The sequence below is a fragment of the Pelodiscus sinensis genome, chromosome 21 (assembly GCF_052426305.1).
Source record: "Pelodiscus sinensis isolate ZL-2025 chromosome 21, ASM5242630v1, whole genome shotgun sequence".
In the NCBI taxonomy this organism is placed as follows: Eukaryota; Metazoa; Chordata; order Testudines; family Trionychidae; genus Pelodiscus; species Pelodiscus sinensis.
The window spans coordinates 12710700-12850297 of record NC_143072.1 but is presented as its reverse complement, the minus strand read 5'-3'; the positions used below and the strand labels follow the sequence as shown (position 1 = coordinate 12850297).

Genomic DNA, 139598 nt, shown 5'->3' with positions numbered 1-139598 from the left:
CCTGGCTCTGGAGTACAAGGAAACTCAACTGCTCCAGCCCAGGTTCTGTAGGAGGATGTTCCAGTGGTCTTGGCCGGCCTTTCCTCCTGCTGCTAGGAATGCCCTGTGCTAAGCTAAGCAACCCACGCTCCAGGCCACAGGCAAAGGGAAGCCAGGGCAGAGGAGGGAAGATGAGTGGGAGCCGCCTCGCACTGGGGCTGAGCCATTCAGGACCATGCCCACCTCGCTGCCCTGCTGGCAGGATGCATTGCTCTTTGCACGCTCGCTGCAGCAGTGCATCACTGCCACCTCTTCAGATCCTTCGAGGGAGGGCTGGTGGGCACAGGACAGCCCCAGAGCAGCAGTCCCAGAGCAGGTTACCAGTAGCCTGCAAAGGAAGGGATCTGGAACCCAAGTGTTTTACCCAAACCAGGCACCCCAGGGTAAATGGGAGGAAGGGAGAGTAGCGGCGAGCCAGCAGATTGGATTTTTGGGGCCTACATCTAATGCTGCCCCCACTTGCAGTGTGATCAGGGGTGGGAAAAAAAAATCTCTTCTGTGCCTCAGTTTCTCCACCTGAGAAATGGGGCTAACAAATCCTTCCCTGGCGTGAAAAGCACTGTGAGCGCCTCAGACGACCCGGGCTACCGCCATGGCGACCGTCAGCCTCACGACTGGCCCTGGAGCAGCAAATCAGGAGCAACACCAGCCAGGCCCTCGGCAACCTCTCTGGCCTTCGGCAGGGGCACTAGCCAGCCTCTAAGAGCTGGGATCCTCCTGCCGGTGCCAGCATCCCCCGCAAGGCAGGAACAGATCAACAGCAGGGAACATCTCACCCTTACCCGCCTTCTCGGCTATGATGGAGAATGCCTGGGATTGGTTGCTGCTGGCCGAAAGATGGAGAGGCAGAGAGAAACCCTGCTGGCTTTATCCTGGGTTCCGGTTTCATGCTCTGGCTAGTGCACCAGAGCCCCTGGGCTGCACAGATGCTTCACCCCATAGAGAGTGGGGTTACGCAGCCTGCCCCCTTTGGCACCCTAATGCCAAAACATTTTCCACGGGCTGCTCGGGGCCCCAGGCTGCTGCTCTGCAGCTCACAGAAGAACAAGCTCCCTTCTGTGTGGTCAGCCCCATGAATCCAGCTGTGGAACAGCAAGAGGTCCAGCCACGTCCCCATTTCAAACGACCCCAGCGCAGCTCACGGTCACTCGCAGCAGAGTTGCCCGCACATACACCAGCTGAGCAGCTCACTCCGGAACTCCGAACACACCCAGACGGCGTGGTGTGGCAGCTAGCGCCCACAGACCCTCGGCCCGCCCTTCTGATGGGCGACACCCCTGTAAAGCCCCAGCAGCTGCATTCAAACCACGGATGCAACTTTGAACCTGCACCCACTGGGGCGGCCCGTTCGCACGGTGACAGTTCAGAATCCAGTTGCTACTGAGGGACCAAGCTGGGATTCACTGCAATGAGCACGCTGGGTTGTTCAGCTCACTTTCAAAAGGCTTTTATTTATTCACACCAAACAATGTCTACGTGGAAAAACCGGGCGATGCCACTCCGTTCTTAACAAAGGAATTCTACAGAGAATTCAGAGTCCTGCGGCGGCCTCTGCCCTTCCCGCCACCCAAAACGAGCGTTTCCCCAGTCTCCCCGCAGGGAAAAGACAAAGCATCAACGACAAACCCCCAGCGGAGTCTCAGAATTCCCCGCCAGGGTCCGAGAATGGGAACAGCCTCCTTGTGAAACATACCCGGCCGAGCGGGGCGACCACAAGTGTCTTGGCTGAGAAGTGGAGCTCTCCGATGGGCCCAAGAAACGCACACGTTTTGATGCTCTACTCCCCAGGGGCGAGCCCCGCAGGCAGGTCGGTGCTAGGCACACAACATCCCTTGACTCCCAGGGGGCTCTGTGCAGCTACAGGGGCAAAGCTGCTGGCTGGAACAGGGGCCTAGATTTCTAATGCACCAACATGCCTACAAATGAATCACCCGGGGGTCACTCCAGCATGGATCAGCTCTGCCTTCCTTAGAAAAGTCAACCTCATTGGTCAACAGTGGTCCGGGCCCTGCTTGTGCTATAATAGTCACGGGGCCACGGCAAGGAGGTGCGTTATCCTGATGGGGACACATGGCCACGGAGACCTGCACGGAGATCTGCTGCCAAGCACGTCTCACACTCACCCACCAACCACCCTCGGATGGCAACAGCCCATTTTAAAAAATGACCTAGGAACTTAGCTCTATTGGCTTTTCAAAAGAGCCTGCCTGACTACTTTCCATCTTTAAGTGCCTAACTACCCTAGGCTCTAAAATATCTAGGGCCCAGATCTTCAAAAGGTATTAAGGCTCCTAACTTCATTGAAACCAATGGGAGTTGGGCACCTCAATACCTCTTGGGCTCTGGCTCCAAGTCTTGTCTGAAAATGTGGTACAGGCACCTCTGAAAATGTTCCCCATGGTCACCTGGGCTGGATGTGGGCTGGCCAGCTGGACCCAGCCACCGCCGCTCGTTTCTCAGCTCCAATGCAGCTCCCAGCAACCGCAGAAAAGCCCGTTCCAGCTGCCAGAGCCGGTGACTCTCCAGAGACTAGCAATGCAGGGCCGGCTCCCCGGTTCTCCGCCTTCTCGGGCGTGTACGTGCGTCTGCAGTTCCCTTAGGAGACCGCGGGGCAGTGATGGGCCTTCTGGCGCTGCTTCCATTCGGAGAGCTTTGGGGGAGAAAAATCGCCCTGCCGGAGGGTTTGCGGGGATGCCCGTGGGCATGCGCTCGGTGCACCGGAGGGAACGGGCGACGCGGGAGGCTCTGGCACATGTTCAGTTAGACGTTGGCCAGCGCCCCGGGGAAATTGCCGGGGGCCAGCGAGGGGCCGCAAGAAGAGCCGTCCGTGGCCGCTACAGCCGTGCTATAGGCAGCAATGTGCAGGTCATGCGGGCGTTCGGCTCCCCCGACGTCAGCGCCCAGGACACACCAGAAGCCTGCCTGCACCGTGCTGCGTGCCGCCAGCACCTGGGACTCCTGCGGCTTGGGCCAGCGTCCGTCTGAAAGAGGAACAAGCAGCCAACCTCAGCTGCCGGCCAGGGCTTGTCCTCCTGCTGCTCTGCCAAAGGACAACAGGGGGCAGGCCCTGGGGCCTGGCCCCTCTGAGCCACATGGCCCGCCCCTGGCTCCTCGTTACCCTGCTTTCACGACAGGCCGGAGGCACCACTGCCAGGCGGCCTGAGTTACTGCTGCTGGTCTGTGAACACCTCCAGGGGGAGCTTTCCCAATTCAGGCTGGGGAGATTCACCTCAGCTGAGCAGGGCCAAGGTCTGGGAAGGGAAGGGCTCTTTAGAACAGGGGTGGGGGCCTTTTGGGGGTCAGGGGCCACTGACTCACAGAAAAGTCAGTCAGGGGCTGCCCACAAGTGAGAAGCAGCCGGGGAAGGGAGGTTGGAGCACCAGGGCATGCTCCCAGTGCTGGGGTGGGGCCCCTGAGCCTCGGGGGCTGGATCCAGGCAAGCCAGGGGCTGTACCTGGCCCCCCAGGCCCGAGGTTCCTCTTTAGAGGCACTAACTGAGGTACGGGGTGGTGAGTGAATTTCCCACTGCCCCCCACACTCACTGCCCCCCACAGTAGGGTTGCCAGATGGTCTCCCAAAAAATACCGGACACGTGGTATTTTTGTCGAGCAAAAAAAAAAAAAAAGGAACGCGGGATAATAAGTACGGACACTCCCCCCCCAGCCACTCCTGCCCCCCCCCCACCCCATTCTGACATGCCCAGAGAGGCCATCGCAACCCCGCCTAACAGCTGGGACTCCCAGGCTGGGAGGCGGGGCCTCCATCCGCGCTAGGAGCCTGTGATTGCATAGAAGCCGGGCAGGGGCGGCTCCTAGCGCCGATTGTGGCCCTGCCTTCCGGCCGCTCCCCCCGCCCCCGCCAGGCTTCCGTCTGGTGCACAGCCGGAAGAATCAGAGAATACCCGACATTGCACATGTCTGGTATTCTCTGATTTTTTTTCCGGACAGAGAGCGCAAATACCCGATTGTCTGGTAGAATACCGGACACCTGGTAACCCTACCCCACAGCCTGTCTCCTTCAGTCTGTGCCCTCTTAGTGTTCACCACCCCCCACAGCCTGTGTCCCTCCCTCCCACACTCTGTCCCTTCCCTCCCCACATTGTTCAGGGCTCCCCTCCCCTCCTTGGAAGCCCCCAGCGAGGGGCTCAGCCAGCAGCCCGGGGACCCAGTGGACCTGGGATTGTGGGGGGCATGCCAGACGGGGGGACACAGGCTGGGGGTAAGGGAAGGGAAGGCGCACAGGGGTCCAAGGCAGCTCCGAGCTCCGTGGCTGCCCTCAGCCCCAGGACTGGCAAGCCTCCTTCCATCCTGCCGAGGACACGTCACTGCCCTGGGTGGAGAGCTGGCACAGCGGGACACACGAGGGACCCTATCCCCCCAAGGACTCACCCACGCTCCACTGGGCGGCCGAGGGCACAGCCGGTCATAGCAGCCCGCAGAGGGCGCCGGCGTCTTCCGAGTGGTCACAGTTGTGCACGTTCCAGCGGATGTGGGAGCAGCGCAGCAGGGAGGGCTCGTCCCCTTTGCACTTGAGGTTGTCGAGGAAGATGTAGCCGGTGCCTTGGCCGTAGCGCGCCTCCCCCCAGGCGGCCCGGGCGCCCCCGCAGCCCAGCTGCCGGCACACCACCTTGACGTCCCGCAGGTCCCAGGCATCATCACACACCGTCCCCCACTGGGACAGGTAGAACAGCTCCACGCGGCCCTCGCAGCGGTGGCTACCATTCACCAGGCGCAGGAAGCCTGCGAGGGGCGCAACAGCGCAGGGTGAGGGGGCCCTGGGGAGGGAGCCAATGCGGGAGCCAACCCAGGGGCCCCCCTACATCCAGACTCCCCCTCCTGTGGCCTATGCCAGGCCGCACTTGGCCCTGGGAGCCAGGGGCCGGCGGTGGAAGCATCTCTAAGGCCTCTGTAGGAGCTGTGGTGTGGAGACGAGAGGGCAGTGGTCCAGAACCAGGGAGCAGCCTCAGGATCCCGGAGCAGTATGGCCCAGTGGATAGAGCATTTGCCGGGGAAGCTAGGAGGCCTGGGTCTTGTTGCCAGCTCAGCCTGGCTGGGTGATTCTGGCCATATCGCTAAGCTTAACCTCCTCCACTCATCTGTCCCACCCCAATATCCTGAGCTTGTGGGGAGTTTGCAAGGTGCTTTGGGACCCAGCGACGGCAGACGCATGGGAAAGAGCCAGCCCTACGATGCCTGCTACCCTGTGTTGCAGTATCACCTCTGATCGCCAGGTCAGCCAACACCTCGGTGGATCAGACTCCTAGGATTGGAAGTCCAGTATCAGAGGGGTAGCCGTGTTAGTCTGAATCTGCAAAAGCGGCGAGGAGTCCTGTGGCACCTTATAGACTAACTGAAGTGCAGGAGCATAAGCTTTCGTGGGCAAAGACCCACTTCATTCACACCTCCAGATCAGCTACTGGAAGTGGGCCTCATCCTCCTTGATTGGATCCACCTCCTCATCTCCAGCCTGATTCTGGCCTGCATATTTATTCCTGCCTCTGGAAATTTTCACTACATGCATCTGACGAAGTGGGTCTTTGCCCACGAAAGCTTATGCTCCAACACTGCAGTTAGTCTATAAGGGTATGTCTACACTACCACCCTAGTTTGAACTAGGGTGGTTAATGTAGGCAACTGGAGTTGCAAATGAAGCCCGGGATTTGAATTGCCCGGGCTTTATTTGTATGTTGCTGGGCGCCGCCATTTTTAAATGTCCGCTAGTTCGGACTCCTTGCCCGCGGCTACACGCGGCACGGACTAGGTAGTTTGGACTAGGCTTCCTATTCCGAACTACCGGTACTCCTCGTGGAACAAGGTGTACCGGTAGTTCGGAATAGGAAGCCTAATCCAAACTACCTAGTCCGTGCCGCGTGTAGCCGCGGGCACGGAGTCCGAACTAGCGGACATTTAAAAATGGCGGTGCCCGGCAATATGCAAATGAAGCCCGGGCAATTCAAATCCCGGGCTTCATTTGCAACTCCGGTTGCCTACATTAACCACCCTAGTTCGAACTAGAGTGGTAGTGTAGACATACCCTAAGGTGCCACAGGACTCCTCGCCGCTAGGACTGGAAGGGCCCTCGAGAGCTCTTCTAGTCCATCCTCACCTGCTTTAGTCTCTGGCTTTGTCCGACACTGGCCCCAGGGGGTTTCCCATGGGAGGACACCCATGGCTGGGTGACGATGGTTGGGGGGTGCTGCTGGCCCCTTGGGGTACCTACCATCCTTGGGTCGAGTTGTGGCTGAGGTTGTGGTTGCAAAAGCATCTTCTCCAGCATGGTCTCCAGACTCACCTGCACCTGCTCCAGCAAAGGAGGGATGAAAAGAACCACGATTAGCCCTCTCTGGTCTCCAGCGCAGCTGTGGGGTGCGAGTGGCGGGGGCCAGGGATCGGGTAGCCCCAGACAGACAGGCAGGGAGAGGAACTGGGCTGCAGGTGGCTCAGGAGTGGTGCATTTAGGAGACAGCGGAAGGGCAAACCTCCCACGAAAGCGGGCACTGAAATGCACACAGGCTGAGGGTGTTACCCCTCCCCAGGCAGTGCCTCTCTGGAATGGAGTCCAGCTGCAAGCCCAGGGACTGGGCCAAATCCAGCCTCCCCCCGGAGCCTGATCCCTCGGCAGTTCTGGGAGCTTGGATCGGATCTGACCCTGTCCCAAGATTTCTATTCTGGGCGAATCCAGAAGCAGGTGGGGCCTGATTGGGCGTATCTGAAATTCCCCAAGAACGTGGGTCACCTGGGATTCCTGCCAGGCGGGGCGGGTACCTCACAGAAAGCCCAGCCCACTCCGGTTCCAGCCCACACGAAACCCGAGCCCCAAATTAAACAGGACGTGATCCAAATGCCCCTGCATGGACCCTCTTCCGCTCGAGTGGCTGAAACTGCAGGAGCTCCCATGGCACTCCTGGGGGGCCCGTTAATCCTCCCTGAGGCCTGCAGAGGCTGGCACAGGTTCACCCTCCCACCCTAGGGCAGCCCCCGGTCGGGCTAGCATTGGAGGGGGGCGCAGGGGCGGGCGCGTGGGCAGGAGGTGCTGCATCCGCACGCATCCCACCTCTGCAGATGACGCCGGCGTCCTCGTGGTGCCCGCAGTTGTGCTGACCCCAGCCCAGGTGAAAGCAGTTCGCCAGGTCGGCCTCCCGGCCGGCACAATCCACATTGTCCAGCAGGACGGGCCCGGTGCCGTAACCGAAATAGCCCAGGATGGTGGCCGCCACCGCCGCCCCACAGCCCATCTGCCGGCAGACCACCTGGGCGTTGGGGAAATCCCAGTCGTCGTCACACACCGTGCCCCAGGTGCCCTGGTACCGAACCTCCACCCGGCCCTGGCAGCTGCTATTGCCGTTCACCAGCCTGACGCTGCCACCTGTTGGTCAGACCCGGAGAGAGACGGCGAGAGAGTGAGAGACGCTGGCGGAGGCAGATGGTGCCAGGGAGGGAGACGGGCACGTGCCCAAGTGCCGCCCCATACTCTGCAACCACCCTCACCTCTGAACCAGGCAGACTACAGGTCCCTGCATGCATTGCTCCCTTTGCGGCTCCAGATAGAGCGTGGCATGCTGGGACTCGTAGTTTCTCCTGGCTACGCCACCAGGGTGCTCTGTTGGGTAGAGCAGGGGCCGAGTTAACGCCGCTGGGGGCGACAGCCCCATTCATATGAGCCCAGGGGCGGCGGGTCTAAGAGGCTAGGGAAGGCAATGCCTTTCCAAAATGGCAGCCTGGCCCCACCCACACTCTGCCCCCCCCCCCCCCGAGCTCTGCCCCCCTTCAGTGTGTCTCCCTCAGGGCTGCCTGGGATTCAGCCCTGCCACGGCTGGGCCGTGTCACCAGCTTGCCAGGGGCTGTGCGCCACCCTCCCTCCCTCCCCATAGTGCTCTGCCTGGATCCAGGGAAGGCTGGAGCTGTGCACCCCCTGCTGGGGGAGGGGTGGCCTGCCCCTACATCGGGGCGGGAGGGGGGGCTCTTGGCTCCCACAAGCAGCCCTAGGTTCACCCCCTTCCCGTGTATGGCCCACGGGCCCTTGAGGCTTTCATTCGGCCCAGGGCAGCCCAGTGCAGGCATGTGGCTGCCCTGGCTTTGCAGAGACCCTGGAGGAGCCCTGGGCAGTCCAGAGCCAGGGCCCGCCTGCAGGGAACATGCTCACTTACTTCTCTTGCCCGCCGCCACGAGGGCCACCGTGCTCACTTCCGTCTCCGGCGAGGGCTGAGCTCTGCCTTCTGTGACTGCAAAGACAAGCGTGGGCATGGGGCACCAGGGCAGCTCCAAAACTGACTACCCGCTGGAAGGCTGGAGCTGCGGCATGGCAGCCCCAGCTCCCAGCTACAAGGGAGGGCCAGGGCCAAAGCCACAGCATGGCAGCCCTGGCCCTCCAGATGGCCAGGAAAGATTGGCAGAAGGGGCGGGACTGGGGCTTGCCATGTCCAGCTGGTCCTTCACCCCCCACCCTCACCCGCAATGGCAGCACACACCAGGCAATCTCATGCCCACAGGATACAGGGTCTGACAGGGCTCCTGGGCACAAGGCACCCCGGATTGGTGGCGGCCCCCTTGGATACTGGGGTGGAGGGATTCTTTTTGCAAGCCAGCGCTCTGTGCCCTGAAACAGGACTCCATGAATCGCAACCACAGGCGCCTCGTTGTCTTGCCTCCCAGCCCCGGCCCTCCGCGCCAGCATGCCAATGGCAGTCGCAGCAGAATCAGAGCCCGAGGGAAAGCAAGCACGTGGCCAGCTGTGCAGGGTACGGCCAAATTCCGGCTCCCAGAGCTCTGGAGACATGTGCAGCCCCCGCGATCCTGCTGCTGGGCCCTCCCCGTGCTGTGGATGGAGCAAAGCCCTGCACAGCCCAGGGGCCACTCTGGACTGCACTGAATTCTTGGCAGCCCAGCCGGGAGGCAGGCCTGTCCCTTGGCGTCTCTCCTGATGACCCCAGGGCAGAAGGTGAGTTGGGAGCTTGGAAGAGGGAGTCGGAGCCCTGCTTTCCCAGGGCGGGCAGCTGGGCCAGGAAGGAGAGCGAGCTGGTTCGGATCACAGCTGTGTCCTCCACGGGATGATGTTTCAGGGTAGCGGCTCTGATCAAAGCCCCAGCCTTGGGGCTGTAGATCTTCTCATGGATCATCCATCAGGAGCAGGGCCGGATTAAGGCATGGGCTAGCCGGGCAGCTGCCCGGGGTGCCAACCTATGGGGGGGCGCCTGATGGCAGTTGAAAGGGGCGCACAGCACCCCTTACAGCTGCCATCAGGTGCCGCATGCCCAGCTCCGGGATCGCGGGCTGCAGCAGCTCCCAGCGGCCACCCTGCAGCGGCCACCCGGGGCGGGGGCCACGTTAACCCCCGCAGCGCCGGCCAGCAGCGCCCTTCCCTCCGCGGCCGCGGGGCCCTGCACGGCCAGGTTTGGCCTGCCTTAGGCAGCCCCGGGCTGCGTGCCAGCGGCAGTAACCGGGCTGGGCTGGGCTGGGCTGGGCCGGGCACATGCGTCCTGCTGCCACCAGCTCCATGCTCCCTCCCCCAAGCACCAGCGCAGGAGCGGGGCCGCGCATGCACCCTCCCCCAACCCGGGGCGCAATTAAACTGTCTGCCCAGGGTGCTGGAATGGCTCGGTCCGGCCCTGATCAGAAGAGCCCTGCGGCTGGGGGGATGGGCCCTGCGGGCAGCACTGGCCTACCTGTGGCAGTGTCAGTGAGCGAGTCTCCGTAGTCCCAGCCGGCCAAGGTGGTGAACGGTGTGAGCGTTGAAACCCGCAGCCCTGCAGGGACACACGGAGGGGCGGGGTCACATGACCAGTGGCCATAGTTTTGTCCACACTAAGCCATTGCAAGAGGATGGGCAGCCAGAAGGGAGCCCGAACAGAGACAGGTGTCAGTCATCCACACTCCTCCAGCCGTTCCGTGCAGCTTCTGCTTCAGACCCCCGCTGGTGCCGGGACCACGCACGGTCAGAGCTTCGCGTCCTGGTAACCACCAGCTGGGATCAGCGGGCGCAACACGAAGGATTCGATGTTGATTGGGAAAGCCACGAACCCTCCATTTTGCCGCACACGCCCTAGCTGCTGAATAGTCATCGAAGCGTGCTGGGTGGGATAATGCCGAAAAGCCACCTGGGGGCTCGCTGGAGTTTGATTTAAGACAATTTACTTGGTTTGTGCTGACCTGTGATATTGACAATTTGGATTCTAACAGCTCAAAAGCTTTTAACCTTTGGAATCTCAATGCCTCCTGTTATTAAACAATTATTCGCCCCCCTCCTATTGTCTGACCCCAGCAATTTAAACGTAAGAACGTAAGAGCGGCCAGACTGGGTCAGACCAAAGGTCCAGCTAGCCCAGGGTCCATCTTCCGACAGTGGCCAATACCGGTGCCCCAGAGGGAGGGAACACAACAGGGAATCGTCAAGTGATCCCTCCCCTGTCGCCCATTCCCAGATTCTCATAAACAGAGGCTGGGGACACCATTCCTGCCCGTCCCGGCTAATAGCCATGGATGGGCCTGTGCTCCATGAATGTATCTAGCTCTTTTTTGAACCCTGTTAACGTCCTGGTCCCGGTTAAATTTCCTGCCACTGTGAACATTAAAAATTGATACAAATTTTAGGAAGTGCTTAAAAGCCAGGGTTTGGGGCAAATTTCAATTAAAATATTAAAAACAAACCTCCGTATTAGGAGTCGATATGGTAAGAAAAAGAACACTGGAATTCTGCCATGCCCAGTTACCCAGCTCCCCGGGTCTGGGGGGTGTTACTGCTAGTCCTCAGTCTGGTGCATTAGCCCACGCTGGAGATGCGGGCCTTCTGTTCTGGAGGTCCCCCACCAGACTTTTAGCGGCCCTGTGCTGACCAAAAGTGCCAGGGTTCTTTTTGACTGGGTGCCCCCAGCAGCCCTATTGGAGCATAGTGACAGTGACACCACAGCACTCCTCCCGTTCTGTCCTGTCGTGGGGCTCCAGCCAGTGGGTCAGGACTCTGCCCTGCCTTGCCGCCAATCTAGCCTTCATTAGCATCTCCCCTTGAGGTTCGGTTCTCCCAGCTGGGCCTCCCCCATGCTGCTGCCCCCACTGGGAACAGCCGACCCACGGGGCTGCCCCCGTCCTAATGAGCCGGCCCACGGGGCTGCCCAGCCCAGCGCTCCCTTCTCCCTGGCTCTCAGGACAATGGCTGGTTAGGCAAGAAAGGAACCACCTGGGAAAATTGCTCATTTTGCGCCCAGCAGCCTCTTTGTTAGTTAATCGCTGGGCACGCAGGGCTCCAGGCATTAGCTGCGATAATGAGGGAATTCAAGGGGATTATTAACATTATAAATGGGAGTCAGCAGACAAGGACCGAAAGACAATCGAAAGTGGGGAAGGGAGGGAGGCTGGGGATGGCTGGGTGCCCAGCCGCCGACAGCCAATCACTCACTTCCTGACCAAGGCAGCTTGGTTTCCACCGGAGCCGGGAAATCGCAGGCAGCCAGAGTCATTTCCCTGCAAATTGCTGCTCTGACTAGCCGCAGCCTCTCTCGCCATTACATCCTCTCCATCTCCGGGTTTCAGCCTAGCTGGCAATGCGGAAGGATGGTCCAGTGGCTCGGGGACTAGTTTAGGCCTTGTGAGCCCTACTTTCAAATCCCTCTTCTGCTACAAACTCCCCGTGTGACCTTGGGCAAGTCACTTAGCCTCTCTCTACCTGATAATGGGATATCAGCTTTGCACCACCTCTCTGGTGTGCTGGGGGAGATTATTCAGCCATCAGATCCTGCAGCTTTGGGGGCCACGGAAGCACCTCAGGGCACATCTGCACTGCACAATTAAGTCACCCAAACATACAGGCCTACAGCCACCACCGTGATTATATCACTTGCACGTCTACACTTTGTTTCTTGTGTCGGCTGTGCCCAGCCTGGCCAGGAGTGCTCACACTGACCGAACTGTCCGTTAGGGCATCGTGGGGCAGCTTCTGAGAGCCAGCTAGAATTGCCAGGCTGTGCCCACACAACACTGTCGACCTAACGACGTCTACCTGAGGGGAGGGGGCGGAGTTAGGAAGTTGGCGTAGCCAGTGAACTAGAACGGGTGTGAAATGTCAGTGTAGACAATAACAGGGGGGCTGAGGAGAGACCAGGCATAGCTAAATAGGCCACACCTGAGGGGAGGCCAAAAAAGGGCTTTTCCAGGCTTGTGCTGAGCTGTCTCTGGATGGGGGAGGGAGGCAACATGCTGGTCCACGTGCCCCCCCCTCCACAGGGGCCATGGCTGTGCCGGTCCACCTGCCGGTCCAACGTGCTGGTCCATGTGCCCCCCCCCCCGGGCTGTGGCTGTGCCAGTCCACGTGCCCCCCGCTCCACAGGGGCCAACATGCGCCCCCTCCATGTGCACCCCATCCAGAGGGGCCATGGCTCAGCCCCGGGTGGGTCAGCCAAGATGGCAGCTGTTCCCATGGGGCTTTGCTCCCCTACCTGTGCAGACGACCCCAGCGTCCTCGTGGTGCCCGCAGTTGTGGATGCCCCAGCCAAGGCTGTAGCAGGCCGCCAGGCGGGACTCGCTGCCCTCGCAGTTCACGTTGTCCAGCAGGATGCGCCCCGTGCCGTAGCCGAAGTAGGCGTTGCTTTTGTGCTCCAGGGCCTGGCCGCAGCCCGTCTGCCGGCACACCACGCTGGCGTCGCTCAGGCCCCAGTCGTCATCGCACACCGTGCCCCAGGTCCCCTGGTAGAATATCTCCACCCGGCCCCGGCAGGGGTCTGCGCCGCTCACCAGCCGGATGCTGCCGTCGCCTGCACAGGGGCAGCCAGGTTAGCATCAGGGCTCTCCTCAGGGGAGCTGCCGCAGAGCGGCCATGGGAACAGGGCGCTGCGGGCCAGTAGGGCAGTGCGGGCCGGCAGCCGGGCTGACAGGGCAGTGCAGGCCAGCAGGGAGGTGCAGCCTGGCAGCCAGGCCAACAGGGCAGTGCAGGCCATCAGGGAGGTGCAGCCTGGCAGCCAGGCCGACAGGGCAGTGCAGGCCATCAGGGAGGTGCAGCCTGGCAGCCAGGCCGACAGAGCAGTGCAGGCCAGCAGGGAGGTGCAGCCTGGCAGCCAGGCCTACAGGGCAGTGCAGGCCAGCAGGGAGGTGCAGCCTGGCAGCCAGGCCTACAGGGCAGTGCAGGCCAGCAGGGAGGTGCAGCCTGGCAGCCAGGCCGACAGAGCAGTGCAGGCCAGCAGGGAGGTGCAGCCTGGCAGCCAGGCCGACAGAGCAGTGCAGGCCAGCAGGGAGGTGCAGCCTGGCAGCCAGGCCGACAGGGCAGTGCAGGCCAGCAGGGAGGTGCAGCCTGGCAGCCAGGCCGACAGGGCAGTGCAGGCCATCAGGGAGGTGCAGCCTGGCAGCCAGGCCGACAGAGCAGTGCAGGCCATCAGGGAGGTGCAGCCTGGCAGCCAGGCCGACAGGGCAGTGCAGGCCAGCAGGGAGGTGCAGCCTGGCAGCCAGGCCGACAGGGCAGTGCAGGCCAGCAGGGAGGTGCAGCCTGGCAGCCAGGCCGACAGGGCAGTGCAGGCCAGCAGGGAGGTGCAGCCTGGCAGCCAGGCCGACAGGGCAGTGCAGGCCATCAGGGAGGTGCAGCCTGGCAGCCAGGCCGACAGAGCAGTGCAGGCCAGCAGCCGTACCAGTGAGAGACGTGTAGCCAGTGCAGCACCCCGAAGCAGCGGAAGGTGTGGCCGCCAGCCCTTCTCTCGCCCACAGCCCTGCCACACTAGGGCTTCTCCGTCTGGGCAGCAGCCCCACCGGATGACAGGGCTGGTGGCCCAGCCTTCTCCTTTCCTTGATGCAGTGCAGGGCTCTTTCAGGAACCCCAACAGGGAAAGGAGCAGGACACCGGCATCTCCTCCAGTGCGGGTCTACCGCCCCAGCCTTTCCACACAGCTGCTCTCTGGGGTCTCCCAGCAGCCCCGTTGGACAGCCGGGCAGGGGGGCTGGCACTGGGCGGCAGTGCAGCCATGCCAGAGGAGCTGCCCCATTTCCTTTCCCTGCGGCCGGTGCGATGTCTTCAGAGCAGTGGGAGGAGGAGAGAGCCCCAGGTAAGGGGGGATGGAACAGGGGAGGGGAGAAGGGGAGAGCATGGGGCCCCGGTGTGAGGATGGGAATTATGTGCTGGGTCATGTGAGGTGGTCACGTGTGGGTCCCCCCCATTAGCTGCTGCCTCCCCCACTGCGGCAGGGTCACTGGCCATGAGCCCACAGGAGTGACAAGAGCAGGCCATGCCGTGAGGGTTGTGGGGTGAGGGAGCAGGCAACTGGACACAAGTTTGCACGTGGCAGCAGCAGGCCGTGGAGCTGGGGCGGTCCGTCTCCGCGCAGCGAGACCCCCTCTGTCCAGCCACTGCTCTGAGCAGCCCCCGGCAGCCCGCTGCACTTCCCTTAGCCTTGCTCTCATGCACGCCAAGTGGGGGGGTCTGGGGAGACGCTGTGTGCTGCTTGGGCACCTTGGCCCAGCCCTGGAGGAAATGAAGGTGGGGGGGAGAGGGGAATGTGAGGTACAAGAAGCCCATCCCCCCACACTTACTCTTTCCCTTCTGCAGGGAGGCTGTGGCCGTCCGGCTGGTGGGCCCTTTGCTTGCTCGGGTGGGGGAGAGCTCTGAAAAGAGAACCAGAGGCAGGCTGGGCCTCAGCGCAGCTTTCCCACACGCCTGTACTCCCTGCCCCTGCTGCACACCCAGAGCCCAGCGCCTGGAACCCAGAGGAGAGCAGCCATGTGAGACGCTGGGTAGAAAACCAGCAAATAGCAGGAGACCCCTGAGAAGGGTATTGGGCTGCGTTAATAGGAACGTTGCCAGCAGGTTTAGGGAAGTGATTGTTCCTCTCTCTTCTGCGTTGGGGAGGCCACAGCTGGAATGTTGTGTCCGATTCTGGGCCCCCCATTACACAAAGGATGTGGACGCATTGGAGAGAGTCCAGTGAAGGGCAATGAAAAACAGCGACGGATTTAGGGCAGGGAGAGCGGGGCGGCTGCCCCGGGCCCCGCGCTTCCCGAGGCCCCGCACATGCGCCATGTCAAAGGGGGGACCCTGCAAAATTTCGCTGCCTGGGGCCCCGCGGTGCTGCCCTGGGCCCCATGGCACTCTCATCCGCCCCTGATGAAAAAGATTAGGTGGCTGGAGCACATGACCTACGAGGAGCGGCAGAGGGAGTTGGGCTTGTTTAGTCTGCAGAAGAGAAGAGTGAGGGGGGATTTGATAGCAGCCTTCAACTCCCTGAAGGGGAGATGGAGAGAGGCTGTTCTCAGTGGTGGCAGAGGACAGAATGAGGAGCAATGGTCTCAAGTGGCAGGGGGAAGTCTAGGTTGGAGGTTAGGAAAAACTCTTTCCCTAGGCGGGTGGGTTCCCTAAGGAGAGGGTGAAATCTCATCCCTAAAGGTTTTTAAGTCCCGGCTTGACACAGCCCTGGATGGGACGATTGAGTTGGGGTTGGTCCTGCTTTGGGCCAGGGGCTGGACTTGGTGACTCTTGAGGGCTCTGCCAGCAGAGCAGCACAGCCCACGGGGCACCAGTGCCCACAGCCAGTGGGGCAGGGAAGCTGGTGGGAGGGGCCGGAGCTCATGGGGCAGTGGAGCTGACAGAGCCACCAGGATCTTCAGTGGAGCTGCCACAGCTCGCGGAGCCGGCAGACTGGACAGAGGAGCCCAGTAGAGAGTCTGGCACCCCCCTCCCAGGCCTCTCCTGGTCCGGCAAACTCCCTTGTCCAGGACAGGTCAGGTCCTGAGGGTGCCAGACCAGAGAGGTCCAACCTGTATCGTTCTTGAAGCTAGCTAGCTCCAGATTATCTCAGGTATGTCTACATGCTCTGCCCTCGCATTGGATTGCAGTACAGACCTAATCTAAGGGGGGGCGGTGTCAGAGAGCTGACAGATGGGAATGCGGAGCCACGGGCCAGGGTGGAGTGAGAGCAAAGGGCAGCGGAGAAAGGGAAAACATGGAGGGAGACCTGAGCCAGGCCCTAGGAAAGATTCATGCTCTTGGCCCATCCCTAGTGATTCAATCCCTGACAGCTCAGCCCTGCGGCACCCTCTCCCCCCGGAGCCCAGAAGCCGGGGGGAGCTCAGCCCCCCCCTCTGGATGGAAGCCCCATGAGCCAGTCCCAAGAGGGAGTGGAAATAAGAGGCCGCTTGGGCCTAGTGGGTGAGTCTGAAGACACCCAGTCACTGGACGCCGTGTGACCCCCATCACGGCCCCCCGCCCCCGCTGCTGGATGGAACCAAACCTTTTTACCGTTACAGGTGACGGCCACATCCTCGTAGTGGTAACAGTTGTGGATGCCCCAGCCACGGCTCCCGCACTCACTCAGGGCCACCTCCCTCCCTTTGCAGTCCACGTTGTCCAGGAAAATGGGCCCCCGGCCGTGGCCGAAGGTCAGGGTGGCCGGCATGGCGATGGCGTGGCCGCAGCCGAGCTGGCGGCACACCACGTTGGCGTCCACCAGGTCCCAGTCGTCATCACACACCGTCCCCCAGGAGCCATTGTAGAGGATCTCCACGCGCCCCTGGCACCGGCTCCGCCCATTCACCAGCTGCACCTCTGCAAGGAGGAAGGTCACAGTGAGACAAGTAACCTGTGAAGCAATGAACACATCACGACCCCTGGGGCCAGCAACAGGTTTGCGCCTATGGCCTTCCAAATCCCAGACTGCTACCACATAAGCAAAGGGAGCAGCTCCATTAGTTGATACCAGTAGTAGGTTGTTGTCCAGCTGGCATTTGCTTTGATTCTCATGAGTGGGTGTCTATCTGTTTCAGCGAAGCCAAGGGCCATGAATACATCTTTGCACCGGACACCTTCATTGGTCACCTTGAAAGCTCTTGTTGGGTTAGGGAATTGTCCAATGAGAGAAGAGAAATGCAATCATGTGACTTGGATGATCTGACACCTGGTCCAGGTAGCAAATTGCTAATACTCACAGCAAAACCACCCCTGGCTAATGCCTGGGCTGAAATCAGCCCCACACAAATGACCTGTCACTTAATCAGATAACAGAACACACGTCTGTATAAATGATGCTGCTTGTCTCACCGAATCAGTCCGTCATTCCCCAGAACCACGGGCGCCCAGCCCTAGGCACTGCCCATCAGAGATGGCATGGAGCAAGCTCAGGAAGCTGCAAATACCCCTATGGCTTCCAGCAGTAAAGAGAACCCGTCATGAAACGGTTATTTTGCCTCTGCAACAAACGTGAAGGGTTCGTCCAAATTTTCATTTTAAACCCTTCCCCCGTCCAAAGCAAAGCGCAACATTTCATCCCCCTCCCCCCTCCCATACCTTCATTTCTGACAAAAATCCCATTTTTCAGGCACAAAACGCCTTGTCCAAACACAGTTCTCAATAAGGTCTCACCTGGGAGTGACAACGGAGCCGAATCGGAGGCGCAGCCTGAAATGGAGAAGGAAAAGGATCAAACATCCCTTGATGTGGCAGAAGAACACAGGCAGGAAAGGGTTACTGGATACGGGCTATCAGAGCTGAACCAGAACATCTTAGGGTCCGTCTACACAGCAGCATTATTTTGGAATAACTGGTGTTATTCTGAAGTAACAAAGAGCCTGTCTACACTGCAAGCCGTTATTTCGAAGTCATATCGAGCTGGAGGACTTCTTACTCGACTCCTGTCACCGTCATTTCACGAGGAGGAAGGGAAGTCAGGGGAAGAGAGCTCTTCCTTCCACTTCCTGCTGTGCAGACAGCGCGAAAGGCCAAATTAATCATTTCAACTTCAGGGGCAGCCCGTGAGCCTAGGCAGACTAGGCAATCACCTAGGGCGCTGCTGGCCCAGGGTGCCCGATGATGACATCATGGGGCACCCGGGCACCCGATGATGACGTCACGGCCATTGATGGCCGTGCAGGTGGGGGCGCTGATCGCGCCTTCCACCTGGGGCACCAGCTGCCACAGCTGGCTTCAGACTGCTCCTGTTCAACTTAAGCTACGCAATTGACGTAGCTGAAGTAGCGTAGCTTAATTTGGCTTTCACCCTGCAGTGTAGACATGCCCGTAGGGAGCAGCATGAGAGCTAAGGGGGAGGATTTAGTTCATTAAGCAACAGGTATAACGCACATCCCAAGCCCAGCAGGGCCTTTCACGCTTCTCAGTTAAGTAGCTGGATTCCCTTCCATGCCAGGCAGGGTTTCAGATGAGCTGCTGAGGTCATAAGTCACCCCTCTGGATCTTGACTACCACTGTTGAGATCTATGGACTGTCACAGATTAAAGGGGAAACATTTTAGGGAGGCCTTTGTTAGCATCGTGGCCACATTTCACTGATCATACTGAAATCCACGTGACTTCCCAGAAGCTTCTACCCAAAAGGAACTGTGTCGTGTGGTTCCACGCAGCTATTTGTGTACTAGCACTTGGACCGCAGTAGCAGAACTGTCCTGGCTGCTGTGGCGTGTGGAGCCTTGAGATTAATGGACCAGAAGCAGGTGGGGAGGAGGGAAAGCAACTAGCAGTGAGTGGAGAGGTGTTATCCTAGCTCCTGGGACTTGCCTGATTATGCAGAGCAGGGTGAAATTCTGACCCAGCGCAGAACCTACACGGGCTGCAAGTTGCCCCCAGCCATGCGGGGAGTCAGAGATAGACTGCAGTTCTCCTGATTCCTCGCCATATGCTTTAACTGCTAGGCAACACCGCCCTGTGTGGGCTGTATGATTTCACCCGAGGCTGTGAGATTCGGCCAGTGGGCTGAGCTGCCAAAAGGCTTTTAAAAAGACAGTGCAGGCAAACACACCCAGCCAGCTGGGGGTGCTTGGGGCAGGCAAGTGCCACCCCGTTGCTGGGACATACGTGGTCACACTGAAGTTAATGATTATGGTGAGGCCAGGTGTTCATCCAGTAGGAGGCGCACTTCCTACTGGTTCACCAGCCAACTCCCATGGCATCTTGCCTTCCTTGGGCTGTCTTCTCTCCTGGTGCTTAAAGAACCAGCCTAGGGCAGCTGCTGAACTCACATCCACAGTGGCATGGCTGGTATACCCTCCTGGTACGCTGTATTCCATCCTGCCTAGCCACAGTCGGGTCACGGACATTGCTATCCCAGAACTTGGGTCTATAGACTTGGGGGTCACACTATGGCACTAAAGACTGCCATGCAGACGTCCCCATCTGGGCTGGAGCTCGGGGTCTGGCACCCACCCCCCTCCCTGGGTGTCCTATCTCAAGGTCCAGTCCGAACGGGAGCAACTGCACTTCAGCCCGAGCCCAAGTCTGTACACCCAGGCTCTGAGCCACTCCATGCAGGACCTAGCTCGTGCCTGGTGAAATTTGGCATGTTTTGCAATTGGACTGGAAAAAAGGATGATCCAGTGACCCCAACACATTTGGCAAATGCGTCTTGGTTTGGCTGAGTTTTTCATCTCAGGGGGGAAAAAGGCGAAATGTTCCGACATTTTTAAGGAAACGCAGTTTGAAAGCACTTTTTGGTGCAATATTTCCTTTGCTTTTATGTAAAAAAACCCATGCCACCTCCCCCAAATGCTCAACATTAGAAGCCAATTTATTCTGACCCCAAACTACCTCCCCAGCACTACTTTTAAGTTTCCTGAACATTTCAGGAGTTGGTTGCCAAGCCCCCCGAATGTTTTTTCCAGAAGTGCCAGTGAGCCACAAATCCAGTGATTTGCCCAGCTCTTTCCCTAACACCGGCTGGAAGGGTGGGTCGCAGATGGGCCCCACCCTGGGCTGGCATGGCTCATATTTACTAGCAGAACAGGAGAGACAGAATGTTGGCTCCAGGTGGTTTGATCAAAGTTGGGAGGAACAACTGTGTGCCCAGCTAGTGAGGAGAGGAGCCTGAGCTCTACCTCCTCCAGCTCTGCCTAGGAGCTGCCTCCTGGCTCATCCTAAATAGCCCCATTGGATCGGGTGAGCAGCCAAAGCTAACCTGGCCCTCCGGCTGGAGTGACGTGACCATGGCTGTGATCACCGCTGCAGCACATGCAGCTCTACACAGAGCTCTAGGAGGGTGGTTGGGAAAGGCTGGAGAAGCAGCAGCAATGATAGGACAGATGTCCCTGGGGTGCTGAGGTTCCGTGTCACGGCCTGGGGTGGTGCATGCTGTTCCATGCACGGGCGTCCTGCCAGACAGGTAGCTAATGCTGTCACTTGGACACAAAGCAGCCGGAGCTGTGACTGCAGCAAATGTCTCCTTGTATCCTCTGGGCGCAGGGAATGCCAGACTTTTCTCCACCCCAATGGGACCTGATTCCCCATTGCCCTATACACTGCGTCACTCACGCCTCTGCCAGCCATCCCCTGCTGAATTGTTAGCAGTTTACAGCCCCTTTATGCTGGTGTCAATGATGACAAAGAGAATTGGGCCAGTGATGGGCAGAAAAGTAGCAAGGGTGTTATGCACCTGGGGGCAAAGGCAAAATTTGCACTTTCCTTTTGCCGCCACCGCGCGGCGGGGCCTGGAACCTGGAGCACAGCTGAGCCCAACCCTGGGAGGAGGGAGGGAAAGCTTGTACTGTGTCTTCCCCCACCCCCTTCAGTTTCAGGCCAGGCCCCTGAACACACTAACCCACCGGTGGAGATGGAGGAGGGTCAGGCTGGGGGAGGAGAGGTGGGGAGAAAGCTCCAGTCGCCGGCAACGGGTGGAGAAGGAGCAGGTGAGCTGAGAGATGATGGGGAGCAGAAAGGGATTAAATTAACGCCCCCCTAGCATGGAGCCTGGAGGCAACTGCCCCCCTCCCCTCGTTACTCCACTGGTGATCGGTGCTAGGCAAAAGCCCAGTGCAACAAACCCAGGAGACACTGGTCCCCTTAAGAAGAAAGGATCAACAGGGCAGGAGCCATGGACCAGCCACAAGTTACCAACACACAGCCAGATTCTGCAGTGTCCAGGCATTTGCATGGCAAAGTGGAGTAAAATGCTCTGCACTTCAAATCCCTGTTGTATTGGTGTAAGGCTATGTCTAGACTGCAGGCTTCTTTCAGAAGAAGCTTTTCCAGAAGAGATCTTCTGGAAAAACGTCTTCTGAAAAAGAGCATCCCCACTGCAATAGTTCATTGAAAAAGCCATCTGCTTTTTTGAAAGAGAGCGTCCACATTGAATGGACGCTCTCTCACATTTAAGCTGTGATTGCTATGGACGGAGTGGTGACCCAGGCACCTGTGTTTTTTCCTCTTCTTTTGAAAGAACTCCCTCTTCCCCGTCCACACATGCCTTTTTCAGAAAGAGCTCTTTCGGAACAGGGCTTCTTCCTCGTAGAATGAGGATTACTAATGTCGGAAAAACCCCTCTGTTCCTTCCATTTATTTTCAAAAGAACACGATTGCAGTGTGGACGTAACTCAAGTTTTTTTTTTAAATGGCTGTTTTTTAAAAAAATAACTCTGGAGTTTAGACATACCCTAAGTGACTGCACAAGGACTCAGGCTACAGGTTCTGCTGTCAAGTAATGACACAGAACATCTGGCCTAAGCAGGGAGCCCAAAGACCTGCCACATTGGAGATCTGCTCCCCTGTCTGCCCACGGTCCTCAGCAGGGACAGTTGGGCTGAGTCCCGGGAGAGAAGATGCCCATTATAAAACCCAAATGCCTGGATGTAGCTGGAGACTGAGGGGAGAAGCGATGGGGGAAATGCAGGCAAGAATCCTATTCCAGTAACTAATCCTCTCTGGGAAATGGGAACGAAGGTGCTGTCCCAGAAATATGACTTCTCAGTGGGTGTTTATCCCTATATGCAGTGTAGGGGGGTCCCTGTGGACCGGAGGGGAGCAGGGGCTGCAGAAGGGAGAGGCTGGGGCACTTCGTTTATTTTCCTAATCAAACAAAAGGCTTGTCATGGACCCAGGCGGCACCAGCGGGCAGACAAAGCAGGGGACGTGCATTTGCTCGGACGGCCTGTCCCTTCTTTCGGCTCAACCCACAGGGCTGGATCTTCAGCTCGGGTTACTGGGGCTGTTCTCCCCAAAGCAAGAGGGAGATGACAGGTGACGTGAACCGAGGAGCGGGCTCACCGAGGGCCGCCCCACATTTGGCTCGTGCAATGTCGCCAGCTCTGGCAATTCTATGAGGAGTCTTGTGATACCTGGGGCTTTCCTTAAAGCCTCATCTCCTGCAGTCTTGTGAGTAGGGGAGAATCTCAGCTGTGAAAAAAGTGGACTTCTAGCCCCCTCCCCACCCTGGCCACTGAGAGAAGCTGATCCGCTGACCCACAGACGGCTCAAAAGGCAGAGGGAACATAAACAGACACCGACATTTTTTTAAAACCATCTCCTTGTTTTAATGCCAGTGGTGGGATTTCAGATGAGGCCATGGGGCGAGCCATGTTGCGTGTGCCACTTGAGGTGGCAGTCCGGCAGGTGAGGCTGTGGTGGGCGGGGGGTCATTTGAGCTACTCCTCCTTGAGGAATTGCTCTTCACTGCTAGGATTGCCAGGTGTCTGGTTTTGCACCAGACAATCCAGCATTTGAGCTTTCTGTTCGGGAAACAAATTGAGAAAATATAAACAAGAAAATACAAATGTCCGGTATTTTCTAAATAAGATGTAATGTCGATTGTGATGGAATGTCAAGTGTGTCCGATATTTTTGTTGAAACCATCTGGCAACCCTATTCACTGCCCAGCCCGGCTGCTGCTCTGCAAAGGCCGAGAGACTGCAGTACCTCAGGTCAGGCCTGTGCTTAAAGCGCTGCACCAGGGCAGCTGCACCCGTGAAATCCTTCAGTCACGGCCAGCGGAAGAGAAGCCTCCTATCTGGGTAGTGACCCCAGCTCCCCAAGAGGCAGTAGCGATGTTGGAGGGAGAAGCTGTCCTATTGGCATATGGCTGGCCACGCCGGAGGTTAGGCCAGTGTAAATATGTTGCTCAGGGTGTGGATTTTGCACCCCCTGAGCGATGGAGTTCTACCGATATCGACTGGCCTCAGCCTTGGAGCCCCAGATCTCAGCAGGGTTGCCAACCGTCAGTAAATTTACAGACAGTCCGTAAAAAATTCGCCAAAATTGGACATGTCCGTAAAGTCCGTCAAAAAATTTAGGTGTCCGTAAATTTTGTAAAAGTGCAATAAATTTTCAAAAAACAGCCATTATTCTATAGCAATTAAATGTCTTCTGTGCTGCTTCAGCCATTCTACTGCGGAGCAGCGGAAATGGGCCGTTTTACTTGTTTATTTAGCTCAACGGTTGAGGTGACGTAACATGACTCCCGTGACCCACATGATGTTAAATAGCATATTGTTCTTGGGATGTATGAATGACAAAGATTACTTTCACTTTTGGCCATTTATGTCGTCTTAATAGAGTATAAAAATTATGTCTGTAAAAAAATGTGTCTGTCCGTACATTTTTTCCATTTTGTCCATAAATGAAATTTCTGTGGCTTGGCAACCCTGGTTCTCAGTCTGGGCTGATCGAGCAAGGGGTGGTCAGCAACAGAAAAACACCGTCAGCCCCTAGCCAGGGGGACTTTACCAAGGGTTCCCTAGAGGACCAGCCCGTCACGGGTTTAACCCCAACCGAAGGCTCCTCGGCCCTGTCTCCGTGTGCTTAGCCAGGCAGACACCCCGCTCGCCAGGCCTCTCGCATGTGCCCCATGCAGGCGAGAAGGCGGCTGCTCTAAGGCAGCTGCCTGAGGCCAAACAGCCGGGCAGGCCTGAGGAGTGGAGCTCTCTGGAGACCTCACGCCCAGGGAGCCGCAAGAATTGGCCATGGCCTGGGCTACATAGTGCAGTGCTGACACCCAGTGGCTCGGAGAGTCAATGGATGTGAGGCCGAGCTGGGGCTTCCTCCCCTTTGCCGCCCACACACAGCAGGCCGGGCCCAGTTGTGCACCGTGGCGGGGGCTTCACTGGCCCCATGCACAGGCCCGAGTGCATGGGGCTCTGCCAGCCCAGGGCATTCCCAGGGGGAGGAGGGTGGTGTAGGTGGATCTATGTCCTCCCCTCCCCCCTCGGCTGCCCAACATCTGCAGAGGGCATGACTGGAGCAGTCCCTGGTCTGGCTTTGGGACACCACCATAAAGCTGGTGCCTCACCACCGGGCTCCCCAGCCGAGGGGCTTCCCCACCCCACGGAGCTACTCAGACCCCAGCCAGCTACTCGGGATGGGACACTGCGCCCCCAGAACGTGTACCCACCCAGAGGGGACTTCCCGCTGGCCTCCCCGCTCAGTGCTCCAAAGAGAGACCTTCCACACTGGGGCACTGGATCAGATCGTCCACAGCCTTGGGGGCCAGTCGGCTCCAGAGCCAGAAGCCAATGTCCCAGCTCGGGCCTCTCTCTAACGCGCCCGGGCCAGAACCCCTGACCTGAGTGCTCCCTGCCTTGGGGAAGGGGCACCTGACACAGCACAAAGCTCAACTCGGGCCCCTCAGCACTAGCCAGAGCTTCCCACACATGGGCTGAGCGCTGAACCGCTCCACACGGGCCAGAATCAATGCACAGCCACTGGGCCAATCCCCCAGCACTCTCCAGCCGCTCCAAAAGCTTTATGTCCACCTGAAAACCCACCACTGATCCGCTCTGTTCTCGGCCTCGGAGGGACGGGCACGTCTGATGCCACCTCCAGAGGAACCCCCAGACCTGAACGCTAGACACCCTCCCCGGTTCAGGATAACAATTCCCAACGAATAAAACCTGCCGCCCAGTGCAAGATTTGAGGTGCTCAGTCTATTTACTTAAAGCGAGGGTTACAGGGGTGATGGTCATAGTCTACACGTACCTAGATGGGGAACCGATATTTGATGATGGGTGCGTCAGTCTGGCAGACAACGGCTGTTGAACCTGGACAAATCCAGCCTGGACTGGAGCCGGCCTTTGTAGCCACGTGTGTAACTAACATCCCAAAGGGTTCCTCCCCACCCGATTTTTCAGTCCCACATGGCTGTCTGCTCTCGTGCAAACTGAAATGATTCCAGGGCAGAGCTCTGGCCACAGACCTTCTGGCCTGAGATCCGTGAAATTTCCTGTTTTAGTCACCACATGTGAACACAGGCTTGGGGGCGCTCTTTGCCCTCCCTTTGCCGTCTTTTCTCTACCTTGTCCCTCCTCTATCCTGCCTCTAGCCAGCCCGGCCATGCTCTTCCCAGTCAGCCCTTTTCCCATCAGCAATGGCAGCTCTCAGTTCAACACAAGCCTCGCATCCTGTATCTCATGGGCTGGATGTCACAGCCATGAAGAGACTAATAGAAAGGCAACTCGTAGGGCATGAAACAGTCAGCAACCTAAGGGGTGAAATTCAGCTCTTAGCCCTTCCCCTCTCCCGGGGGGACTCTGGGCCACAGGCAACCTTTGAAAAGGCAGTATCATTGGATTATTGATCACTTAGCACCTAGAGGCCTAGGCTGAGGCCCCATTGTGCTAGGTGCTGTGTCTCCCTGCACCAGAGATTACACTCTAAGTAGGCACGGCAGGCTAATGGTCTAGAGATTCATTCATTGAGCTCAGGCATGGGGGTGAGGTGAAGGTTTCCAGTTCTTGGCACCCACAACCAGAGCTCAGCTCCCCACTTGCGTTCCGAAATAAAGGGCAGGTGTTTGGAGGAACTCAGCGCCGAGCTCCTTGCAGTGTGAAACCGAGGGCCAAGTTGTCCAGAACGCACCTGCCAACACATGGAGCCCTGATGTAAATCTGCCTCAAGGTGTCTTGCTCCAGGCCATGCAGTGTGTCTGGGGCAGAGCAGGGAACTGAGATCTGGGCTATGACTGACCCCCAAGGCCTTTCTCCTGGACCTCACTGCGGCTATCCCACCACGCCCAGCCAATGTCTCCCAGAACTCAGCAAGGCCCCACATACCTGCCCCCAGTGCAGTGCGCCGGGTGGACGCAGGCATCGCTGCACGTGAGCACACACAGCAAAGCATGGGCGTGCGCCAGCAGAAAAGCTCTCCCAATGGCACTATGAAGACAAGTCTGAATCTGGAGCAACTTGTGCCCCAGGGCAAACCAGAAGAGTCTGCAGTCTGGACCCAGGCCTTGCCATCACTGGAAGGAAGGCCCCAGACAGAAGTCGGGAACACAACAAGTGCTGAGTGATTTACTTGAAAGAGTTGCCAGGTTCTAGGGTCACCAACAGGGGAGCAAATAATTGCCCCAGGGCCCAGAGATTTAAAAGGCAAGAGACTCTGGGCCACCACCGCTGCTACTGCAGCAGCTGGAATCCTGGCCTCTTTAAATCGCTGTGGGAGCCCCACGTGGTGCTGAGAGCCAGATGGGGGAGGTGTGGTGCAGTCGGGGTGGCACTGAGGGCTGGCTGCCCCTAGCCCCAGCCCTTCCCAGGGACCCAGAGCCAAGCCCCGCCCCACATTGCCTAGGGTTCGGCAAAGCCTTCTTGCCAGGCCTGCCCTCACCCCTCTTCCGCCCGCATGCACCGAAGGGACAGACCAGTAAGATTCCTAGGGCAGCTCCGCAGACTGCAATTGAGACCCACGGGATGCGCTCTGTGAAGGCTTAGCACCATACATGAGTGAGTGCCGTACCCGTAATGATGATGCAGTTAAACTTTAAGCATTACTGATTCTCACTGAGCTGGGCGAACCAATTTAGGTCACTGAAGTAAACCCCACAGTGAGAGGAGATATTTTAGTCAGATTGTTTAAACCTCTGGTTTGCATGGGTTTTTGCTCACACCTAAAACACAGTTGATAGAAAGGACATCTTTGGCAAAGTTTCCTATGCCTGCCCCTTTCAATAAGGAGCAAGAACTTGCAACGTGCATCTGAGAAGCCCAAGCTGTCATTTAGCAAAACCAGGAAATCCCAGACTTGACACTCCTGGTATTTCTATGTTTAGAAGAAAGTAGGGGGAAAAAACCTGGTATTTTGAGAAGCAACTCTTCCAAGTAGAGCCATCTGGAAAATGTTCCATGGAACATAAGAAAATATCCTTTTTTCCAAATCAAAATGCTTTGCAGAAAGATACCAACTCACACCATTTGACAGAAATATTTCAGAATGACTCAGTCAGAACCGAGTGGGTTTTTTAAATTTATTTTGACTCTCTCATTTTGTTTCATTTCAACCTTCTTGCTTTATTTTGCCTTTGCCTTTACATTACAAACTATTAATGTGAATAATGTATATTTGACATCATGTTTCCAAATGATCAATGTTCACTTTTTGACAGTCTCAAAGCAAAATGATTCAATAAGGTTGTTTAGATATTTCCAGTCTTACATTTTTTAGCATTTCTATTGCTATGGAATTTTCTAAATTTTGTCTTTTTGTACCGATTTGGGATGAAAGCAAATGTCAAAGTGTCTTCATTTCTGTGGGATGGAAATTCCATTTCCCAACCAGCGATTCTTCCAGGCTTCCTTTATCCAGCTTAAGAAAGTGAAAAATGGAACAGACCCAGTGGAAATAAAATCCACCAAATAACCTAGCGCCAGATTCCCTTCTCGATTACATCAGGGCAGGCAACACGGCCCTGGTGCAATACGCCTACATAGACACTTATTTCCAGATGCTGCTTCTACAATAGTGTAACTTGGAGAACAAATCACCCTCTGTTAGCGACTTAGCCATGTCTCATTCACAAAAAGAAATGAATGAAACACTAGAGGGTAGCACGGTTGGTTCCTGTCTGAGTAGCTTAAGGTTACAAAGTTCCTGTCTCAAATTTTCCCTGTGGGAATCTGTCTTTAGTCCAATTCCATGCAATTTTACTGGGGAGGGAGGGAGACTGTGGCAAGTTAGTTGACATCTGTAGCACAAACTCAGTGAGAAGTGATGCCAAGTCACTACTGCCAGCCAAGCTTTTCTCATTGTGGGCCCAAGAGGTGCCCGCCTGCAGCTATTCACACACCAGCTCTGAATCAAAGCAGAGCACTCATTGACAAACAGCTCCAAGGCTCTCGGCTTAGGCCAACAAGGACCATGCGCTCGCTCGCTGGTGTTCAGTCTGCACACTGCTAGCCTGGCGCAGAGGTGAAAAGAAGCAGGTGCGCCCTGGTGCGCAGCTCGAGCAAGAGCTAACCGAGCTGCGGCAAATGCCAGCAAGGAGCTATTTAAAGACTGGCAGGGACCCAGGTTGCAACAGAATAGTACCTGTAAGAAATGTTAAGAGACTTTCATGGAGGCTTGCAAGTGACACCAGCGTGTCAGGCTTTCATTCCAGGCCCCAACCCAGTTTCTGAAAAGCTTTAGGCTTGAGCCACTTCGGAGCAAGGGAGAGCCACAAAAGCCATTTAGCTAAGCTGGGATTTTCCAAGAGCCTCAGGAAGCAAGGTGCCCAAGTCTAACAGAAGCAGACAGAGGTGTGCCTCAAAGGTCTACTCTAGGATGTGTTTGGGGAAAGTTCTGTGTCATACAGGAGGACAGAGGAGATGGTCACCATTGGTCCCTTCTGGCCTTTGAATCTATGAACAGGGCAGGTGCATTTGGTGGGACATTTCACAAGCATTTTTCTCGGAATTGGAACAAAACACTGAAATTGAAAAAAAAAATTCCCAGAAAATGAAAATTAAAAAAAAAATCTAGAACTATTTCATGAATGTCATGAAATGTCAAACAAATGCCTTTTGTTTCATGAATGTCAAAAGGTTTTTTGCTAGTGTCAGTTCATTGTTTTGACTTGTATATGATAGTCAAATATTAACAATACAATATTATATATATTTAATAGTAAAAGTCAAAACAATGTTGCCACACCAGAATGTCACTGAAATCAACATGCTCCTATGCATTGTTTCTATTTCAGTGAAATTGCATTTGTAGACAGACGACTGTTCCATCAAAAGTCTCAGAGAGGTCATTGCGTTAGTCTGTAACTTTAAAAACAACTTTTAAAAAAACAAGTAGCCCTGTGGCACCTTAGCAACTAACAAAAATATATGTCTAGTACCATGAGCTTTCATGGGCAAAACCCATTTCTTCAGATGACCTCAAGATCATCTCATCTGAAGATGTGGGTTTTGCCCACAGAAGCTCATGATACTAGATATATATTTTTGTTAGTCTCTAAGGTGCCACAGGACTACCCATTTTTTAAAAAGTTATTTCATCAAAACTGTGCAATCAGCTCTAGAGCCTAACTCCTAGTGTGCTCTGACAATCCCAGCACTACATCTTGTCTTCTTGGGAAAGCTAGAACATTATAGGACATTATAGACTAGTATAGCTCCCTGCCCTGGTCTACACTAGGACTTTATTTCAAAATAACGCCCCCACACAAAGTTGAATTTATAAATGGAGCGATCACACTACCAAGCCCATTATTTTGAAATAACAGGCAATGGAATTCACAATCTGTATTCCTGCTTTCCATCGGGAGTAACGCCAATTCAGAAATAGTTATTTGGAAATAGTGGTTGTGTGGATGTACCGGTGCTGCTATTTTGAAATAACTACTCCCCAGAGTAATTCAAATCAATTACTCCCCAGTGCTTCCTGGGGCTCTAAGTGCAAGGTTGCGCGTTCACAATAACAGAACCTGCCTTACACTAATTTCAAGGCTTCCCCATCGCATGGACATGCTAGTTTGATTTTGTTAAATCGGGAGTTAAGTCTAATGTACTTATTTTGAAATACTTTCCTAGTGTAGACATGGCCTCTGTGTGGACACCCTGTTCCACAAAGAAGAATGTTTTTTCCCAGTTTAGCATACTCACTTTCCCAGCTCCAAAGTGGCATAAACTAGACTAAACAAAAGGTACTTGCATCAAAATAAGAGCATCCCTATGGGGAATACCACTGCTAAATCAATCTGAATCCACACGATAGCAGCTCATACTAGAATTGCTCTCCTGTGTAGACAAGGCCTCAGTGTTTAGATTGTGCCCATCATCATGGCTTTGGAGTGCCCAGACTGGAGATGGGCTCTGGTGGCACATTTCAGATCTGAATTTTTATCCCCCTGCCAAGGCTGGGGCTGTAGGTGGCTGGCCTCTCTTCCCAGCCCAGAAAGTCAGTCCCTTCCTTCAGACTGTGGTTCCTTATTCAGCTCAAGGCAGCAATGGGCAACCTGCGGCCCACGGGCCCCCTGTCTGCCACCCACCTTGCACTTCCTCCCTGATTGGCAGCGTTCAAGCTCTGGGAGGCAGGGGGAGGAGCAGGGATGGAGAGCAAATCAGCTGGTGGATTCATGGCACTCCGAAAGTGCTGGGAGGGAAGGAGAAGAAATGACGGGCTCCCATGCATGAGAGGCAAATGGGAAAGGAGCCGAGGGGGAGGTGCACGTGGGCTCCAGGTGGAACCCCAGTAGGCCACTGGTTGCCCACCACTGGCAGTCACGTGGATCTCTGAGACGAAGGAGGGCCACTTACACAGCCCACTCACTAGTTTTGGTTGCCCATCGCTGGCATAAGGTCTGCGTATAAACCTGGCCTTTCCCTCAGCTCAGATCTTCTGCTGGGGCCCTTCCACCAGTGCCTGTGTCCATGTCGTAGTCCCCTTCCTGCAGCTCCTCTTTATAACTGAGACCCCAGCTGGCTTTTATAAGCACAGGATCAGGCTCTACTGGTGGGTAGCTGACCAGTCCCAGGTGAGGTGGGGGACCAAACACCCTGTGATGGGGGGGGGGGTGTTGGATATTAGTTCTGGCCCATGCGTATCCAAAACCAAGCACTGACATTAATGGGAATTGAGCATCCAACCCCCCTTGTCATCTTGAAAGGCCCTTTTCTTCTCTCTTTTCACTGTCCCCCTGTCCAATCACCCCCGCACACCCACTCCTCACCTCCCTCCAGACCTGCTCTGAGGAGGGCAACCACTGGTCCTTCAGCCAGCCCAGTCAGGATCGCTCCCCACTGGGCATGGAGGCCACATGGAGTGGCAGGGGGTGGGGATGTGTGGCGCTAAGTCCTGACTAGGGGAGCACTCACATTCCACAGAATCATCCTCCGTCTTGGAGGCCAGAAGGGACCATATGACCATACATCACTCGCTCCTGATTTTAAAGAGGCCAGCAATGGAAGAATCCATGCAACTCTTGGCAAGCTGTCCCAATGGTTAATTAACCACTCATTTGAAAATGTCTGCCTTATTTTTAGTCTGAATTTGTCTGCTGTCAACTTCCAGTACTAAAGCAAGGAAAAGGCCCTAATCAGTGCTCAATGAAGTACCCACGTAGGTCAGCAAAAAGGAAGGAAGAGAGACTGGCATATCCGCTTGGAACGGCCAAAGGAGAATTGTCAGATAGGGGCTGGCAGGAGTTGGGGGTGGTTGAAAATTCCCATGTCCAAAGTCCTGGCCCATCTGCGTATAACATAGACTAGGAGCTGTTTGCTCAGCAGTAGCCCTTCCCATGGTTACCACTGCAGCTGCTCAGAAAATATTCAGCAAAAGGGTTTTTTTGATAGAAAAAGCCATTTTGGCCTAAAATCAAAAAGGCTAGAAAACCATGTCAATTTCAGCGACATTTTATGTAGAAAAAACCCAAAACAAAACATTGTGAGAATGTCGAAGCACCTCGTTTTTTGAATGGAACTGTCATTTCCAAATGACCCTTTTAAATCAAAATCAACCGGTTTGCCTATAAATACAAAAAAGTCCAAAAAGGGCCAAATGCGGAACAAACGGTTTAGATTTTACCAAACCAACACATTTCAATTGGCTCATAATGAAGAGTTTTCAGAAATTTCATTCTGCAGCAAATCTAGAAAATATGTTTGTTCCATTTCAGAACTGAAAAAAAAAATGATTACACAATTGCCTATGATTCCCAGCTGATTATGGGAACTGCATTTGCCATCACAAATATCATTCACAAGTATTGATTTGGAAAGTAACTCATGCTAGCAGGGTCCTTCCTGTGTTTTAGCCATTATTTGCCGGCATGGTTAACGTCATTTAAGGCACATGCAAGGACCTGACTGTGCCCAGAGACCAAGGAGACCTCTTGTCTCAGAGACATTGATTATGCCTTGACATAATGGCAGGTGGAAAATTGCATCTGCTATCTGTGCCCACAATTTGCAGGGGCAAAAAGGGAGATATTAGAAGTTAGTTAAACTCACCCCTGTGCAGATGCCAGCACACGTGCTGTTTAACGCCCTCTGGGCTTCAGTGGGACTTACACGATACACAGACCTTCAACTGACTCTGCCCCGGGACAAATAGCAGGCCTTTATAGAGCATTTTTCATCAGGAAAAGATGAAAAGGGAGATCAGTATCATTTACAAGGGAGATCAGTAGCATTATCCCCATTTTATGGAAGGGGAAACTGAGGCACAGAGCAAGCTAGTGAGTGACTTCTTCAAGGTCACCCAGCAGCAAAGCTGGGACTACAGCCTGTTCCGCACTCTCCCCATTAGGAAATACGGCCTACCAAGGCTGGCCTGTAGCAATTGAGTTCTGACGTTTCACTGACTTCCACATATGTGTTTTGGAACCAGCCTTCTCTTTCGCTGTGTCCAAGGAGCTCTGCACACTAACTTGGGGGACCCCCCCACTCAGCCGGCATGCAGGCCCAGGACACAGCACTGTTGATTGGAGGTTCAGTTAGATGGAGATATGTGCATCTCCCTAGTTTATCCTGGAAGTGCCCTGGCATGGGCTCAGCTCCTTAACTGTGGGCAAAGTTTTCCCCCTGGCTGCACCCGGTGCAAAGAAAGAGCTCACCGCTCGGGGCGAGGAAGAGGATCTGTGCTGCTGGCAGCAGGAGGGCAGGGAGTACCCAGAGGCCCGGCCTCCACACTCGGTGCTCGTTCACTGGGCAGGGACCAATTCTCATTGCTGCTTTGCACTCCTCAGCCGGATGGCTGTCCAGCTGGCTCTCACAGAAGCGGGTGCGAAGCCACACCTGGAAAGTTCAGAGACACGCATGAGTGATTCTTGATGGTTATTACATACGTATGGCCTGAGACCCCCAGCCACAGACCAGGGCCCCATTGTACTAGGTGATGTATGCTATTTATCAGGTGTATTGCGGGAGCACGTAGGCATCCTTAGTCAGTACCCAGGACCCCAATGTGCTTGGCACTGGGTGTGATTTATTAGGTGTATTACGGTAGCACCTAAATGCCCCAATCAGTGACCAGGATTCCATTGTGTTAGGTGCTATACATTATTTATTAGGTGTATTATGGTAGCACCTTGGCACTCCAGTCAGTAACCAGGTCCCATTGTGCTGGGCAATGTGTGTTATTTATTAGGTGTATTACAGTAGCGCTTAGGTGCCCACCTCACAGATCGGACCCCATTGGGCTGGCCTGTAGACTCCAAGAATGGACTGTCCCTGTCCCAGTGTGCTTACAATCAGGCAGGGCCACCGACTGTGGGAAGAAGGGGAAGGGGACAAAGGGAGCTGTTGCCAAGGGCGGAATTTTGGGCAGGTGGAGGGGCAGCAGCCACGTGCTCCGGGATGCAGCTTGCTTTTCATCCCTGTCCCCGGACACTAAGGGAGTGAGGGGGAAGTACTTGCATTCTGTGCATGCCTCTCACACCTGGCCAATGAGCCCCCTTCACTAGCCAGGTGTGAGAGGAAAGGGATGAAAAGCAAGCTGCATCCTGGAGCGCACGGCTGCTGCCCCCCCTACCCGCCAGAAATTCCACCCTGGGCTGTTGGCCTGGGGCCCTGCAATTTAAAAGGGCCCAGGGCTCCAGGCTGCCACCACCACTAGCAGCAGCAGCCAAAACCTCAGGCCTTTAAAATCACCGCCAGAGCCCCGCGCGGCATGGTCCGGGTAGCGCTGAGGGCTGGCTGCCTCTAGCCCCGCCTCTTCTGCCCAAGCCGCCTCTTCTGGGGGGTCTGGAGCTGAGCCCGCCACATTGCCCAGGGCCTGGTGAAGTCTGTCACCAGCCCTGCAGTCAGAAGGTCTACCCCCTGCAGTGCCACCTCTGACTGCAGCATAGACATGTGGGATGGCTGGTGCCACTCCGCTGGGTTAACCCAGAGAGCTCTGTACACAAAGCATACTAACAGGAACTGACCAATAATAAGCCTTTCCACTCAGGCATTTCTAAGCTGTTTGCAAGCCTCCCCACCCCACCCCTGTTATTACCTCTGTTTTACCCAGGGGAAACTGAGGCACGGAGCAATGAAATGACTTTTCCAACGTCACGCCATGGGTAAGCCCAAGAGCCAGGAATACAATAACCCTGACATGCACTCCACAGTCCTAGATCGCCTCTCCCTCCCGCCCCCAGCTGGGACTAGAGCCAATGAGGTCCTGGCTCAGATGCCCATACTGCTGAGACCACTGGCCAACACTCCCCTCCCAGAGACAGGAAGAGAGCACAAGGGCTTTGACCACTCTAACTGTTAATGGAGTCATAGATCCCAAGGCCAGAAGGGATCACTGTGATTATCAAATCGGCCCTCCTGTATAACACAGACGATAGAACTCCCTTTAGAACTAGCCCATAGCTTAAAAAAAAAACCCACAACCAATCCCGATTTTAAAATAGCCCCTTGGTAAATTGTTCCAAGGGCCAGACCCCGCACATTCTCCCCTTATTATTGTGCTATTACGTAGGGTACAATCTGGATAAATGAACAGCTGCGTCCCCTCAATTCTCCAACCTCCGGTGCCTTGCTGCTCTGCTGTGAGAGCCGCCACCCCCCCTCGTTTGGTCACACCCAGTCCCCACCATGTACATCCTGCCCAACTGAATTACGTGAATGCTCCAGCCAGTCCCTCATGTCTTATGTGACTGGGTGACACCAGAGAATTCCCAGCCTCAGAAATGTGCATTTTGTCCTGACTGAGCCCACTCTGACCGGACAATACAAGCTCATAGAAAGTGGGTCATTTCATCAAGAAAAAACAACATGCACAAACCCTGTTATTTCAAATGGAGATTCCCAAACACTGCAATCCAAACACACTGGTTTAGATAAAACAACAAAACAAGTTTGTTGTCTGCAGAAAGGTGGATGACTCAATTACGAGAAATTAGGCATAAAAATCAGAAGTGGTTACAAAGAAAAGAAAGGATAAAACACAAACTAACCCCTATCTTAGCCAGCTAGATGATTTCAAAGCCACAGTTTCTCTCACCACGTGTCTTTTACCATTTTTACTGCCGGGACACTTCGGGCGTGTCCACACCGTGGGCTAAAGTCAAGTTGAGCTATGCAACTTCAGCTATGTTATTTGCGTAGCTCAAGTCGAAGTAGCTTAACTCTGCGTTAGGCGCTGTTTACACAGCGGGAAATGGAAAGAACATTCTCCCTTCAACTTCCCTTACTCCTCGTGAAGGGAGGGTTACAGAAGTTAGAGTAAGAAGCCCGTTATTTTGAAATTATTTTGAAATAATGGGCTTGCTGTGTAGACGCACACTCTGTTATTTCGAAATAAACGTGCAGGGTAGACATAGCTCTCCAGACCAGATCTCCTCCCTCAGGTCAGCCTTTCTTCAGGTGTTGTTGCCGCCAGGATTAGAGAGGAACAGAAGAGAGAGGAGTGGTGTTGTTTATTCTCTATTTTTATGCCTTTCTCTCCTCTGAGGTGCGTCTCCAGCTGGGCAGGGCTACCCTTTTCAAATTGGTGGCCTAAACATGGGCCTCTAAATCTGCGAGGGGCCTGATTTTCAGAAGCAATAGGCACCCACTAACAGAGAGAAAGATGCTCAGAGCCTTTGAAAATCAGGCCAAGCATTTCAGGGCCAGGGCACTGACCTAGGCCGAGAGGCCCCCCCGGTGTTGAAATCCAGAGTTAGGGGCCTAGGTGGAGCTGGCCTGAGAGACTTGAATCCAAAAGACCAGGTTGGACAACTGGGGTCAGGTTCTTTTTCCTCCCCGAGGTGGAGAAATTGGTTTGTTAGGGTCAAATTTTCAAGAGTGTTCAGCAGCTATCCAGCCTGCCCTTTGGTTACCATGGTGCCCGGCAGGGTCCCAGGTGCGGGGCTCTTCTTTTGGTGCCTTTAGACACAGTCTTGTGCACGTGCAGCCCCCACTGTAGCCTGAGCTCTGCCCTCATACAAATGGCACGCTAGTGAGGCCCTTGGGGCTGGTAGCTCCCTCCCCATCCACCTCTATGGCTCATCTCATCCAACATCCACTCTGCCAAGCCCGGGTTCCCTACACAAAGCCAGCCTCTCCTGAGCTTGCTCTCCCTGCCTCACCAGTGCCATTTGCAACCCCCTCTCCTCTACGCTACACAGCAAATGGCCTATTGGCTATTGCTCTGCCCCACCTGGTCGTAGTGCTGGTGTCCACTTAGCCCTTCTGCAGGCATGATGTGTACGACCACACCATGTTGCTTTGCCCCCCTCACGTGCCTACCCATGGGTGGAGGTGGACGAGTTTGTGCCTGGCTCTGAGGTAGCGACGTGGCTTCATTAGCTTGGCCAACAGCAATTCCTGCTTTTTCGCTCCTCAAGGGCCAGGTTCAATTCTGCCGGGGCTCTAAGCCCAGGAAGAGGTAACTCTCTGCCCCCTACCCAGGGGTGAGAAGGAGGCCCTAAGTAAAAGCTGGGTCACGGGGTGTTAAACGTGACTTTATGTTGTAGGGAGCAAGCAGAGCTGCAAATGAGAGGCTCTACAAGAAGTCAACCAATGACTTCCATGTTGCTGTAAAATGCAGGCTGGGGAGAGGCCAGGAAACAGACCAAGAAACTAATAATCTTACGTTTGTACAGCTTGTTACATCCAGTGGGGCACAAAGACTGTGCTCAGGAATCATTTTGCCCAGCTCTGAATTGCAGTCACCTCTGGGGTGCGACCCAGCGGCTGTTGAACAGCAAAGAGGAACAGCTTAGGAGCGGAAGTGGGGAATACTGTACAGTATCCAGGTGACACCATAGGAGGAATCTGGGTCAGGGAGAACACAACGATGTCAGTGACGTTTCCCTCACACCCGGGCTGTGGGTAAGTTGTGCCATTGCAGTGTGTTATGACTACAAGTTGTCAGGACTTTACATCTCACCGGAAAGGCAGCCGCTAATGCCGTGCTGGGACATTGGTTCTCTGCTGACTTATCACCAGTGTTTCTCCTGCACATCTCTGGGAATGTCCCATCCATGCATGAAGCAGCCAGGACCCTGCTGCGCTCCCAGAACAGGGCCAACACATACAAGCTGGAATGCAGCCGGCATGAGCAGGAGCCATAGGTCAGTTACTGCCTTCTACAGGGTGATCCCCAGCGATCTGTGCATGGAAGGGACCCCTCCCCCATGCAGAGCTAGGTGAACGTGGGTTCAGCTATCTGGGCAGCCCGTTCCCTGGGACGCTGCATGATCTGGTGGCCATGCTGAGGAGTGGGTGGGACATGCCCCAAGGAGGCTGCAGGAAGTTCTGGGTGAACCACACACTGATTCTCCATAGACATTAGCCAGAAACAATAATCCAGTCCCAGGTCCCCCACCTCACTCCCTGTACAGGCTGGCGATTAGGAAAAACTATTTCCCTAGAAGGGGGGGAAAGCACTGGGATGGGTTCCCTAGGGATAGGGTGGAATCTCCATCCTTAGAGGTGTTTAAGTCCCAGCTTGACACAGCCCTGGCTGGGATGATTGAATTGAGGTTGGTCCTGCTTTGGGCAGGGGGCTGGACTCTACCTCCTGAGGGCTCTGCCAGCCTTAATCTTCTATGATACAGAACGTCTGCAGCCAGAGGCCAGCTAGCCCAGCAATGCAGCTCCAGAAGAGCACCGTGCCAGGGAGGAGGGATGGAACGGGCGGAGAGCTGGACTTGTGCCTGCACAGGAGACTCAGGGCATCCCTTTCGAAAGAGGGATGTAAACTGGACAGATCGAAATCGTAAATGAAGCTGGGATTTAAATTTCCCGCACTTCATTTGCATAACGACGGCTGCGTGTTCTTTCGAAAAAGGGCTTTTTGAAAGTAAAACCGCCGTCTAGATAGGGTTCTTAAAAAAAAAAAAAAAAAAAACTTTTCCGAGAGAATCTGTAAACCTCTTTTTTTTCAGGCATTATGTCATGTAGCCAGACCCCGCCAAAGAGTCTGCAGGACCCAAGGCGGCATGTTGTGGTTGGCTGCGCCGTGTGGCCGGGCGGCTCCCAGCCAGGGCAGCGAGTGAGCAGCCGGGTGGGCAGGTGCCAGGCAGTGTGGGGCCCTGAAGGCGCGGGGCCCAAGGCAACCGCCTTGCTCTCCTTGCCCTAAGGCCAGGCCTGCGTGTCGCCTTCTGCATCTCAGCACGTTGCTACATGACACGCAGCCCTTCCCTGTCTGTGTCAGCCCCTGAAGAGGAGAAGGTGACACGGTTGTTGGGTGATGTCTGAACTCCCCTGCAAGATCAAGGTCATACACACCGAGGGCTGGCAGAGATTGAGATCGAGTCCAACCCTCTTCCCAAACCAAGACCCACCAACTAGTGTGTCTCCAGAGCTGCCCTCCAGAGAGACTTACAGCTCCCACTTCATTCTCCAGCCCATAGAGTGGGGAGGGACTCCTTGAGGCCCGGCCCCTCAACCCAGGGCAGGATGGGCCCTGGTTCCCCCTCACCTACAGCACACTGACCTTATCTTGGTTTATGAGACACAAGGCCCAATTCAGCCCTGTCCAGAGCCCGGCTGACTTTCGGTGGAATATCCATCTAAGGCACTTACGTTGCCCCATCCCTGCGCACCGTCGTTCTCTATATACACCATCCCTGCGTGGTAACCCCATTGTACACATGGGGTGCTGAGGCTCAAAGAGGCTAAGTGACTTACCCAAGGTCACTCCGGAAGTCTGTGTCATAGCATCTGGGCCTCCCAACTTCTAGACTAGCCCCTCCGTGCTAGGCCATCATTCCTCTCCTCTGCCCTCAAACTTTGATCCCACCTGTTTTATTGCCTAGCAGCCATCAGCCTAGCTGCTGGGGCCACGGATGTCAAAGCCCATCCTGTTCTGGCCAACAGAGACTCCTCTGTGTGGTAGAACTATAGACCCCGGAGAGGCCCATAGACAATGCAGCGAGTGCTGTGTCCTAGCCCCACACAGTGGAGCACACGTTAGACCTATCGGCACGACAGAGCAAGCTGTGTAACGGGGGCCGTTAGACACCGGAGTGAGCGCGGTCCCGTCGGGGACGCGCCCCATGGAGAAATCCCAACTTCTCGCGCTCCCCCTGCTCACAATCTGGTCCCCGGGCGCGCGGAGGGGACCTGCCAGCAGACAAACGGCTCCGTGATGAAGGGATGAAAAATAATCTAGTCCCCACTGGTGTGGTTTTCAATACTCCATTCATCCCTAATGTGCCAAGGCTCCATTCCGAATAATGTCGCCTTTTGTCCTGCGCGGCCCGCCCCGCCCTCCAGCCTAGACTGGCTGACAGAGGGCAGATGAGGCTTTCCTGGGCCAGCGACACAGACCTGCTCCTACCAAGGGAAGCTGTGTGGCCAGGCTCAAAGGAAACCATCACAGCCTGCCCCCGCCAGGCACAGCTCCCGATGCCATCTGCCCTCCCTGCCTCCCTTAGTGCAGTCAGACACAGGAGGAGGAGGAGCAGCAGCAATTTGGAACCCACCCGTCTTTCCTAGTCACCTTTGCTACAAATGACTTTTGTGCAAGAGCAGGAGAGTGATGGACAGCTCCTGGCAGGGGCACCAGCAGGTTTTAACCATGAAATCCACCCCCCACCTCCACCCCGGTTACCAGACTCCTGCGGCAACACCTGGCCTGAGCTGCATCGCTTGGGTGTATAATGTGCCTGTCAGCAATTAATAGATTCCTGCTTCCAATCTCTTCCCACGGGCTCCACCAACCTCCCCAACTCTCAGTCCCCTCCCCCTGCCTCCAATTCAGAACCACACCCCCTCTTTGCACGCCAGGGAAACCCCTTCATGACTCCCCATGGATGGAAAATTAGTTTTCATCCATTATTGCAGGGGTTCTCAAACTCTGTGATACCGCAATCCCCCTCTAAGTTGCTGCCACCCCTCTCTACGTTGCTCAGGACCCCTCGGGGGGTCGGGACCCACAGTTTGAGAAATGCCGCATTATTGGTTATCACAACCCTGCAGCAAGCACAGAGGTGTTTTCAGAATCTATAGACAGGCTTTGAAACTGAAATCTTTGCAGCTGTTGGCCAGTTACTACTTTGAAAACTGTGAAAATCCTAAGTAGATCTATCCCATGCAATCTATAGACTCAGAAATATGGGATATTGCATCTGGAGTAAGATGGGACTCTGCATCTGGAGTAACCTACATGCAAAGCAACACTAACAGTGTGCAGGGCATAGAAAGTCCCTACCCCCTTGTTTCACAAACTAACGAATATGGTATCCAACAACTGGTGCTTGAAAACAGCTCATTCCAAAATCCTGCCTTTAGCTTTGGTTGGAAATACATTAGATACCAAAATGCACCTGCACTTCATTGTTCTCTAGGGCCGGGTCCATCTCTCTTGGCAGTCATGTCTTTTCTCGAAACTATTCAAACACACGTATGAAAAACTAAACTCTTCAAAGTCCATTTCCCTGCCCAAGCGTTACGCATGGGAAACGAGCACACTGATTAACAAAACAAAACAAAACAAAACAAAAAAAAAGGAGTGCCATAAAAATCACATACCTGCTTGGTATTTTCTTTCCAGTGTGATGATGGGTGTATAAAATCCCACAATCAAATCGCTTCTTTTGAAATAAAGCAAAGCGCTGGTAGCGAATTAAAGGGATTTAAAAATGCAGGAGTCGCTATTCCCCTGGCACTAGGAAAACAGGAGGAAAAGCAGGAAACTTTGTGAAGAACTTTTTTGCAAATGAAAAAACAAACAAACCCTGGAAGAGAAAAATGTTTCATCGAGCCCCGGAAGAGCTGCAAGCTGTCAGCCCGTTCCCTGGGCTTTGGGAATGGATGGTGCTGCTGTTGGATATGAAGCTGATTAGAAGTAGCCCTGCATCACAGGATCACGTCCTCGGGTGGATTTCCTCGAAAGAATAAGAAAAAGAAGAAGAAAGTGTGTGTGTGTGGGTGGGGGGAGAAGGAACAGGGTTAAAGGGACATGCGGGAGTGGGGAATGGCTCAGGTTTCAGGAAGGCAGGCAAGAGATACACTCTTAAATCGGGCACTAGCGCTGGGCTGCGAATGAAGCATGGAGACTGATTTAGCATCTTGGAGGAGGGGAGCCCAGCGACAGAGGGTGTTTCTATTTGTATTTTTTCTTCTCCTACAAAACGCCTCCATAGGCTGGATCCCTCAGGCCAGCCAGTGGCTACGCTGCATCAGCAGGTAAGGGGGTATTGCAGGATCTGATGACCACTGGCTTCGTGGGTACATAGTAGGCCGGGTACATAGTAGGCCGGGTTCCAGGGCGAGAGCCTCACACTATGCCAGCCCATTCACGCTGGGTAAAGGGGACAGAGCAGGCTCTAAAAAGCCCCTGTTCCTACTGCGGGAGGATGCCCCTGGGCAAGGCCTGTGGAAGAGGAGGGCTCCCTTGTACACTCTGCCATAGTGGTGGTGTCAGGGGTGAGGCTGGGGCAGGGCAGGAGGAGGATGTGACCGCAGCATGGAGGAGATTTCTGTGCAGCACTGGGTCCTTACAGCAGCCCAGGGACTCGGCAGCTGCCTTCCGAGCTGTCTAAGGCCTGTCTACAACAGCGAGCTAGGCTGCCCCTTCTGCATTGCTCAGGTATGTTTAAAATCCACAGCCCTGAGCACCCTCGTTAAGCCAACCTAACCCATGGTGTAGCCAGCGCTAGGGCAAGGGAAGACTTCTCCTGGCAGCCTAGCTACCCCCTCTCAGGGGAGGAGGACCCTTCCTGCCGCTGTGGGGCATGATCATGGGCGGTGGGTAGAAAAGGCAGGGGAAGGTGTTGCCTTCCCAAACTGCCTAGCCTGGCCCTACCCACACTCCACTCCCTGCTTCAGCCTGGCTGTTCCCTGGGCTTCAGCCACGCTCAGGCTGGGGCTGCACTCTGTGTCCATCCTCCCTGTACCAAGGAGGCTGGGGTTGTACACCACCCGCTCTTCCCAGGCGCCAAAGCTTGGAGGTGGGCTTGGGTCACTCTCTGCAGCGGAGGTATTGCCCCCCTCCAAAGCATCTTCCAGACCAGTGGACCAATCGTTTCCCCTTGCCATGCTGCCCATCCAAGTTTCCCGGCTTTAAAGAAGTCTGCTTGAAATACTTTCCACCAAAGCTGGCGTGCAGGGCTGTGAAATGTATCTGCTTTCCATGGGCACTGTAGATTTTTAATTTTAAAAAGTCTGAAAAAAACAAAGTATTTTGGAAATGCTGCCCCTGTGCACCAGGGCAAGTGTAGTTCAGGGTGTCCCTGTGGCCATTCTCTATCGGAAGGACTACCCAGCCAGACTACATCTCCCATGATGCTTCACCCATGTTCTCCAAGAGGGAATACCTATGAGTCACCCCCAGGAGCCCAGCCTAGAGGAAAGTGAGAGTATGAAGTAGAAGTACCTGAACTCTAACCTCCCTGAGGCACCATGGCAGAATTGCCTAATCAAAATATTCTAGTTTCAGCTGAAATTTGCTAGTATCCAATTAAAAAAAAATCTGTAGGGGTAAAAGAACCTCTTGCATTTTCTGACTAGTTTTATTGAAAACCCATTTCTCTCCCAGAGTGTTGCCCATGGATTCATGTTTAGGACTCTTCTTTAATGAGACCAGTGTGCTTATTTTTCCACAGTACAGGTTGAACCTCTCTCATCCGTCACCCTGGGGACCAGACCAGTCCTGAATGAGAGTTTTCCGGACCATGGGAGGTCAGTATTGTCTAGCAGTGTTACCTACACTTCCACAGCTTGCTGGGCTCTTAGGAGTCATTTAGGGGTAAATTAGAGCTAAAGAACAGCACAGAACACAGAGCGAGAGCTGATGGCCTTAAACAAACTTTATAGGACAGCGGAAAGCTTGGCCACACCTCTGAGATGTGGACATTTGGCTAAGTAAAATCATTCTAGACGAGAGAGGTTCAATTTGGCTGCGTCTAGACTGGCAAGTTTTTCCACAAAAGCAGTTGATTTTGCGGAAATCTTGCCAGCTGTCTACACTGGCCACTTGAATTTCCGCAAGAACACTGACGATCTCATGTAAGATTGTCAGTGTTCTTGCGGACATGCTATGCTGCTCCCGTTCGGACAAAAGCCCTCTTGCGCAGTAGGACAGGCGAGGGCCCAGATCGGGGATGTCTCCAGCTAGCAAATCCGATGCTACTGTTGAACACTGGGGCTGTGTCTACATTGGCAAGATTTTGTGCAAAATCTTGCCGCCTGTCTACACTGGCCGCGAGTATTTGCGCAAGAACACTGACGGTGTAATGTACAAAATAAGTGCTTCTTGCACAAATAGTCTGATGCTCCCGCTCAGGGATAAGCCCTCTTGTGCAAGTATTCTTGCGCAAGAGGCCAGTGTAGACAGAAACGTTAATTTCTTGCGTAAGAAAGTCTGATGGCTAAAATGGCCATCGGAGCTTTCTTGCGCAAGAGAGCATCAATACTGGCATGGATGCTTTTGCGCAAGAGCACATGCCAGTGTAGACGCTCTCTTGCGCAAATAATTTTAACAGAAAAACTTTTCCGTTAAAAGTATTTGCGCAAAGTCATGCCCCTCTAGACGCAGCCTGGTTGTGATTGCAGGGGTCAGCTCCTACTCCCTATGCAGTCCTGGGAATCTTGCCAACGTCTGCAGTGACCCAGCAGCTAGACCCTAGAGAGCCATGCTCAATTCTCTCAAACTCCTCTGCTTCATTTTCAAGCCAGGCTCCAAATACAAGTAACACTAATTGCACTGTTAACCATCTGTTATGACTTTTGTCTCTGGGCTGAGTAATTAGCAATTAGGCATTGACTTCCCTTTTCCAGTAACTTGGGAGCTGTAATTAGGCAGCTCACACATGCAAGAGCATTGCAGGTGCATTTTAAGTCTGATTTGCCTCAACTTTGCTTTACTCCTGGCCATCCCAGTCCTTTGCAGGGGGCCGGCAGGGCTTTAAATAATCTTCATCAAAACTGGATCAAGATCCAAATCCCAAGTTTGAAACCCTCCCCCACTCCCAGCCCATCGACTCACCTGCCATCCAGGACTCAAGGATCAGTCCAGCAACTGGAGCACTACACTGCTGATCATATAAACCAGGGGTGGAGAACCAGGGGGCCGAATGCAGCGCCTGGCTTGCCTGTATCTGGCCCCCAAGACTTGGGGTTTCCCCACTATCCCCATGGGTCTGGAGCATACAAAATCTACCCCCTAAGCTCTGGTGTGCGAAAGGAATGTGGGGAATATTTTTCTCCATCTCAGGCAGGGGCCACGCCCAGGAGGGTTTGGGGTTTGTTTTTTTCCTTTGCTTCTCACTTGTGTGTGGCCCCCCAACTGATTTTTCTGAGCACCAGCAGCCCCCCTGACCCAGAAGAGGTTCCCTGAAACTATTGTGGGGGGAGGGGGCAGGGAGAGAGAGACAGTCTCACAAGGTCATTGTGTTCATCTGTAACTTTAAAACCAAAGAGTAGTCTCTACAGTGCCACAGGACTAACAAAACCCCATCTAGTATCCTGTTGGGGGACATTTCATGGTGAATCTAGGCTGTGCTATTTAAGTGTCTTTACTGCCCCATTCTTGGTATTACTGAGCCATGCCCCAAAGCTGGCCTGGGGACCACAGTACACTGCCACCCCTATCGTGGGACTGTCAGGAGCACATGATGTACAGCTGCATCTGCAACATGGTGGTTTCCAGATGGGATGAATGCATGAAGTATGCTGGGCTGGAGAAAGGCCATACCTTGCTGGAAGCAGCTTCACAAGGACTCTGCTAGTAGTCACAGGGTACTGCTGACGGTGCCAGTCCAGTCTGACGTCCCACACAACAGACTAGGAAAGGAAGCTCCCACAGATCACACATCTAGTGGACAGCTGTCCTCAGGGGTCTTCTACAGGGGCAGTCACCTCTGTGACAGGCCCACGTGGCATTCCATAGACCTGTGAGAAAGGCAGAGGCTCTGCCGAAGGAAGTCTCCCCGCGTGTCATGGGGCAGACTCACTACCACGGCATCTCCTGCCGGTCGGCCTGGGAATTAGCTCGTCAGCCCACAGGGCACCTTCCGCTGGGTGGTGTCTCCCTGTACCCTCACCTCAGGCTCTCCCTTCCGGACCCACATCACTCCCAGACCATGGTATCCCCTTCAGGACACTGACCTCCAGCATCTCTCAGCCCCTTCCAGGGGGATGTTTATCAGTATCTGCACTCTCAGGTCCTCCCCCCCCCCCACAGAACCCCTAATTCCCCTGTACCTGCCTTGCCTTGCCTCAGTGACCCCCTGCCAGTCTTAATCTAGCCCCTGCCACAGGGGCAAACTGCAGCCTGCAACACCCATTCAGCATTGGCAAAGAGGTGTGTATCTGCTGCCTTGCCTATCCTGGCCCCTGGTACCATAATGCTTCAGGCCCCACAAGCTGGGAGTGAGGCCAGGCCTGCGCTGCGCTGCGCTGCGCTGCTTCCAGGTTCTCTATGACCCAGGTCCCTCCTACTCCCCAGCAAGAGTCTCTTTCTTCTGCCACCTAGAGCCTTTATTTATACAGCCTCCAGCTGGGCCCTAATTGGCAATATCTGCCTCAGCCATGGGCTTTGTGCTCAGCCCTCTCTGAGGGCTGGGGTTTAGCCTTAAAGGGCCAGTGTGGGGCCGATGTCTGTCACACCTCTTTGGCTCCTTTGGGAAGGGGGAACAGGAGCAGGAATGGGAGAGAGCGCGTGAGCGCTGCATCTGCTTGAAAGCTGCAGGAGAGATCTTGGGGATTTCTAGCCCAGGGACAGTGCAACGTAAGGAAGCACCAGGCAGGTTTTGCTGAGTGGGGAGGAAGAGGGATGAGGGATCTTTCGGAAAAGGCTTTATTTTCCGCAAAATCAGCGTCTAGACTGGCGCTTTTTTCCGACAAAGCTCCGTGCGGAAAAAAAGCGGCAGCCATTTTTATTCTAATGAAGCAGGGGAGATTTAAATCCCTTCTTCATTAGCAATTGCGATACGTCTAATTTACATTCCTTTTACGAAAAAGGGATATAGTCTAGACGTAGCCCAGGTGTTGGCAGCGTGGAGAGGCTGGAAGGGAGCCGGGGGAGATGGGGGATTGCCTGGCTCCAGCAATCCGTCAGTGGCTTAGCCATCCCTGGTTCTGGCCATGCCTGAGTCAGCTCCCCCGACAGCTGAGCGATGCCATAGTACGAATTTGTGGGCAGCAGAGAGGGGCCCAACGTGCCAGCTTTGAATGCAGATTTCCAACCCCACCCCAGAGTTTGGGGCCACCTGGAATGGGGGGAGGGGTTGATTCAGGACTTTAGCTAGCGAGGCAGGTGGCCACCCCACACTCCAAAAGCCACCATCCCTGCTGGCAAGGACCACGGGGACCCTACAGATCCGGGCAGATTTACCCCAGCGGCCCCAGCTGGGACCACTAAGAGTGGAGAGGACGACATCTGCACCTAGCCAGCTGGTCCGAGGTTCCCATGGCAACAGGTGGGTTCTGACGCCAGAGGGGTGCGTTGTGGTTCTTTGCTGGTGAGCACAGTGGCTGGCCCGTCGCCATATGGAGTAAAACTGACCCCGTTGGTGAGCTCTGTTTCGCTTGGGAGAGTTTTCCAGTCCCTTTAACCCCCCTGTACATGTCTGTCCCTTTTGCTTTTCCTACAGGGAAAGACAAGGCCCAGTCCTCCTTTTGCTTGCAGTCGTGTGAGAGCGGATCCTGGGCCAGCGAATCCTGCAGCAAGGAGAGAACCAAGCTCTGTCTGTCTCCAGTCCCGTTGGGGCCTTAATGGAGACTCCTCCACATGGGCGGCCGGTAGGGTAGTTGCGGGAACACACTGCCTTCCCAAACCGCCAGCCGGGCCCCGCCCACATGCCACTCCCAGAACGCATAGTGTGGGCATCCTGGGGCGGAGTGTTGCTGCCCTCTCTGTGCTCCGGGGCTGGGGCGGCTTGGGCCACACACCACCCTGCCTCCCATGATAGGGGTGGGGCCTGGTGAGAAGGGGCGGGGCTGGGGGAAGCAAGCCCTATCTTGCTTCCGCCGGCCCTACCATCGCCCCCCACCCATGATTCTCCACTGGCTTAAGGCATGCTCCAAGCCATTTAGGAACCATTCTCGCCCGGGAATTAGAGCAGCCCTCAGACTGCTCTAACTTGCACCAGGGATGGACGTGGCTCCTAAATGCTCCCAAGTGGAGAGCAAGGGGGCAGATAGGTGGAGTGAAGCCTGCAATGCCCATCCCCCATTCACATTGGCCCAGCACTGCCCCATGGCAGCTGAGGGGGTGGGGACTTTATTAGATTATTGTGACTTGCTCCATTTCTATTGTTCTGTGGCCCTTGTGCGCTAGTAAATGCTGAAGAAGGGGCAAGGGCGGAGGAGAGGAAGGCTGGAGCGGCAGCTGCCGTCTCTGTACTGTGCCCGTGAGATGGTGTTGGCAGGAAGCCGCACGCAGAAGCTGCTCAGTGAAAGGTGCCCATCCCCTTCCTAGACAAACTCACCTTTGTTTGTCCCTGGTAATCTGCTTCCTGCTGCAGGAGCCACCCTGGCCAGGCGAGAAAGAGCAGCCCAAGGACGCCTTGTTGAAAGGGGGCTGCCCGGATGGGACTCCGGGGAGTGCCAAGTGAGCTGAGCTACCGACCCACCTGGCCGCCGGCCTGCCATCTCAGGTGGGGGGGTGGGATGGAAGCTGCACGCTACGGGGCGGGTGGGACAGGGAGCTGCCAGGATCGGGGAGCACTCAACAAGCCTCCTCCACACAGGGGCTGCTTCAGTGGAGCGGTAGGTAGAGCTACCCCTAAAACAAGTCCAGCCTGCGCCGGCAGCCGAGCCACCCCCGGCCAGGCCATCCTCGGGGAGTTGTGCTGCCTCCCACTTTGGGCACATCAGCACAGGCCTTCATTCCTCTGTGTCTGTCGAGGAACCTCCATGCCCCCCTTTGCTGAGCCCTGGCAGGTCTGATGTTTGAAAGCTCCATTTCAGCAGAGAATCCCCCGAGGACTCTCGAGGAGCAGTAGGGGGATGGAGTCACCGTCATGCCAGGCAGTGCAGCGGGATTTCCAGGGCACCCAGCCTCCCCCCCCCACATTTTCCCCATTTCACAGTGGCAGGGCTGAGCCTCTCTGAGTACATCCCGTCAGGTCCCCAGGGTGGAATTCCCCCCTTTGCCCCCTCATCACCACCACAACCTGGGTCCTGACCCCTCTGACCCAGTAGGTCCAGCCAGGGTTTGGCCGCTGCTGGTTTGCCCTTCTGGAGTCTGAGCGAGGGGAGCAGGAGCAGACCCCCTTCTGGACACCAGCAGGGCGCTTGCTTTAACGCCGGGGACAGAGCCGGGAGAGAGGAAGGGGTTTAAACAGCAGGATGCTAAGTCTGCGCACCTCTGCCTTACCGTGCCCTGCTGATGAGCAAGGTGAGCCTTGTCCTCCGACGCATCAGCAGCTCCCGTGCCTCAGAGGGACCAGAAAAAATGCCTCCCATTCTTGAGGGCCTCTTCCTTTACAAACTGCGCCAGCCCTCTGATCTGCTGGGCCCCAGGCAGCAGCCCTCTCATCTTTCCCATCCAGGGGCGGAATACGTTTTTTGAATGTGCACCGAGGCACGTGCGATGCAGGCTGCTGCTTTCCCAGGTACCAAGCCAAGACCTGCCTGGCCTCAGCCACATTGGCTGTCTCCTGGACGCTGACCGGCCCTAATCTGAGTCCCCTCCATCCAGATCCTGCCCACAAAGGCATCCCAGGCAAGCCTGAGGGCTGCAAACTCACCTCCCATGCAGCAAAACTGGAAAAAACTTTGTGTTACATCTGGGGCTAACGGTAGCACTCTGCCCCCCCCTCCCCCCCCCCCCCCACGCCCTCCGATCTGCCCTGCTCTGCTACCGACCTTTGCTGGGGTGTTTCTCTCTGCCATGCAGAGCTTTGTACACTAGATGGCCCCTGTTGGCAGGGAGAGAGTGTCTGAAAGGCCTCTAGCCAGAGGTAGGTTGGATCCAAGCTCCACTCCAAGCTGTTCCCGGGCGGGGGGCTTGCCCCCTGGACAGGCGAAGCATGCATGGCACACGCGCCGGAATAGCTGCCTGGAGCCCACCATGGAGCACCAAACTGAACAACAAATTAGAACAACAGAGGAGAGGAAGTACCTGAAACGGGGGAAACAACCCAGGGAAAAGCTGTTGCGAATTAGAGAGTCACTCCAGAACCACTGTCCAGTCCCGGAGAACTCAAGCACCGTGGGGAAATTCACCCCAGCTGAGAAGCTGCCCTGGAATGCTCTTCACCCATACATCTCCAAGCACTGTACGAAGGTGGGGAAACTGAGGCACTGAAAACCTGGGTTCTTGTCTTAGATCTGCCATTGACTTCTTTGGGTGTCGCTTTGGCCACGTCACTGACACCACAGTGGCGCCCAACGGGACACCCTGGGTAGCTCTTTAATGCTGCTGATTCCCCTACAGCTCCCATTGACTTCAGCTGGAGATGTTGGAGTGCAGGGAGGGCTTGGTGCCCCCTGAAAACCAGGCCCAAGTCTCCCATGTCCAGTCCCTGCAATCTGGGGCCATTCCTGAAATATTTGTTCTAGGTGACTCAGCCATTGATTTAGCAGCAGAGCCAGGAGCTGAAGCCAAGAGGCTGCAGGCTGGCCTCTTGCCCAGCAGAGCACGAGAGTCACTTCACAGGGGGATGCGGGAGATGCAATCCGTGACCAGGAGCAAAAACATCAGCTGGTTCCAGAAGGCCAGAAGACATGACCATCTTAGCAAACCCATGATCCATTTGCTCCAAAATCCTGTGTCTGACCAGTATCAGATGTGTCAGGAAAAGTACAAATGCCCACTGGGCAATTAGATGACAACCTGCCAAGGGAGGAAGTTTCTCCCTAACTCCTGTCACTTAGGACTTGTTTCCAGAAGAAGTTATGCCAGAATAAGGTAGGGTGCTCTGTCCCGGTCAATATCCCTATACAGACGCCCTGTGTGATTGATTACCTTCCTGAAGTAGCAGGTTTAAAACAAACAAAAGGAAGTTTTTCTTCACACTGCGCATGGTCAACCTGTGGAACTCCTTGCCAGAGGACGTGGTGAAGACTAGGACTTTAACAGGGTTCAAAAAACAGCTAGATAGATTCATGGAGGTTAGATCCATCAATGGCTATTAGTCAGGATGTGTAGGAATAGTGTCCCTAGCCTTTGTTTATCTGGAAATGGATAGCAGGAGAGGGATCATGTAATGATTACCTGTTGTGTTCCCTCCCTCTGGGGCATCTGGCATTGGACACTGTCAGCAGACAGGACATTGGACTAGATGGACCTTTGATCTGACCCAGTCTGGCCATCCTTATGTAAGTATAACCCTAACTCCCATTGCTTAGCAGAGCCGGAAACAGGAGAGTTTATACATTTCACATAGGTCCTTAATTCACAAACATGTGGGAGGTGGTTGTCATGGAGAAGTTAACTCAGCCTCTACAGCCCCGCTGCAAAAAGAGAACCAAGTGGAACCTTGAGCTAGCCAGCGCCTATCTCCAGACGCCCCCACGCTGGGGTGCTTTTAATCTGGGCTTTCGCACGGCGGTTTGGAGAGCCGAGCACGTGCACGTGGGATGCAACAGCTCCAAGTGCGGCCTGGGAGAGAACACGTTGGCCATAGGGAGGTGACGTGCAAAAAGGAAGCCTCAGTGGCCCATTTCCTTGAGGGCATTTAAACATCTGTGGAAATCAGTCGGAGGGAGGGGTGCATCCAGGCCTGCGTATCTAGCACGGTTCGCTGGTGATGCTGCCACTTCCCTCTCTCTCTTTCTCCGAACTTTCGGCTTTGGCTCTGAAAATTCCTGCCCCACTTCCCACCCCGCCACACACTTCTCCTTTCTCTCCAAATCAAACTTCTCCCTCACCTCACTATTATATGTATGACACTAGCAGCTGCAGGCCCCCATCTGAGATTGGGCCCCATTGTGCTGGGAGCTGTGCGTATAAATAGTGCTAGACTGTCCCTGCCCCCCAAAGAGTTTACTGTCTAAACCTGGGAGTCCCAAACCAGGATTAGCCTCTCTAAGAGCTACCTCTTAGGCGGACTGGGAGGATGGCCCGATGGTTAAAGCCCTCCGCTGAGACTCAGCAGCCCTGCATTCAGTGCCCAGCATGGCTGCAAACCTCCCATGCACCTTGGACAAATCACTGGCCCTCCTTCACCCGGATCATCAAAGATATTGAGAGTCCTGACTCCCAGGGATTTCACAGATGTTCGGAATCTAAATACTTGTCAGGATCTGGGCCTCTCTGCCTCCGTTCACCCGCTGTAAAATAAGGATAAAATTCCTTTTACATCCCACTACAGAAAGGATGTGGACGCATTGGAGAGGGCTCAGCAGAGGGCAACCAAAATGATTCGGGGTGCCGGAGCACATGACCTATGAGGAGAGGCTGAGGGATTTGGGCTTGTTTAGTCTGCAGAAGAGAAGAGGGAGGGGGGAATTTGATAGCAGCCTTCAACTTCCTGAAGGGAGGTTCCAGAGAGGATGGAGAGAGGCTGTTCTCAGTGGTGGCAGATGGCAGAACGAGGAGCAATGGTCTCAAGTTACAGTGGGGAAGGTCTAGGTTGGATCTTAGGAAAAACGATTTCTCTAGGCCGGTGGGGAAGCACTGGGATGGGTTCCCTAGGGACATGGTGGAATCTCCATCCTTAGAGGTTTTTAAGTCCTGGCTTGATAGCGCCTTGGCTTGGATGATTGAGTTGGGTTGGTCCTGCTTTGGGCAGGGGGATGGACTCAAGAACTTCTGAGGTCTCTGCCAGCCCTGGGATTCTATGATTCTATGATCCTGGAGAGGCTCAGCTCTTCGAGGCAGGGACCGTCTCTGATTGTGTTTGTACAGCACCTAGCCCAGTGGGGACTGGGTCCCAAGCAGGGCCCCTAGGCAATTCTCTCATACAAAGGAATCGTTGAGTCTTTTGTGCTCCGATATTGTGTGGCTGGCTGTTTTACCTGGATACTTTATGCCTGGGAGTCAATGAAGACATATTATGTACATACAGAATGGGAAGCGACTGTCTAGGAAGGAGTACGGCAGAAAGGGATCTAGGGGTTATCGTGGACCACAAGCTGAATATGAGTCAGCAGTGTGATGCTGTTGCAAAAAAAGCAAACAGGATTCTGGGATGCATTAACAGGTGTGTTGTGAGCAAGACACGAGAAGTCATTCTTCCACCCTATTTTGCGCTGGTTAGGCCTCAGTTGGAGTATTGTGTCCAGTTCTGGGCACCGCATTTCAAGAAAGATGTGGAGAAATTGGAGAGGGTCCAGAGAAGAGCAACAAGAATGATTAAAGGTCTAGAGAACATGACCTATGAGGGAAGGCTGAAAGAATTGGGTTTGTTTAGTTTAGAAAAGAGAAGATTGAGGGGGGACATGATAGCAGTTTTCAGGTATCTAAAAGGGTGTCATAAGGAGGAGGGAGAAAACCTGTTCATCTTGGCCTCTGAGGATAGAACAAGAAGCAATGGGCTTAAACTGCAGCAAGGGAGGTTTAGGTTGGACATTAGGAAAAAGTTCCTAACTGTCAGGGTAGTCAGACACTGGAATAAATTGCCCAGGGAGATTGTGGAATCTCCATCTCTGGAGATATTTAAGACTAGGTTAGATAAATGTCTATCAGGGATGGTCTAGACAGTACTGGGTCCTGCCATGAGGGCAGGGGACTGGACTTGATGACCTCTCAAGGTCCCTTCCAGTCCTAGTATTCTATGAGTCTATGAAATACCCTCTAGCACTCTGATAGGGCTCTGGGAGCAAGATCATGTCTCAGTAGCACACAGAAGGGAGGCCTGTCTGCACAAAAGCAGCTCTCACCCTGCTCCCACACCCGCTTCTGCTGACCCCCAAAGGCAGGGCTTATTTTCTGCAGATGCTACTTCTCGTCTTCCTCTGTGAAAGTGGCTTTGAGACGACCCATTGTAAGGTCTGTAAACATGGCCCTGGTATGCAGAGCTAACGCCTTACAGCTGCTGGGATTGACAAATGGATTGGCTGGACTCTGCTCAGTGCAGCCTCAGTCTGGAATGCAAATTGCCCAGCCAAAGTGCAAAGGCAGATACAAAGTGAGGCGTGGTGATCCGTAGGCCAGGTCTACTCAACTTTGGAAGCCCTGGCGGGGGCCACAATGGTACTCCCAGCACATGCCGAGGGCCGCAACTTAAGTGTGGTTGCATATACATGCAAATATATATGCAAATATATGCAAATAGCTTTTTTCACAATGACCAGAATGAATACAAAGGCAAAACTACACAACACGCAGGTCCCATTTAAGTCAGTTCTGCTGCTATTAATAAAATGCAATATTTACCACATTTCCACCCATATGACAGCACTTTTAATGAGCAATGACAGTCCCGGAATGTAACTACTAAAATGCATCTCAACAGAAGACCATTCCATTGATTCGCCGTTGTGGAGCGTGTTCCCAGTGGAGTCCATGTTCAAAGGATCCCACTCGTGGGCCGCATATTGAGTAGCACTGCTGTAGGGCATGCTGGTAGCAGGCAGTCTGAAGAGGGTTTGAGCCTCCAGGATCTTTGTAGACACACACAAGCAAAATCGATTAGAGTTTGTCCAAGGAGAATCTTATCTTTACTACCAAGATGGATTCAAATTGCTTCATTTAACATGGCTACAAAGAACAGTTTGGGGATTTGGCAAGAGCTACATTTATGATGTCAGAGTATTATGATACCATTCCATCCGGCCATGTCACCACAGAGCATCCCCAGAGCCTCCAAAACATGGGCCCAACCATCCTCCACACACAGTTCAGCCAATGCACCTCAGTTTTGACCAAGAGCCTCCTTAAGACTGGAGCTTAGCAAAGAGATTGCTAAGGGGGGAGATATGGCAATGACATATAAAATCATGACTGATGTGAAGAAAGTTAATAGGAAAGTGTTATTTAGCACTTCTAATAATGCAAGAACCAGAGGTCACCAACTGAAATTAATAGGCAGGAGGTTTAGAACAACTATAAGGAAGTACAACATACAGTCAACCTGTGGAACTCACTGCCAAAGGATGTTGTAAAGATCTGGGTGTCCCTAACCTCTGAGGCTATGTCTATACTACAAGGTTTTTGTGCAAAAACCCATGGCACGTCCACACCTCAAGCGTGTTTTTGCGCAAGAAAAGCTACAGTCAATCGACAGAAGAGGGCTTTTTGCGGTTTAGGTATACTTCCTTCTACGAGGCATAACTCCTTTTTGCGCTACAGCTCTTGCGCAAAAAGGCATGTGTGGACGCTCCGCAGGGGTTTCTTGTGCAAAAAGAGCCTATCTGAAAAAGCACGGGTGCTCTGATGGCCATTCTGTGAATGGCCATCAGAGCTTTCTTGTGTAAGAGCATCCATGCAGAGTGGACGCTCTCTTGTGCAAAAGCGCATCGCAAAAGCAATGCGCTTTGAGGTGTGGACGCACTTTTGCGCTATAAGTTTTTGTGCAAGAGGCTTTTTGCACAAAAACTATACAATGTAGACAAAGCCCGACTGCCAGAAGCTGGGAGTAGACGACGGGATAAATCACCTGAAAATTGCCCTGTTTTGTTCATTCCCCCCGTAGTTTCTGGTGTAGATCAAGGTTAGAGACCTGGGCTAGATGGACCATTGGTCTGACCTAGTATGGCCATTATTATGTTTTTTAGCTCGCAAACTTACTGCCACATGTGCATCCTTGGTAAATCTGTTAAACATTTAAACCCTCCATCCCTGTTACTGAGATCAGAATCTGACCCTCCCAAATTCCATAGAAAAGAGCAACCAAAGCAGTTCAAAGGCATGGAAGAGAGCTAGAGCTATAAATCAATTGCTAAGCAACCATACCAATCTCCCTCTGGTCAGATACAAGATTTCAACAAAAGGCATCATAATAAAAACTACCAAAGTCTGGGAAAGGGGGGAAAGCAAAGCCAGGTTGCCCTCTGCTCCCTCTACCTGTGTAGGACTGTTACCTGAAAATAATTCATGTAGTCTTTTATAGCGGATCCTGATTTTTGCAGGGGAGAAACTGATAATCATCACCGCCCTAAGCTTTCCCATTTTCCATTGGAGGCCCAAATCTTTTTCTCTCTTTGCAGCTTGTCTTCAAGGCGGGGAACAGAAAGGCTCTTTAATCCTCCAGGTAATTCTCTTCCTTTGTGCTGCTTCCATAATCCTGCCTGTGTCACCCACAGAGAAAAATGTAACGATTAGTGTTCATCAGATATAGGTATTGAAGCTGCCCCTGTTTCTGCTTCAGACCTATAAAGCCTGTTTGATGTCAGAGGGCTAAAGCGCTAAGAGCACAGAAAATTTAACAGGGATTGTGGATTAATCTAAATGCGTAAATCTTCTTTAAAACACCAGGTTACTGACAACTAATGTACAATTTAAAAACCCCCTAGATTCTCTATGTTTTCTGTGCTGGAAGCCTTAGATCATAAAATAACCATCTTTGAAGGGCATTCTCCTGCCTCACTAGTCTCTGTAACAGATTGTTTCCATTGTTACGCCACGATAATACAATGGAATCAGATTCCATGTGGGATAGCAGCTTCCATCCAGCCTCTCTCTCAAAGTGCAGCTGGACAGATGTCATTGCCCTCTCCTTGTGGCAATGAGAGGTGTGGGCCAGGGGCTCTCAGAGACGATCTGAAAGGAGACAGCGAGTTCATGAGCCGGAGGGCAGAGGGGGGGCTGGGGAAGCTGTTGGGGGTGGCAGGGGATGCATAGGAGAAGGCTCTTGCACCGCCAGAGCAAAGGGCATGAGAAGCAGCAGCTGGGCTGGGACATGGAGTGGCAGGAGGGGGCCTGGAAGTGCAGACCCCAGCACTAGGGGGTTATGGGGACCCCCAGTAAAACTCCTAAAGCTGGGGTGGGGCGGAGCTGGGGCAGCCCCCTAGAGGCCCGGGCCGGTGACTGCTGCTGAGTCCGGGGCAGGGAAAGTCCAAGTTAGAGGCGGAACGGGGGGAAGCCGGCCAGGACTACAAGTCCCAGGTTGCCCCGCGCGGAGGGAGCATGCGCGCTGGGCCTGCTGTCTCCGCTGGGAAGGAAGGCGCTGCCCTCAGTAGCTCTTGCTGTCTCCTGCCCGGCGCTGGCCGGAGCGGCGCCCGGCGTCACGGTGAGGGGCGCCCCGGGCCTCTGAACGGCGCGGGGGGGTGACTGTGGGCTCTGGGCGTGGGGGAGGGGTGACTGGGGTCTGGTCGGGGGGCAAGAGGGTGTGACCGTGGGGTCTGGGTGTGGGAGTCAGGGGGGTGTGACCGTGGCTGGGGGGGGTCTGGGTGGGGGCGGGGGAGAAGAGAGTGTGACGTGGGGTCTGGGTTTGGGTCGGGGGGGGGGAGAGGGAGTGACCGTGGGGTCTGGACCTGGGGGGAGTGACCGTGGGGTCTAGCCCAGGGTGTGTGTGTGACCGTGGGGTCTGGCCCGAGGGGCAGGGGAGTGACCGTGGGTCAGGCCTGGGGCGAGAGGGGGTGACCGTGGGATCTGGCCCCGGGGAGCAGTGGGAAACAGGGGGTGACTGGGGGGTGTGGTTCTGGGGGGGTGGCCAAGGGGTCTGGGTCTGGAGTTGGGGGGTGGGACCGTGAGGTCTGGTCACTGGGAGAATCCGAGGTGTGTGTTGTGGGGGGGAGGGGAGCTAACCAAAGTCTGCTGGCTGGGGGTATCTCTGTCAGGTGATAGGAGGTGATGGGCGGTGTAACTTGGGGTTCCCCTCGTGGTTTGGCCGGGAGTAACTGGCTCCCTTCGTTTCTTCCTTTTCCTAGCGAGAAGTGCATCGCTGCAAATTCAGGCGACTTGTCTGTGCCTAGCACTTGGACCACTCCTCAGGTTTGGTCATTTCTCATTATTCTGGGGGGTGCTTCGCATGTGCACTCTGTGTGACCTGGAAATGTAACTTCCACTTTGGTATCCATAATTTTTTTTCTTCCCTGCCTCAGTCACCCCATTCCCTCTGATCTGACAGGGTTGTCCAGCTCTGGGGCTCTCATTGCCCCTCCTTGCAGTGCCCAGCTGGGATACTATAGTATCCCCTCTATCTCCCTCACTACACAACGGTGAGTGGCTGCCATTTTCAGCCCTCTCTAGCGTGGCACACCCACCTTTGCAAACCATCTGTCAGTTATTCCCCCTTGCAGAGGGGGGTGTCCAATTCAGCATCACTGCTTTCATTTTCAAAATCTGTTGTCTCCACTCCCATATGACCCTGGTCTCTGGCAGGTGCTAGTGGCAGACACCTCCTAAAGTGCATGGGGAGACTCAGCCCACTTAGTTCATTCCCAAATAACTATTACCAGAGTTGAAAGTGGCACTAATTAAAGATAGTTGGTTTTTAAAAAAAATGAGTAATAGTTTCAGATCACACACCTGCCCAAGACTTCCTGCCAATGTGTGTGGGTTAAAAATCACATGCTCCTATTTTTAAAAATGTTTCGCCCTCCCCCATTGCTGTGTGAAAAAAAAAAAAAACCCACATACAACAGGGAAAGTCTGGAAACTGTGCACAAGGTGCCCTCAATGCACAACCAGTAAAAACAGAAGATAGCTGCACCAGTGCAAACTCCAGGGATGGGCAAAGCTGCATCATGTGGGCAGTTGTTTGGAATGGGGTAAGCTGCACTTGTGTAGGTCATAGCTTTGCCTGACCCATGCTTGGGTTTGTGACGGCTGAAGCTAAGCCGGTTGTGTGTGTCATCTTTCCGCTACGGCCCGGTCCATACCTGGAAATTGCCCAGGCTGAACCAAATCTGTGCAGCTTCCTTGCAAGATAACTTACAGTCAACACCTCATAAGCTGATATCCACATTGTGAGGCGGATGTGAATTTAGCTTGCAGAGGGTTTGTGCTGACTTAATGAAATCATCAGAGAGAGAGAGAGAGAGAGCGTGTGTGGCCCAGCCTTTGCTCGTTCCTTGTAAAAAGCTCTTTCTGACTGATGGGATTTGAAGCTGATGGTGACCCCTTATGAGCTCAGTTTATTTTCATTCTCTCAAGTTATGACATGTTTAGGCCCTAAAGATGTTTTTAATCTTGCATCTTTTAAAACACTTTGCTCAGCTACTTGGAAGAAGTTCAGTGGAAGCTGCCTTTTAGGGAAATGAGAGGGGTTAGATTAGTTTTGACTTGGGGTTAACTTTTCAAAAGTGTCACAGTCCCATTTTCACTGCTGTGAGTGAGCCACATCCATCTTGACTGATTTTGCCTCATTAATGCTGGTCTTCCACTTGATAAGTAACTTCCTTCTTTCTATATATAGCTACACACACACACCCCTGCCTCTGTAATTTCCATTCCAATTCATCTGATGAATTGGGTTTTACCCATGAAAGCTGATGCCCTAATAAATCTGTTAGTCTTTAACATTCCATATGACTGACTCCTTGTTGTATTATCCCCATGATACTGCTGAGGAACAGAGAGGGTAACTTTCCCAGGGTCGTGCATGGGGTCTGTGTCAGAGAAAGGAATTGAGCCCGCATCTCCTAAGTGTCAGGATAGTGCCCTAACCACCACATCCCTCTTTCTCACTAGTTGTGCTCTTTCTATGGCTCTACCATATAAACAGTAATTTCTGAGCCTGATTCTTTAAAAGGATGCTGACGGCTTCTTAATATTTCCAACCAGAGTCTCTTACCTATGTTACAAAGAGCATTTGATTCACTAAAATGGAACTTGTGATGAAAATCTAATTTTCTTTTAGCTGTTTGTGCTGATTGTTTTTTGTGATTCTCTTGGCCTGGGCACTAAATACTGGTTGAGCTAAGTTTCACTTTTTGGCTTTTATTCAGTTTCACTTTCAGGAGCTCATTGGAAACCCTTCCCCCCCAGGAGACTGTTTGCTTAAAAGCAATTGTTTCTTGTTTTGCATTTGAACAGTCTCCTGAAATATCTGTGTTAAAAACCTTTGCCATTGGAATGAAAATAAAGGAATGGAAGCATTTCTGTGGGCATTGGGTACATATAAACTTGTGTATAAGGAGGGTTGGCCAGTCTTGAGTTGACATTGTTTCTTCAGTGCAAACCTTCCTGACTAAGGGTCTGATCCTACGAGGTGCTGAATGTGTTCAGCTCCCCCTAGCTTCATTAGTAGTTTAGAGAATTTAGTATTTTTCAGGCCAGTCTCTAAAGTAGTGTGATCTCAGGGCAACTCTCTGTATTAAGCTACATCTACATTACAAGCTAAGGGTGTGATTCCCTTGCTTGCTAAACCCATGGGGGTGTATTTGGCTTGGCACAGCTCAGCTGTGACTCTGCTCCCGCTGCCCGGGCTACCATGGTTGCATGGCTAGTTACTCTCATCATCGATCTTATGGAACTAGTACAAGCAGGTACACAAGCAAGGGACTTGTGCTCCTGGCTCACAGTGTAAGTGTAGACATAATATCTCTTGCTCTTGGTTGAGTCTTCTCTGTAAATACTAACCGCTTTGTGATAATACTGAAAAGTCTCTGGAGCTGAAAAGTCATCCTGATAACCTTGAGCCATGTTGCAGTCTTAATTTTTTAAATGTGTGTGAAAGTACTCTGATTGCATAGTCTGGAGAACTAGCCTGCAGTCCCGTTCTTTCTTACATCAGGCTGCATGACTTCCTTCTGCAGGTTTGCACTGCGTTTGCTGCTAACACTTTCTCTAGTATCCGCGCGCATCTGCATGTCTACCTCAAAAACTCCTCTTGGTATTTTGTCAGCATGAGATTTAGGTCTGTACAGGAAGCTTGTAGGTAGGGAATTATTGATGGATGATTATAAATGCTCAGTGGTATTTATGCAAGCAGATATGAGCAATGTGATGTTTGTTTCTTCCGAAGCATCCATGCTTGTGGTATGCTGTGTCTTCGTAATGCCCCTGTGTCTCTCACTATGCTTCTGATTGGCATGTGCCACAATGGAAGGTTGTGTTATTTGAGGTGATGTAAATGACACAAGGGCTCACCTGCCAGTGGGAGTTGGTCTTCAATCCAGCAAACAGGGAACCCCACTAGTCTGATTTCTCCTTTGTAATGGATGCTGGAGCCTGTTACTTTGCACTCCCTGGTGTAGTTCTACTCAGTCTGGAGAGGTGTTCTCTCAATGGGTATGTTCATACAAATCACAAGGTGTGACTGCATCTTGAGTAGATACACCCAAGCTAGCTTTAATCTAGATCGCTCGGGTATTGACCCGGCGAAGTCACAGCAATGCGGGATTCAGCATGGATAACCCTAACCTAGTCCAGTGGGCTAGGTGGGCTTGTCCTGCCCATGGTGAAATAGCTTCACCATTCCAAGATGCAAGCTACCTAGATTAAAGTTAGCTCAGGACATATACGCAAGCTGCAGTGGCACCCTGTGACTGCAATCTAGAGAGATCTTTGGGAAATGAGTGGAGATGTAAGCAAAAACCTGGTGGCTCTCTGGGCTCAGTTTTCCCCACGCTCTTGCAAGACCAGGCCACACTCAAGTGGGAAAAAAATTATCCCACAGCCTCCGTGGACAGCATACAAATGACCATGCCGCACACAGCTCAGAATTCCTACCCAGTGTCATGCCTGAAATAGATTTACCCACACCGGGGGAGACGTGTTGTATCTCATTTCATTCTCCGTCAGAGGGATTTCCCACTCTTTAATATGGTTTTTTGAAAGGAGGGATTCCAAATGTTTAGAGATCAGAGTTTATTTCTTAATTTCTTTTGGCAGTCAGTCTAGCTACCTGTCATTGTGGATGTCTCTAGTGGCAAAGAGAAACACAGACACAAATACTACCCTAGAAGTGACCAAAATACTTCAGTCTCATCTTCTGTCCTCATTGCTCAGGATTTCTGACCCTTCATTCTGGCTGGTTCCCTTACTGGTTCTGTTTGCCTGTGGTGCTGGCACTGGACAAAAACAGTAAGAAACAGTCCCTGCCCCAAAGAGCTTATAGTCCAAATGGGCAAAGGACAGGAGGGGAAACAGAGGCACAGAGAGAGGAGTGTGTTGATCAAGGTCACACTGTAGGTCAGTGGCAGAGCTAGGAATAGAACCCAGGTCTCCTGATTCCTAGGCCAGAGCTAAAGTTTGATTGGCCTTCCCATTTTGCTCCCATGAATACTGGGTCAAGTCTGGATACAGGCCAATCACATTCCCCTGAGCCACATGGTGCCAGGGTTGGGTATCTTTCTGCAGGATCTACTATAGTTCAGGTGGAAAGTAAGGGCTTGATGAAGAAGGCACTGAGTGAGAGTCACTGGCCTGCATTATTCAGGAGGTCAGACCAGGTGATCAGAATGGTCCCTCCTGGCCTTAAACTCGATGAAGAAAACTGATGTGATCCTAGTAAGTTTCACCCAGCTGCTCTAGGTGGGATCAGGCTGGATCCAGTTTGGCCTACGGTGCCCAGGAACAGCACAAGTACCTGAGATCTCTCTCTAACTGTGTGGCCTCATGGTGTCTCCATTGGCACCTGCAGAGAGCCTTAACAATGGGTGATGGTCATGGTAATGCCCCTGTTGCTCCTGTAGTTTCATTCTGCTGGGAATTTAGAATTGTATCTGAGTTGTGGTGGAGCTTGGCAAACACCAGGCATAGCAGCAGGGCAGGTTGTTTGATCTTCCCTTTGGGGTTTCTGAACTGCAAGGAGTATGGGGCCGTGTCTAGACTGCAGGCTTCTTTTGGAAGAAGCTTTTCTAGAAGAGCTCCGGAAAAACTTCTTTCAAAAGAGAGCGTCCACACAGCAAAAGTGCATCGAAAAAACGATCTGCTTTTTCGAAAGATAGCATCCACATTGATTGGACGCTATCTCGCATTTAAGTTGTGATTACTATGGACGGAGTGGCCACCAGGAGGGCACCTGTGCTTTTTCTTGGAGGCCTTTTCTTTCGCAAAAAAACCCTCTTCCCTGTCCACACATGCCTTTTTCCAAAAAAGCTCTTTAGGAAAAAGGCTTCTTCCTCGTAGAAAGAGGTTTACCACTGTCGGAAAACCCCCTGCATTCTTTTGACTTTCTGTTGAAAGAACGCAATTGCAGTGTGGATGTAAGTGTAGTTTTTTTTTCCGGAAAAACTCTGCAATGTAGACATACCCTGGGCTGCTGCCGACAATGCTGTAGCAAACATGCCCTTCTGATGGTCAGTGATCACCTTGGTACAGACCCCTGGCTTAGTGTGACATTACGCATACATACATAGAAATCTTTTCATTCAAATATTATCCGTTCCCCATGATTGGCTGTAGTTGCTTGTGTGCAGACCTTGTATTTCCTAAGTGTGGTGTTAGTGATACTTGCCTACCCACAACTGCAGCATGGATCTAGGGCTCCCTGGCCTGTTCTTTTCCACTTGTGTGGCAGGCTACACTGGTGTCACTGAGTTTTTATTAGCACTGCTGAGTTCAATCCAGAAACTTTCAGGGACATTGTCAGCTGGATTGCAGAGCCAGAGTTCAGGGTTTTTAAATGTATTTTAAAAGGCTTTTATACAACTGAATGGTTTTTTTTTTAATTGTTTTAAATTTCAATTGGGAACAGGTTTTTGGCTTGCTGTGAACCCAGCTCAGCAGCTATCTGCTAGGGCTCGAGAAGCAGAAAGTGACTGTGAAGAGGGGAAACCCCTCCCAGAAAATTAACCTAGTCTTGCAGTCAAATTCAGGGGGGCAGATCCTTACATGAGGCTCTGCCCACGGGCACAATAGATCCACCCATACAGATCTGAAAAGTATTCTAGAATTTTAAAATCGTCAGTTCTAATTATTATGATCTATATTGTGGTAACACCTAGCATAGCGGTTCCCAACCTTTTCCAGATGGGGACCCATTTTGACAATTCAGGAAGACCTGGTGACCCAGGGCAATTTCAAAAATGCATGAATGGCTCCTTAAGAGCCACCTGGGGAGACACCTGGCAACAGTTTTGAAATGTAATGGCGACCCATATTTGAGTCCTGACCCATAGGTTGGGAAACCCTGATCTAGGAGCTCTAGCCATGGACTAAGGCAGCAGGATGCTAGGTGTTGTGCAGACACAGAACCAGAATAGCTAAGAGCCCTATGAGCTTAAAGCCTGAAGAGGAAAAGATATTTTTAAAACTAAAAGCGAAGTTGTTATGCTGTGAGACTTGGCACCCATGTGTAGTTATTGCATCTGGGGCTGCAGATCTCTGAAGAGCTGGACCTTGAATTTAGTAGCTGACAGAATCGGCAGGCAAGTTCATGGGAGGTCAGTGGAAGAAATGTTCATGCAAAATCACAGCCATATTCTCCACCATTCTTAGACTCCACAGGTAAGTGACACAGATGTGGTGGATGTAGGCTAATGAGGTCAGGAGACAGACTGAGAAGCTCATAGAATCCTTGTCATAATTTGCCTCAAACTGTTTCCATTTTACCCACATTCATGGTAGATAAGCAAGGGTTCACGGTCACAATTCAGGGTATGCTGACCTTAATTTTTGATTTCCAGGCTTTTTAAAATTTGTGGGTCCTGGTTTGGGGGGGAGGAAGAGATTATGTGCAGGGAGGGGTGTTTTAGTTAATGAAAACAAAGGATAGATTTCTCTTAATTGTTGAAGAAGCTAACAGAAACATACAGTTGTAACCTTGCCAAGATATGGAACTTGCATTTCTTATTTCACAATCCTTTAAACAGCTGTAGGCTCGAATTCCATTTAAATGCATAAACCGGGAAACTCTTTAGAAGATTTGTCAGTCTTCTGATCCAGGAAATAGTATCAGTTACCTACTAGGAAGTGAATGTTCATTTTCAGCCAACCAGGATGCCTTGATTTGCATATTAGTGCTGATTGGTGGCTGCTGCTCCAGATAACTAGGCATTGTTGACCCCTCAGGAGGTAAACAGTAGAGACTTTGTTACATGACTCTCTTCAGCCAATAGTGACCCAGGATGTCATTGGCTAGTAGGTAAGGAGGAGGTTTATTCCCACCTGGGTTTTGAGGCTGTAGTCAGAGCTTTGTGGGACAGCTATCATGTAAGGGGAAAGTGTTGAGAGCTATTTCTGCTGTGATCTTTTCTTCCTTCAGCTGCTAGTACATCTTAAAAGGAGCACAGACATGTTGTGTGAGCCCATCAAAACCGAGTATGCCTCTCCCCGACGGCCTGCTTGGCTGTGTATTTGCTGTATATTTGGAAACCAAGTCCTTCCTGGATGGGCGCCCCTTCTCCCAGTGGGGCACAGAATTCCTGTACCTTGAGCACCCGCGGCTAGAAAACTCTGCTGCAGAGCTCGGCACTGAGATGCTCCAAGCTGGGCTTTGCTATGCTGGCAGTAACAGTGTGTGAAATCCGGTGTGAAGATAATGTACGAGGCAGGTGTTGCGACTTTGCACCTGGGGTTTGTTAAAGTGGTGTGTAATTCCACGCTGTAAAATAACCACCCCTGGGGCATGGGGGAGAGTGGGGCGCTAAGTGACGGCAGCAAATGTCTTGACATTCTGTCTTTATCAAATGATCCGGGGGAGTCTCGTTCGCTCCTAAGCATGGCAGCGTTTGGCAGAACTGCACTGGGTGACTCATTAGCTACACTGCCATCGGGGTTTTTTTAAAGGCATTGCTCTTCTGTTGTGAATGCAGCCATCTGGGTGTCTCTGTTTGCTTCCATATGGATGAGTTGGAAATAACAAACTATCCGAGCCACCGCTGCGTGGGGGCTGCGGCGCCCACAGGAGCCTGGGCTGCCTTCTGTCTCAGGGGCCCATCGCTCTCTGCGGACCCCAGCGGAGGCTTCGCTGCTACCTGTCTCAGGAGAATCATGCCTCTGATTGTGATTGGAAGAAACCTTCCTGCTGACAGATGACTGCGCTGTTGGTTAAGTTATGCCAGTTTCTTGAGCTCTTGCAGGGCTTGTGGTGTTTTAGAAGACTGTTGGCATACAGTGTGATGCACAGATTGCCCCTTTGACTGCCGTGTGGGGTGAAAAGTAGTGGTTGATTTTGAGTTGTGTGTGCGCAGAGCCTGGCTCATGGGAGTCTGATTCCAGATCAAGGCCTCTAGCTCTACCGCAATGCATGTGATGGGAGAAGGGATGCCAGTAACACTGGAAATCAGGGGTACCTGCATATCCACATGTTGTAAGCCCTGAGAAGCAAGCCATAACAAGCTTGGGATGCAACACTGAGAGCCTCTGCCTCCAAAAGTTTACCCTGTGGATTTTATTGTAACCCCCTTCCCGATGCTGGCAGAAAGATTTGGCCATGGACAGCACCCCAAACTACATTTAACCTGCTGGTTTGGAAATTGATTAGCTTCACAGTTACCTCTTCCCCTTGCATTGTTCAACAATTTCACCTCCCACTTGTGTTTAATTGAAAAACACGTGTACTCTCCCTTGGTTCAGAGACTTTGCCACCTACCTGCTGGTTTGCCTGCTGTGAGCTCCCGGCTGTCGCTCTTAGCTCTGTACGTCTTGCCTCTCTCTTTACAGGCCTGACATACGGCCTTGAAGAGGATGGTTTGAAGCTGGGCGAACAACGCTCTCTGTCTCAGCTCACTTTCAGACCTTGGAAGATGGCAGCAGCGCTGGGTGCTGGAAGTGGTTCTGCTGGGCCATCTGGGCTCCCCAGTTCTGTGCCCGGGCATGCCGCCCTGCCTGCAGTGGCCGTATGGGAATGGCAGGACGAGTTTGGCAGGTGGAGGCCGTACAAAGGGAATGTGTGCAGCTACATTGAACAGGCTTTCCAGGCCCCTGCGCAGAAGGGGAAGCGATCGGGAGCCGGGCTTGCCAGTAGCAGTATCCCGTTGGGGCAGGCAGATGCTACGCTTGCCCCTTATGTTATTGACATACCAAGCCTGATGCAGTTCCGACAGGACACAGGTAAGAAATCACTTCCCTGGCTGTGTTTAGGTCCCTGTGTGCTTAAAACTTCTCTGAGATTGCATATGTGCTTAAAATGGTAATGTGCTTAAATGCTTTGCAGGCTCAGGGCCTCAGAACTGTATGCCCCCCTTCCAGTGCACCCCCTTTCAGAAGAGTTGCAGAAAAAGGCCTTTTGGGAATTTGATTTCCATTCCCTTCCCCTCCCCCTCAGCTACAGCACCAGCTGCTCTGACTTGGCCAGGCGCCCTGTGAAAGCTGCTGAGCTAATGCCTGCAATCCCCACAGAATGACGTAGGACAGTGCTAGAACATTGCCCCTTCAGACTCATTTTCCTTTCCCGCTTTGGGTTTTTCTTTCTTCCTGGGAGGAGGGAAGCTGGCTTTTGTGGGCAAGCCAGGAGATTGGGGTTCCATTCCCGCCCTTGCCCCTGGTTCACTGCCACTCAGGCCAACAGTTTACTGTCCATTAAATCTAAATGGTCCCCTTTCACACCTATGGGGTGGCTTTTTCCCCCCTGCAGGTCTGAGCACCTTTAGTATAACTTGGATGGAGTTTCTGTGTGCTCGTCTCTTCTGAAAAATCTCAAACTGGACACTCAACATCAGTGACCACTTTTGTAAGCACAAGCCTTTCTGAGCCTCAGTTTCCCCAGCTGTAAAATGGAGCTAATACCTGCCTCCCAAGGAGTAACATGGCTTGGTTCACTCTGAAGGCCTCAGAGAAGGGCAGAAGTGTTCAGATTTCTTGAATACAGTAGATCGGCCATGTTCTCTGAGCATGAGGGAGAAGATGATTCTTAAATGACCCGTGAGGAGACAGGCCTGAAAACAAGGATGGGCATGGCCTTCTTGGACATATTCCTGGCTCATACTCCTGTTTCCTAGCTCTGATGTTAGTCAGTGTGAATAGCACGCAGCTGGGCCGGGCACGCTCAGGAAAGAACCTGGAGGTTTGAAGCTAAGCTAGGAAGCGTGTCCCAGGTGAGAGAATTTATCAGAATGCTGCATGTGTTAGTGACTGTCTGCCTTGCGAGGCTGTCACTGGCTCAGCACCAGTAGCTTTGAATATTCTTTAGGGCCCCCACAGCCTTGTTTTAGGGGGCTCCTAATTCTCTGAAAACTGCTGGGGAAATCATCAAACAGGCTCCGGGACTGAGCAGGACGTGAAGAGGCGGTGACCAAGTTGTGACTAGAACCAAGGAATTCTCTCCTGTCTTGCTCTGCCTTGTGGCCACAGGTTCCCTCTTTCTAGGCTTCCATCAATTCTTGGAAAAAGCCCTTTTCTGACAAGGGCTCTGGCAGAGTGAGTGACTCGTTAAAGGGATGGGCTTTGTCTCAGCTGTCAATCTGGTTTTTAGTCTAGATGGAATCTTGTGAGCAGCTGGAATGGAGGACAGTGTTCCCTGTTAGCTGTGCCCTCATGCAGCCACTCAGGAGATAGTCCTGTGCTGCCCACCTGATTAGCAGAGCGCCCTCAGCTAGGTTTTTGTTTCTACTGGTGGTGCACGTTCTTACATAGCTTGGTGTACATTAAAAAATTCATTTTGCACCTGGATGGAAAAAATCCATACATCAATGAAAAAGATTAAAGGGAACATCAGTGGAGGACCACTTATGGAGCACACTTCTGTCTTATTGGCCAAATTGTGACTGGAGTTTTCTCCCCCAGGAGAGGGGCAATTTCTCCGAAAGCGACTACTAATGCCCTATAATATCTTTCCTTTCATTGCAAGGGATTCCACAGTCCTTCACAAACTATATCCATGCAGGGACAGCTGAAATGCAGCTAGCTCTGGTGTAGAGGGAGGATGGAGGAGTGAACATTTTAGTTAAGGATCCTGGGGTCAGACCTCTGCTTTCATAAAACATATGATGGAATCTTTAATGTCAGGGCTGCTGACTCAGTTTTGAGACTCTTATCTGAAAGGCTACTCCCCATGAATTCATGGGGCTCCGTAAATGGATCTTGATGGGCTGATGGGTCCACATGGCCTGTCTGGGCCTTGGATCTATTGCTTCAGGGACCATAGAGATATCAGACACATTGCTAACTTCATAAAGCCACCTGTTCTGTTTGCATTTTAGTATGGTCCTTTAAACCTGCCTTGTCCCCACTTTCTTCCCTTCTTGTGATGCAGTTATGTTCAAAGCCCCACATCTTTGAGTAAGGCGCTCTGCCTTTAAACATGGGTGTTTTGTAGCTGATCAGCCAGCTGACCTTTGTAATACGCTGGAAATGAAATAAACGCTGCAGGAAATGTTCCCATGAACATCTTTAAACAGACTGAAAAAGAGGCCATTGCATTCTCCCTGCTGCTATTAGACAGACAAGTAGGCTCTTCAAAGGAAGCTAGGAAGAATAACAGGAAGCCAGTGTTAACAGGTCTAGCATCCTCACAGAAAGGGAGTGACAGCTGCAAGGGCAGATCTCAAGTGCTGGATTAGGGCTGTGCAGCATAGCTAGAAGTAAATATCAGGCGGCTTCAGGAACTGTTCTACAGCTACCGCTGTCTGTGTGGGCCAAGATAAGAATGCCTGATGCCCTGCCTGCCGGTTATCCCAGGATGGTACCACCGAATGCGGAATGTTGATTCCCGAAAGCCGCCTCTTTCCACAGTGAGTTAGCGTGTGCTGCTGCGGGCCCTTGTGCTGTATTTATCCTGCAGTCAGTCTGCTGGGACGGCAGGATGTGACCGCTGGCTTGGACTGCTCACGTGCAGCTGAGCAGGTCTTCCCACATTACAGGCTTTCTGTGGAACCGCTTTAGCTGTCAGGAGTGGGGTTCACTCGGTGTCTCCTAAATCGCTGGCTTTGCTCCATCTGGAGGCTGTGATCCCATCCCTGTCCCCCACTGCGCATTCCTTCCCCTGCGAGTTTTGGCCTTTATGCTGCGGATCCGAGGGTGCTATAAGATAACGCCCCCTCCTTCACTCTGTTTGCAGGGAGCAGTGACCCTGGAACTTGCTTTTGGGCGCCATACTCTGATTCCCCATCCAAGAAGCCAGATTCTCAGCTGGTGGACATCAGCCTAGCCCCCTGAGGATCTAACCCACAAGTTACTAAGCTGGGATCAGGAAGTTACTGCAACTCCTCTGCTTTCAGTCACTTTGATCGTGTGTCTCCTCTTTGGCTGGTGCTTGCTAGTGCTCTGTTGGCACAGCAAAGTAAACTGTGAACAGTCCATGCTCTCAGTCAGTTGCTGACCTCACCTCTGAAGCAACGATCTGTAACGTCCTGAGCCACAGAGCAACAAAAGCCAATATGGACCACACCGAACAGCCATCAGACGAGAGACTGAGCTCGTTAATTAGCGAGAATGCTTTAAAGGAATGATTAAACTCTTTTTCATGTGGACATGTGCAGTGGAGCCAGCGAAGGGCAGTGTTAGCCAGTGTTTGGAGCAGAAGATTGGGAGGGATGACTTCTGGGTTCTTTTCCTATCATTGACTCATTTGATGGCCTTGGGCAAGTTGCTTTTTCTCTCCATGCCTCAGTTTCCCCATCTGAGTAACTCACAAGGGCACGAGGTTTAGTGTTTGCAGAGCATATGCAGAGCGTATGGGTATCTGTGGATGACAGGTTCTTGTGAATCAGGGAGGTGCCTGCCCCACTCACTGCAGCACACGCAATAGATTATGCTTCATATTTGCTTCCTGTATTTTTAACGTATGTAATAGAACCCCAAAGCAGGACTGCACTTACCTCCATAAGCCTTCACTTCAGCCTTCTGTTGCTAGGGGCATCACTTGATCTGTCTGTCCCTTCCTTCGAGCTCTTTTATCTTGATGGAGTTCTCGGCCTATCACATGTTGGAGTTGAAGCTGATGAGACCCTGCTGATCGGGTGGCTGTAGTGAGTCAGCTCTGCATCTCTATCAAGGGTCTTGAAGTCAGATCCATATCGCCCAGCGCTGGTCATAGAGCTGCACCCAAAAAGTGCACAATATGATACACATTATGCCAGTATCCAAACCAAACTCAGAAGCCCAGGAGTAATATCTTAGTCTCTGACTCCCATTTTTCCAAGTGAAATGGGCACTTAGAGGCATTTAGAGGACCGAGGCTCCGAGGTCACCTCTGAAAATGAGTCTTAGAGCTTTTGCCCTGAGAGCAGGCTTTAGGTCCTGTGGCTGGTCTCGACTAGCCCTGGAACCAGCAACTCTGCTGGGGTTTTGTTCCCTGTCCCTTTATATGAGCAGCTGCTCTCCTGAGTCTTTCCTAGCTGCTCTCCCAGGCTTGCCTCTGCCTTGCCCTCAGACTTGCCGTCTGCTGCGTATGTGTGGATGTGGATGCAGGGCGGGGATGTTAACGACTAGTCGACTATCCAATAAGCTTTTGTGTATGAGAGAGAGGCAGCACAGCTGTGCGGTGCTGCCGCTTTGAAATGCCGCCTCTGTGCATTTCAAAGGGACAGTGGAGCCCGGGACCAGCTGGGGTCTCTCCAGCTGATTCCGAGCTCCACACTGCACTACCCAGAACCCCAAGGAGAGTCCTCAGCTGACCCTAGGCGCCTAGCGGCATGCAGGAGTCCCGCTGGGGACTCTTGTGCATTTCAAAGCAGGCACCCGCATGCAGTGGGACTTCCCTCTGGCTCCGGCCTGTATGGGAAGTTCCATCTTCCTCCTTTGAAATTCCATCGACTAGTCAATCGCATTTTAACATCCTTAGTGCAGGGCCTGGCGAAGGGGTCATTTCCAAACCTTTCGCAGGATTGCTCGACCTCTGAAAGGCCCACATCTGTGAAGCCACAAGGTCTGGGTGGTTGCTTAGTCGCTTAAGAAAAGTTCCACTGGCCCTGTCTTGTGTGATTTCCTGCAGTGTCCTAAGGAAGTGGCTGCCGAATTCCCATGAGGAGTCAAAGAGAGCTGGATGCTTGACTCCCATAAGCACTTTCAGACCTCTCGCCCTCGGGTGCCCTTTCCCCATAACGACTCTGTTGTTTTGTATGGTTTTTACTGACGTCCACTGTCTGTTTCTCTTGAACCAGGAACCATGCGAGCCGTCCGCAGGCACCTCTTTGCTCAAGACTCTGCGGCGGGGCAGGGCATCGTGTGGGAGTGGCAGAATGATGAAGGAGGGTGGTCTCCGTATGAGATGAAGGTCTGTGTGTTCCTGGAGCAAGCTTTCACGCACGGCATTCAGCATGCAGACCTGAGCTCCTTAGGCTACAACTACGACATTGATTTTGTGTCTCTGGTCCAGACCAACAAGACCTCCAGGTTCCGGCGAGGGATTCAGAGGCGCATGGATACCCCCTATCCAGTGACTACAGCCACGGGGCCCCTTCACACGGCAGTGGCTTGTTCTTGTCAACAGTGCTTATTGAATAGCGCAACTGGCCCCATCACCACCCGCTATCGGCACTCCATGATAAACCTCCCCAGTTCATCCGCTGTGCCGCAGGTTTCCAGTCGGACAGCCGCGCTGAGCTCGTCTGGTCTCGGCTTTGTGCCCTACAACAAACCCACCTTGTCTGGAGCCAGGTCGACGCCAAGACTCAATGCACAGAATGCCTGGGCGCTGCCTCAGTCTGTAGGAGTGGGAGGCCCCAGCCCCGGACTGTCGGCGTCCAATGGAGTCAGGTACAGAAACCCATTGCGTTTGGGACATAGCAAGGGCCTTTGGGAGAGCGTAGTCTAACCTGCTAGAATGTTCAGGCATTTGACTCCAGTCCCACGTAACAGTGGTTAGATATGCTAAGCAGTGTTTCTCAAACTGCGCTCCAAGGGCTCCGCGAGGTTGACAAACTGGAAACATCGATAGGTACAACACATACAATCAGTGGACCGCTGGGGCTCCGCATAAATTTTTACGCATGTAAAGGGCTCCGGAGCCCAAAAAGTTTTGAGAACCGCTGTGCTAAAGGAAAGAAAACCATGGAGTTTGTGTTGTCTGTCTGCTTAGTAATGGATAATGGAGGCCTGGAAGGTAGCTGTTGCATTCCCCTTCCCAGCTTGTTATTTCACATTAGAAATCCAGGCCAGGTCTTCTCTAAAAATCTCTGGGTACGTCTACACGCTGGGATAAGGTCGAATTAAGATACGCAACTTCAGCTACGTTAATTGCATAGCTGAAGTCAAAGTACGTTAACTCTGCGTTTGGTGCTGTCCACGCTGAAGGAAGTCGAAGGGAGAACACTCTCCCTTCGACTTCCCTTACTCCTCGTGGAAGCAGGATCAACCGGAACGCCCCTCTCTGTTCAAATTAGCGGTCTTCACTAGACCCGCTGATTCGAACCCTGGAAGATTGACAGCGGCACCTGCGATCTTAGACATACCCTATGGGTCGGGAGAACTTGGGAGGGCTCTTACTTGACAGATTCCAGGAAGGGAGTGGTTTAATGGAGGAGACAGTGTTGTATTCAGGTAGTTAATAGTGAGTTAGAGGTGTTAACACAGGAACAAACCAAACAAAGAGCTGTAAAAGAATGAGAAGTCCTGTGGCACCTTAAAGACTAACAGGTTTATTGGAGCATAAATTTTTTTTTGCAGATTCAGGCCAACACGGCTACCTCTGATAGGACAAGAGTCTGACAGTAACTCTTTTACAGCTATCAGCAAAGGGCAGAGAGTGCTCAGAGCACATGTCTGAGTCCTCCAGGAAAGTCCCTCCCTGATAGTTTTAATACTGATAACAACTGGGAGAGTTTCCTTCCTTATTTTTTAATCAGAAGACCTTCCTGCACTTTTTAATCAGCACAAAACATTAAAACCAAAGTCAAATAAAGCACAAAGCCAGTGTTTTTTCTTGTGCTGCTCACCCTTGAAGGCACTGAGCCAGATTCATCTCTGCTGTGTCTGAAGTCAGTGGAGTGAAGCTGCTGACGAATTTGACCTGCTATATTTGACGGAGCCTCAAGGCTTTGTAAGGATAAATGCTGAGCTATGGCTGGATAACCAGAGAAGCAGTTTGTTCTCCATGTGCTCTGTTGCCATGAGCAGTGGCTGTCTGACATCCCAGGGCTGGAAACGGAGCAAAACATTGTTTTCTTTTTTCAAACAGTCAGAGGCCTGCCTCATGAAGGCTAGCTGCTTGGGCCTTCTGGTTTTCCTCCCTTTCCACTGAGCTCACTTTCTGGTGGGGGTCTAGAGGCAGCTTCAGAACAGGAAATCTCATGTCCTATCAAGGGCTTTGGCCTCCCTTGATTCTGCTTGGCTACAGTCCTACCTGTTGTAGAAGCTGGGTCGTGCTCCAACCATCGCGCTCTTGTCTGCGTTGGTTGGTGTTGTGGTGGAAGTGTGCTCTAGCCGTGTGTCCCAGTCCAGGCAAAGAGCAAAAGGACCGGAGCGGGGGACCTGTTTGGTTCCAAGTGTTTCAAGAAGTGTTGCAGCTCAGCTGGGGCGGGGAAGACGATGGCTGTGGTGGAACTGGGTGCAATTCTTACCCCGCGTTCTATCGTTCTGCTTGAAAGAGCCTCCCGCTTCCGTGTTCTGGTGCCACGTTTCTTGGAGTGGCTCAGCTGGCCGAGTTCATGCCCCTTCCCAGGAAGGTGGTGCAGCTGAGAGCTCTCTCCCATTTATTTGGTAAGAGAAGAGGAGGGGCTTTCTCCAGCCTGGTCTGCCATGGGTGGGGAAGGGGGCTGCTCTGGCTGCCCCAGGCCTGCAGCACCACAAGCTCCCACTGGGCCCAGCCCTCCAGTTAACCAGTTACCAGGTAAGCATGCCGGCGAGGCTAATGCTTACCGGGTAGCCAGTTAACTAGTTAAACTTTCTCACCCCCACTTCAGTGGAATATGGAAGTTTTGTGCCACGTCCCATTTTTGCTCCCTCTCCAGGAGGGGACGTGTCAGCCTGAGGCTTTGTCTACACTTCCAAGTGTTGCCAAAAACTGCGTACCGACAACAAAACAGTCAGTGCGTCCACACGGCAATGCAGCTTCTGTCAGGAAAAAGACCGAGTGTTGGTCACAAGAGACTTCCACCCCAGGAGAGGCCTTTCTCTCCCCTCTCCCCCGCTGTATTGCAGACTGAGAGCCTGCGTAGACAGTGCTGCTTGGCGACTAACCTGGTCTCTGCCAGTATCCCACAATGCTGCTTTGACACTCCTCACTATGGAAAGCTGACAGAGCCTCTGGTGCTGCCAGGAGGATCCAAGGGGCCACGTGTCTCCCCAGTCGCCATGGCTGGAAGGGGCAAGGGGCCAGAGCCTCTGGGCTGCCCAGGGGACCAGCGGGGGGGCCTGGTGTCTGCAGCAGGGACTGCCCACTGCTGCCCCTCTTCCCCCCGCACTCAGTGGCAGGAAGCGACACAACCAGGGAACGGAGCCGCGTCACTCTGCTTCCTCCCTGCCAGTGAGTGCGGGAGGACCCTGCTCTGGGCACCAGACCCCTGCCAACTCCTAGGCTGCATCACTGTGGGCAGCAGCTTGGGGGAGAGGAGAGGGGAGGTGGCCAGCATGCTGCCTGGCCGCCAGGACTCCTTTCACTCCGCTCCAACACGCAGCCCTTCTGCATGCTGCACTGCCAGCGCCTCCATCAGGTTGCCCCTGAGCCCCACCCGGAAGCAGAGCCCGCTCTCCAGCCAAGCCAGTTGCTGGAAGAGGCCCAGCTACCGGGACTGAGGTAGTGCCGGAGCCGGTCTTTGGCCTGGAGCAGGGTGCCCGGCCCCCTTTGCTGCTGTCCCTGTCACTCACCTTGTCGGCTACATCCAAACCTCCCTCTCTGCTAGTAAGTGCACAGATAGCTCTGCTGCAATGCATGGTGTCCTAATCATGTTGCACACAGCATGGGAGCAAGGTCTGGGATCCAGGATTTCTCCCAGCAGATGCTAGAGTTCACAGCAAGGACTGCCACTCAAGTAGCACGAAAGTTAAGCCGGCAGCCCAGGGAGGGCTGGGAAGCAAAGAGGTGGCTGACAGGCCATTTTTCATGTTCCCAAAATGCCTAGTGCTAGGTCGTGCGTTCCCACAGTGCTTAGCGACGAAAGGTGACAGCAGACACTGTGGGATTGCCTACCCCTGTGGCTTTGCTCTTTCTGTCTACACGGCCGCTGACCATGTGGCCACAATATGCCAACACTGGGTGGCAGAAAAACAGGCTTGGCGAGTTTTCAGTTTTGAGGACTTTTGCATGCCAGCGGCATTTCCGTTGCCAAACCTTTCCAGTGTAGACCAAGCCTAAATCTATTAACCCCTCCTTCCCCCGAGGTAGATATTCATTCCGTTTTACAAAGGGGGAAAGCAAGGCATAGAGGCTGACTTGCCCAGGGTCACACAGCAAGTCATCCACAAGGTCAGAGATACATGCTTGGCTATGCTTAAGAAAAAAGCTTTGGGAGCATGGAGTCCATGTTGTTGGTTGGGCTAAAAATAGCAGCTGAGATGTTACAGCCTGGGCTCTAAAACCCCGTGAGCAAGGTGGGTCTCAGAGCCCGGTGCCAGTAAATGCCTGAATATCTACAGTGCTACCTTGAGTTCCATGAGCTCTGCTTCATGGACCCTGGCTCCAAGACTGTACGACTAGTTGTGTGTAGCATTTGGGGTGTGGGTTTTTTTTTCAGCATAGATAAACCCTGAAACTCACTGGCTGGGAGTGATGTTTTGCAGTATAGGTGTACTCTTAGGTCTCCTGACTGCTCTTGTTCCTGCATGTAGCTTGTGTGCCCTCTTCATCCTGTATGATACTCCGATATCCCGTCCACCAACAAATAACCCCTCCCTTCCTCTTTCAAACTACAGAACAAATAAGGAAGGGTTGAATGTGAGAATGAGTCCCTAATTCCACAAGGCTATTCCTGGATACATGATCAAATTGAATTGAAATGAAAACTCCAGTATAAGTGGTCACTGCTTCACACGGCAGAGTCCTGTTGATCACTAAGGGTATGTCTACACTTGCCCCCTAGTTCCAACTAGGGAGGCAAATGAAGCATACCGAAGTTGCAAATCAAGCGCAGGATTTAAATATCCCGTGCTTGATTAGCATAATCGCGGCCAGTCACCATTTTAAAATGCTGGTCGCCCGATTTAACTTGCCGCGTGTAGACACGGTAGTCCGATTTAAAACCCTTCCCTCGAATTAACTGTTACTCCTCATTGCATTGTCTACACGTGGCAAGTTAAATCGGGCGACCGGCCACGATTATGCTAATCAAGCGCGGGATATTTAAATCCCACGCTCGATTTGCAACTTCGGTATGCTTCATTTGCCTCCCTAGTTCGAGCTAGGGGGCAAGTGTAGACATACCCTAAATGTTTCTTTCAAGTCTCAGCAGCTTCTTCCAGGAGTGTTAATTGCACCTCTATCTCAGCAGCCTTGTGGTGTCCAGAATAGGCGTGAGAGGATTCCTGTCTGGTTGGAAAGCATTCGCAGACTCATTTCCCAGCTGGTTTGGTCTTGGAATTGTTCTCATTTCTCTGCTTTCTATAGAGCTGCATTTTCTTAGTCCTTCTCTTCATCAGTTGGCCAGGCCTCATGCTGGGAAATAGTATGGCACGGTGGGTGCTCCCCCAGCAGGGGAGAGGCTGGCTGAATAGAGATCTCAAAATAAGAGCAGGTAGTGACTTCTGAAAACTGTTTCAGAAGTTAATCTGCTGCTTATCTGTTCAGCTATTTGGGGTATCGTCCAGAAGCTCTGAGCTAGGCTGGCCTCCTGCAAGTTGTTCTTTATCTAGAGGTTAGTCCTTGCAGCAAAACCATGGCCTTTTTAATAGCCAAGTCTTCCATGGAAGAAATGGAAGACTTGGCTATTAAAAAGGCCATGGTTTTGCTGCAAGGACTACCTTAGTTAAGAGAGAATTTGTTATCTTTGACCTCCAACTCTCTGTACTGCTTGCCTTCTGCTAAACGAAGCAAAAGAAACCTGCTTGGCCTGATTGGTCAGTTTCAGACCAGGCCATCACAGTGCCAGGACACAAGCAATGCCTCAGAGCTCTTTGGGAGCCTTCTTTCCTCTCTCCCCAACTTATACTCCCAGCAAAATACACCAAACTCCTTTGGGCCTGGGTCCGGAGTCGAGAGGCTTTGAGTCTTTCCCTAGCTCTGCCACGGAGTGTGTGTGGCTGTGGGAAGTCACTGCACCAAACTGTGCCTTCATTTCCCCATTTTCCAGTGGGGGTTAAAATTGATCTTCCTCTGTAAAATACTTTGAGATTTGTAAATGAAAAGCACTAAATATTGTTGACTATCAGATTTGTGTGTTCAAAGCGAAATTACCAAATCTAGGACCAATGGAAATGATTTTGTGATTGTTTGTTTGTTTTTGTCTGATTTCCAATGACAACAATTCCCTGTTATGATTTTAAACAGTGTTTGCAAATCTTTCTGTGGGCAGGACACAGGACTTATCTGTGGGCAGCGGCCTGACCTATAAAGTGTTACTCACGCGAGTGGCCACATGGAAAATCTTTGTGATGGGAGCGTTTGCCTGAGTGGACCGTGTATTTATAAGTGTATACATCTGCAGAGCAATATGTTTTGCTGTAATAACTTCAGACATTGGAATATGGTATGTGTGTGTGAAAATCTGAAGTGAACTTGGGTGTGCTAGTTTAAAAGACCTATAGACTATTCAACTTCCATGTTTGTATTTACACTGGATCATCTTGGACAATTACAGTGTTTCGTATTGTTAATACAAGAGGTTGGAAGTAAGGGGAATTTGAAAGTTCAGGTTATTTTGAGCGTGAGTGCCCTGGTTTTAAAAGAACCATTTACTTTCATTTCTCATATTCCAGTGTTGTGTTTCTCTTTCAGATGAGATCATTACAAACGAAACCCTTTTTGAACATTAAATTCCTCAAGCCTTTTGCACAAGAGGAAAATTCTTTCTGTCCAAAATTCCTCTTTTCTTTCCAAGCTACTGCACAGTGCTCTAGGCCAGCAGTGGGGAACCTTTCTGGGGTCAGGGGCCACTGACCCATAGGAAACCCAGCCGGGGATCGCACAAGTGAGAACCTGGAAGGGGACTGGAGCACCAGCATAAGCGCCGCAGTGCTAGGGCGGGAGCCCTGAGCCTCGGGGGCCAGATCCAGGCAAGCCAGGGGCCCCATCCAGTCCCTGGGCTCAAGGTTCCCCACCCTTACTCTATGCTATTGCTTTAACTGGCTGCTGGTTTTCCTTCCCAGAGGTGGTTGCATTTCAGTAGTTGCATTTCAGTGGCATTTATAGATGGCAAAGCACGTAGTGGTCCGTGTGGAAGGAGGCTGCAGAAATGATCAGATCCTGCAGAAGTCACCTGAATATAGACCTTCCCTACGACCCCATTAGGGCCTAGCAGTCGGGAGGCATGAATTCTTTGCAGAATAAGGGCTGAAGTGAAATCGAGGACAGAGGAACAGATTCCGGATCATCCTTTTCATCCGCTTCAGGGGGTAGCTGAGTTAGTCTGTATGGGTATGTCTACACTACCCCGCTAGTTCGAACTAGCGGGGTAATGTAGGCATACCGCACTTGCAAATGAAGCCCGGGATTTGAATTTCCCGGGCTTCATTTGCATAAGCGGGGAGCTGCCATTTTTAAAACCCCGCTGGTTCGAACCCCATGCAGCGCGGCTACACAGGGCTCGAACTAGGTAGTTTGAACTAGGATTCCTATTCCGAACTACCGGTACACCTCATGGAACTACCGGTACACCCGTGTAGCCACGCTGCACGGGGTTCGAACCAGCGGGGTTTTAAAAATGGCGGCTCCCCGCTTATGCAAATGAAGCCCGGGAAATTCAAATCCCGGGCTTCATTTGCAAGTGCGGTATGCCTACATTACCCTGCTAGTTCGAACTAGCGGGGTAGTGTAGACATACCCTATAGGATAAACTTTAAAAAACAACAAATGGTCTGGTAGCACTTTATAGACTAACAAAACCTGAGCTTTTGTGGACACAGCCCACTTCTTCAGATGACCAGAGTTTTGAGTTTAGGATGTGCAGACTCAAAACAAATAGGGGAGAAGAGAGGGAAAAAAATGGAAGGGGGTGGGAAACAAGAAGCTTTTCCTTTGATATTTTCATATTCTCTGCTCCTTTTTCCTCCCTCCTTTCCCCGCCCCTCCCCCCATTCCTTCTCCCCTATTTATTTTGGGTCTGCACATCCAAAACTCAACACTCCGGTCATCTGAAGAAGTGGGCTGTGCCCACGAAAGCTCATGATACCATCTCCATGTTTTGGAGCTTCAGGGGTAGCTGAGTTAGTCTGTTACAGAAAAAAACAACAAATGGTTAGTCTATAAAGTGCTACCAGACCATTTGTTGTTTTTTAAGTTCTTCATGTCTGCTACCCCTGTGGATTTGCGCAGACAGAGGCCTGGCATTCCTTGGGGAGAACACAGCCCCTCTCATGTGTCTCATGAGCTACTGGTTCCCATACTAACGCTGCCAGCTGGCCCCGTCTGGAAACACTGGCTTAAAACAGAACCCGACTGCTCTACCGTCTCCTTGTTCTCCCACCTCAAGAGCATTGCGGGAAGCTTGGACCGGCTCCCTCCTAACTAATACGCTTTGTTACTGGCGCCAGCTACTGATTCTTAATCTACACTGAGCAGCAGAGAGCCTAGAGCCATTGCCTTCTCTCGCCCATGAACTAAGCTTTAGGGACCAAGCGGGCAGTTAGGGTTTGGACTTGGCTCCCCCTCCCTGCAGGGCTGTGTGCTGTTGGGCTATTGAAGGTGGAGTTGGGGGAAGCTTGGCAGGGGGGTGCCCATCCCTGAAATGATCCAACTTGCTGATTTGTCTTGCAGACAGGCTGGTGCCCACTGCATTCGCTGTAATCCATGGCCCATTAAGCCTTTTAGAAGCTGGGGAGGGGCTACTTGATCAGGTGTCTGCCGGAACAATGGAACGCCACAGGGGGTGGGAAAGACCAGCCACACCTGTGGGACAACAGAGGCCCCATGTGCCATCTGTGAAACCTGCCTTTGTGGTTTGAGCCTCTCGGTTTCTCACTGCAATGCCTGGAGCAGGTGAGAGCCATTTGCCACTGCTGGGAGGAGAGCGCGGCAGCCAAACTTTCTGTGGGGCTGGAGCTTGGTTTGGAGGGTGAGAGTTTTGTTGGCTTCCTTTACCCAGTAAGCTGGCTGGGGAGGCTTCTACCTGGGCTGTGGGGCGAGGCGGGGTTGGGAGGAAGGGGGGTTAGGAGCAATGTCTAATGCTAGCCTTGTCATACCCTTGCCATTTGGGTTTCCTGTTCACTGCAAGTGAATTTCTGTAGATCTCACTGAGAGGCTGTTCCTCTGATGCTGGCAAATAGATCGGAGGGGGGAGGAGGGGCAGGATCCAGAGACATCCCCTTGCACTGATGGTGGTTGGGGTGTAGCATTTCAGGAGCTAGCTCAAACACTGGTTCAGGAAAGGATGGGCAGTGCCCGTATTTGTCAGGGGAGGTTTCTGGCTGCCTTTATGGCATCCTCCTAACTCCGGATATTGTGGCAATAGAACTCATAACTCGGTCAAGGGATTTCTTGTATTCTCTCTCCCCTTCCCACTCTGCATACCCGGATTCAAAGGGGAGGGGGAGCAGGGCGTGATTCGGGCCTCAGGCAGCTGGGAAAGGGATCATTTCTCCCCACACAGACAGCCCTGGGTGGCTTTTCCCTTTCTTTCCATGATATGGACTTGAGTCAGAAGCTTGGTGTAATTATTTCTGTCTAGGGTTCTTTTCTCAGGGTTGCGAAATTCCATTTTCCAGCAGAAAACATTCTAATGCGCGGGTATTAGTGGAAACCTGAGCAGCTGACTCTAACATTGTGACTCTAACAATGTGGTTCATTTTATTTCTAGCTGTGCTGCTCCTGGGTTACTTTATACACTAGATTTCCCCCCCTTACACACACGCTTTTCCCTCCTCAGCGAAGGTTTGTTTCTGCAAAATGTTTCTCGTTTTCTTCCCTCACAGTCCATCTGCATCTCCTCTTTTGTCATTGGGCCATTACAAGGAAATGTTCACATTTGTGGCTGTGTCAGTGAACATTAAGGGACTAATTATCTCACACAAACACCTGGCAGGAGCTGAGCGTTTGTGTGTGATTGCAACACATGAAGTCTGCTGCTACATCCCTTGTGACGCACCCAGGCCTGTTGTGTCCACGCTCGGGCCGGACTGTTCTGCTGGCATTTCTGGGCCTGGGCTTTGTAATGCTGAGGAGTGTAGAGAAGAGATTTTGGGTCTCCAAACAATCCCCCAAGGAATCTAGGTTTGCGCTCCTCACACCTCTGGATATTTCCAGTGCTTTACCATTTGCCTAAAGACTTATTTATCCAGTGTGTGTGTGTGGGGGGGAGGGAGGTAAACTCAGGAAAAGGGGTGAATTTAAAGTGGTTGGTTAAATCCCATCAAACTTCTGTGTGGATCCTCACTCAGAACTAAAGGGGCCAGAGCTCAATTTAGTTTTGCCTGTCACTATATTAAGGCACGGGCAGAGCTATAACCGTGTGTCCGCTGCTTGTGAAACACCTATAACATGTCTGTGAAACACCTATAACACGTGTTTCTCTCTACACTGGCAAGAAATTACCATGTGGTCTGCACGAAAGCTGCAGTGGAAACAATTGGCATTGAGCAGTGAATTGGATTAATTTTACATTTTGTCCTGAGCTTATGGGGTTCAACAAACTTTAAAAGGCAGGTCAAATTCCTGCATTCCCTTGAGTCATTGGTGGGCCTAGCTAATTACAGCAAGGAACAGGAAACAGCGAGGCCCAATGGTTTGGGCACTGGACTAGAAATCGGGACACGGTTCTCTTCTTGGCCCTGCTGCTACCTTGCTGGGTTGCCCTTGGAAGAGATTTCACCTCACTGTGCCTTATTTCCCCATCTGTAACATGATGGTGAAGCTGACCTTGTTTTACAAAGGACTTTGAAATCTGCAGCTGAACCATCTCTGTAAGAACTGTGTGCCCTTTACCCCTCCTAGCTGGGAGTGTAGCAGAAACTAGAGCACCGTCCGCACCACCTTACAATTGCTGGTGCAATGGGCCAGTTGTGATCTTTAGCTGCTTTCTGAAGATAACACCATGAGTGGGGAAGTGTGGATTTCAAAGTGCTGGAAACCGCAGCGCAGTAGTGCTCTCTGCATCGCGCTGGAATAAATCACTGAGGTTTGCTCCAAAGGGTCCTTCACATAATAAAGGAAGATCTAACACTGCTGCAGAAAGATGTTTAACAATGTCATATTAAATGGCCTAGCATAATCCTTGGCGTAGCTCCATTGACTTCATTGAAATTAAACCCAGGATAGCTCGAGCCCCTTCATAGTTAGTTTCTAGGTGCTTAAATATCCAAAGCGGGGGTGTGTGTGTGTTAAATGTACAGAAGTTTGACACTTGCAGTAGTCACAGATTATGGATGGAGCTGTTCAGCATTTGTCAGGATGGGAGAAGTGCTGTGCGAGAAGCAGCATGACCTAGTGCATAGGGCTGGGTTCTAGTCTTGCTCTGTAAGGTTCTCTCGTTGTTTGTCCTCCTTCCCTCCTACTCTTCATCTCTCTGGATGCTCTTCAGGGTGGGGACTCCCCTGTGTTTGTGTAGCACAAGGGAGTCCTGATCTCAGCTGAGAGAGAGTGAAAAAACACTTTCTCTTGTTTCCTAACTAGCGCAATGCTAATGCTGGGAGGTGGGAGTCCAGAATGTCCATTGTGTGTTACATACCTAACCGTTCGGCTGTGCTTGAGCAGGTGAGAGTACTCCTGCTGTTGTTTTTGATTAACTGCCAACACTCCCTAGGTGTGTGCTCACCTCAGCGTGGAGGCGTGAGTCCTTCGAGCCAGCATGCCAACAACAGCAGCCTGGTTTTGCAGCACAGGTCGTGTCCGGGACTGGCCACCCGAGCTCAGAGCCAGGGGGCTGGGCAGGCTTTGACTTGGGGAAGGGGGAAGCACTGCAGCATCATGTGGCTATTTTAGGGCAGTAGCTTGAGCCCATTCTACCCAGGCTGGGGCACACCCTTCCCAGCGAGAGCACTGACACACCCACGTGACTGGGTGTCCCAAAGCAAATGTCTCTTTAGTGAGAGCCGTGTTAGATTTCTGTCCCGTCTATGATAACACAGGCCTCTGCGAGTTTTGGCCTGTCTGAAGCAGGAAGTGTGTTTGTCCTTGCCTGCTCAGTCTAAGATAAAAACCAGGTCAGGCCTGGCCATTTGCATCCTAATAGATCAATACAGAGTGCTGTGGAGAGCCCAGGCAACCCTGAAACCAATGGAGGAAAGTTGAAATGTCGTTTTCAAAAGGCCTACTGTTGTTTCCTTATTCACTCCGGCAGCTTTAGCTCAGGCCATGTCTACACTGGAAAGATTTGGCAGCGAAGGTGCTAGCGACATTCAGAAGTCACCAAAAAGAAAGTTCCCAAATGATGTTTACACTGCCACCCTCTGCCCACATATCCTGTCCCCATTGTTAGCTTCCGTGGCAGAGAGAGCCAAGCATCCCACAGTCCTAAGCACTGTGGGAACATGTAACAGCACTAGGCATTTTGGGAACAGGGAAAACCTCCCATCAGCCATTTCTTTGCTTCCCAGCCTTCCCTGGGCTTCCGGCTTAACTTTCCTGGCTCTTGAGTGGCAGTCCTTGCTGTGAACTCCAGCATCTGCTGGGAGAAATCCTTGATCCCAGACCTTGCTCCCATGCTGTGTGCAACGTGCTTAGAACACCACGCATTTCAGAAGAGCTATTGGTGCACTTACCAGCAGAGGATGAAGGTTTGGATGTGGTCCGTCTGCAGGGGGGAAGCCCAGCTTGGCGGCAGCATGAATGGCAGCACGTCGCATTTTACTGCATGGGGCTATGATTGGGAAGTGTGGATGAGACAGTGGCTGGCTCTGCTGACATGGGCTTTCCGAACTGCGGCGGGGCCAGTGCTGGCACACGCCGTCCCGTTGTAGCACCACCCCACCTTGCCACACAGGGTGTCAGTCGGAAGGGGTACTTCTCCATGGTGCTTCAGGCATGTGTGGATCGCCATGGGGGTTTCACAGACATAAATGTGGGCTGGGGTGGAAAAGTGCATGGACCGCAGTAAGGAGCGGTTCTACAGCAGGCTAAGCCAATGCCGCGTGGTTGCTGAATGTGCCTTTGGCAGATTGGAAGATGGCGGCATCTCCGTGGCAGGCTGGACCTTTGAGAGGATCATACCCCACGGGTGGTGGCCACATGCCGTGGCTCATGTGATTTGCCTGAACGTGCGGCTGAAGCGTTGCACATGGGCAGAACAATGAGACACAATGCCTCAGGCACACGGTTTGAAGAGCAGACACTGGCGCTGTCACAGGAGCCCGTAGGATGGCCATCAGTATCAGGGAGGCTCATTCTAGCATAGGAGATGTGTTTTCCCTGCTGTGAAACTCCAAGGCCGTTCGCAGTTTTACGAGGGTCTCTGTTCTGCAGTGGTTCAGCAGTATGGTAAACGGCCACGCCTCTTGGCTCACAGCGTGGTTTGCCTACGCTCCCAGCTTGTTCTTGTGGGCGTCCAGCGCATGTTTTCAGCACAGCTTTGCCCAATGCTCCAGCCCTGGTATGTAAGGTGGCAGTGACAGGCAACCTCAATGTATTTGTTCCAGTTAAAGGATTTTGCTTCTGCCTTGCCGGGGCTGGTGATGTTTCGCCAGTTCAGATACTACAGCCATGAGCAGTGTTCCCTGTAAGCAGAGCGCTTGGGCGGCCACCCAGGAGAGATTCAGGTGCCGCCCAGCTGATTGGCAGAGTGCCCACAACTTCTCACAGCCAGTAGCATGTGTTTCTATAGGTGGTGCACTTCTGCATATTCCGTGGTGCACATAACATTTATTCCGCCCACGGATGGGAAAAATGAGAGGGAACGTTGGCCATGGGGGAGTACAGGTACTTAGCGGATGCCTGGCATCTGCATTACTTGATCTCTCCTTAGCTGGCGAAAACGAGACTCGCTTTCCCCACCAGCGCTATGAGTTGAAAATGGTAAAACACCTGAGCCGTTTGCGACACTCTAACGTCCGACGTCGCTACCACGGCTGATGTTGCGGGCGAGAAGAATTACAGGCGAGGCGCCTGTGTGGCGCACGCTCTTCTGTAGGGACCTCTCTGGAGCATCTCGGTGTCTTTGCAGTCGGAGAGGAGAGCTGTGCCCAACTTGTCTGTCGCTGAAGACGTATGTTGTAAGAGCCTCGCTCATCTGTCCACTTTCCTGCGGCTCGGGTGCATCCTTCAATACTTTCCGCCATCCACAAACAAAGTAATGGCGCGATTGCTTGCATCTCTACTCGGCATGGGGATGAGCCCTGCTCGCCACTGCTGGGTGCATAGTGACAACAGGCGTGCAGCCCCGCAGGACAAAGCTCCGTACAGAGTAGTGAGGTTGGGGGGATTTCCAGCAGTCGCATGCTGGGATCACGGACCCAGAGGGTGAGGATTTTAGGCAGCTTAGAACTTGAGAGACGACTTCCAGAGGGGACGTCACTCTGTCCTGTGTCCTGCGTGGTGAGAGGAAGCAGGTGGTTTTGGTTCAGGGTTCATTGGCATTGGTAGAGCGATTCTCCAGTGTGTGGTTGCTCATTGAGCCTCCAAAAAGTTCATCACTTGCATTTGGAGCAGCCTCCTCACTGTAGCTCTTCTGGGAGCAAACCAAGGAGGGTGGTGGAGGGATTAGCACAGCGAGGAAAGGAAAAAGGAGGGGAAATGTATCCGGGAGAGACTGCTGGGAGGAGGCCAAATCCAAAGAGAAATGTCCACTGGATTTTAGTATCTAATCCATAGCTCTTTGCAGTCACTGGGGGTCTTTCCAGGGACTTTAGTGGGCTTTGGCTCATGTCTTTAGAGAGGTAAACTGGTGTCACTTGAAAAGATTGAGAAATTCTGGACAGCTTAGCTTGTGGGGGGGAAACGAGAACTAGACGGCTGGGAAACCACCATGATTCAGAGATTTCTAGGGCCAGAAGCAGCCCTTCAAATCCTTTCATCGAACCACCAGTGTAACTCAGGGCAAAGGATTCCTGTATTGAGCCCATAACTCCAGTGTGAGCTAGAGGGCATCTCAAGGTAGGTAAGGCAGGAGCAGAAATGGTGGGGGAGGGAGCAGGGCCGTGGCTTCTGAAAGTTATTTCATAGAAAACCTGCTTTGTGCAATATTTTGAATCTGATGTTTCCTGGTGATGGATTGGATTTCTTCTGGCACAGAACCTTCTCCTGGTGTGTGCGGGGGAGAGGAGAGAGGGGATCTGTCCCTCCCCGAGCCTTTAAGCTGCTTTAATAATCTGACCCATGCCTGGCCCTCTGGTCAAAGTGGTGTTGCCCCTGCTTTCGCTCTAGTATCTTGTGCAAGATATGCCCTCTTCCATTATGCTGTGTGCATGCCTGTTGCTTTCTTCCACCCGAGAGATGGCTGCATGTCAGGGTAGGGCTGTAAGCGAGTTGTCCGCTATTCGACTACCCCCTAAGTTTATGCTTCTCAGGTGGTCGAAAGGAGTTCTCGACGATGTGCTTCCCCTCCCACCGCCTGACTTGCTGTGTCTGTATGAGAGGCAGCAAGTGGGAGAGGGGACAGGAACCAGTGCTGGGGGGAGCCGGCTTAAAAGCCAGTTCCCTCCCAGCACTGTCTCCGTAGTGCCATCTGTCCCCCTTCCCCTGCCTCTATTAGAGGCAGCGGAAGGAAGGTTAGGGGAGGCTGCCTACAAAGCAGCCTCTGCTCACAGCAGGCCGAGGCTCGCCACAGGCAGAGGCTGCTCTGGCAGCTGGACACCCCCTCCCTCCCCATTCACAGCAGCCCTGTCAGCCTTGTCCGCAGCCTTAAGAATATAAGAGCGGCCAGACTGGGTCAGACCAAATGTCCATCTAGCCCGGTGTCCTGTCTGCCGACAGTGGCCAGTGCTGGATGCCCAGAGGGAGGGAACACGACAGGTAATCCTCACATGATCCCTCCCCCGTCTCCCGCTTCCAGACAAACCGCGGCATTCCTGCCCATTCTGGCGAATAGCCATTGATGGGCCTAACCACGCAGTCCCAGCTTATGCTGGTCCAGGACGCGGCGCCTCTGCATTTTAAATGTAGTAGGAGCCCAGCGGCTCTCACTGGGAGAGATGCAGAGCCTCAGAGGTCCAGAACTGGCACGAGTCGGGACTGCTCAGTCCCAACTCCCGCTGCGGCTCTGCGGAGGGCCCCTTTATCGACTCATCGTGTAATCGGTACAAATTGCATCGACTACACGATGAGCTGGACAATCACCATTTAACATCCTTATCTCAGTAGTCTTGCATGTCTGTGGTTTGGTGCCCTGCGGGGTCCTTTGGAGGTGACAGGCCCGGTATTACTGTCAGACATGAGTATTACCGTCTGATATTGCATGAATCGGGATTAGCTGCGTTTCTCAGTGATGCAGGGCCTGGCCACCGTCCTACTTGGCTGTTATTCCATCTCAGACTGACGTGGTCTCTCAGCCCCAGTGCCTGAAACATCAGAGTTGGATGTTCCCTTTCCATTGATATGGGCTTTTTCCACATGGGACGCTATCATGTGGCAAGGCAGGGTGTGAATCTACAGTGCGAGAGTGGAATCCACGTGGGACATGACTGTGTGGCCAGCGATCACGCTGTAGATTCACACCCTGGCTTGCTCTCCTTTGGTCTCCTTTCCCCACTCCGCATAGCCCAAATCCTCTTGCTGCGGCTGTGACCACTTGCATTTGTGCATTTTCCATCTGCTGCCTCGCTCTCCTTCCTAGTCCTTGTCTGCAGAACTCACTTTGAAACTCCATGCTCTTGCATGTCACTGGAACCTCCCCTCTTCATGCCTCCCCCCCATTCCTAAAGGATTTCCCAGTGGGCTTGTCAGACACCTGAATCCCATTGGCTCAAAGGCAGTTGGACACCTAACTCCTTTCGGTCTCATGGACCTCCCATCGCTTTCCCATTCCAGTGCGGAGTCGTGGATAGTGCACTTGGTCTGGATTTCACACCAGACTCTGCTACTATGTCATCTCCCCAGGCTTCATTTGCCCCAGCTGTGAAGCAGCATTCACCTTCATTGTAAAGTGCTTTGAGATCTACTGCCGAAAGCGAGGTGTCCTTATTTTCACTAGCATTAACAAGTGCTGCACGTCGCCTGATCCCTTTCTGCCTTTGAGGTATCTCCAGCTGTACCTTGGTACATACCAGAGACCCAATTCTGCTGGGATTGACTTTGCTAGGTACAATGGGGAAATGTAACTAACACACGCACTGTATTCTCAGCAGCCATTGGGCAGCATACCAAGCGCCATGTGTCACTGAATTGCCTCCATCTTGTCTGCTATCCATGTAGTGATGTTAAATATTTTGTGGGTTTTTTTTCTCCCCAGTATCCCAAATCTGCCAGTCGAGATGTCCAAGCCCAGCAAAGTGAACCAAGCCTTGGCAGGTAATGATTCCTCCCCAATTACTTGTTTTCTCCCTAGGTTTTTTTTCCTTTCCTTCCTCACTTCGCTTCTGGTAAGTATTTGGACTGTCCTGCCCTGTAGACAGGGCCTGGGCAGGATAGAGGATAAAACTAGTATGCTTGAAAAGGTACAGAAAGTGCACATACCAGCGGCTGGTTGGCTTCTCTCTACCCCACAGCTGTAAGTGCTTACTTGGCTTTGTATTGCTTTGGTAATAGGAGGGAGGTCCCTCCCTTGTTTTCTACAACTTTACTGTTTGTTGACTTGTTACCTAGGAGCAAAGGCTGAGGGGGGGGGAAGGAGCTCTGCTGTACAGCCAGGCACTGGAGCCTAGTGGTTGGAGTCATGCAACTGGCACTCGGTTAGCAAGTCTGTAGATGAAACTTGAGCTGCAGTAGAATCCAACTTAACCCCTGCAGTTAAGGCGAAGGAGTGGGAGGAGGAGCCTACATTTGTTGTTGAAATCTGCAGTTCTGACTCTGAATCCACCCTGGAGGCAGATCTGTTAGGGACAGAGGAGTCCATTGTTACATGGTTGCTTTTCAGAGTAGAATTGCACCCTACCGTCCCGCAGGGCAGTGTCTCACTCATGAGCCCTCACACGGTTAGCAATACAAGCACTGCTAGCCCACCGCCCCGAGGGTGGAACATGTGCCACTCTTCATTCAACTAACATAGGAGCGGCCATATTGGGTCAGAACAACGGCCCATCCCGTCTGCCATCAGTGGCCAATACCAGATGCCCCAGAGGGAGGGAACACATCACATGATCCCTCTCCTGTCACCCATTTACAAACAGAGGCTAGGGACAACATTCCTACCCGTCCTGGCTAATAGCCATTGATGGACCTAACCTACATGAATCTATCTACCTCATTTTTGGAACCCTGTTAATGTCTTCCTAGCCTTCACCACGTCCTGTGGCAATGAGTTCCACAGGTTGACTGTGCGGAACTAGTGCAGAGCAAATGGGATTCTATTTTGGTAGCCTCTTCTGAAATGGGACGCTCTTCTGCATGCATATGTAGTCCCTGCCCTTAATAGTGCACTACAGTGCCACACCCAACTGCAGCAAGCTGCTGTCCAATGACTCCCCCTTAGATGGCAGGACATTTTTAGTACACAGCAGCACCTCTTCTGCTCCCATCTTATTGCACGCTGAGGCAAATACTCCACACCCCCATGTGTCTGGGGCCAGGTTTGTAGTTGTGTTGTACGTCTAGAAAGCACCTTGTGCGCTTTTGGTGCTGTCCAGTTAGTTGTAGTATCTCTTGGAACTCTTCTAATGTTCAGCCAATCCCATCCCTCTGCTAAAAATTCTCAGACCTGCTCTAGATCTGAGAGGTTGGGCCAAACTCAGACCTGGTGTAAGTAACGTTTCACCTTTTATATGTGCTCTGAATTTGGCTCCTTGCTGTATGTGTCAAATGGACCCATTCTGTAGGCACTATTGTGAAGAAGAGTGTTTAAAGGAAAAACCTGGGTTAGTCATACAGGTTCAGATCCAACAGCCCATGCTGAAGGGAATTGCAGAATCGGAGCTTTATCAAGAAATGGCTGCTGGTAAGTTGTGTATGCGGGCCATCCATTTTCGGTTTGGAAGAGGCAATTGGACTTGATCAGATCGTTCAGATGATGTCATGCTCTAAAACAGAAGACCGCCCCCCCCCCCCCCCCCCCCCCCGCAGGAGGTAACCAGTCAATAATGTCAGGCTTTTACCCCCAGCTTTTGTTTAAAAAGTCACTTTGGCCATCAATTCCTCTCCTCTTGGTGGAGGCAGGGGGTGCAGGAGAGAGAGTTGTTAAACGCTTTTTGAATCTCGTTAGTTTAAAAATAAGGCCAAGGTATGTGAAATCACATGAATAGCAGCTGACATGATAGACGCTGCGCTATAGGAATCAAGAGATGCTCAGACAACAGCATGATCAATGGGAAAAAGCTAGCTTCTAAAAGGCAAACACTCTCCTTGTTTAGATGTGAATCTTTACTGGACCAGCCTTTAATTGTAGCTGAGGGCGGGTAATCTGTAATGGAAGCACCATGTTGCCTTTTGTTAAGTGTAGAGCAAGGTCTGAGGACGCTACAACAGTACACAAGGTTTCTTTTTCAGCAGAAAATCTGTATTGGAATGTGACTGTCAAAAGATGTTACAGAGGAAGGGTGTGGGGAATTTAACTAGTCTGTGTAAGGAGAGGAAATGCCTAGGAACATCCATGAAGAACAGCAGAGACGGGAGCTTTGGGACAAGAAAACTTTGTTTAATTGACGCAGCCTTGAATGGGTGACCTCTCCTTCCCTCTGATTTGACTATTGTGTCTTCGGAACTTCTCTTTAGAAACTTGATCCATTTTATCTGAAAAGCCTCTGTAGATTTTGATTCCCCAACTTTTCATGCTTCATATGACTTAAGGCAAAGGTCCCCTCCTTGGCCAGATTTGGCGTGCCACTGCACAGTTCTCAAACCATTCTGTCCTGCGAGTCAGCCGAAAGGGCTGTGCAGGTCACTGGGGATCCACAGGGCTCTTTGAGCCTCAGAGGCAGCGCAGAGCTGGTCTGTACCAGCAGAAAGAGGCTCACAGCTGGTGCTGCTTTTGATACCTTTTCCTCTCTGGCTTCATGCCCTTCAGGACTGGAAAAGAGCAGGCGCAAAACTAAGCCTAGTTCTGGACCCCATTAAGTCTTGACTCTAAAGTACATTTGAACAAAAACTGGTGGCCGGACAAAATGACAGGCCGTAACTTGCTTGCACATGCAGCACATGCTGTACTTGCCAGACCCAGTTTAGGTCTGGGCTCCCTCATCGTCCTTCCTTGCACAGCACAGAATAGTAAGAATGGCTTTGACTGGGAGGCATTAGAACCTTGATCACTGTGACTTTACCCTAGTAAGGCTATCCTGGCTTACAACACACTTGTGTGCACACACAGCATGCTGAGATCTGCACTGTACTGCAGGTCAACTTCTAAACTCAGACAACAGGACCAATAAGCGCAGCCAAATTGTCTGCCAGAGCAGCTCCGGCGGAGCTATGTCAGCAGAGAGCTTGGTTCTGACACCGGGGCTGGGTTTACACCAAAGACTTGATGCTGCTACAGCGACGTTGCTCAGAGGTGCAGCAAATCCACAGCCACGGAACTCCTGGAGTAGACAGAGCTGTGGTGACGGGCGGGCTTCTCCGGTTGACATAGCTGCTGCTTTTCAGAGAGATGAAATACCTGCGTTAATGGGAGAAGTACTCCCATTGGCATAGATAGCGTCTTCACTAAGCTTTCCAGCACTGTGTGTAGACAAGCCCCAGTCGTGCATGGCTAGTTGAGTAGCTCTGACCGTACAAACCCTATAAAAAAACCCTCAGTCTTCATTTGTGGCTCTCCCACAGTGGAAAACGGGCAAAGAAATCCTTTCTGGGCAGTTCTGTGCTCCTTAAAGAGCTATTGCCACTCACTAGCCAACCCTAAGGAAAATGTAGCTTAAATCCCATGACTCCTGTGCAATTTCCTATGTTTCATCCCCACAAACAGTTACAGGATGATCCGTTTTGAGCCTTGTCATATGCCCCCTGGTTCTAAGGTGCTGAGGACACACCTATAAATACTTGTCATTCATGGATACAAAAGTAATTGGTTCCCTCCTCTTGTCAGATTGGTGCCAAGAGTCCCAGTGATGAGACAGTATAAAGGGTGTCACTGGGTAGGTCTGCGTTGCAATCGGAGGGCTGCTTGGGTAGGTCTCGATTAGCTTTAATCTACCCAGACAGCTAGAAAGAGCCCGGACTCTGCCGTAGAGTGGGCTTGGACGAGAGCGAGGGGCGCAGTTCCCTATGTGGGGTATTGATCGGGGTCCCGCTGTGCTGGGTGAGCTAATACAGCCTGTGTGGCCGCAGCTTGCCTGCTATTTTTAGCGGTGCGAGGTAAGTTAAAGCACCTGGGTATGTCTGCAGCCACATCTCTGATTGCAGCGGGGGCAGGCCAGCAATTTCCGGGCGCTGAAGTGGAATCAAGTACAATAAGCCAAAGTTGCAGTAACAAAGCCAGCACATCACAAAGTTGATTAAGTGCTGAGATTTCCTGTGTTTGGTTAGAAGCATAAGGAGGAAAACAACTGCTGGGTTATGCAAATTATTCAGATGTGAGCAAGCTCAAGCAGTGGTGCACCAAGTGACTGGCCTCTTCCTCAGCGAGTCCCTGCTTGCAGGAAGGATGTGCTTTGTCAGTGTCTTTGGGCTGCGTTTGATTGCTCTGCCATGTGTCTCCCCAACAGAAGACAGACAGTCAAGGGGAAGGAAACAGCCTAGTAGTTCTAGTCCATCTTCCTGCCTTCACACGGGATACTCAGAGGAGAATCTCTCATGGTATCACGGGATCAGCGTGCTTTATGCTGAGTAGTGGTGGTGATTCACCACCTGACATGCTGTGTAGGTATAAAATGCTATTTCATTTGTGATGACTCCTTGCCACCAGTGTGTATTGTTCATCTATTGCCTCCATCACACCCTGGGATCAGCATTGCTCTGCTAAAGATTAGCGGATGAAACGGAGATTCTGTGCTCCACAGGAGGCCAATTTAGACTTGCGTAACGACCCCTTGTGGCCATAAAAATCTCTTAGCTCAATTTTTCAGATTCCCAATTCTGCCGTGCCTGTGCTTTCTCGTAGCGTACGCCTAATATTTCAGTGCTAGCCTCTTAGCGCCTTCATTAACTTTTCAGTTCCTTATCCATTGTGCACTTTTGAAAGTGCTCCTGTGCAGCACTTTGACCACGGGCAAAGTTCCTTACAAACGTTAGCTGATTATTTACCGTAATCCAATTGTTTAATAGAGGTGACCGTTGAAGGGAGCGCTACCATTTCTCCTTTGCCAAGCTCAGGAATTGTTTACATCCCTGCCTGATCAGAAATGTATAGGCTAATGTATTATCAGAAACCATTTTGCCAGCTGGCTAGAACAGTGGACCAGGGCTCAAAAGCCCTGGGTTCTTTTCCTGGCTCTGCCATGGGCTTACAGGGTAACCATAGATAAGTCCCTTCTGCAGCCTGTGCCTCATTCTCCCCATCTGCCAAATGGGGATAATGACACTGCCTTCCTTTGTCAAGTGCTTTGAGATGTTTTGCGAGGTGCTGTACAAACACAGAGCAGGATAGTCTCTGCCCCAAAGAGCTTCCAGTCTAAATAATGTGAGGCAGATGGCTAAAGACCAATAGGGACATACAGGGAAACAATGAAATGCTGCTGGGTGACAGGTGGTGGACTCAGGACACAAGCGCGTTAGCTGGTGTTGAGTGCTTTGTAGGCATCGTGGCGAAGGAGGGATTTGAAGGATGGCATTGCGGTGACTTTGCAGATGTGTGCAGGGAGCTCCTCCCAAGAGCCAGAGGCAGCCTGGGACCCAGCGCGACCGTGTTTGTTTGGAAATGTAACAACTGAATGCTTTGGTAGTACGGAGAGCAAAATATCTTGCCTCCTTCTGCAAGTGAGTTATTCCTAGGGCTGATAGTTCACAGCCTGGGTTTGTGAATCCCCCCACAGTCGTGCCGTTTTGACAGTCTGGACTTGTTTGTACACCAAATGGCTAATAAATGCAGTAAAGCAAATTGTCACTCTTGAGTGGCATTCTGACTCCAGACTCATCAGCTGCCTCTCCCCACCAGCGCAGAGGGAGCATTATTCGCCCTTCAGCCAGGTAAAAGAGACAAGGGGAGCGGATGAGCAGCCAGTTGGTAAGAGCACGGCTGCAGTGGCTGAGGTTAAGAAGGCTGGAATAAAATAACCCCCCTACTCTCCTGTAACAAACAGAAGGTTGTGTGCCATTGCAGTGGCAATGGTTAGGATACTGTACGAGGATTTACAGTCGCATCCTGCTCAGTGCTTCCTGGAAAAGAATGCGCACCCTCCGCTCACCCTACACATTGAGGGTGCCCAGCAGTTTTTCAGGAGCCGGATATTTTGTCCAGGACTAAAATGAAATTGGATTCTGACAACTGACTTCTTTCTGTGGGACGCTAACGGGCCTGATTCTCAGCTTTGCGATCACTGACAGAGCTCTGACTTTGGTGGGGCTACGTTGCTTTCTGACAGCTGAGGACGAGTCTCTCTTTACAAACACCCCATGGCTGCTGGGGCCTCGCTCTGCATTTCCTGTCCCGTTGCTGCTGTTTGAGAGGCGCGTGTATTCTGTGTTACTAGCTATGCTTGTGTGGAAGCTGTTTGTAGATCAGGTGCCGTTTGCTAGTGAGCCATTTTCACATGTCTCTTGATAACAGGACCGAGGTGAAAGGAAACACAAAGATTAACAGCTGTCAGAGGTTTAGTTAAAAGATGTTTCGTGTCTGTTGGAGTCTGGCTGTAGTTTGTGCATGTATTCTGTGTCTAGATCTCTCTGATAAAACTTCTTCTCCAATCCTCTCCGTCCTATCTCTTCTATCTTTTCTTCCTCTTTCCTTTTCTCTTATCTTCTCCCATCAATCTTCCATTTAAAAAGGGTTGCCTTGTTTCTTACATCGTCTTTGTGTTAGTCTGGCATGCAGTTCTAAAATGCCCATCATCCTTGTTTGTCAGAGCAGTAATTTGTGTCCCTTTTGCAATGCTGTGGAAAGGATACAAATATCTGGCCCGATTCTTCATTGCCTTGCATTTCTTGTCATCTCTGGTTGCGAAAGTATGGACTGAGACTTGGAAGATCAGAGTATAAATCCCAGCTCTGCTGTATACGTGTAGCAGGTGACCTTGGGCAAGTCTCTTAATTTGCTCCTCTTCCACATCTGTAAAATGAGGTTAATAATCTTTCTTGTCTTCCACACGGTCTGGAGCATTCCCATGGCTTTTGGTAAGATGCATAGGTTGAGAGGCCTTAGAATCAGGGGCTGTCCTTAGCCATACAAAAAAATAGAAAGGGAGATCTAGGAGCTATTGTAGTGTTTGTGGGCGGGTGTGCACAGGAAGCTGTCAGTGCTGTGCGTGAAGAATTCTCATTGGATAGCATTTCCTTTGTCCTTGCATGGGGTATTTGACTATGCAAAGTCTGTAGGACCTCTTACTGAATGCTCTTTTAAGAGGAATAATTAATGTTAAGATGCTGCTTTTAACAAGTCGGCCATAGGACAGTGCTTCCTTGCAGCTTGAATTAGAAAACACCTAGGAGATCCAGCTGCAGTCAGGGGGGCTGCTGGAACGCTTGAAGCTGAGCATGTGCTTCAGGGTTTTAATGAATCGGAGGTCAAAGTGCAGACAGGAGGTCCTAGGCTGTGTGAGGCCTAGAACATGAGAGTGAGCCCAATTCGGCTGTTGCACTGGTGAGTCCACTGTAACTCCACTGAAACCAGTAGAGCCACTCCAGGTTTACACCAGTGTAACTGAAAGCAGGGCCCCCCCAAGTCTCAGCCCCAAGGAGCTTACAGTGTAAGGAACAGATGTTGTGGTCAAGGTGGGAGGGGGCAAAGGAGGTAGCTGACCCGGGGCCCAGCAATTGTTACTGTGGCAGCAGCCAGAGCCCTGGGCCCTTTAAATCGCCGCTGGAGCCTTGTGCCATGTGCTCCTGGCAGTGCTGAGGGCAGGCTGGGGGAAGCAGGGGTGGCTCCCCCCCAGCACTGCCCCTTCCACTCAAGGCCCTGCCTCTTCTGAGAGCATGGAGCCGGCCCACCCCCCAACCTTGCCCAGGGGCCCAGCCATTCTGGCTGAACCTCTTGATGGAGGAGTCAAGAGTACACGCCCCCTTGCAGAGCTGAGACTTTAGAGACACTTCCCATCAAAAGAGCAGAGTCCTAAGTCTATTCTAGTGCACTCACTCCGAGAGGTGTGAAGACAAAGCTTCCACTAAAGCAATGGCTTCAAGTAGCATGTATCAGATACACAAACATATTCCTCCACTTTAATTTACCATCTAAGCTGTTCCTCCTCTGGATTCTCCAGCTCCTGTCCTTGCACTGAATCCAGCTGAATCCCCTTGCTCATTGATTTGCTTTGCCAATAGCTTATGTTCTTTGAATCAAGGGGTTTTTAATTTTTCTTTGAAAAATTTGTTCTGTTTTAAAAAATAAACGTATTTCCGCATTGTTTCCTTCCTGCATGTCGACCTGGTGTCCCCCGTAGGCATGACGGCTATTCTGATGTCCGCCACCGGACTCCCCGTGCGTCTGACCTGTGCGTCACAACCTGCCAGCACCCGTAGAGCCACTAAAAAACACAGCTCAGTTAAGGAAGGGAGGAAAGTGTCCAAGAAAGGTAGTTGCTGCTCGAACTCTATTTGCTTCGATCTCCTTCTCTCTCTCTGCACTTGTTACACACTTCCTCTCCTCCTCGGCCTGCCTTTCTGCATTTCACATGATGAACTTGCCCCATAAAGAGCTCCTCTCCCTCACTCGAAATGCTCTTTGAGACGTCCAAAAATAAGATTGTAAAGTGGACCCTGCCTCTGACCCAGCCCCCTGCAACCAGTAACGAACATGTTGAATGAAAGTTTGGCAGGGAAGTCATGGATTCTGTGACTTCTGCAGCAGCCAGTGCAGCTGGCCCGGGAGTCACTTGGGCACCTCCTGGGTGTGTCTAGACTACAAAGATTTTTCGAAAAAAGTAACCTTTTTTCGAAAAAAACTTCCCCTGCTTCTAGACTGCTGCCTCATTCTTTCAAAAGTAAATCAAAAGAACAGGGCAGTTTTTTCGACGGTGGAAAACCTCGTTTTACCAGGAATAACGCCTTTTTTCAAAAGCGCTCTTTCGAAAAAAGGTGCTATGTAATGCAAACTGTGCTTTTTAGAAAGAACGCATCCAGACTGCCTGAGTGCTCTCTTTCGGAAAAGCGGCTTGCTTTTTCGAAAGTACTGGTTGTAGTCTAGACGCTCTTTTTCAAAAGAGGCTTTTTCGAAAGTATCTTTCGAAAAAGGCTTGCTGCAATCTAGACGTAGCCCCTGGGCCAGCCAACTGGTGCTGCTCTGGCAGTCTCAGGCCACTGCGCCCTCCCCCCCCAGCAGCAGTGGGTAGGTTTGCCAGGTGTTCAGTTTTGAACCAGACAGTCCGGTATTTGAGCTTTCTGTTTGGGAAACAAATTGAGAAAATACCGGACATATAAATGTCTGGTATTTTCTAATTAAGTAAGTTTTATTATTATCATGAGTATCAGTTTGTAGTTGCGCACTGCCTGGCTGGTAGACACAGTCACGCTGCATGAGCATGTCTACCAGCCAGGCAGTACGCAACTACACAGTAGAGAGGAGCGGGGTGGGATGGAATCCCCAGGGCTGGACTCACCCGTGTGCCCCGCTGGGACCATGCGCAGGACAGGCAGCACCCTAGGATCTGTGTGCGCCCAGGCCAGCCCCCCGCCCCCCCCCCGGGCCAGACCCACTCCACACCAGCTGGTTCCCTCCCGGCCAGACCCACTCCCCCCAACCCCCTCCCAGCCAGCCCTGCTTTCCGCCGGCCGGTTCCCTTCCTCTTCCCCCCGGCCAGCCCCGCTCTTCTCCCAGCTGGTATTCGTTCTCCCCTCCGCTGCACCCTCCCGCCCCCCCCCCCCCCCGCCAATCTGGTAACCCTAGTAGCAGGAGTTTGGGTGGGTGGGTGGGAGCACAGGCTGGGTCCTGCTTATCAGAGGGGTTCCCCAGAAGCGGCGACATGTCCCCTCCTTAGCCCCTGGCGGGAGGTGTGGCCCAGGTGGCTCCGCACAGCCGTGGAGCCTGTGTTTGGGGAAGAGGCAACATGTGGAGCCATCTGGCTGCACCTCGGCCTAAGAGCTGAGGGACAGTTTGCCGCTTCCAGGGAGGTGCGGAGCCAGGTAGGAACCTGCAGCCTCCCGACCCTCCCTCTCTCTACTCCAGGATTTAGACATGGGCACAGAGTCCAATGTATGGATTCACAGGCCTTGAATTTTTGTTTACCACCTGAGACCTGTCCAGTAATACCTGTGATTCAACCGTAGCCTTGAGTATAACCCAGGCCTTTCCCACCGGGGTCCTCTCTCTGCCTGACTGCTAGGGCCTGCCGGGCACTCTGCTGGTCAGTTATTAGTATCACCACAGCCCCAAGGTGCATTCTGGACCAGGGGCCTAGTGCGCTGGAGTCCTTTGCTGACCAGCGAGTTGTGGGAAATCCTTCAGCTTCTCTCCTGTGGGTCTTTGCCTTGGGTGACCCTGCTAGTCCTCCCTGAGCACAGGGAAAGCAGTGTCCTCCAGACATGTCGGGCCCTGGCCAGGTATGGCTTTAAACCCACTTCCTACAGCTCTGCATTGGGTTGCCCCGGAGAAACTGGGCCTGCTGCAGCTTGGTTTCCGCTCTCTGTCCCCAGCATGACAGCAACAGCAGCTGCCGGGACCCTGTTGCAAGGCTGAGTCATCTCATCCACTTCCTGCTCTTCCCCGGGGCCCAAGCCATGCGACCTCTGCTTTGTGGAGGCCGTTGTTTCACAAGTTGCAGGCCAGGGATGTGTGTTTCTGTGTGCCGGCCCTGCCCCGTGCTCGGCAGCGCTGTGGTGGAAATCTCGGCCATTCCATCCTGACACTGTTGTGCAGGCTGTGTTTGCCAGCCCAGCCACAGAGCCGCTGGAGTAGTTTCTATCCCAAACCAGTCCCCCAGCTCATCCTGGGTGCAGGTTGCTGCTGGAAGAGGGCGCTTGGCGCAGAATTTCACTACCAAAAAGAGTGGGCTGAGAACCCAAAGCTATGGCCCCAGCTGCCCAGCCTGTAGCGGGGAGGGACCACCTCTGCACGGCCATACCTCCCACCAGGGTGCCTCCTCCCTATTTCTGCACTTTCGACAATTGGCAGAAGAATGCGGGGGGCTGGGAGAGGCAAAAGAGCAGATTTAAGGTGCGGAGAATCGGAAATGTGGAGAGGCCGTCTAGTCTAGCCCTTGCACTGAGGCAGGCCCCAGACCATCCATGACAGTCACGTGCACTGGTGACTCTTCGTTCTTAGAAAGCCGGTGGGGTCACTGAAGGGGCAGAGGGAGAAGGGTCTGTGCCCATGTGCGGCAGCAGGGTGGGGTGTGACCAGCTGGTGGGTCTCTAGGTATGAAGGTGCCGGGTTAATCTAGTCCCAATCTGCGAGGGCAGGGACGGTGCAGGTGGTGGCTTGAGGAGAGAGCAGGAAGAGGGAGAGAATCAGGATGGGGAAATAAATATTGTGGTGGGGGTGGGGAGGCCAGTGGAGAGTTGAGTTAGCGGAGGAAAGGAGGAAGCAGGTTGCAAGGTGGCAGGGGGAGAAGTGACACTAGGGGAGGAACGACGAGGCAGAATCGCTCTCCTCCAGCAACATAGGAGGAAAGCCATTCTAGGGGCCGGCAGGGAGCAGAGGTGGGGAGCAGAAGAAGGGTGGAGAGAGGAGGCTGCTAAAGAGGAGAGTGGAATGAAAGGCGGGTTAGCAAGGAGAGCCGGGCAAGAGGAACGGGCGAGCCGGTGAGGAGAAGAGACCTAGGTGGAAATGAAGACCCATGACGAAGGCCAAGGTGGGTGAAGAGCTCGCTAGGCAGAGCCAGCTGAGCTGGTAATGAGTGCCTGGCATTAATTATTTCCCACTGAAATGGGTGCGTGGTGCTTCTGACCCACACACGGAGGGGAGAGGGGTCCCTATGCCAAGGAGCTTCTGTTCTAGTGGCGGGGGAGAGAGCCTCAGAGATACCAGATCCTCAGAGGCATTTCGGCACCTGTTGAGTCCGTGGGAGTTGGGTGCCTGACTTGCTTTGAGCACCTGGACCTGAAAGTTTCCGATGGGCTCCGTGGGTGCCAGATGCCCTTGTTCATGGCTGAATTACTCTGCATCAGCTAGAGCCACATTACAGGCCCAGGAGGGGCATGTGACAGCAGGCTGCAGGCAGAAGAGGGATGGACACAGGGGAGCGAGGCTGCTGGAGCTTTCCCAGGGACAGAGAGAGGTGGGCACCCGACAGGGCTGAAACAGGCACAGCACAATGAACAGGCGTAACAGGAGACTAGGGCTGAAGCCCCAACTGGTGTAAATGGTCAGAGCCTCATTGGCTTCAATAGAGCTGGGCTCATTGACCCCCGCTGAGCACCTGACCTTAGCCAGCCCCTCCTGCCCTGCGGTGCGGGCAGCGGCTGTTTGTGAGCGCTGGGGACAGGGGCTGGAGGTTTGCCCAGGGCCTAGCGCAGTGGGAGTCTCTCGCACTTGCTCACTGCACCTGGCTGGAGCTCTGGACTTCACCCTGCAGAATAGGAGGGGATTATGAGGCCATGACAGTGGACTGCAAGGCTTGGAAAGGGAGGCCTAGAAGTTTCAAGGGGCGGTAGGAGCCAGGAAGCTGGGCGGAGGGACAGGGGAGGAGGGAGCCAGCCATGGTTTGAATGGAGGGATCTGCGTTTCCAATCCAGTAGCCCTTCTCCTTCCTTCTTTTGTGGTGACGCGTCCCAAGTAGCCAGCCTAGTGCGCAGCCCAGGGCCGTTGGCTCCCCCGAGCCCAGACATGGAGCAGCGCCTCCCGCAGCCCTTCCCCGCTCTGGGCTGAGCGAGTGAGTCGTGGAGTGAGCGTAGCAATTTCCACCCCGGCTGGGGAAAAGCTGGTGGCTCTGACGGTGCAGGGAGCCGGCTCTAGACCCACTCGGAGGTGCGGCCCTTAGCAGACTCCTCCTGCCCCAGTCTGCTGCTGGGACTTGCCGCTTGCCTGCCCGCACCCCTGTGGGATCTGGCTTCCTGCCAGCCCCAGAACTCCCCAGGGACCAGCCCTCGTTAGGGGGCCAGCGCCACCTGCTGGAGGAAGCAAAAGCTTTGTCTCCAGCCTCTTGCTGAAGCAAAGGGAGCGAGGGATGATGGATGGTACCTCCCCAATCAGTGAACCATAGTTCATGACCATCTGGCAGGGTCTGAGGGGTGCTGAGGACCTGCAGCTCCCACATGGCACTGAAAGGATCCAGCTCACTGTTATCTAAGTGGCTTGTGCGTGGAGATGCTCCATTCACCAGGCCTTTTCCATCCCAGAGGTCCCATATTAGTCTACCAGGGTTGGGTGTCTCCCCGCAGAGGAGAAGAATGGTTTATTCCATTCGCTGTTTGGTTGGCTCACTGAGGTTCTGTTTGCTTTAGGGCAACCAACCCTGCAAGGCTCTGAGCATACAGCTCCCTGAGAGAAAAGGATCAGGCCCTCTAAAGTATTATGTCCCTGCAAGTATTACAGGGCTGTCCCTGCTGGACGGCCTTGGCCATTACTTAGCGTGTTTTTCATGTTGATTGTTCTTTGCCCAGTCCTCCTTTGTAGGCCTGGTAGCTGCAAAGGTCAGAAATGGGCTGAGAGATGGCTTTGATCGTGGGTTTCCTCAGTTGTTGCATCACCAAACACACTCACTCTTCTATCCCAGAGAGATTTGTAAACTGAGCATCCTTGGGTGAAAGCATCAGAGAACCGTGTAAGTACTTGAAATCTGTCCGTTCCAGCCATGGGAATGGGATGCTTTCTGAACCTAAAAGTCAGGCCTTTCTAGCACCCTAGAACTCAGGAGGCTGAACTTTGTCAGTTTCTCTGGTGGATGGTTTTAAGTCTACCTCAGCTATCCCAAATGCCTGCATGGTTGCAGTTTGCTTCCATAGTTTCACTACATGATTTCACAGAGCATTTTAATGACGAGGTCAGGCTGGTCTGTTAGCAGATCCAAGCCACATGCAGTTTAAGAGAAACAGCTGAAGAATTCAAATCTGGATGGCAGTTCTTTTCTGTAAATACACAGCCTGGATGGACTGAGGAAGAGGATTAGCAGATCCCTGGTGTTCTCTGTCCTGCAGATGATTTTCTCGTACAGATGAATCCTAGGGCTAGTGCATTGCAAGCTGCCTCAGCACACCTACCTTATGTAAAACTGAGAACAACACTTTTATCTTGGCATAACGTTATAGCAGCAGTGCTGCAGAGGGATCCGAATCCATCATGCCAGACTAATATAGTGAGTGCTAGGGATGTCCACATGTAAACAACTACATGATAAACCGAAAAGCCTGAGCTTAACGGTTAATCCCGTCAACAACACGCATTTCCCCCTCACCCCCTCTGGTGATAGTGGGGGGGAAAGGCGACTACACAATCTTCCATTCCCTGCATCCCATACCTTGGAGCCCTTCTAGACTCCACCGACAGCCTCTGCGGTCCCTAGAGCACATTGTGGGAAACTGAGCTAAAACCTCCAGTCAAGGAATCCTCCCCGCCAAAGAACATGGAAACCGCCTGCCCTAACGCACGTGCAGCGCTTCGGGAAACTTCAGGCTCTCTGCTGGCACAGCTGGTTGTCAGTTGAGGGCTAGACCTGCTACTTGGGCACCGCAGACACTCTGTGCCAACGTGGGAGGCTGTTAAATCCATCTCCGCAAGATGCGGGGGCACTATCGGCAGCAGAAGCTCCCCTCCTGCCCTAGTGCTGTCCACACTGATGTGCGGGTTGATGTAACAGATGTAATTTAGGGAGGTGATGTATTTATACCCCCGAGTAGCATCACTTATAGCAGCATAAGTGGTTGAATGTATGAGCCCTTTGTGTGGCTGAACCTTACGTCCCCTGGCCTCAAAACCAGGAGAAAGCTGTGCAAAAATATGGGGGGAGGGGGGTAACTTCCCCTACTTTGAATTAGAACTCAGGCCTCCATGTTTGGCAGGTGTTGTGTGTGAAATAATATCTGCAGCAAAGCATATGGCACGTTTTAGTCTCCCAAAGGAGGGGCTTGGGGTGCTGAGCAAGCATCCAAAACACAGCTGATAAATGTGAGCTGTCGAAAGTCTTCATCTTCATCAGAGGTTTCTTTCTTCCAACAAATTGGAAGCCTTGGGAAAATAATTTATCCTCTCGGGAAATGAAAGAACAACCAACCTTTCTTCCCTTCCCACATTATCAGTGCCCAATGGGTGATAGAGAACACAATCAGATTTTTCTCGAGAATTTCTCAACCCACTATCAACTCCAAAGAGCAATGGAAGAGCGATGCAGGGTAGGAGTAGACTAAAGATTTGGACTAAGGCCACTGTCCTTAAAGTACAGATCAGGGTAATACATCGGTGGTGCATCTGTTGACTCATGTTGTTGTTCTCAGCTTGTGTAGATCTCGTAACTGCTTAGGGGGTCTGCATTTAGTTGGGTGTCTTTTCAAGCTTGTGGGACAATGCTAGGCTTTGGTGGAAAACCTAGGGGGGTCGGAGTCTAGATGGAACGGATCTTCACTCACATTGTGGAGCACATGGAGCTAACTGTAGATGAAGTCCAGGCACATCAGTTGGCAAGTTCAGGAGGCCCTCTTGGGGCCAAAGCTCCGCATCCCCATTGGGATCAATTTTTCAAAGGAGCTGAGCAGCTGGCTTGCATGAGGCTTGCTAATATCCCTGGAAAATCTGGCCACCTACTTCGGTGCCCTGGTGGGTGCAGAGATCTTTGAAAGTCTCTTCTTCAAGTGTCCTGAGCCAGTCCTCTAGCTTTGCAGGCAGCATCTTTGGGCTTGCAGGGTGCTTGTAGTTTCTCCTGGGAATCACTGGCATAATACCAAGGGAAGGCGAGTGGCAGTAGATGGGGATGTTGTGCCAGCATCTGGCACCTCTTTGGTAGGAAAATAGTCAGGCCTCTAGTGCGTGAATCCACCCAGCTCAAAGACAGAACCTGGGAGGGCTTGACTTTCAAACACTCCCGTGTTGGCCCTGCCCCTTGGTAGCCAGCAGCAGAAGGGACTAGGCCAGGTGACCCAAAGCTCCTCCCCATGGTCTCCAGGTTACAATCTGGAATGCCTTTCTGCGGGTACAGGTCTGTGGCGCAGTGCTTAGCAGAGGCACAAAGTGAGGAAAGCCGGCAGGAAGCTGCATGTTCAGCGGGTGTCATTGGTCTCAACAGTCTGCAGTCGAGTGCAGGCGGTCCAGCAGGCCGGTTTTATATCCCAGGCTTGGAGGATTCAGGGTAGGAACTGAGCCCTGGTTTGTGCGATGGCAGAACACCATAAATATTCAAAGGCCGGTGTCCCCGCAACTGTACCCGCAAGACGCATCTGATCTACCTTCCGCTCTGCTTGACCCCACCATCCTCCCGCCTCTCTGTGGCCTTGCTGCCTCTTCCGGGCCTCCCTATTAACGGAGAGTGGGGGTGGTTCTGGGCAGGGACCCTGAGTTAGTTTGCTTCTGTAAACTCCCCTGTTCCTGGATGGTTCCTATAAGTCATCGGGAGAACCCACATCTGTGCAGCTGAGCAAGGAGCACCCTCGATATTTCTTTATTTGGGTGAATCTCTGAAGCAGCTTTAATTTGGCTTGTGCTGTGGAAAGGGGCATCCTGGCCAAGAGCGTTCGGATGCCTCCTAAGCAGACCGCTCCGCTGGCGTAAATCCAGCCATCTGCTTCCCTCTGTGCCTTTGCCGCCTCCTCCCCGGCAGTCGCCTTTCCCTCCCCAGCTCCCAGCCCAGTGGAAAAGAAGAATCTTCAGAAGGAGCAGCCCAGAAGGGAGCACGCCCGGGTGTGGTATGTGGTGCCTGATCCTCATGAGCTGGGAGATGCTGCCCTTAGCCCCACCCTTTCTGCCTGAGGCCCCTGGGAGCCAAGCCCCCCACTGTAGGAGCAGGCCCCTCGCTCATCCTCACACTCTGAGCAGGCTGCGCCCTAGCCCTGGAGCATGGGGAGGGTGGGCAGCTCCAGTCTTCCTGGCTCCAGCCTCCACGCAGCTGAAGCCCCAGGAGACTGGAGGGAGCTGTGCTGAAAGGGGGGGCGGGGCCTGGGAGTGGAGTATGGGCGGAGCCAGCCAGGCAGTTTGGGAAGGCATTGCCTTCCCCTGCCTCCGATACCCACCAGCCGTCCGAGCTCACGGGCCCAGTCCGAGGCGGGTGCTGTGCTCAGCCTGACCGCCTTGGAAGAAGTGAGTGTGTTGAGCAGCACCTGCCGCCATGCATGTAGCTAACCGGCCGCGTAGGGCTCGGACTGTGCTCGCCAGCCACAAGCTCGGGCGTGCAGGCCGGGTGTCCACCTCCAAGCTGGCGCAGAACCTGCAGACCCGGCTTGTTTCCTGCAAGGAAGGTTGGAGCCTCTGTCTTCGCAGTGACCACAACCGGTGGCAAGATTTACAGCCCTGCCCAGCTTGCTGGGCTGGTCCCACCTGCCAGCCAGGCCTGGAACCTGCGCCCCTCCCTGCCTCCTCCACCCTCTGCATTCCACAGCTGTTGGCTGCAGGGGCAGCTGCCTTCTAGGAACATCTTTCCCCGTGACCTGGGGATCTAGCCTGGGGAGCGCTGGGCCGGGGCAGCTGGGACTCCCCTTCTCTCCCAGTGACTGTGGCCTGCGAGTGCTGCTACTGCTCCAGGTCTCCCCGTTCTGGCCCCAAAGGGAGCCGGCCTGTTCCCCATGCAGGCACCGCCCCCGGGAATGGAGGAGCAGGGGACTGCTGGGGACTGAATCCTCCCGCTGCTGCTGGCTGGTAGCAAGCAGCTGGAACACACCAGCGTCTCGAGTCCCTCGTCCCTGGCCTAGCCCAGCTCACATGAGCAGGGGGATGCTTTTGATGGCCTGGCTGGGCAGAGTCCCTCCCCATCTCCATCCCACCAATCCTGCTGGGAGCTTGCCTTAGCCCCAGGGAGGCCCTGCGAGGTTGGGGGAAGAACCCAAGTCTCCAGCCCTTAGTGAGATTGTCGCAGTGCTTCTGGCGCCCAGGCCTCCCGGTCCCCCTCTCTGCCTGCATCGGCCAAGCATGAGCCTCCCAACGGTCAGCCGGCAGCGGAACCCAGCAGAGGTTCCCGTCTCGCTCACACGCTTGGCGGGACCCAGAAGAGTGAAGGAGAGTCTGCGCTCTTTGGCCGAATGTAGAGGAGCAAGCCCTGTCGAGGGCGGAAGGAGCAAGGGCCTGGAGCTAATCTCTGCAGGCTGGCGAGAGAGGCCTGCTGAAGAGACACCTGCTGCAGTACAAGTATGGGGTCGATCCTCTCTCTGACCCCCTCCGAGTCGCCAACCCAAGGCAGAGGAGACCGGAATCTTTGGTCTGGCCAAGGGCTAACGCTTGCTGTGCATGCCAACCCCACCTCTGGTTGAAAGGCTGGAGGTCAGGCCCGGTGGAAGAACCAAGCAAGGTGCCACCCTTCCCTAAAGAACTGAGCTGTGGTGCAGAAGACTGAGAAATGTCTCTCCTGCATCTCTGCCTTTCCCCCCTGTTGGTCTCCCCTCTCTCTTCGTGCTGTGTCCCAGGAAACAGCGGGAAGAATAAACCTCCGAGTCCATGAACACTTGGGAGAGGGGGTCAGGATCATCCTGCAGAAGAACGTCCAGAGCTCGGGGTTCAGGACCTCACCCTTCAAATCAGGCTGTCGAGTCCACAGGTCCTCAGGAGGAGAAGAGAGCTGAGGACTCGCGGAGAATGAACTGGGAACTTGCCCAGGGTCACACAGATGAGCCTGTTGCAGAGCTGGGACTAGACTCCAGGTCTCCTGAGACCACATTGTTACCAAAAGGCTGCGCATTCATCCCTCTCTGCCTTGCCAGCTGGTCTGCTTTGCGGGTGGGGGTGGCCCCTGTCACTTGTACCCCCTCTTCTCTTTGGGTTGGTATCTTCAGGAGTTCCATGAGGACCCTGATTGCCTAGCTACGTGGGGAAAAAACACATCGTTCCCCACCCACACAGTGCTCCCCGCGCGCTCTGGCCATGGCTCCCCTCTGAATACAAGTTACAACAAGGGCAGGGTTTAAAGTCACATGCTAAAGGGGAGTAGCTCTGGTCTGCTCCTCCAGCGTGCATACCACCCCCTCTGAAGGGCTGTGCTTCACCCCCCCCCCCTCCGGTAAGCTCCTCCCCAGTCCGGGTGGCCCCTCCCCCACGTGAATCCTCTTCCCCTTAGGAGCCCCCTAAAAGGGCAGTGCAAACCACTTCCTTGGGGAAGACGCGTCCAGCTGAGCTCTAACCACGGGGGACAGAGCCCTCGTTCAGACTCGCACTTGGCATTTTCTGCGGGCAGGCTTAGGTGCAAGGAACACCTGCACTATCTGTATCTAAAGCCTCTGAAGTGTGATTCGCAGGCTCCCCAGGCCAGCCCAGGGAGGGCCCTACCTGCAGGGGGGATCCTGGTGTCCGCTGGGTTTCGGGTTCCTGCAGGCTCAGTTGAGCTCAAGCCCGAGAGCTGCTGCTGTTTGGGAACTTTTCAGGGTCCTGCGGGGTGTCTTGGCCCTGTAGGAGAGTGCGATTGAGCTTCCCTGCCTGGTCCTTTTGGCTCAGCCTATAACTTCAGCCGGAGAGGGACTGCTGAGATTCCCCATGCCGTGTGGCCGTGGCGAAACGCTGCTTCCTGCCCACGGGCCTGTCTGTCCCCCCGGAGAGGAGAGGGAAGCGTGCTGCGATGGAATTCTGGGCTGAGTCCAGAAGCAGCCCAGCTAGATCCCATCTATACTGGCCGAGTCGACGCTCCGCCAGACCCTTGCCTGCGATCTGAGTGCAGCACGGTGGTGCCGCTCCTCTCCTGCAGTTCAGAGAGTGATAAGCAAACTGAAGCAGGGCCTCTGCTGTCTGCTCCGTCCTAGGCTGGTCCTGGCTACCATGGCTCCAGGCCCTGAGTCTGCCCGTCGGGTCATTCAAACGGCTCCCGCCCTGGCTGTTCTGAATCTGACGGGAGGCATGAGGGTGGGATCGCTTGGCACAGGCCCAAGCCCGTTCCCCTCCCTCTTCTTGCATCTCGTAACAGCTGGGGAGGTGTCCTTGTGGCCTGGCTCCTCGCGGACTCAGGTTAGTGCCGTGGGGGTGTGAATGGCAGGATCTCGCGCCTCGCTGGGCCTCGTTCCTTGTGCTTATTGCTTCACGTCAGGAGCTCTGGGCCTGATGCAGTTATCCCTGGGCGAGGCTCCCCTTGCTGCGCTCCTCAGGAGGCCAGACCAGAGGGTCATCGTGGCCCCTTCTGGCCTTCAGAATCCACACATCTCTTCCAGACCATCGGCTTGAAACGCCATGTTGCTAAGGCGACACTGCTGAGGGGTGGGGGAGTCTCTTGTGTGGACTGGGGCTAGTTCCCCTGTGGCGACAGGTCTTGGGCTGTAACTTGGTCCCGTTGGTATTCGTGGGAGTTCAGGCAGTGACTTAGTGCAGTCAGGGTTTGCCCTCTGAAAATGGCCCTTTCGATTGCAGGCCGGCGCAATGGCGTCGCTACGTGCTGATCTTTTATCCCCCAAGGCAGCTTTTCCTCTCCCCTCAGCCTGCCCAGAACGGTTAGTCGCCCTTCCATACCGCTCAGCAGTGTGGCGTTAGCAACAAGGCGTTTCAAGCCGATGGGGGAGCGTGCAGATCCGGCCACACCCCTAGGAGAAAACTGGCTGATCTGGCAGGCGAGCGCCCCTGGATTCTGCAGGACACAAAATCAGCTCTTGGAGGTTCTAAGAGACCAAGTTGTCAGATGTCCGGAGTCAAGGGAGGGACCTGAAACAGCAGAACTTTGCCCTCTTGGCCAAGCAATGTCCCCTTGGCAAAAGTGCCTGGCACTCCCTCCCTGCTTCCTACGCTGGAAAATGACTCTGCGTGAATGGGACTCGCGTCCCCATGAGGCCCAGTCCCTGCGCATCCACAGCTGCTCTCCTCTGTGATCAGAGTAAGTGGTAACTCCCAGGTGTTCCTCTTAGCATTTCCGAGCTGCTGGGGAGAGTGCTAGGACCTGTCTGGACTGTTCATCAGCCCTAGGCCGGTTGATTGAGTTGCCTTTAGAGATATGGTGCTCGGCCACACCCGAGCCGGAGCCCTCGGCCTGTTGGATGGTGCCGGGCTTACAGGGTGGCAGACTTGGAAGAGGACAGGGTCACGCAGGTGGAACTGCCCCATTGAGCCTTCGCTTTTGAGGACCCTGCAGGAAATGCCCAGAGCGCACGTGTGCGGCAGAGGGAAATGCCTTTGAGCGAGGTGAACTGAGAAACCCTGACCTGAGGACGCCGCAAGCCAGATGAACGTAGACCCCACAGAGAGCAAGTCTGCCCTTGCAGGGACTGAGACGGTGGGTGGGGAAGCCTGGAGCACCCCCCACTGAAACGCCGCGGTACTGTGGTAGGCTGAGTTCTCCCTGCAAGCCCCTTCTGAGTGGGCCTTTGCCTGGGACCGTTGGCTTCCCCGCTTTGCTGGCTGGGAGGGGGGAAGAGGAGAATGGACAAGGAAGAATTACTCACCGGTAATAGCCTTATCTGGGCACTCCTCTTTCCCCCACCCTGCCCCCCTCCAGCTCCTGGGGGCTGCAGGTCTCTGGCTTTTCAGTGGGGAGCGAGTGGCCGCGGGTGCTAGGCCTGCTGTGACCAAGTCCTCTCTCTTGCCCTCCGCTAGGTGGAGTCCGACCGTCAATTGTGCAAATGTTTCCCTTCACAGGCTGGTGGAAGAGCCTGTTGGCCTCTGTGGCGGGCCCAGTTGCGGGTAAGGAGCAGGGTCACCCTGCCATCGGGTCAGGCGGCACCGTGTGCCACTGCCGGGGCCCCAGCCTGTTTCCCAGGTGACCCCTCACGGGCTCTTGGCTCCCAGCCTCCATCCCACACCGAGCCAATCCTCCTCCAGCCTGTGAGCTGTTTGCTGGGGAGCCCCGTGAGCGCTGAATCCCAGGGTCACCTGGTCTGCTGGAGCAGTCGAACCCCGAGCTGCCCAGCGCCCATTGCAACTGGGCCTGGACATGTCGGGGCCCCTCTGCCAAACCCAGCTCTGGCGTTCTGCAACTGGGGTGGTCTGCAGGATGCTCCCCCAGCTCCATGGGCATGTTTTAGGGGTGGGGGGCATCGCCGTTGCAGGTGGAGGAGGGTGAACTCCTCCTCCCACTGCCCATGTTTCAGCGCTGGGGTGGGGAAGCCTCCAGGAGGTGTTTTGCCTGAGGGAGGAGGGTGGTGAAATGCGGCTGGCCCCACAGCTGTGCCAGCGAGGGCAAGAAGCTGATCTCTGAGAGCTCTTTGGTGTCCTACCTGATAGGAGCTGGAGGTCTCCCTCCGGCTGCCCGTGGGACCCAGGGCACCACCAGCGTGGCACTTTGTGGCCTCTGCCAAGACGGCCACGTAGGTGAGCACGGGGCCGAGCCCCGAGGAGGATCCTAGCCCCGAGTCGGGGGATGGGGAGGGATCCATTCCTATGCTGACGGGCGAGCAGAGGGGCTGCAGTGGGGCACACGTGCTTGCGCTGGCTCTCTACTTGGGGAGAACTCGCTCAGGGCGAACCCAAGGGTTGGGCCCAGATCCTCACAGGTACAACTCTCCTGGAGTCTGGCCTGGCTGAATACCTCTGGCGGGCCTGGGCCTCCCTCTCCAGGACGATTCATTAGGCATCCCTAATCCCAGGGATGCCCCCTGCTTATTTTGGAAATCCCAGTGGCTTGTGCTCCGTGGGAGGAGCCAGCCGTGAGAAGGTCCCACGAAAGGCCTGTCCTGGCTGAGGAAGGGTTTGCTTTCCTGCCCCGAATGCCAGGCTGTGTCCCTGCACGCCCCAGAGACTGCTCTGCCTAGCGCCTGTCTGTGAGCTGCTTTTGTAACGTTGGGATACGTGAGGTCTGCGCCGTTGCCGTGTGGATGGTCTTGAGACAGTGGAGCAAGACACTGGGGCTGTGTCCAGACTCAGGGTTTTTTTCGAAAAAAGTAGCCTTTTTCGAAAAACTTCACCTGCGTCTAGACTGCAGCTGCGTTCTTTCGAAATTAAATCAAAAGAACGCGGCTTTTCTTTCGCCAGCGGTAAACCTCATTTCACGAGGAAGAACGCCTTTTTTTGAAAGTGCTCTTTCGAAAAAATAGTGATAGAGATGTAGCCGTGTTAGTCTGGTGTAGCTGAAACAAAATACAGGACTATGTAGCACTTTAAAGACTAACAAGATGGTTTATTAGATGATGAGCTTTCGTGGGCCAGACCCACTTCCTCAGATCAAATAGTGGAAGAAAATAGTCACAACCATATATACCAAAGGATACAATTTAAAAAAATGAACACACATGAAAAGGACAAATCACATTACAGAACAGAAGGGGGATTTGGGGGGGGGGGGGGGGAGAAGGAATGTGAATGCCAGTGAGTTAATGATATTAGAGGTGGGGAAGGGGAAATGTCTGTGAGTTAATAGAATTAGAGGTGATAATTAGGGAAGCTATCTTTGTAATGTGTAAGATAGCCGGGGTCTGTGCGGAGAGTGTCGAATTTTAGCATGAATGCCAGTTCAGAGGATTCCCTTTCAAGTGCAGATTTGAATGTCTTCTGAAGTAGGATGCAGGTTAGCAGGTCATTGAGACTGTGTCCTTTCTGGTTGAAATGAAAAGCAACTGTTTTTTCTTGGTTAGGCCCACTTGTCATCACCTACAGCTCCCAACTTATACCTGTCCAACACATTATCAATAGATTACAGCCTATACTGGAACAGGACACTAAACTCCAAGAAGCTCTGGGAGACAGACCCATAGTCTCCTATAGACAACCACCTAATCTCAAGATGATTCTTACCAACAACCACAGGACATACCACACTAATACCAACCCTGGTACTTTCCCTTGCAACAAACCCCGCTGCCAGCTTTGTCCACATATTCACTCTGCTGATACCATTATTGGGCCTAACCAAGTGAGTTACAAGATCAAAAATACATATTCCTGCGCCTCCAGAAATATAATCTATGCTATCATGTGCCGAAAGTGTCCGTCTGCTATGTACATTGGACAAACGTCTCAGACACTTCGCCAAAGAATCAATGCCCACAAAACAGACATTAGACAGGATCACAAAGAAAAAACAGTTGCTTGTCATTTCAACCAGAAAGGACACAGTCTCAATGACCTGCTAACCTGCATCCTACTTCAGAAGACATTCAAATCTGCACTTGAAAGGGAATCCTCTGAACTGGCATTCATGCTAAAATTCGACACTCTCCGCACAGACCCCGGCTATCTTACACATTACAAAGATAGCTTCCCCAATTATCACCTCTAATTCTATTAACTCACAGACATTTCCCCTTCCCCACCTCTAATATCATTAACTCACTGGCATTCACATTCCTTCCCCCCCCCCCCCAAATCCCCCTTCTGTTCTGTAATGTGATTTGTCCTTTTCATGTGTGTTCATTTTTTTAAATTGTATCCTTTGGTATATATGGTTGTGACTATTTTCTTCCACTATTTGATCTGAGGAAGTGGGTCTGGCCCACGAAAGCTCATCATCTAATAAACCATCTTGTTAGTCTTTAAAGTGCTACATAGTCCTGTATTTTCTTTCGAAAAAAGGCGTTCTTGAATGCCAACAGGGCTTTTTAGAAAGAGAGCATCCAGACTCACTCGCCGCTTTCTTTCGGAAAAGCGGCTTGCTTTTTCAAAAGTACTGCTTGCAGTCTAGACGCTCTTTTTTGAAAGAGGCTTGCAGTCTAGACATAGCCTGGGGCTGGGAAGGTGCTAGGCCTCCAGCTGCCTAGCGTCGCCTGCAGGACGTGGGCAGGGCACAGTCCGGAACGTACCAGAAGGCCAGAGAGGATCCTGAATCTGTTTAGATGAGCCGAGCCACGGCTGCTCTCCCTGACGCCAGAGGGAGCCATGACTGGCCACCCCTCTCTGGTAGCCCTGTGCGGGGGTAGCTTTGACAGCCCAGTCTTTATCTACTTGGCATTTACTGGGTGACATGTTCTGGCCTGTGTTGTGCAGGTCTGACTACATGAGCCCCGGCCCCTTTTTGGGCCTGAAAATGCATGTTTCCTGCCCCCAGAGCATCTGAGCCCTGTCAGAATGGCCTCGCTGCAATAACTTGCTCCAGCTCTAACCCTTTCCCCTTCTCCTCAGCAGGCTGGCCTGCCGCTGCTCTGCTTTGCTCTCTCTCCTTAGCCTGCTCTCGCGCATGTTGCCCCTCCTGGAGGCTTCATTTCCCTCTGAGCTTTTTCTTTCTTCCCTCCCCGTCTTCAGTGACCCCGAGCGAGCCCGAGCAGGTGGTGAGGAAATACGCGGAAGAGCTGAGAGGAGCCCCTGCGGATGAGGTGAGTGCGAGGAATCGCAGGCGTCTCGGGCAACGGCATCTCTCCCCTCAGCAGGGAGGAGTGGTGAAGGGCTGGGCGCGAGGTCTGCCGTAGCGTATTGGGCAAGGCTCAGGTAAAACCTGCCCCGTTCTTTAGACTGTTTGCCGGATCCACGGCTGGCCACTTCACTGCCCCCTGCCAGCTGAGGCTCTGGTCGTATATAGGCAACTTCCCAATGGTCCTATCAACACTAGATAACCAGGCCTGTTGGTTGGAATTTCTTGCATCTGCCAGGCCTATGCACTGTCTGGAGCTCCCCGCATGTGAGTGGTGCGCCAGGGTCCCTGTTCCTACGGAGAGCTGACCATTGCTCGCTGCCTTTCTGTCAAGGGTGAACTGGAGCAGCCTGTGCGTCTCTGTATGGTAGGAGGCACCCACGTGAGTGCAAGGCAGTGGTGGAGGCAGACCCCCTGGTCCCAGCACCTGGGCTTGTAGGCAGGTAGACACACTCCAGAAGGCTGGGGCTAGACTTATTCAGGGGACCCCCTGTGCAGATTCTAATGCCTGCAGGGAAGAGCTGCAATGTGACATCTCAGCAGAATCTTTGCATCTCTGATGCTTGCTGCCAGCAGAGAGCTCCCTGGGGAAACTGCCTTGTTGAGCAACTTAACAAAATAACCCTCCGTGCCCTTGAGTCAGCTTTGCCTCCAGGAACTCGGAGGCAGGAAACAGGCGACTGCTCGAGACAGGACATTATACGAAGCGGCCCCCTTACTTAGCCTAATGCTCAAGTGTAAGAGGTTTGGCTTTAGAGCTGCAAAGGCGCAGGCTGCTCTGACAGAGACCGGACTATAGTGGTGCCTCCCAGCATTATGGAAAAAGACTGGTTTCCCTGCCCCCTCCTCCCCCTCTCCCCCCACACACAGGATAAACTTTCTAGCCGAGCCCCTCTTCGGCTGTGCGCTGGGTAGGACACGCGGGGATCCTTCAGGAGAGGTAGAAATGTTAATTGTGGAGACGCTCCTCTAGCGATCACACTGAGAGACCAGAAGAGTGAATGCTTTCCCAACAGATGACCGGGGGTGGGGAGGCAGAGACTTCCTCAGACTTCAGAGGGGCTTAATGCCACTGAAGACTCCTTTCTCAATGGTCTCTCTGGCAAGCCGATGCCGCCGCAAGGTGAATGTTAGACGCAGCCTGATGCTGATGGTAAATGGCATTTCTTCTTGCTCTCTGTTTCAAGGACTGTATCATCTGCATGGAAAAGCTGGCCTCGCCCTCCGGCTACGCTGATGCCTGTGAGGGCAAGACGATCAAGCCGGAAGCGGTGGGGCGACTGACCAAATGCCAACACACTTTCCACCTGCTCTGTGTGTTGGCCATGTACACCAACGGAAACAAGGTACAGCAGCAGCTGGGCCCTACGAGACCTGGCAGGGTGGGGTCCTGGTCCATGTGGCCCTTTGTAGTGCTGGCGTCCTCGCTGCTGCCATGAAATCCCTCTGAGCGTGTCCCTTTTCACCCACAGGATGGCAGCCTTCAGTGCCCCTCCTGTAAAACCATCTACGGCGAAAAGACAGGCACGCAGCCGAAAGGGAAGATGGAGGTTTCGACGTTCACTCAGTCGCTTCCCGGCCACAAGGACTGTGGGACGATACAGATCGTGTACCACATTAGCCGGGGGATTCAGGTACGGGCTCCGAGTTCTGTCTGCACTCTGAGGTGCTGCTCCGGGTCTGACTCGCCTAGGCTCCGGCGTAATGCACCTCGTCAGGATAAGGAGCTAGAGCTAGTCTCTGCCACGGAGGAGCCTGGAATGGCCAAGGCGTGGGGAACGCCTCTCTCAACTCTTGCAAGCGCCAGCCATCGTACCGCACCGATGTGTCCCTCTTCCCTCGCTCGGCCCCGGGCCGATGGAATTCCTGCCGAGGGCGAAGGGTTTGGGTCGGGCTCCGAAGGGTTAGATGGATTCCCATCCTTCTGAGCCCCAGGGCGGGAGGAGAGCGACTGAAGCTGAAGGAACCCGTGGGGCTAACGTGGCATGAGGAAACCTAGGGTGGAAATATGGAGGTTTTGAACCACCAGAGAAGGGAGGTTTTGGTACCTAGGCCTACAGTTAGCGCGTTCAGAACAAACTTTGAATTGCATAACGAGCCATTGAGAGCCTGGCTGTTCACTGTGGTGTGGCTTAGTCCGTGCCGCGTGTCGCGCTTGTGTAGCTGGGGGATGTTGGGAAGCGGTTATTTTACTAATTGTGTAACCGCAACAGTTCTTACTCAGTGCACCCTGGGGACGGGGCCAGGAGCTAGTGCGCTCCCGGGGAGCCCCCACCACCCCACGCAGCTGCTTCTGCCACCCCATGCAGACCGGCTCCCGCCTGCCACCCTGCACTGCTGTCTCTGATGCAGGGGTGGCAGCTGCCCCTGTCCGCGAGGGCCGAGCTCCCCATGCTCAGAGGCTGCTCCAGCATCCCCACACAGGCCAGCTTCTGCCTGCTGCCCCACGCTGCTGCCTCTGTCTGGGGGGGCGTGCCTCAGCGTTGTAAGCTGGCTGTCTAACTGCCGGTGCCCAGACAGCTGCGTTGGGTTGCTCAATCAGTCTTCTTGGTTTAATTTTTGTCCCTATATCAAGGTCTTCCCTTGCTCAGGAGCCTCATGGCTTGATCCCCCCCATTGCCATTAACATCTGTGAAAAGTAGCCTTTGCACTCCCCTGGGTGGCGGCTCTCATGCGGGGTGCGGTGGAGGAGAATCGATCTCTGGGTGTCTTGCACAAACCTTAGGTGGTTCCGTCAGTAAACTAGGCCTGGCCAAGCTGCACAGGTTGGATTCGGACCCTTACAGCTCGTCTACACAGAGCCCGAATGCGGCGCTGGGGGTGGTATATGTAAAGCACATGAACTGATCCAGGTAGATCCTCGGTGGGCACCAAAAGCTACGTTGGCTCACACTGGGGAAATGTTTAGTGCACCCCAAAGGGATCTGCATGGACTAACACACACAGCATGCTGGCGAGCGCTAGAAACCACACCCCTGCAGCGTGTAGACAAGCCCCCGGTTTCCCCCAAAGCAGCAAAACGTTGAGATGGGACCGACTGTCAATAACGCCAGCCCCTGGTTCCATCACACTGCCCCTGCATGAACCTGCACCCCGCCCATAGTCCTCCCCTCTTGCTGTGAGCCGCGGCGCCAGCCCAGTGTGCGGCTGGCGCAGATTCTGGGTTAAGGAGCTGCCCTCTGCTTTGCCAGCAGGAATGCCAGAGAGGTGCAGCTGATAGCAGGATGTGGGGCAGATATGAAGGGTGGCGCTGGGAGGAGGGGGAGCACGGGGCAGAGAGACAGGTGGGGGGGGCAGGCTCTAGGGTGCAGTGGGAGGGGGATCTAGGAGGCAGTAATGCCCCTCTCCCTCTCCTGACTTGGTGCAGCAGGGAGGGGCCGGATTTAAGCAGTTGGGAAACCGTCTGTCTGTGCCACCGGGCAGTGCAGGAGCCTGGACTGGTGCAGAGTTGATCGACTGCCTTTGTCTGTTGCAGGGGCCGGAGCATCCCAACCCGGGGACGCCATACACAGCCAGAGGCTTCCCCCGTTACTGCTACCTGCCCGATAACGAGAAAGGCAGAAAGGTAATTCCAGGCCTGCTGCCAGTGGTACCGTCTCCAGGAGCCGGCACTGGCCTGAGTTTGGCCTTACTCCAGGGGGCTGCAAGGACTGATGCTAGGTCTCCCCGGAGCTGCGCCCCCTCTTCCAGCCGGTGCAGCAGCTGTGTGAATGGGGGGTTCTTAGGTGTGCAGGTCACGAGGGGCCTCGGTCCATGGCTGGTGTGTCCTCTGTCCTGCCTAGAGGCTGGCACGCAGGAGGCGGGACATGCTCTCTGCGAGGGAGGGGTCCAGGGCCTGGGACTCCCCTTGAGTTCAGTGGGTGCTGACGCTCCGTCCCCAGCAGGGTTGGTCCCTTTGGTAGCCACCAGGACAGTTGGGTGAAGGGGGCAGTTTGCTAAGGCGAGGGGAGGGGGGAAGAACATTGGGAGCCATCGGTGCTCGCTTGTCCCCGACCAGACTGGGCTGGGAGCAGCCCCTCTCCCCCGGCACCGCAGGGCTCCAGCGAGGGAGATTTTAACGGCTGTTTCACTGGAGAAATCTGCCCCGTGCAGTTCATCCGCAGGTCACCCCCTTGTCTCCTCTGCGGGTAGCAGCGAAGGACTGAGCTGTGTCTAGGAGTGGCTGGGGCACTGCCTGGATCCAGAGGGAGCAGGAAGGATGGGGGGGGGGATCGTCCTGCACCAGCGAGGTCGGGAACAGAGCCCTACTCTCCAGAAACAGCCTGGTGCCCTGTCCACTAGGCCACGCTGCCTTGGCTAGGAGGGACCTGTGGGGGGTCCCACGCTGCCTTGGAAGGAGGGACCTGTGGGGGGGAGTGAGCCCTGCGTGGAGGTGCAAGGGAGGGCGAGATCCGAGTGAACCAGCCTGGAGCAGAGATTGCTCGGCCTGTACAGTCTTGCTCCACTCCCGGCTCTGCTGGGCGCACTGACCTGAAAGCAGCCTGGGGGGCCTGCAACCTGTGGTGCTCTAATCTGGCATTCCCCTTCCCCGCTCTAGGTCCTGGACCTGCTGAGGGTGGCCTGGAAGAGACGCCTGATTTTCACAGTGGGCACGTCCAGCACGACGGGCGAGAGCAACACGGTGGTGTGGAACGAGATCCACCACAAGACGGAGATGGACACGAACCTCAGTGGCCACGGCTACCCCGACCCCAACTACCTGGACAATGTGCTGGCGGAGCTGGCAGCTCAGGGCGTCACCGAGGACGGCGTGGGCCAGTGACTCGCCTCCGTCCCGGCGCCACGTAACGTCTGTGCAATGCACAGCCAGTGCCTATGCACCCTCCCGCGGGCTGCTAGCGCACTTTCTCCTGTTGCCTTAAGTCCCTCTATGGAATCGCGTGTCCCAGTGGGAGCAATAACACGGTTTTTGGGAGCCACGCCTGGACAGTCTGTTTTCTGGAGAGCAGGTTATTTTTGTATAAGCCAAGGGGCCTGAGTGGGGTGTCTCGGGCATTACACGGGAGCACGCATGCTGCAAATTGGGCCTGCTGGGAGGGTGTGGCTGATGGGTGGTCCCGGGCCAGGGGGGTGTAGCTGCCCGAGCGCTGCTCCCTCGCTGCGCAGCGGGACGAGCAGCAATGGCCGCACGAAACGTCCGTGCGGCTCCTAACCTCTGCTCCGACACTTCCAAGTGCATCCTCCCCCCGCCCCCGGGTAGCTGGTTTAACACATCCGCTTCTGTGCCGTGGTCATAATAAATGCTGCATCGCTATGGAGAGTTGTCGGTAGCCTGGAAATAATCTCGCGTCCGCTGCTTTCGGTTCTGGTGTGTACGCAGGGCCCCTCGCGGGAGTTCAGGCCCAGGGGCGGGGTTGGCCCAGATTGTTCCGCGGGCTCACTTAAATGCCCCGATGGGCGCCACGGCGCCCGCGAGCACCACGTTGGGGACCACTGCTCTAATGTCACTGGTGTATCGACTTCCTCTCCCAGGGGCGTTGAGACCAGTGAGATGTAGGTTATTCCGGGGGGGCTTCTGCACCAAACAATTAAAAATCCTGTGCATGAGATTTTAAAAAAAGCTGAAATTTTATTTCTCAAAATAACACAAAACCATCACGCCTGTTTCAGTTGTTTCAAAACACCCGTCAGTCATGTGTAAGAATGTGCGTACGCAAAAAGTCCCTCCGGGCGCAGAGAGTTAAAGAAACCCCTGTGACAAGCCAGTCCCTATTTCTCTGCTCCTCTCCCCATCCCAGAGCCCACCTCTGCCCCCCCACCCGCCAGATACCCACACTCCTGTCCCCAGAGCCCAGCAGTGGGACCCTCTGACACCTGGCCCCTCGGAGCCCGAGGATCCGAAGGAGAAACAGCCTGATGGTCAGTCACAGGCTTTCACAGGCCAGTGGTCCTTGCGCCAGCTCGCAGCGTGGCAGGGAAATTGTGGGCACAGTGTCCTGCAGAATCCCCCCGGGCATACTAGGCAGGCAGAGGCCCGAGTGCAGACATCGCCTCCCTTACGTCAATGTCCTGGCTCTCCAAAGCCGTCACACATGGACCGTCCAATCCGTGCGAGCGCTGCTGGTGAGGTCGCATGCAGCTGATGCGAGGCTGTGCACAAGCAATGCCAATGCGGTGGCATCGTCCTGGTGACATATGTGGGTCGACTTAATTTGGGAGTGGTGCTGTGTCTGCTGTGTTACCCCCCCCCAAGAGGCAGTAACGAGGTCAGTGGAAGAAATCGGTGTCCCCCGGGGGTTCCTTTGTCAGGGCGATGTCTCGGGGGTGGGTTTTCAGACACAGCGGTGCCGAGGGAAGTTTTGTGTTTTAGCCTTTCATCCGAAGTACTAACTGTGTCTTATGTAACCTGGGAGCTCGGGGCCTTTTTCAGCCTGAAAGGTCCCATCTAGGTAAACCATGGTCGCCACCCAACCCTATCCCTGCCGTGCCCGAGCGACAATGGGAGTCATCCGTCTGCTGCAAGCCCCCTGCAGTGCAGCCCCGGGGCGCTGCCCGAGTCTCGCGGGGAGCAGCCTCCCACGCACACGCCCCAAGAAGCACAGACTGGTGCTTTGTTTCTTACCGAGCCCAGCGCGCCCTGGAGGGAGCTGGGCTGCAGCACTGCCTTGCTCTGAAGCATCCAAGCCTGGGGCCAAGTGTCCTAACAGGGAGCCCCTTGCCTCTGGGCCATTAGCCTAGGGCCAGCTGTAGCAGGGAAGATGCCGGCTCCTGTGACGCCTCCTCCAGGACACGTGCTCCAGAGCAGTAAAGCTGCAGGACATTTAGCCTGTTCTGGCACTTGGGCCATCTTCTCCGTCTTGGGCACCGGCGCCAAGCTGGATTTAAAGGGCCAGGGCTGCCCGCCCCAGGAAGGAGGCTGCAGGAGAGAATACCAGGTGGGTATTCTCAGGAACAGGGAAGAGGAAGCCAGCACAGAGCTGAGGGCGCAATGGAAACCAAGGGTGCTCCACCAAAAGGGAAGAAGTGAAAATCCGCACCGGCTGCTGAGGCTGCCTGGACTCGCCTTCGGGTGCGGTGCGATTGGGCATTAAGAGAGGTGGGGACAAGTTCCATTCTGGCAGCTGGGTTGGGCTTGTCCAAGCTGCCGAATCCTGAATCTTTCGGCAGCTCGGATTCCATACTGGCTAAGCCCAGAAGGAGCAGGGGTGGCTCGGTGGAGCAGTAGTCTCCGCCCTGCGTGGCTTTTGGGGGGCGGGGTGGAGGTCTGACCTTGCAGCTACTGCCCTAAAGTTACTGCCAGGAAGTTGCCCCAATTGAACTGAACTGGTTTAGAAACCAATGTGCCATAATCCAGCCCCCGCCCCCAACAGCCTGGCCAGGCCAGAGACTGAAAGAGATTCAGCTGTCTAGCCCCGGTTGTAGCGACTGGGGCCTGCTCTGAGCTTGGTCTGCATTGCAGCGGCCAGTGGGTTGGAGGGTTGTGGCGAAAGGCCGACCGGGAGCGGGAAGCAAGCCGGGAACAGCCTGGAGGGTGAAGGTAAACCAGGGCTGGGTCCCCAGCGTGTCCCCTCTCATCGCGGGGGGGTTGCAAGGTCAGTGCGAGGGAACCAGAAATAACCAAGCAGCAAGTTCATCAAACGCTGCCCAGCACTCACCCCAGGGCGCGGCGCTCAAACCACGGCGGGCTGCATGCCGGGGCAGCTGGCCCATGCCCTGGCTGGAATGCCCCGGGCAGGAGGAGCCCACGTGAAAGGCTCGGGTGCCGTTTAACCGCGAGCTGAGCTTGGTGTGCCAGCCCTGCCCTCCAAGGGAGCTATGCCGGGCAGGCGGTAGGCAGGATGGGTTTGCAGGCAAGGCATGAGACCGGGCATCGGCCTCCCCAGCCCTGGCCCAGATTTTCTAGCAGGGCTTTGGGCAAATCCCTGCCTAGCCTGATGCCTCAGTGTCCCCCCAGTGTAAAATGGGGGTCCTGACCTGCCTGTGGGGGAGATGAGGCTGGCCAGACACCGGTGTGGTGCCACAGGAAGGTCCGAGCTGAGGAGGCCAATGCAGGGCCGGGGGGTTAACTCCTACAACGCAGAGAGCTCCCGTGTGCGGTGCTTGTGTGAGCCGGCAAGCAGGCGCGTGGCTAGAGGGCAGGGCAGGGGAGCAGAGGAGCAGGACAGGCCTGACCAAAAAACCCCATTCGCTTGTCTGTCCCGAGACCCTCCCGCCTTTCCCTTCTCCCCACTTCATTCCTTGCAATTGCCCCTGTGGTTGGGAAGGCAACTCTTGGCGGGAGGGGCTTCGCCCCTGGGGCCGGACTCCCGGAAGAGCTGCTTGTCCTAGAGCCGGGGCCTAGGAGGCCAGCTGCCGGAGCAGGACCAGCCGGGGGGAGACGGTGTGTGGATAATGCTGGAGAGGACTCATTTTACTTATTATTTGTGTCTCAGCAGCACCGCTGGCCCCAGCCAGGATCAGGCCCCAAGTCAGGATCAGGCCCCATTGTGCCGTGCGCTGTACGGACCCAGCACGGGAGGCCGTCTCCGCCCTGAGGCGCTCGCTGTCGAAACCAGCCAGCCCCTGCTGGCCGCCACGTTCCGAGGCTGCAGCCCGGTAGAGAGCTGAGCCCTAGGCCACGAAGGGGCGGGGAAGGGCCATTGATATCTGTTTTCAGTGCAATCTCCTACGAGACGCCGGACTCCTGCCGCTGCTGCGGCCTTTCCCGGCATTGCACCCCCAGCGCCAGCCGAGCGTGCAAGAGGCGCCTTGACCCCAGTACGACCCGACCCCCCACGTCTCCCTGCAAAGCCAGGGCAGAGCGACCATCGCGGCAAAGGCGCAGGTCAGTGCACTAGCAGGCCTGCCTGGAGAGCACCACCGGCAGGGAAAGCAAACGGCAGCTTGCGGCGGACGAGGCTCCTTCCCCTCTGAGCGAGGTGGGTTAGCTGAACGGGCCCTGCAGTAAGGAATGCCGAGAATCCAGGTTCTCTAGCTGTCTGCGTGGGCGAGGCAGGGGCTTGGACTGGCCCTGTCAAGATGCCCCTGAAGCCTTTGAACTGGGCTGGCTGGCTCCAGGTGCAATGCCAAACAGTGAGTCAGAGCCAGGCACAGGAGTAGCCTGGGAGGAATGCCTACTGCCACCAAGCTCCCGGCCTTCCCTGGGAGCGGCCCTTGGCATTAGGACGCTCCGCGGAGACCTTCCCAAGTCCTCCTGCCGCGATGTTGGCAGGGCCAGCGCGAGGCGTGAGCTGTCGGTTCCCCGGCCCGTGACCCTGCACTTTATTATTGGTCCTGCCCCAGGCTCTAGCCTCCCACGCTGGAGAGTTCGACAACTGATTCTATTACATATTAAAACAATGGTTAGAAGTGCAAAGGATCACAACAGGACCCATGTCTCCTTGCGGCCTAGACTAATGAGGTCGAGAGCCGTCCGTCCATTTTAACCCAAGCGCCATTGTGAAACCTGGCGCGTGCGCTGCAGCGTGCAAGAGAGACGCTCGTGCAATAGACACACTCGTGCGTCACACCCTGTGGACGAACGGCCGCGTTGACAAATCTGGGTGTGTTAATGATGTTCATGTATGTTCAGCCGAGGCCTTGCAAAGCATCACGCCGGCCTTGGCTGTAAGCGGACTGGGTGCAGCCCGTCAGCATGCCCGAGCTGTGCCCCCAAGCGCGCTGTGTCTGACCCACGGGACATGGTTGTTTCCTTTGGGTACCGCCTGCAACAGCCATAGGGCTGGCTCTTCCCTACGGCTCTTACATAGCTCTGCCCCCACCCTGTGAGCGCTCAGCGTGCACATGTTTGTGTCTGAACGGGGGAGCCCAGTGTGCGCACGTTTACCTGCTCTGAGCGAGAGCCAGCCCAGCAGCCGTTGTTATGGGGAGCCTACGGGACCCAGCGTTCTGCTGGGAATCCGGCTGGCCATAGACAGCCAGCATGGGAGCTGCAGCCTTAGCGACCCGGCCTCACGATGGCTGCATGGGCCTGCTAGCCTGTGCGCTTGTCCCCAGGAGAAGCAAACAGGCACCTGTTACCCACAGATCCCAAATGGGGCCAGGGCTAGCTGGCTGCATGGTGTAAATCGGCGTAGTCCTTTGCAGCACTGCAGATTTACACCTTCCTCCTGTGCAGAGGCCCACTGCCTGGGGCTGGGAATATCCCCGCGCTCTCAGCATGTGCTTTTCAGCAGGCGCGCTCAAAGTGCCTGCCAGAGGCAGGAGCGCGTGAAGTTATTCGGGGCAGATCCCACTGGAACCTGGGCCCCGCGGTCCCCTAACAAGGGACAGCAAAGAACCAGAGAGAGTCAATTGGTGGCGAGAGAGGTGACTTGAAGGGGGGCATAAAACGGAAGCCTGCCAACGACCTCCAAGAGACTTACTGGACGGAAGGGCTACAGCAATCTCAGCAGCTGGGGAAGCTGGCTCGCCTTCTGGGAGCCTGCTGTGTGGAGTTAGTGCGCGCGTGGGTCCCGTGGACAGTGCCTGTGTCCGGGTTATGCATGTGGCTTCTAGCCACTGAATGGCCTTTTTCACTGATCAAATAGGGCCAGGACGGGGCCTTAGGAAGCGATGAGCAGATGCTGTTTCATTTGGCCCCAGCAGTGTGTGTGTCTGACGAAAAACCCCAGAGAGCATCTTCTTGGTGATTTTTCCCCTATATGCCCCGGAAACAACACAAATGCGCCTGTCTCTGGTTGTTACGGCAGGGCCCCTCTCGCCTTGCAGGAGGGCCGGGCTCTGGAGGGGTTAGCTCTGGGCTCTCTGGAATGGCAGGTGCCCTCATGGGTGTGAGGCGTTTCTAAGCCCCGAGGGAGCGGGATTAGCACGTCACCGCTGCATGCAGAGAACAGCTATGAAGTGCCTAAGGCAGCATGGGCCAGTGGCTAAAGGCACTGCCTGCTCTGCTACTTCCTCACTGAGTGACCTTGGGCAAGTCACTGGTGTCCTAAGTTTTCACCCCTTCATGTCGGTGCCCGGTGTTGGCCCTGTAAATGGCCTGGCTTGCAGAGGTGGCCCCTGGGAGCCACGAGGCTCAAATGCTGAACCGCTCATACTTAGAGAACACTTTGGTCTGCTCTGGAGGGTTCTGTGCCTCAGTTTCCCTGTGTCTAAAATGGGCATAACCTGTGCAAAGCCCCGGGACATGCACAAGTGAAAAGGTCTCGCCCCCCCCCCCCCCACTAATCACCTCGTTTCTGTTCAGTCAGAGACCTGAGGCGTCAGGCTGAGCCCTGAAATCGAGCCCCAATTGGCCCCCGCTCGGCAGGACGGGTCAGACCACTCGAGATGGGCCCAAGAGGGGCAGGCTGAAGGGGTGGGTTCAGGACAGGGCCAAGACATTGGCCTGGGGCTCAGGGGATGTGTGTTTCAGGGCCGTAGCTACGGCCAGGCCAAATCGGTGCTGAGCTCCTGACTCTTGGCCCCAGCTGGGCATCCGTCAGCCTGGCCGCTTGGCTGTCCTGCCTGCAGCATGCATGGCTGCCCTGGTCTCTAGCCCCACCGGGGGGGCGGAGTCTCAAGGGGGCAGGTCTGGGCGGGGCTAGCACTGGGGTCAGAAACTGGGGCAGTGTGGCAGGGCTGCCTGCGGAGCAGTAAGGGGGAGAGGCAGGTCCCCCATTCCTCCTGCCCCCTCTTGCTAGGGCCCCAGATCCCTCCTGCCCCCCTCCTCTTCCTGACCCTTTCACCAAGGCACCAGATACCTCCTGCACCCCTTCCCCTCTGCCCAGGGCACCGGATCCCTCCTGCCCCCCTTCCTGCCCCTCTCCCCAGGGCACCGGATCCCTCCCACCCTCCCAGGCTCTGAACCCCCTGGTACCTCCGCCCCTCCCTTCCTGGCCCTCTGCCCAGGGCACCAGATCCCTCCCACCCTCCATGGCGCCGAACCCCCCCGCACACCCAACCACCTGTGCCCAATAACTGGGCCCACCCAGTTCTCCTGTCCTGGCTATGCCACTGGTGCATTCAACCTCCAGTTCTGCCACTGCCCCGCTGGGGGAACCGAGGAGATGGTGCTGGGGCACTGGTGTTCCCCACCCTGCCATGGGCCAAGTGCTCAAAGGGCCCCATGCCCATCAGGCACCCCCCTTGTGACGAGCCTGACCCTTCACCTCCCTGTCTCCGTTCTCCGTCTGACGGGCAGCAATGGTCTCCCCCCTCCGAGGGCTCACTGCCCGGGTCGGCCCCCACGGGGGCTATGAAACTACAGAGCCCCCCTGAGCGTCATGGCTGTGAGCAAAGGGCCCGTTGGGATCCCCCTGCAGGACCAAGGCAGGGGAACCCACAGCTCGGCCTCCAGCCATCCCAGAGGAGTGGGGTTCGGCTTCAGGCCCCCATGAACGAACAGCGGAGCCGGGAGTCCGGGGGCGCTAGGCACAAGGAAACGTGGCCTCGCTGGCAAGCGGCCTGAGCCTGGCTGGGAGGCTGCAGGGCTGGGCTGGCCTGTGCCCCCGCCCGCCAGAGGGAATTGTCCTCATTCCCAGCCCAGCCTGGGAGCTTTGCTGAAGAACCAGCCCGACCTGTTCGCTCTGGGACCCGATCCCCCAGCAGGCCAGGCAGGAATGCAGGGGGCTGGGGCCTGGAGGGGGAGGGCACGGCACAGCCCCTGGGGGCAGGAACGTAGCTTAACTAGGGAGGGGGGGCTGGTGTAGGGAGACCTCGGCACTGCCGCACAGGACAGAGCGTGAAGCACAGCGGCACTCTCCAGCCAGGACCTCACCCAGAGACCCCGCGCCCCCTGCCATGGAGCTGCTGCTGCTGCTGCTGGGGCTGCTGGCCAGGACCTGCGCTGGCAGGCTCCTAGGTGAACCTTCCGCCTCTTCCAGGAGCCGGCTGCTGCTGCCTGGTGGGGAGGGGCAGAGCTTTGGGGTGAATGGGCAGGGAAGGGAGGCACGTGGGGTGGGGAAGGACGCTATGAAGTGAATGGGCAGAGAATGGGAGGTTGGGGGCGGATGGGTGGGGAGGGACACTATGGGGTGGGAGAGAAGAAGGGAGAATCTGTGGGGTGGAGAAGGACACTGTGGGGCAGGTGAGGAAGGGAGGAGCTGTGGGGCGGATGGGGGGGAGGGATGCTGTGGGGCAGGTGAAAGGAAGGGAGAATCTGCGGGGCGGATGGGTGGGAAAGGGAAAGCTGTGGGGCAGGTGAGAGGAAGGGAGAAGCTGTGGGGCGGATGTGTGGGGAGGGGAAAGCTGTGGGACAGCTGGGTGGGGAGGGACACTGGAGCATGTGTGAGGAAGGGAGAAGCTGTGGGGTGCATGTGTGGGGAGAGGAAAGCTGTGGGACAGCTGGGTGGGGAGGGACACTGGAGCATGTGTGAGGAAGGGAGAAGCTGTGGGGCGCATGTGTGGGGAGGGGAAAGCTGTGGGGCAGCTGGGTGGGGAGGGACACTGTGGGACAGGTGAGAGGAAGGGAGAAGCTGTGGGGCGGATGTGTGGGGAGGGAAAAGCTGTGGGGCAGCTGGGTGGGGAGGGACACTGTGGGACAGGTGAGAGGAAGGGAGAAGCTGTGGGGCGCATGTGTGGGGAGGGGAAAGCTGTGGGGCAGCTGGGTGGGGAGGGACACTGTGGGACAGGTGAGAGGAAGGGAGAAGCTGTGGGGCGCATGTGTGGGGAGGGGAAAGCTGGGGGGTTCCAGGGTCTTTTCCCTGCAGCTCTTAGCAGAGGGAGAGACTCTGGAGCCATTTCTGCCCCAGGAGGCCTTTGAGGGGAATCCAACGGGCGCTGCTACGCGCCTGCTCAGACTGCGGCTAGGAAGCTGCCTGAGGCCTGACCCCGAGCCCGCTGGCAGGCACCTCGACCTCCAGGGCTCTGGAGCGATCAGACACTCGGCAAGTTCATCAGCTCCCGGCTGGGGCCGTCCCCGCTGGGCACAGGCTGGAGCTGGGCTGGCCTCCCTCGGTGAGCGGGCGCTCGGGCCTCACCCCAGGCCCGGTCCCTCGGCACAGCCTGGCCAGGGGGTGGGCGTGTAGTGCTGGGATGGCGCTGGGGTGCCCAGCCGTGCTCCTCATGCCAGCGGCACTGAGCCTGCCCCTTGTGGGAGCAACCGGCAGCTGCTGTCTCATGCTGCATGCTGGTGGGCTCGCTCCCGCTCTCCATGCCCGCTGCCCCTGTGGCCAGAGAGCCGTAGCCACGGGCCCGCTGCCCCTGTGGCCAGAGAGCCGTAGCCGCGGGCCCGCTGCCCCTGTGGCCAGAGAGCCGTAGCCGCGGGCCCGCTGCCCCTGTGGCCAGAGAGCCGTAGCCGCGGGCCCGCTGCCCCTGTGGCCAGAGAGCCGTAGCCGCGGGCCCGCTGCCCCTGTGGCCAGAGAGCCGTAGCCGCGGGCCCGCTGCCAGCCTCAGCACAGAGGCACAGAGCTGGCTGGGTGGCGCAGGCCGAACTGCCCTCTTGTGCCTCTTCCCGGCCGAGTCGGGGGTGTGAGCCCGGAAGCTGCTGCTGCTGCTGCCCATGTTAGAACGGGAAGGGAGGCCATCGAGTCCAGTCCCCCGCCCCATGGCAGGACCAAGCACCAGCTAGATCATCCCTGACAAGCGTCTGTCCAACCTGCTCTTGAATATCCCCAGTGCTGGAGATTCTACAACCTCCTAGGCAATTTATTCCAGTGTTTCACCAGCCTGACAGGAAATTTTTTTCTAATGTCCAACCTTGGCCTCCCTGGTTGCCATGTAAGCCCCTTGCTTCTTGTCCAAGCCTCAGAGGTGAAGGGGAATCATTTTTCACCCTCCTTCTTGTAAAAAATCTTTTAGCCACAGCTGGTCCTGGTGGCTGAGCTGGCTGGGGCAGGGACAGTCTGTGAAGGGGGGCTGCCCCCAGGGGATGCAAGGTCCAGGCTGCAGGCCCCACAAAGTGGTCCTAGGCATGGAGAGGGCCGTGTGCGGTGCCCATCCGCCGAGGGCGGGGGGCGGGCGCTTGCAGTAAGTATTTGCCCATAATGCTGCTGGCACTGTGTTGCTGCAGCCCAACATGGCTGGCTCTGAGTCACAGCCTTGCACCAGGTCGGGGCGACGCGGCCCAGCACCGGGGTGGTTACCGGAGCAGGCAGGATGCTGCGTCGGAGCCAAGCAGCCTTGTCATGAACTCCCACCACGCGACATCACGAGCTGTTGTCTCCATGGCAACTGGGACTCCCCTGTGCTACGTAGGATGGGAGGTTACGGGGACCCACCCTGCCCCTTCAGCTCAGCGGCACGACTAGCAGGCCCCCAAGCTCTCCCCCAAATGGGCTGCTCGGATGTCCCATGTGTGGGGCGAGCATTGCTCAGTGACTCCAGTGAGGATCTGGAGCCACTGCTGGCTTGACTCTGGATTCTCACAGCTCTCGCTGACTTAGAATCTGTCCCGGAGTATTAATGCTCTGGTTAGTACCGAACTCCTGCTGGATTTCCTGGCCCACCAACACCCTAGCAAACCTGCTACGTGGACAGGCTTGGCACGAGCTTCTGGAGGTGGGGGGCACCGGACAGGCGCTGGGAAAACTGGTCACTTTTCTGGCCTGCCCAGCAGACAGTCCGAGGAGGATGCCGCAGGGCAGCATGCCCTAGAAAGTACTCAGTGCCATAAACAACAGCAATGGGCCTAGCAAAGAGAGGACAGGAAGTGCTAGAGTGTGGGGACATCCGTCCCGTTGGATGCTGAGGGCCAGGTGTAAATTGGGGTCACTCCGTGGAAGTTGCTCCTGAATGACACTGCTGGAACTGAGCTCGGAGTCAGCCCGGGGACAATGCTGGGGGAACACCTCCCCGCCCCTTTCCCTGCTGGGCTGTGTAGCCGCCTTGGCACCTCACTGCATGTTCCCCTTTGGGTTTCTCCAGAGACGATCCCCTACACGCCCCAGATCACTGCCAAGTCGCTCGAGGGGAAGCTCACAGCCACCACCTTCACGCTGGACCAGCCCATCTGCATCTTTGATCAGTACGTGAACAGCACCGATGACATCTGGCTGGTTGTTGCCTTCACGAACGGTACGTGTGACTCCCTGCCTTCCCCTGTGCCTCCAGCAGCCTTTCCTGTCCCAGGAAAAAGTTCACAGCCACCTCTATCTCCCTTTTCCCACCCCGGCTCACTTCAGAGATTGTAGTGCTGTGTGTCCTCCAAGGGGGCAGCGTTTTGCAGATACCCCGGGTGTCCCCCTGCTCTGGCTCTGCCACCGACTCACTCTGTGGCCTTGGGCTAGTCACCTAGGCTCACATTTTCAAAAAGCAATCTCTGAACTTGGCTGCCTCAATCCATGAGGCCTGAGCTAGTGGGCAGCTAAGTAAGAGCCTCTCTCCAGACCCTGGTTTCCTGTTAGATTCAGGTGGGTGGCGAGCGGCCATGCAAAGGAGCTGCCCCAAGCCCAGCCAAGCAGTAGAAGGAGCCAGAGGCACGCTGGCCCCTCATTGAAAGGAGTACAGAGAAATGCGCGTCTGCCTGGGAATGGAGGTGGGGCGGGCTCTAGATTCTAGGAATGTGGCTTTGCCACCCCAATCGGGTGTGGTGTCTTGCCTCTAGCTGCCGGGTCCAGGGAAGCTGAGACTCCAACATGCACCCAACCAGTTGCAGGATGCTGTGAATAGAGGGGAAATACCCTGGAGCGTGGCTTTGGGAGGCTCTTATCTTAGCATGGGCAATGCTTGCTTTTTACAGTGGGGATCACCTTCCCCCGGCCTCTGGAAAAATCCTGCCGCAGGTCGAAAGGCTCAGAACCTCCCTGGGTCCCTGGGGGAGCACAAGTCCTCCAGAGCCCTAACCCAGCCATCCTGGCCGGGAGCTCATGGTCTTTACCCACTGCCCCATTTCCACGGAGAGCGCTGCATCTTCCGGCCAGAGCCTGGTCCATAGCAATCTTACAGCCTCGTGCTGTCCCCTGGGAACCCCGCCCGTTCTATGCATTTCAGCCCAGCAGCCTGTGTCTCTGCCATTAGCCGGTTCTCAGCTCGCCTCCATGCCCTCTGCAAGGCACCGGGCTCCATCCCGGCATGGCAGCCCCCTTGCTGGGACCCGCAGGCTTGGGCACAACAGGGCCTGGTGACATACTAGCCGTGTGTGCCTCAGTTTTAGTTCTTTGTGTGCCCTGGGTGGGATTATTGTGCAGGGGCAGGCGCTCACAGCAGGGGTGCACACCACGCAGCTGCTGCACATGCACGTACATTTACACCATGGCACGTGCACTTAGGGCCTGAGGCGTGAGCCAGGAGAACCATTGGCAAGCTGCCCAGGAAGGCCCCAGCTGGGTGGTACAGGCCTTGTGCCCCACCCACCGAGCAGAGAGTCAGCTCCCAGTGTCTGCTGGCTCTGAGCGCCCGGGTTCACCTAGCCTGGCTGACAGCAGCCCCACTGCAAAGTAACTTTGGGGGGGCAGCCCGTGGCTTGGCACTGTGGGGAGCTGAGAGGCTCAGGCTGCAGCTGAGTGGCTTGGGGACACGTGTCTGTCCTGGGCACAGGGGATTGTGGGAAGGCAGCAGAGCTATTGGCACTAGTGTGGTTCAGCCAGGAGCCCACTGGAGCTCAGGCAGGTTATTAGCTGGAGGGAAGGCCTCCCCCATGTGTGAGCCTGTACCCCTGCTTGGATCAGGTAGTTGGGTTGAAACCCCTGGCTCAGGTAGTCGGGAGGAGCCCAGGGGCAACCCCTGAGTAAAAGCCCTACCGCTGCTCTAGCTAAGGTAGATCAGACATTGGCCCAAGGAGCAGCAGATTGTGCCCTGAGTGCAGACAAACCCACACTCCACATAGGGTTGCCAGATACCTTCACAAAAAATCCCGAACATGAGGGGGGAAAAAATTGGTTGAGCAAAAAAAAAAGGTTGTTGCATCTTTAAATTCCCATGCTCCCCACGCCCCTGCCAGACACAACAGGGGGAAAATGTCCCCTCCGGCCTTCCATATTTTTTGTTTTATCTTACTGAACAGAAGATGCATTTACCAGACTGTCTGGGCAAAAACCGGACACCTGGCAACTATAGCTCCTCCCTTACTCACAACCACGGCGGGGACGCTGAGTTTACTCATTCGGTGACTGTGGCAGGCAGGGGTCTGCCCTGAAACACCCCCCATTCGGAACTGGGGCTTGAGGTGCAAGGTTACCCACGTATTATGGGGCTTTGCTAGGCTCCCTGTCTCCATAGCATCCCCACCAATGGCGACCTAAGGAAAGATTTACACACAGGGAAAACACTGTGGGATGAAGTGATTGATTTGCCCAGGGTCAGCCAGGGAATCAGTGGCAGAGCCAGGAACAGAACAAACCTCTCCCAAGTCAAATACCTCAACCACCAGCCCAGCCTTCCTGCCTAACCTGTGAATTTTCTCTTCTCTTCCATTGGCAGCCACAACCACATTCAAAAACCCAACCTCCCCAGGCCAGATCCCTCCCTACCAGAAGCTATCGACCACTCTCCATTACATGACGCTGAAAACGTCCATCGCCTTTTACCCGTGTGCTGAAAACAGGGCGGCTAGCGTGCTCCGGGTGGGCAGTGACACATCCTGCAAAGACGACCGCAGCCTGGAATATTGCAACGGCCCCTTGTCCAGTCCTGGGCCTTACAGGTACAGCAGTCAGAGCACAGGCGTCCCCGTGGATGGGGCTGGGCCTGGCGTCTTATTACCTCCTGTATGCTCAGTAGCACATAGGACCTGCTGTTACAAGCCAGGGTGCTGCACACACAGGCCAGATGGCTCCCTGCCCCAGCAAATCTCCTGATGACAAATTCAACCTCTTAATATTAACTCCCCTGTCCTGCCAGTCCCACCTCTCTGGCTTTCCACCTCCTCTGCCCAATCCCAGTCTATAGCCCTCATTCGCTAAGGGAATCCAGTGCAGGCATTTGCTAAGGAGGCTCCTGGTTTGGTGTAGCTCTCTCTACAGCTGGGGTGCAAGGGAGTTTAAGGAGCTGCTGGATCTGGGCCCTAGACCCCAGGCCTGCCTCTGCCACCTCTTTCCACTCCCGTCACACGGTTGCCTTTGTAACAGCGTGGCCCTTTAACAACGAAGGCACCAATGTGTCCTTCCTGCTGCAGTAGCTACCCACAGAGCCCTGCGCAGATACAAACTTTGTACTCGTATCCCGCCCATATACACAATAACGAGATGCGGATACGCGCATGTGCAGATATAAAGCGGATAGCTGTGGATTTGCAGGGCTCTAGTCACCCGCTCTTCCTCTTGTGTCTCTCAGGAAAACAGCCGTCCTCCCTTCTCGCTGTTCTATTCCTTGCACCTTGAGATGATAGGTTACGTGCAGAATAACATTTAGCCACTAGATGGCGCTCTGTGCTGCATATATTTGCAGAGAGGGTGTGGTGCCTGGTAAACAAGGGTAACCATGCTGGAATTTGAGCTGCGCGGCAACCTGCTTGTGTCTGTAGTCCATAGCCATATTTTGTAACAAAGGCCTCCTGCGTAAAGGCTTTATTTCCATACACCGTGACTAATACTAAGATTTTGTCACAGTTATTTTTAGTAAATATCATGGACAGGTTGCTAGCAATAAACAAAAATTCACTGGCATTAGAAGGCAGGGTGGAGAGAGGGCTGGGGACAGTGAGGGTAGTGGACAGGTGGAGCCCTGGGGGGAGGGAGAGGGATGACTAAAAGCCTGAGCCCCATTGCCAGCGGGGCAGGGGTTGAGAACCTAAGTCCTATGGCCACAAGGGAGGGGTGCACAGCCTCGGCTCCTCCCCAAGCCAAGAAGGGGCATGCAGCCCTGACTCCACCCCCACTGCTGACAGCTATAGCCTAGCCACAGGGGCCCAGTAAAGTCACAGCATCTGTGACCCCCAGGCCTAAATCGTATCCTTGACCACAGCACTCTGAGTGCGCACAGCCCCTCCCATCACGGTCGAAGCGAGGTGCTAATAACACTGGCCAGCTGGCATCTGCAAAGCTCCCAGGGAGCATCCATGAATCGGCAGCTGCCATTAACGGGCCTCGCCAGCGCCAGGCGTGTGCTGATGGAGGTGGCTAAACACAGTGCTGCTGTGAGACCGAAAAGCCCTGGGGCCTCTCTGATCAAGCTGCACGAGAGCCCTTCTCCCGAGAGCCCTTCTCCCCAAGGGGGTCCTGGCGCTACGGAGAGCGGCAGCACCCGTTAAATCTTCTGACGCTCCATGTCGCCGGTTTCTCCAAGAGGGGGCAAGGGGTGATCTAATCCTGTCCTGTAAGTGTCTGCGTGGGGAGACGGCCGCTAGTGGAGGGGTCTTTAATCCAGCGGAGAAATCAGAATAAACCCCCCTGTCAGATTTCACTGACTCGCCCGCTCCTTTCATCGCCGCCTCTTGCAGAGTGAAATTCCTCGTCCTGGACTCCAATGGCTCCAAGGCTGAGACCAGATGGTCCCAACAAATTATGCTGAAGCGAGGTAAACCTGGGAGAACGGGGAAGGGGCTTCCTACATTGGGGAGGGTTCTTGTCTCCTTTAAGCCTCGTAAAGGGGCCTGAGCCCCTCTCCGCTCCGGGGCTTGGGTCCCCAACTCACCCTCCACACGCCTCCTGGGGGTTGCTGGCCAGGACAGCAGCAGGTAGTTCCTAGGCTGTCCCCTTGAGACCCTACCCCCCGTTCTACCCTGCTCAGAGAGACTCAGCCTTCTAACCTCCTGAGTCCTCAGTGGCCCCCCAGCTGCCAGGGTGAGTCCCTAGAACAACTCTGCCCCTCCATACAGGCCCTGGAGCGACTGGGTCGTGCTACAGCTCCCTCTTGGGAGTCTGACCCAGGCATCGTGCCACCCAGGCAAACCAGGAGAGGCAGGTAAATATCGGAGCAGCACTAAGGGAGCTGGCCCTAACTGTTCCCAGCCTCCATTATCTTTCCTGGTTCCACTCCTCCCTTCCCTGCTGGATCCCTTCACCCACCCCCGGCCCCCTCCCAAGCACCTCCCAGCCCGTCCCCTGTAGTCCTGGTCCTGCACACCTGGTGAAATCTCCCCCGGCCCTGTGTCCCAGGTCGCCAGCCACGCTCCATTGACACCTGGCCCGGGAGGCGCAGCGGCACCATGGTCGTCATCACGTCCATCCTCTCCAGCTTCATCGGCATCCTGGTGATCCTGTTCCTATGCACGGTCGCCTACGAGTGGTGAGCGCCTGGCTCGACGTGGGGGCGTCCGTGCGCCCAGGCGGTGGGAAGGCTCTGGACGTGTGTTTCTGGGGGGAGGGGGAATGGGTGCCCTCTCCCCCTGACACTCACAGCACCCCCTGCTCAGCACCCATGGAGGGGGCAGCCTGGGGGGGCAGGTATGTCCCGCAGGGGTCCCTGCAGCTCCGGGCTGTGAGGGCAGAGGTGCCCCCCCCCCCCCACTGGGCCGGGCGCTGCGGGACAAGGCTGGGGCGGCCCAGGCCCTGCTGCTGACCAGCTGTGTCTGTGGGTTGTTCGCAGCTATAAGCTCTGGCGGGGAGAGGAGCCGGCCGTCGTCGAGGAGCCACGTGCTGGGTCCTTCCAAGAGAGGCAATACGACACCCACCACATCCCCCCCTCGCACGCTCCGCCCCAGCCCCTCAGCGACCTGCCCCGGCCTCGCTCTCCTGCCGCCTCCCTGTAGGAGCCCAGAGCCTCCCTGGGGCCAGTAGCCCGGGCTCGTCGCTCTGCTGGCAGGCACCACTTGAAGCGCCGTATCCCCGTCATGTACCAGGGCTCCAGCATCCCCATCTCGTGCCCTACTGCCTGGCATCCCCTACGCACCCTGGGCTCCAGCATCCCCATCACATGCCCTGCTGCCCGGCATCCCCTACGCACCCCGGGCTCCAGCATCCCCATCACATGCCCTGCTGCCCATCCCCTATGCACCATGGGCTCCAGCATCCCCATCACATGCCCTGCTGCCCATCCCCTATGCACCATGGGCTCCAGCATCCCCATCTCATGCCCTGCTGCCCATCCCCTATGCACCATGGGCTCCAGCATCCCCATCTCATGCCCTGCTGCCCATCCCCTATGCACCATGGGCTCCAGCATCCCCATCTCACGCCCTTCTGCCTGGCCTCCCCTATGCACCCTGGGCTCCAGCATCTCTATTTCATGCCCTTCTGCCCTCCATCCCCTACGCAACCTGGGCTCTAGCATCCTCCTCACATGCCCTGCTGCCCACCCCCTATGCACCCCCGGGCTCCAGCATCCCCATCTTACACCCTGCTGCCCAACATCCCCTATGCACCACGGGCTCCAGCATCCCTATCTCATGCCCTGCTGCCCATCCCCTGTGCACCCCGGGCTCCAGTGTCCCCATCTCACCCTTGTGCTCTAGAATCACCAGTCCCTGGCTCCCCCTTGAGTACCTAGGCTGCCCTTACAGGACACAGAGACACAGCTGTGGGAGGAGGGGAGTCAAGAAGCCCCGCCCTCTGCCCCTGCCAATCCAAGGATTGTTTCTATTAATGCAGCCTGCCTGGGGCTGAGCGCTGGCGCTACGCAGGCGCCTCCGTCACTGGCTTCCCATGGGCTTTGTTCACCTCCCCCAGTGGCATGTACAGGCCCGGCTGTGCGATCAGCAGTTACAGGATGGAGGGTTTCTCAGCGCTGCAGCACGGCTCCAGGTTTCTGCGGGTGTCGGGATGCCTGGAGCCACCCTACTCCATCCCAAGCTCCCTGACGCGGGGCCCTGTGGGCCTGGCTGAGACCAGCCCTCCTGTCCCAGAGAAGCGAATTCCAGCCCAGGGTGTAGCCGGCTGCTTGGCAGCTGAGCACACAATGTCCCCTCGGCACTCCACCCTCCCCACCCCCTGCAATTTACGCAGGAGCCGGCAGGCTCGAATGTCAGCCCTGCCCCGGCAGGGCCAGCATAAGCACCGGCACACCTGTGCTTTCATGTGCTGGGAGGCCTGAGCCAGGTGCCTTAGGGCCTGCGCACCGCTCCTGCCACGTCACGGTGGCCGCAGGGCTCTGGAGTGGGGGGGAGGGAGATGCCCCATTTCTGAGCCTTAGCCCCTGCATGGCAAGCTGGCTGCAGCCCTGCCCTGGAGCCAGCGCCTGGCCTGCAAAGAGGTCAACCCAAATGCTCCTTCCCGGCACTATCCCTGGAGTCTGAGCATCCCATAGGCCCTAGGGGAGGAGCAGGGACTCGCCCCAGCCTCATGGAAATCACTCAGTCTTTCCACTGACCGCAGTGGGCTTTGAATCGGGCCCCAAGCCGCAGTCCAGCCAGGCCGCAGGCTGCAGTGGCCCCCCCAGCGATGGAGCAGCCCAGCAGCTGCATGTGCTTCCCTTCCCACCCTTGGAAGTTGTCTAAAAGACCCAGGCCCAATCTCTCTCCTCTCCCTTGTTGGAAGCCGCCCTCCGGGCCCAGCCGGCCACTGCGAGGGGCTCGGCTGCTGTGGCTATTGTATGTCGGGATGGGGCAGGCCGGGGTTGCTCGCAGCTCCCTGGGGCCCTGCAAAATAAACTGGAGTTTGCATTTTGGAACCGTTGCCTCGTTGTCATCTGTTGTGCCCTGGGCCACAGTCGCTCCAGGGCTTCCCAGCCCTCTGGCCAGAGCAGGCAGCAGTTGTATGGGTGGGCAAGCCCTGGGGCTCAGCCCCTCTTGGCTCCAGGAGTTCGGTGTGATTCCATGGCAGGACAGATGGCCAGGAACAGCTGCCCCTCTGCTCTCCTCTTGGGGAAGAGGACAAGCGTCTCCTACCCCAGCATTAAGTGGGGGGAGAAGAGGATGGGGGAAGGGTCAGCGAGCTGGGAGAGGGCGGGCAAGGGAGCCTGTGTGAAAGCGGGCAGGGCTGGGTGTACGATGGTGCCAATGGGGCTACGGAGCCAGGCCCGTGCTCAGAAAGGCCCCATCCTGCTCTGCTTGACGGGTGCTCCGACACCTCACCGGCTCCCCGCCACCCACCCCTTGCTCCTCCGGCTGCCCACCAGTCTGCTGAGGGCTCCTCTCCACCTCCTGGCCTCATCCGCCAGCTTCTCTCTGCCCCTGCTGGGCCCCGGTGCACCGCTGGCTCTGGGCAGCCCTTGCTGCCCACCACCTGTGGGTCCCACTGGTCTCCTTGGTGCAGAGGCCTGGCCAGTGCAGGGACAGTGTGGCTGGGCCCCTCCAGGCAAATGTCCAGAGGGAGCTGGGCTGAGGCAGGTCCTGGCCCATCACACCCATTGCTGGCTGGGGGCTGGGGCGATACCCTGCCCCTGGACCAGCCCTGGCTGCGCTGGTGGCTCAGCCCCACAGCTACAAACACCTCCCTAAGGCCGGTGAGTGCAGCGGGAAGGTAGGCGCTGGGAGGGGCCTGGAAGGCCTGACGGGGGGTGTGCTGAGCTGTGCGGGGGCAGGGAAGCTAGGGGGGGGGGAGTTCTGTGGGGGGGAAGGGGCTGGATGGTTGGGGGAGCCGGAGGGCCTGGGCATAGCAGGTCCAGGGTGGAGGTGGCACAGGGCTGGGCGGATAATTTTGTGCCCATTTACAAACTACCCATTTGTAACTAGGGCTCTTGCATGGGGCTGGGCCGCCCCCGCCATGCCCCCGGCTGGCCCCCTGCTCTGGGCACGGTCCCCCTAGAGGCCCACCGCTCAGTTTGGCAGAGGGCCCACAAGACGTTCCTCTGGCCCTGAGTATGGCGGGGTTGGTCCCGCCTGCTGCCGGGGATTAGCGCATGGAAGGGATTGTGAGGCTGCCACGGGGCGCAGGCGGCGGGGGGGAGTGACAGCCCAGCCTGCCTCGGTGCAGCTGCATGCTGGGCCAGAAGCCGTGCATTCCAAAACGAACAGCCCTGCCGTCGGCAGCCCACTGGCCGGTCAGGGTGTGGCACGGGGCAGAACGGGACGTGGCAGTGGTGTGCAGTGGGTAGAGCATGGAGACTGGGGTCCTGGGTCACTCTGTGAGCAGAGCATGTCCTTCCCCTCTGATTTCCCGTCAGTGACCCTGGCCTGCAAGCAGCAACTTCTGGGTTCTCCCTCAGCTGCAGAGAGGGAAGGGAGCTGTCTGTCTTGTGAGCAGGGCCTCAGTGGGACTGGCTGCCCAGTGTGGCCCCTTTGGTCTGGAGTGCGACCGTGTCACGGGAGGCGCTTACCCAAGCACAGAGGAATTCTTCAGCTTCTTAGACACCCATCCACACCCACCTATGCACAGACACACACGCACCCGCATGCCTCCCCGCACCCGTCCCCACCCCATGCATGGACACATTCACCCACACGCCTCCCCGCACCCACAAGCCTCCTCATCCCATGTACAGACACACTCACCATACGCCTTCCCACACCCGTATGCCTCCCCACCCCATGCACATACACACTCACTGTATGCCTCCCCGCACCCGTACGCCAGCCCACACACACACGCCTCCCCACCCCATGCACGGACACCCACCCCACATCCATACACCATGCACCCACATGCCTCCCCACCCCATGCACGGACACGCACCTGTACGCCTCCCTGCCCCCCATGCACAGATACATACTTGCATCAGGCCTGGCGCCCTAACCAGCAGTCCTCTAACAAGTCCAGTTGTCCTAGGCCAGCAGCTCCTTTATTGACTCTATTGTGTTCTACTGCAGCACACACACCCCTATTTTCGCTCTATTTTCTCAGCTCCAGGGCCTAGTTCGCAGGGGCGCTGTGCCTTTAGCCACGCGGGGAGGCCGGGGCTGAGTTCACTCTGCGTTTCTGCACATTTCAGCAGCTCAGCGCAATGTTTATTGTCAAGGATTTGTTCAATGGGCTCCAATTTTCCCCGTGGCCGGGAGTTGGGGGGCAGGGATCAGGCCCGGGGGAGGGTGTTAGGCACCGAGTGACTAATGACAGGAGCCGTTGCAATTCTAAAGCTGTCAAACGCCCTCAGTCAGCCGCCTCGCCCCAGGACCTAAAGTCAGACAGCCACGGGCCCAGCTGGAGCCAGGCCCCCGGCCGCTTGGCGGTTCTGGCTGTAGGCTTCGAGGGGCAGCACGGCAAACCTGTTCTCCTCGGTTTGTGAGTGCAGGCGGCGCATCCCACTCACTGACACAACCCGGGTCCTTCCCTGGGCAGGTACCTGCGCCCGTCCCACGAGTGAAGGGCTGGGGCACGCCCGGGGCATAGCAGAGACGGGAGCAGCGCTGGGGTGGGAGAGCAGGGCTGCCGCATGCCTGCGCTAAGTAGCTCTCCTTCCTCAGGGCGCAGCAGCAGATGAGTCAGGCACGGTCGGAGCTGGCCAGCCCCTGCAGAAGGTGCACTCGAGGGCAGGCCCGTCCCTCACCCTTTGGGGCTGCGCGGCTCACGGCAGGGCAGGGCGTGACACATGAACATGCAGGCATTCGGGGACCGGAGCAGGGCGTGCGCAGGGCTGGGTGAGGGGGCCGCCAGGAGCCAGGGGCCCTCAGGGAGCTCGCATGGGGCACGCGGACCCAGAGGGAATGAGCCAGGCCGGCCAGGGAGCAAGGCCTGGGGCAATTAGGAGGAAGGCGTGGGGGTGGGAGAACTTGGGCTCCACTTTGACATGCCACTGGGTTGCTATGGCAACGGAGTCCTGGTCCCGTCTCCTCGGAGCCATCCTGTCCCTGGCCCAGTCCCTACAGGCTCATGGGGTCTGGCTAGAGGCATGAGCTGCTCCCGGCGCTGCTCCGCCCCAGAAATCCTGCTGGCAATTGGGTACCCGGCTTTGGGAGCAGACGCTCTGGGTGAGGATCTGGCCTGGCTCGTCTCTCGGCCACCCCACTGCTCAGCCCGAGGGCCTGGCCATGAGGGAAGGAGCCCGCGAGCGCTAACAGTCACTGCCGGTGCGTAAGCTGCCCTGTCTCAGCCAAGCCCAGGCTGGGTTGTTCGGACTTGTCGGCTGCATGCTCCTCCCGCAGTCTCCGGTTCGCAGTGTTTGTTTTCACACACAACCCTTCTGCCCAGGGCTGAGCCTGGCACCAGCCCTGCCAGGCTGCTTGGCTTCTGGGTACTGCCAGTGCAGGCAAGGCCAGTTACAAAGGCTTGGAGAGCAGGGGCGTATCCCCGGGCCATCACTTTGGCCCTCTGCCTGCCAGTAGAGAGGTAATGGGACCAGCCCCGTCTGCCCCTCACTCATAGG

General features: G+C 54.6%; 3 protein-coding genes across 10 annotated transcripts; 2 read left to right on the top strand and 1 right to left on the bottom strand.

Moving 5' to 3' along the window:
• Positions 1 to 2883: 2883 nt before the first annotated feature.
• On the bottom strand, positions 2884 to 17307 carry SSC4D (scavenger receptor cysteine rich family member with 4 domains). Its single transcript, XM_089772044.1, has 10 exons — positions 17284 to 17307; positions 16240 to 16579; positions 14538 to 14609; positions 12464 to 12778; positions 9701 to 9781; positions 8186 to 8260; positions 7093 to 7404; positions 6259 to 6336; positions 4428 to 4778; positions 2884 to 3020 (listed from the first exon to the last, which is right to left on the bottom strand). The coding sequence occupies exons 1-9, from the start codon at positions 17305 to 17307 to the stop codon at positions 4462 to 4464; spliced, it is 1614 nt and encodes a 537-aa protein (XP_089628170.1). The 3' UTR covers positions 2884 to 3020; positions 4428 to 4461.
• Positions 17308 to 55818: 38511 nt separating this feature from the next.
• DTX2 (deltex E3 ubiquitin ligase 2) lies at positions 55819 to 118001 on the top strand. 7 transcript variants are annotated; one of them, XM_075904958.1, is made up of 11 exons: positions 55819 to 55893; positions 56534 to 56597; positions 65160 to 65549; positions 70538 to 71132; positions 87776 to 87834; positions 95940 to 96071; positions 112640 to 112710; positions 113933 to 114091; positions 114218 to 114379; positions 116221 to 116310; positions 117283 to 118001. In XM_075904958.1, the coding sequence occupies exons 3-11, from the start codon at positions 65243 to 65245 to the stop codon at positions 117505 to 117507; spliced, it is 1800 nt and encodes a 599-aa protein (XP_075761073.1). In that variant the 5' UTR covers positions 55819 to 55893; positions 56534 to 56597; positions 65160 to 65242; the 3' UTR covers positions 117508 to 118001. The 7 variants fall into 7 exon arrangements, with proteins under 7 accessions (XP_075761073.1, XP_075761074.1, XP_006117292.2 ...); XM_089772212.1 differs by lacking the exons at positions 55819 to 55893; positions 56534 to 56597 and adding exons at positions 63618 to 63639; positions 109064 to 109150; XM_075904959.1 differs by lacking the exon at positions 95940 to 96071.
• A 7263-nt stretch (positions 118002 to 125264) lies between these two features.
• UPK3B (uroplakin 3B) lies at positions 125265 to 136028 on the top strand. 2 transcript variants are annotated; one of them, XM_075904961.2, is made up of 6 exons: positions 125265 to 125511; positions 128472 to 128621; positions 130965 to 131187; positions 132922 to 132998; positions 133580 to 133709; positions 134010 to 136028. In XM_075904961.2, exons 1-6 carry the CDS (start codon positions 125409 to 125411, stop codon positions 134170 to 134172), a joined length of 846 nt encoding a protein of 281 aa, XP_075761076.1. In that variant the 5' UTR covers positions 125265 to 125408; the 3' UTR covers positions 134173 to 136028. The 2 variants fall into 2 exon arrangements, with proteins under 2 accessions (XP_075761076.1, XP_075761077.1); XM_075904962.2 differs by having other exon boundaries at positions 125277 to 125469.
• The last annotated feature ends 3570 nt before the right edge of the window (positions 136029 to 139598 follow it).

Bases quoted from the DNA above. Each gene is read 5' to 3' on its own strand.
- SSC4D (XM_089772044.1), bottom strand. From the start codon at position 17,307: ATGGGATTTTTGTCAGAAATGAAG. The intron at 16,580-17,283 runs GTATGGGAGGGG...ATTGCTTCACAG, and splicing joins GATTTTTGTCAGAAATGAAG to GTTACTTGTCTCACTGTGAC. The intron at 14,610-16,239 runs GTAAAAAGGTTT...TTCTCTTTTCAG, and splicing joins TGTGGCCGTCACCTGTAACG to AGCTCTCCCCCACCCGAGCA.
- UPK3B (XM_075904961.2), top strand. From the start codon at position 125,409: ATGGAGCTGCTGCTGCTGCTGCTGGGGCTGCTGGCCAGGACCTGCGCT. The intron at 132,999-133,579 runs GTAAACCTGGGA...CCTGTGTCCCAG, and splicing joins ACAAATTATGCTGAAGCGAG to GTCGCCAGCCACGCTCCATT. The intron at 133,710-134,009 runs GTGAGCGCCTGG...GGTTGTTCGCAG, and splicing joins TGCACGGTCGCCTACGAGTG to CTATAAGCTCTGGCGGGGAG.
- DTX2 (XM_089772212.1), top strand. From the start codon at position 65,243: ATGGCAGCAGCGCTGGGTGCTGGAAGTGGTTCTGCTGGGCCATCTGGG. The intron at 65,550-70,537 runs GTAAGAAATCAC...CTCTTGAACCAG, and splicing joins GCAGTTCCGACAGGACACAG to GAACCATGCGAGCCGTCCGC. The intron at 114,092-114,217 runs GTACAGCAGCAG...TTTCACCCACAG, and splicing joins TGTACACCAACGGAAACAAG to GATGGCAGCCTTCAGTGCCC.